The 144,179-nt window shown below is 42.8% G+C and overlaps 5 protein-coding genes across 9 annotated transcripts; 4 read left to right on the top strand and 1 right to left on the bottom strand.

Annotated features, from left to right (window-relative positions):
* The first annotated feature begins 51,475 nt into the window (after window positions 1–51,475).
* Window positions 51,476–77,203, top strand: prickle1b (prickle homolog 1b). Its single transcript, XM_080492372.1, has 8 exons — window positions 51,476–51,724; window positions 67,841–68,032; window positions 68,667–68,780; window positions 70,981–71,118; window positions 72,904–73,107; window positions 73,197–73,383; window positions 73,490–74,476; window positions 74,564–77,203. The coding sequence occupies exons 2-8, from the start codon at window positions 67,853–67,855 to the stop codon at window positions 75,517–75,519; spliced, it is 2,766 nt and encodes a 921-aa protein (XP_080348498.1). The 5' UTR covers window positions 51,476–51,724; window positions 67,841–67,852; the 3' UTR covers window positions 75,520–77,203.
* Window positions 77,204–77,226: 23 nt separating this feature from the next.
* On the bottom strand, window positions 77,227–97,505 carry pphln1 (periphilin 1). Of its 5 annotated transcripts, none has more exons than XM_080492366.1 (11): window positions 92,257–92,329; window positions 91,750–91,795; window positions 91,428–91,492; window positions 90,317–90,532; window positions 89,928–89,989; window positions 88,511–88,627; window positions 88,191–88,336; window positions 87,107–87,193; window positions 85,168–85,223; window positions 81,812–81,949; window positions 77,227–78,229 (listed from the first exon to the last, which is right to left on the bottom strand). In XM_080492366.1, coding segments are annotated over exons 2-11 (1,149 nt in total). In that variant the 5' UTR covers window positions 91,751–91,795; window positions 92,257–92,329; the 3' UTR covers window positions 77,227–77,968. The 5 variants fall into 5 exon arrangements, with proteins under 5 accessions (XP_080348492.1, XP_080348495.1, XP_080348494.1 ...); XM_080492365.1 differs by having other exon boundaries at window positions 77,337–78,229; window positions 88,185–88,336; XM_080492369.1 differs by lacking the exon at window positions 87,107–87,193 and having other exon boundaries at window positions 77,244–78,229.
* zcrb1 (zinc finger CCHC-type and RNA binding motif 1) lies at window positions 92,327–95,068 on the top strand. The gene is made up of 8 exons (XM_080492370.1): window positions 92,327–92,463; window positions 92,722–92,836; window positions 93,405–93,433; window positions 93,879–93,990; window positions 94,103–94,210; window positions 94,315–94,424; window positions 94,523–94,601; window positions 94,743–95,068. The coding sequence occupies exons 2-8, from the start codon at window positions 92,753–92,755 to the stop codon at window positions 94,890–94,892; spliced, it is 672 nt and encodes a 223-aa protein (XP_080348496.1). The 5' UTR covers window positions 92,327–92,463; window positions 92,722–92,752; the 3' UTR covers window positions 94,893–95,068.
* Window positions 97,061–112,485, top strand: yaf2 (YY1 associated factor 2). The gene is made up of 4 exons (XM_080492371.1): window positions 97,061–97,206; window positions 97,614–97,739; window positions 109,731–109,886; window positions 110,113–112,485. Exons 1-4 carry the CDS (start codon window positions 97,181–97,183, stop codon window positions 110,363–110,365), a joined length of 561 nt encoding a protein of 186 aa, XP_080348497.1. The 5' UTR covers window positions 97,061–97,180; the 3' UTR covers window positions 110,366–112,485.
* A 1,319-nt stretch (window positions 112,486–113,804) lies between these two features.
* Window positions 113,805–121,518, top strand: gxylt1b (glucoside xylosyltransferase 1b). The gene is made up of 7 exons (XM_080492081.1): window positions 113,805–114,084; window positions 115,305–115,515; window positions 116,108–116,239; window positions 116,337–116,588; window positions 116,802–116,925; window positions 117,052–117,224; window positions 120,006–121,518. Exons 1-7 carry the CDS (start codon window positions 113,882–113,884, stop codon window positions 120,165–120,167), a joined length of 1,257 nt encoding a protein of 418 aa, XP_080348207.1. The 5' UTR covers window positions 113,805–113,881; the 3' UTR covers window positions 120,168–121,518.
* Window positions 121,519–144,179: the final 22,661 nt, after the last annotated feature.

Here is a 144,179-nt window from a genome sequence, read left to right as displayed (position 1 = left end):
GCAAGCGCTTAATATTAGTGTTTCGACAGATTTCAACTTCCAGCCAAATGTTGGTTTGACTTGTATTCAAGAGTATGAAAGCAATATTCACTGCTGGCATGGTATCAATGTGATTCACAATCCCATCAAAATAAATGACTAAAGCATCTTAATTTAATAGAATTGTGACCTTGGGGTACTTTGTTGAAACCTCAGTGTTTTTAGTGATTTCTCCACGTTTTACATTTGGTTCATTGAGCAAATTGAGTCTAGTGAAAGTTTAATGCCGGTTTGAATATCAAACTATGCACTAGGATTGATTGTCTACATGTTTTTTGCTACCTTATTAAAAAAAGTGAAATGTATATCAAACAATCCACATGAGTTTAAAAAAAAAGTGCATAATGCACTTTTTCCTCAAAAAGTTACATAAATGTCCCTTTCTATTTATGTGTAGTAGTATTTGTGTTAATTTCGATTGGCTCACTGTTTTTGGTGACATGACAACACATGGAAGTCAATAAAAACAAGTACTAATTGTGTAAAACCTCTGAATGAATCAATGCCACTACATCAGGGTGAATCCATTAACTTGGTCTTCGAGAGAACGCAAAGATCGCCGCACGGCTCGCCAGTAAACCCAGATGACGCCGACCGCTGATGAAGAGGGCAGCGACGACGAAACACAAAAGGAGCTGCAAAGCGGGAACAGTTCGACGTCTAAATTACATTTACTTATGAGGGGAATTTTCCAAGACTGGGGCCTTTTTGTTCTGAAGCATCTGGAAAAACCTGACATGCATTTGTGTGTCGCTCTTTGAGGGGAAAAAAAAACCCAACAACATTGTCCTCCCGGAGGAAATAGATTTGATCCAGTTAGGAGGTAAAGTGAAGAATATGAAAAATCCTTCATCGCCGTAGACGCACATGAAAACACTCCACTGGTGGCTCTGCGCTCAGCAGAAGCTGCTGGGCACGAGGACCAGACGCAGTCGGTTTGGGGAAAACCTGTCCAGGCCACACAGGGAGAAACAAACCCTGCTTTTTCTAGTTGTTTGGAAAGATAAAACATTACCACTCGGCAGATACATCATTCAAAACCAGCCCATGACTGAGCCTAAACACATCAGCTATTCTCTCCCTATTGTTGAACTCGCTTAACCCTTTGCTTTGATTTGAGTAAATACACACGACACGGACTGCCGTGCCCAGGTTTATACATGCCTCTTTGGAATCGGACAAAGACTTGATGTCTCCCTGATCTTCTGCAGCAAGTTTAACACGTTCCGATGAAGACGCGAGGGACATCCATCACGGCCAATTTCTGCAGGAAGGATTATTCTCTCACGTCAACTTAGTCGTCCTGTCAAAACATCTTTTTCACTCTGTGCTGAGATGCTCCGGGACTATTGACCTTTAGCGGAAATGCAAGTTTAGCGACGGCAAAAGCTTCGCTGCTCCAGCTTGAGAAAATGTTCACAATAAACGGGGTGACAAACGGCTCTCGGGCCGCCGGTGAAATAATAAACCTAAAATGAACAAGATGACTCACTACCTGGACGAGCTTCTTCTCAGCTGCTCATTGCTGCTCCGAGAAAAGTAAAAGTCTCACCGTTTCCAGTGTTGATACAAAGACACTTGAGACACATGAAAGGAAAAAAAACACACACAAGGTGATTAAATAACAGTTAGGGAAGAATTTACAGGAATGTGTCAAACTGGCAACAATCCCCTGCTTAGCGTCAGATTTAAATCTGGATTGAGGGCCATTTGAAGCCGAAAAGATGTTTGTAGTTTGAACTCCAGTGAATGCCGCCCAACTGAACTATTCAGGTATTTTTCTTTGGTTCACATCCTAATGATTACTGATATCTACATGTTTTTGTTGCTGCTTACTCTTGTCTTAGTACTTTTCGAACCCATTCCCTTCAAGACTTGCCAACACCAATTTAAAAACACTCCCAACAAACTGACGTAACTTCAGCTCAACCGGAGGTAATCGGTTATTATTACTATGTACACTTTACTTTCCAGGGCCTTGTTAAAAGGAGACGATTATAACTAACAGGAGTTGCTTTTCCGAGTCGTTAATTTCAGCAACTATAACATATCTACACTACTTTTTTTTTTTTGGTTTTTTTTTTGAAGAAATTGACTAATAAGTATAATCAACGGGAAATTTTCAGTAACTTGCACATCAGTGATTTAGAAAACTTCAAAAAAAGAGCTTTCAGGGTGTTGAATTTATCAGCCTTGTTTGTGAGCCTCTTGTTTCTACCCAGTTGTACATTTGTGTGTCTATATGGCACCAGAAAAGGTTCTTATCATATGATTCTGCACTGAAACTCAGTTTTAATAAGTCCGTGTAAGTGATCGAGATAAATAAATGAGTGGCTCTAGACCTGGTCTACACGTCCTACAGGAGTCATGTCCTACGTCTTTTAATTTTTTTCACATGTGCACACTCCGTTGCAAAGGATCAACAAAACCTTCTTGTGTGGGATCAGCTGGCTTTTTCGAAAAGCCTCAAGGGCTGTTCACATGTGTGGAAACATGTGAGAATGTGCCAGGTTATTTACAATGAAAACGCAAGGTTTATGTACTACTTGCGGGTTATTCCAACAGCCATTTCATAGATTTTTCTTGGGGAATCCACAGTGGCGAAAAACAGTTAAAGGGAGATCACCCAGTTTTTAAATATGTTTCGACTGAACTGGATAATTCACATTGTGTAATGTGACGAAAGAAAACAGATCGCCCTTAAAGAATAATGACACTGATTGGTTTGATTCCCGCTCAGTTGCCTTTGGAGAACTTCCACATTGGCCACACGGACAGAGGACACCGGTCACTGACCTGGATTTGACTTAAAAGACAGGAAGTCGTGGCATTTGGCCCGCCAATGAGCGCCTCATCGGCAAGTCACGTGTCTCTCGTTTGGCTGTCCAGTGACGAGACTTTGATCACTTAGTCGGTTGTTCGGTTTCAGCCAGTCAGGCATTAATGGCGCTGACCCCTACTGTTGTGGTCCAGCCAAAATCGGATCAATAACCCAATTTCGATGTCTGCAGAGGGAAAAGGGATGACTCTACAATGCAATGGTCATCTGTAAGGTGAAGCGCTCTCCTAATACTGCTGGAATTTATCGAGTTTTCCATATTAGATCCCTGCAGTGGAAAATGTGTGTCTTTCCCCCTTAAAGTTCCCTGGTTGGGGTGATTCTGACAACACGCTCAATGAGTGTAAAACACACTTACATACTCGAAAAGAATACAATAACATGCCGACTTGGACTACAGAATGTTTCTTTATTAAAAGGAAACGCCAACATCCACGTCTTAATTGGCGAGCTGGGTCCTTACGAGCTGCCAAAACGGCGTCGGTCAGTATAACTTGGCCTTAATTCAGAATAAAGTGTGCAGGACAGATTTTAATTTACTCGGCGGTGTTGATTTGGGATGAGGTCTGTGACTTCCATGGGGTTGTTTCCACTGCACCTAAGCAGCTGTTGGCCCCTCTCAAAGTATTTAAATTGAAGTGTAGTCCAAGTTCCTGCGTCTGCCGGGCATCCTTTGTTTCAGCTTGCTTAAACAAGACCCGACTTCAACTCTTGTGGCTGTGAACTTACTTTGCAGTGTAACTAAGAGGTACCCTAAAAAAAAGAAAAAGAAGCTTTAGTCAGATCAGGACACGCCCCCCCACACATGCTGGATTAGCGCCCCTGTCCTCACAGGTCCTGCTGGAGGAATGATATCGAATGACACATTCCCACACTCCCAGTCAGGCAGGGGAGAGTGTGGCTGGTGGGTCGGTGATGGTCGAGCCTCACACGTGGCTTGCTTATTTGTCGGAACTGTCCCAGATGGGTGCAGACACCGACACGGATACTTCAAGTCGTATGCTGCATGTTGAAATCATGAGCTGTAAATACAAATATGTGAAGAATGTTATTTCAATCAAACATATTGCTACTTCAGTGTAAACCAATAAGTAAAATAAAAAAAGGGTGAACATACAAAATGCAGACTTGTAGGTGTTGTGCGCGGTCTTCATCCTCTAGCCAACAACGCGTCTGATCACCATGCCGCAAACTTCATGAGTTTTGTGAGGTGCTTGTGACGTTAATTCCCCATTTGTGGCCCTTTGTTGTAAGAAAAAGCCTCCCTGTGCTTTTTACAACATCCCCATGGGACTCGTATCCCACAGGCCAACAGAGTAAAAGGGTGAGAATCGAATGTTCAGCACTGTCATGTGAATAGACTGACACCGGCTATTTTACAGTTGGAAAGAACGGCGGCTTCACACATGCCTTTGATGGCAGCTTTGAGTGGCCATTGGTCACTGTGCATGTGCCAAGAAAAAAAAAAAAGGGGATGGGGTGGGGGAAGAGGAAATGTGTAACAAATCCATTTCCCACAAGCATCAGGTTTTCTTCATGTCAGTATCACCAAATTTACAACGCCACATCCACATGTTCAAGTGCTGGCTGGTACACAAACATGTGTTTGTGATGTTTATTGTTTCTGGCTTGAGGTTTCACCATTGAGCATGCAAAGTACTGCCGAACCATCCCTTGGAGCACAGTGCTGATTGAGGACAGATTTCCGTGTAACAATAGACAAGATCCAAGGAAGGAGACGAACCGAGTGTCGGTGAAGAGCACTAAGGCCTCGGGTTTTGTCGGGAACAGTAAAGGAGCCATTAATGCTGCATGTTACCGATATGTCGCCATGTCCTGAGGCGCGGAATCTGTTCACAATCCAAAAAAACAATGAAGCAGTCTCTGTAGGACTTTCGGGATATACTTCATGGGAGATTTAATTTTCAGCTTTCTTGCCATCGTATCTTTGCCACCCCCCCCACCCAAAAGGGATCGCTACCCTGATTGCATACCTCCACCCACAAGCTTTATCTCAATGCACGTGGCGCTCTTTTTGTTTGCAAACGTGCACTGTGGAGAATCAATTTAAAGTAGAAAGCAAAAGAGATGACCTCACTCATTGGTTGACATAATGCTGGTTAAGAAGTAATATGTGCAGCTTGAATGTCACAGTAAAGTATAAGGACTTTAGATTCATGAGTGGTGGTCCGTGTCACTGGGTGGCTGGTTATTAGTGTCGCAGGCCATCACCTTCAGCCGGGATTAAATCTCCTTAAAGGAGTCTGAGCAATGTCCCAGACTCAACTCTATACGGCAGGATTTAGTGAAATGTGTTCAAATTAGCGTGTGATAGTGCCTTAATTCCCTTGACTTATTCTCCTCTTTTGTCGTTTTCATTCTCTCCCTTATTTGCCCATGTGAAATGTACAGGCAGCCAATACAAATGACTCCAGGTTAATGGTTTCGACACTGATGCATGTTTTCGTTAAGTAATGTGAGAATCCGCTGCCAGGCGTCGTCATGTGTTCGAAAAATTCAGTCGCAAACAGTTTTTATTTTGTTTGTTTTTTCCCACCCAGAATTGTAGTAAAATAGCATGGCACAGATTTCTTTATAGTTTCACAGGCTTTAATAAATCAAATACATACATACAGATTCAAGTGGTTAAAGGAGGAGTTGTCCATATTTTATAATCTAAGAATCAACCACAGAACTCCAGGCAGTCTGAAAGATGAGCAGCCCACAAACATTCATCACTGCGGTTCTGCGATGTTCTGTTACTGGAAGGAAACCTGCTCGTAGTAACTTTTATTTACACTTTAAATTCAAGTCAATGGTTTCTTTATGGATTATTGTGTCGCTCCCAAATGGACAAAAAACACAAGTGACTCGAGTTTTTCTTGACCACTCCTCAGACACTGACCAAAACAAGGTTTCCTCTTCAAACTCTGACTAAAAGCCTCTAAGACAAAAACGCTGACTCATGCCAACATGACCTGTCTTCTCTTGACAAAAGTCACATGTGCACTCCCAAATGATAGCATGGCTATGGTAATTATGGCTGACATGCTGTAATTAGTACAAAGTCTAATTGTCTTTTTAAAAATATCTCCAAACCAAAGCATTTTCATATCTAACTTCAACAACATTGTGTTGGCCCAGCAGCGTTTCTTCAAAATTAATCTCCTACATGTTCACAGACTGAAAAAAATGGGTTTATTCCCATTCCCATCCTGTCAAATTAACCAAGAGCTTTAACAGTGTATGTGTTCTACTCTACTCTAATCATTGTACAAGAACAAATGGCATTTCTCAATGTTAGACCATCTTCAAGGAGTTAAATCAACCGTCATCCATATGGTTCATCCTGTACAGGGTCCAGAATAAAGAGTGCAGGCAACACTATGCACACTTTTTTAATGATCTGTATTTTGACAAATCTTTATTAAAAGCAACTGTGTGCTCTTCTCAGTGTAATAGAAACACATAAAAAAATAAATGCAGATCATCTTTGAGAGTGAGAAACTGCTGATAAGGTTAGTGAAGAAAAGAAATCTAAGCCCTACATATAAGCTGGATATCCTCAAGTTTTGTAGGAGTAAAAAGACGCCGATAAATATCAACTTGGCACTACAAGACCTGAAGCAACACACACGATTTTCCCACTGAAACTGGATGCCACTTATCAGTGTTTGTGCTACTTTAAACCAGGTTAATAAACGTTCACCTGCAGAGTTACACAGGGGAAAAGGGGAAATCTAAAGGTGAAAGCACTAAAGGGAAAGTCATAAAGGGATGAATGTTACCCCCCCGATCTTGATTAGTTTAATATCTCCCCGACAAATCTCATTGGCGACCGTTTGTGACTTGCTGAGCCAAGCTGAGTCTATCTTTGCATCAACCCTGTCACAGCTCCACCTGGGAAAGGAGGAGCATGTCATAACAGATCAGACGTGTGTTAAATGCAAAGTCACACGCTAATGGCAACAATGTGTTTTGTTGTGTTTTTCTTTCTCTCTCTCTCTCCCAGCAGATGTCTACACGGCTAATAGCTACATAGAGCGACTGTCGGCTCGCAGCACTCGCACCCTGCAATTTCCCAATGGTTACTGTGTTGGGTATTTCCACGCCGGGGTCAAACGCGTACACAAGGACATCGTATGAAGGCTGTGAGTCGGTTCAAGGGGAGTTTCACAAAACAGGGCCTCATTTTCGCAATTACCTCACAGACGCTCTTCGCCATGATGGCAACTTGGAGTCGAGAGCTCAGCGCTCCCGAGCTCCATTACAACTCAAACGGATCTGGTTTGTCCCGTTCCTCTCGTCTAATTTCTCCTCTAATGATAGTGCATCACACTGCGCTTCAGGCGGTAGGTGTGTTTGCATATAAATGTTTATGTCAAATTTAACTAGCCTGTTGGCAGATGGCCCTTCATGCATTTATAATCTTTTATCTCTATCAAAGTGAAATATCTTTACTAGTCTAGTCAATGAGAAAGGGGCTGATCTTCAGCTTGACCCAGACTGATAATCTTTATTTTTTATGTATAATTTCCAACAGTCATTATTCATTTCATTATTTTAATTTGTCTCTATTGCACTGACTAATTCAACGTCCACTGTCTTCTCCTTAGTGCAACCTCTTCCCCCCCTTGATCCACAGATTTCTATGCTATTGATATCTGCATGTGTTTGCAAGTTATTGCATCGTATATCGCTTGTACTAAAAAGGCAATCAGATTTATTCTTGATGAAAAAAATGAGATTATTAATTGTTGCTGCAGTGTTTTGATTGTTTCGTGGGGTTTAACAATGGGGTCATCCTCTGCTCCATTTGGAGGGAGGTTGAGATGAAAGGAAAATTTAATGTTTTGACAGGATTTCGTCGATTTGTAACATTAACGTTGAAGTACAATTTAATTTGTATAGCGCAACACAGTCATCAGAAGGCAGTTTTATGGAGAAAAACCCAGCAATTCCATATGAACAAGCATAAGCAAAGGTTGAAAGGTAAAAAAACCCTTTAAGGTGGAAGAAACCTTTGTAGAACCAAGGTCAGAGGTGGCAGACTTCTGCTGTTCCAGTTGGACTTAAATGATCGAAGGATTCGGGATTTGGTTATTTTACCCTTCTTCGTGCATACTGTCTGTAACAACCAATCCAATCAAACTTTATTCATAAAAGCACCACAGTAGACCAAAGTGCTGTCCCAGAAAGCTGAAAGTGCACAGTTCTCAAATTTACATAAAATAGAAGATACAGACAATACAGTGAAAAAAGGTCAGTTGAGTCGAATTAAAAGGGATAAAAACAGGGGTAATATAAAAGATGAGTAAAAAGTCAACAGCTCACATGGTGTCGAAGTCCAAAGAAGGGAAGAAACTGTCCAAGAAGTCACGACACAGAATGAGATAGACCCACTGCAGTTTATGATCTTGTATATTTTGGGCCAGCAATCAGATTTAAGGTTTTCCTGTGGAATAAATTGGTAAATCATTTAACTGATTGGCATGAAAGTTACTTTCTAAACTCCTGTCTGTGACTGCTATGGCTGTGTTAACTTTGGGCCTGTGGGGTGAAGCCAAAGCCATTATTGTGAGCTTAGTGTTCCATCAATTAAAGCTCGAAGTTGTTTACCTCCGACTTTACCTCGAGTCTCTGTTGACTTCTCGATGGCTGACGGGGTGAAAGGAGTGAAATGGATGAGAAAAGGAGGCGGAAAGGTGCCTCTCTGTCTGTCAGATGTTTTATTCATTTTCTATTTCCGAAGCCAGATGGAAGACGTTTGTTACACAGCCTGTCATAAATTCTTGAGACACAGGTTCGGGTTGGGCACGGAGAGAACAGAATCGAGGGTTATTAAAGACACTGGCTGCAGAACAGACTGAGGGAAAGCCGAAGACCTACAAAAGCTCTTTACATTTACTTTGGATAAGTCAGCTGTCCCATATTTTGCATCATCCAAGTCAAAGGTCAGATCTGGATCATGCTTTTCACACTTCCTCTTCTTCTGTAGGTGTGCGTACGTTCAAATGATGGACACAAATCATCAGGAGAGCCGGGGGGGTAAGAAGTGGTTTCAAGGTGCTCAGACAGGATGGGGAGGTTACGGCAACTGGGACGGCGAAGAGAAGGTAGACGGGGGCGAGAAAGAGGAGAGAGAGAGAGAGAGAGGTATGATGAAGACTGGGTGGAGGGGGAGAGGGGGGGGTACCCCAAAGTGTCTGGGACAGATTATCCTTGGAAGGCAATCAATCTTCCCTGAGATTTAGACGGTTGGGGGAGGGGCAGGGGGAAGGAAGGGGGCAACACACACACACACACACACACACTCGCACAGATATACATTCACACGCAAACAAACAGAGAGCTCACCCCTCTTAACCTCGTCTGTCTCTCTTTTTTTTTTTTAATCTCTCCATCTCGCCGCACGCCCTCCGCCGCCACCTCTCTCTGAACGATTGCCCCGTCTTCGTATATACACTCCGGTCAATTGTAGATAATAATGTTGTTTCTCGAAGGTGTGCGTTTGAACCTGGGGGTCCCCTCGGACATATGGCTGCAATTTCTGAACCGTGGTGGAGACGGAGAAAGAGAGAGAGAGCGCAGTGGGTTTGGTTTCGGGGGAACATGAGGGTGCATTTTTGTCCACATCCATGTGAGTGCTGGAACATTAAAGTGATGTGATATGCAGATGGTTGGACTGTATCGTATCAGCAGCTCACTTCTCATTTAAAATGGCTGAAATCTCCATTCATCTTTAGCTGAAGACAAATTGTTTGATTTGTGTGATTTTCTTTGTTTAAAAAAACAGTTACAGTTTATTTCTTAAGGCAGATCTCATGATTTAAGTGTTCTAAAAATATATAAGGCCCTTTTTAGTTATTTGTCTTTCTAAAACACACATCAGGGGCAATTTATGAATCAATTATGTCAATATAGAAGTCACAATGACAGATTAAGCAGGACAATATCGGTTGAGCAGCAGGAGGGGCATGTGAGACATGGTCAGACTTAAAATATGTTTATTAAAAAAAAAAAGACAAATTGCTTTAGTATGTCAAACACTTGGACAAATCACATTACTAAAAGCTCCTGCCACTCTTAATCAACGTGTGCTATCTGACACTACTATGTAAACTAAAATGCATTGACTTCTGACATGAGAAAAGTGTAAAAGCATCACTTAAAATGAGAACTAAATACTGTTTTAAATCCTAACATTTCACCTCGTGACAAAGAAATTTTGGCTTTTACTGACAGAAAAAAGTATTGATATGAAGAATCTGTATCACTAATTTCCGTGAAGCAAAGAGTTGTTATGCACGAAGCCACTAAAACTTTCAACTCATGAAGTATTTCACAGATATCCTACCAGAAGCAGTGCTGTCATACTGAATATCAACCAGGATTTAGTCGTGGATACAAAGACAGTGAGTGTGATATTACTTTTGTACAACAGTGACTGATAGAAAAGTAATGTCCCAAAAACAACATAAATGTTCTACTGCATGGTTCACTATAGGATTTGCTTCTTTGAATCGTGTATCTGTATTTGTGAATTTCAATTCTGTGTGCAACCACAGAAAACACAACATTCGCAAACGTTGCACAAAAAAGCACAGACATCCGTGCTTGGAATAATATTTCTTTGTTGTAGCAAAACAAATCTTGCCATTGGGGAAAATACGATCAAATTCAAACAGTGCCACATTTGTAAGGGATATCCATTTGTGGAATGACCACCAAAATGAAGTATGTGGGTTGCACTCTTCTGGTAACTTCAAGTGCTGACAATTCCGTACTTGACTTTCATTGAAACGGATTTATTTGCAACAGTCCCATCCTCCAGGATGACAATGCTCACTCCCACCGAGCAGAGTTTATTAAAGGCCGCCTCCAGAATTCAGGAATGGAGATGCTGGAGCAGCCTGCCAACAGTCCCGACCTGGCACCGACTGCACGCCCAAGTGTTCAGCGACGCCGCTAAACACTTGTGGCATCCGCTTGGGCGTGCAGTTCTTTCCAGAGAGACCAACAAAACCATGTTGGCAGACATGTGACAAGCGCTGGTTGAAGAATTGGACGCCATCCCGCAGCAGCGTGTGAGCTGGCTGCTGACCGCTGTGACGGGGAGGTGCCAGGCTGCTGCGGCTGTGTATGATTGGCATTTTTAATTTGCCCCATTTTGCCTTGTTTTCGTTTGAATTTCAATCATCCAGCCGACCACAACAAGAGTCTGCAGGAACGAAAATCTGTTGGACTTTGGCAGAGAAGGTGTTGTGAACTTTACAAGACACAAAAACGTACAAGTGTCGCAGCCTGCAAAAGTAAACTATTCAAACTTTCTACCGGTGTTCGGTTTATGGTCAGAATGCACTGTGACAAAAAAGGAATAATATCATGAACACAAATTTCCTGACCAATAACGGCTAATTCTGACTCCCTGGCGTAATTAACACATTATATTTACCTTAACAGCACCAAAACTGTTAATGACACTTATCAGTGTTGCATGAAAGTAACTAACTTGCACTGTAAAGCATTCGTCCAGTCACAATGCACAGTGGGATTGATAAACCAAACAAAAAAAAGGATGATTTTGTATTGTGAGGCTGAGTGAGACAACTGCGTCTCAAAAAAAAACATACTTATCATGTCTTGATTCTAATTCGCGATAGAATTAATCTTTTAAACCATACTGCTTTAGAGAAAAACTTTAAAATTCAAACTTGTCCATTTTCCACTGAACCAACACTCGTCTTTGGTCTGGACTTGTGTTTGATGACATTCAGGTGAGTTTCATTCACTCTTGAAACGTTTCCCCTCGGTGAAGAATGGACTCCTTGTCTCGTCGAAGGGCTGTCCAAGGTCCACTCCACGCTGCGATAAATTGAAGCCATGGATTTTGAGTTAAAACCGAAATCCCGGGATTAAATATCTCTCCTCTTGCTGTGTCAGAGTGATTGATTCCCAAAGTAGGAAGAAAAGCATTTGGCAAGATCCTGCAGGATGACAAATTCTTTCTGTGCGCTCAGAAGTGACGTGCGGTGGGTTTTTCAGGAAGGCCAACGATACATTTACTGCAAGAAGTTGCAGAAACTCCTTCAGGGCCAGAAAGGAGGCGAGGGGGGGGGGGGGGGTAGAGGAGGCCTGTCATTGGCTTCTTGCTTGTTTCCAGTTGTGAGATCACTGTGAGCCTCTATCTTTTCTTTTCATTATGTCTTCCTGTCCTCAGAAAATGTCTCCGGCGAGAAGGTGCATGTGGACGCGCACACAGACGCAATCATCTGTCTGTTCGGCTGCCAAGGCTAAGTGCCCTCAATCTGTGCGATCTCTATCAGAATCTGCGGACCCGCGCGGCCTCTCGGTGCGATTGCACGTGCGCGCGTTTCTTCGCACGTGCGTCCATCTGCGTCGAGCCGCGGCCCGTGTGCACTCGGGGCTGGCGACGTGCCAGAGCATTTGTTAGCATGTCTTTGTACTCAGCCCCTAAGACAAACATCTCTTGGCAGATCACATCACATGCTCTCTCCTTCTGTCTCACGCACACACACACACACACACACACACACACACACACACACACACACACACACACACACACACACACACACACACACACACACACACACACACACACACACACACACACACACGCGCGCTGCGGTCTCCAGTCCCTGATTGATAAGATGTCTGCTGGAGAGGTCTATCTGATCACTTCAGCATGGCTGTGTTGACTGTGGCTTTGCCTGACTTAACTCTGTCGTCTCCTTTTTCCTTGTGTGTTTCCTATTCTTTTGTTCTCAGTCACTCTCACTCACTCGGTTTAGCTTTGCTTTCATTGTCGGGGGGTGGGATATCAGTACTTCAAAATATAGATCAAGGTTGTTTCTTGTTCTTGACCTGCAGTATTTACTCTTGCCTCTGGAATCTATTGCCACTTTAAATATCATCTTCTATACCCACTTTATCCGAGTTGGCAAACAAAGGGTTAAAGAGGCTTTTTGTTTCTGTAAAAAACAAAACCCCTCAATGTAACATTGTTTCCCATTGAGACATGTGATCTGTTTACTAACTAGTCATTTTAAAGTCAATAACAAATGCGAGGCCTCACTCGAAGCAAAGTCACATCTTTGCGGTTGAAAATGTTTAAACTTAAGCAGAAACCTTGTTCCTAAAAGGAGGCTGTATGAGTTCAACTTCTAAAAATGCTGAAACAACAAAAAAAAAAAGGGCTGATTAGTCATGAGTCTGGGTTATCACACAAATCCACAGACACATTCCACATGCCAGTTGTGCATATATTGTGAGGTCGCGAGTAAGCAATGGAGCTCTGACAGAGTAGCCACCTTGTGGAAACGTACGAATCCCTGAATATTAATGAATTAAGTGCTTGCACTCTTTAAAAAACAATTTGCTTTGTAAACAAGTTCTTACGTTGGATGCTCTTCCTGGAGCTACCATGGACTGAACCTGGGTCACACTCAAGGTCAAGACTTAACGTGACGCACCAGCAGGAGGGATTTGGATTTGCTTGTTTGCGCTTGAATCCACAGAAAAGTACCTAAACGTATGTTTACATCCCTTTTTTAACACCCGGTGATCCTGTGAAATGATGTTGATGAGCGGGAGCAACCAGCATGTATGAACAACTGGTGGTGCAGACAATAAATATATCTATCAATGATCAATAGATTTGCACGTAATTGTTTAATACTTGTGAATCCATCCATCTTTAGCACTTCTACCAGACGAAGGATTGGAGTCTCTTGCAGTCAACACATGTTTACTGGCAGGTCGCATGTCCATCGTTGGGCCAACGCAGTAAAACATGAAACTAATAAAAAAAAAAGTTGTTCCTAAAAGCTCTGATATACAAATGTGAAATACAGGAAACCACACGAGCAAACAAAATTAAAAAATACACTTAATCTACATTTTTTTCCATCATAATCTGATATATTTTTCATGTCTGACTTTCCTTTCATTCATCCGTTATCTCACAGGCCGTCACTTGAAATGTAAACCGCTGCATGACCCTCTCTATCTGTTTGACCTCGTTAAACCGCTGCCACTTTAACCCATTACTGCCTATGAGCCTGTGTAATGGGCTCTCCCACACATCACACACACACACTGAGGCTGGTTCTGCCTCATATGCCTGTCAGAGTCAGACACTGGCAGCTGCTTTTGGGGGGTGATGGACGGAGGGGGGGGGCTTTGTTTTAAGTGTGAGAGATTGTTGGCAATGCTATGAATCATATGTTGCTGTCTCGACAGATGTTTTGAGCAACGCCTTAAAGGTTATTTCAGTCTCCCTCTCTTTGCCGTCCACCATTTCGTCTCTTTGATTGTTTGGACTTCTGTGACTCTTGCAGTGTGAGAACGACTCCTCATCCTGACTTTCCTCTCCTCTTTCATCAATCTAAACTCATTCCCTTGTGACTGAAATGCCCAATGTGGATATTCATGTGAACGCACAAAGCGATTTATGTTGACTCTTGTTTGGGTTTGGGTGAACCACAGAAACACATTTTTCTTTCTGCCGTCTCCAAGCTGCCAAATGCTGAATATTATCTAAGGTGTCAACAGAAAAAAGAAATGTAAGACATATTATTGAAGATTGTAAATGTTTAATGATATTTTAATAGTTGGGTAAAGTGAAAATGTGTTTTCCTTTCAGCTTTCCATCATCAAAACTGTCTTGGTAATAAATCAGGAAAGAAACAATTCTTCACTTCTTGAAGTGGCTGTATGGATGTTTTTGGTTTTATGTTTATGGAAATCAGGGGTCCGCCGATATCCCACAGCAATTTATTCAATGCACGTGAACATTTCAACAACTGAAACCAGTGTCTGCATGTTTTCCGTGTATTTTACCTGCAGCACAAATAGAATCAATTAGAGGCTACAGTTATAACCATCACACTACTGTAATAAATGGTTAAATTATCTCAGTCTGTATTAATTGTTGGCATTATTCGAGCCTTGTGTCAACAAAAGTAGTATTAAATGTTTAAAAATAAAATTGCTAAAGTGAGCAGATAGTGGATTTGTCCTTTTTGCAATGGGCTTTAATGGAAAACCTGCACACGACTCTCAGGCATTAAATAAAGTACGAAGGGTGGAAAAACTCCATGCTTTGTCTCTTTTGGAAAGAAAGATCTATCAGGAAATGTACTATATGCCATTGATGAAGCCTTAACAGCAGCAGTGAATGAGAAAAACATTTTCATGTCTCATCTAAACGTCATTTTGTGGTCGCAGCGACAGTTTGTCATCTGACTGTCTCAGTGTCCCTCTAAAGTCATTTCATGTGACTTAATAGGTTTTCCATGCCGTTTGTCTTTTTTGATCCTTTTTTTTTAAATTTCTTTCCTTCGTCATGTAATTCAGCTCTGGGACGCTTTCTTTTATTATTACGTTAAATCTTCATCTGTTTAGTTTCCTTTTTCTTTTATTCTAGAAGTTCTTAAGTCAACTTCCATATTATTAAAGAGCGCTCTCGAAATCACATTAACTCATCTCATGAACCGATGGGAGTTGAACTGTTAAGTAAGCATTATGACGCGTCCACCAACTGTTTCCGTGATCAGTTCATCTAGTTTCTCTCTGTCGCCGGCAAGTTTTAAAACCCTGCTTATCATAGTGACGCCGCAAGAAACGGCAAAGCAACAAGTCGATAAAGAAAAACCAGCAACTGACCACCTTCTTCATTGTGCCATAAAACATATTTTGCCTGTTAGATCAAGAAGTCCAGAAATGACCACGTGTTAGTCGGAATATTTACGCACTTGCGTCATGCTGATGCAATCAAAAATAATCTGACCAATTAGTGATCTGCAGATATTTTATATGACGACAAATAAGTTCCAGATTCTCTGAAAAGGTTTCTACAACTTTTGTGTCATCAAACATCAAGTAGACTCGGGCCAAGCCGGTAGCATGTCATGGAAAAGGGACCAAAAAAAATAAAAAAATAGGACCATAAACACTAAGAGTTTCCATATTGTGCTTAAACGTGATGGCCGAGTTCTTGACTCTGAGCTTATCATGCCAAAAAATAAATGTGGTTAGTATTAAAGGGGACGGGTTTGGAAAGGAAATACACTCTGGTGGAAAGACTTTGATGCCGTACCCGTGCGGATCATCTGACGCTTGGTGTTGTAACTCCATCGGTCTTTATCTCACGTTAGGTACTCGGACCGACCTTTGACCCCTGGCTGCTGGCCTGCTCCGAGGGTTGTCTGTCAGTCTCGCCTCAAAAGAGCCAACAAGCAAACTGAAAGTCAGATGCTTATCTCAAGTGTGGAGAGGAAATATTGGCTGTGTGTTGGTGATATTGGCAAACTCGTTCACGAAACTCCCGAGTTTAAAGGACAAATCGAGTCGTGAACGTTATTCCTGGACGGACGCTTTCGAGTGGCTGTGTTTCGCCTGATGTCCTTGTGTCTCAAGGCCTGATAATCCACTTGTCAACTGACCATAAACTCTTGAGTGTGTGGTCGCCGTGACGGCTGCTGCGTCTGCGTGTGTGATGTGTGACATTCCTGCCATACCAGACGATCACGCAGACTGGGAGACGCACAGACACCGAGCGGTAATGGGGGGGGAGGGGGGGCGAGGAGGGATTGGCCCTCGACTTGATAGACACAAATCTGATTGCTGAAGCAGTCGGGAACCTGCCCGAAAGGATCCCGACGGGGTTAAAACATGTCAAAACTCACTGATTGATTTGTTTCAATATTCATCCTGTTTGAAAAAGTATGATTTAATAGCTTTGCTGTTCAGTCCGCGGGGGAGGAAAGAAGCGTGAGGACACAAAATAGTTAAAGATGAGGTAAGGGGGTTAATGAGAGACGTATGCAAGTAAAGTAGCATTTCGCCTTGTTTAGAAAAAACAAGGCTTTGGGAAGCTATTTTTAACAGAAGGGCAACATTTCTACGTTTCATGCCACCATTCAATCTGCTTCGTATCACTTTATTCAAGTTGCTCCCAGGTTTCCTCCATTCTCTTTTTTCCCCAAATCCTCCCCTGCTTCCTTAAAGCTCCTCGGATATTCCTCCCTAAGCCTCTCAAGATGGCCACAAAGCCAAAGAGCATCTTAAAACAATTATGGGCCTCGGCGTCATTAGAACGGAGCTGCGTTTGAACCAACACATACTCGTAATCCTGTTTTCTCTAGGTGCTGCTGCACAACCAATAGGCAGAGCTAATGGAGGTTGAGACAACATGGTGGAAAACACATTTTTCTCATATCATGTCTGTTTTGTAACTTAAACCAGGGATGCGCACACACACAAGCCTCTGGTCAGATTTATAACATCCTCCAACGTAACACAGTCAAATGGAAGTGCATAGTTGTGTGAACGGAAAAGATGAATGGCGAAGCTATTAAACGTGACACAGAAGGCACAGCTGACATTGTATGTCTTACCCAGCCGTGCTACGTGCCTCCTGCCATGCCGCATCAATCAAGAAGGGGATTTTTTTTATTTTTTTTTGTTGCGCCACTATCACTTTGTGTTGTGTGCAGTGTTTATGGCTTTGTGTTGGATCTTTTTTTTCCGGCTCATTAGGAGCAGAGGAAACTGCTTATTTTGCACCATGGCTTTTGTTTGCCGAGTCCTACAACGTGAAAGAAACTCACACCAAGTGTCCTTCATTCTCTTGTAAAACATTGGCTTTTATAGCCGCATGTCGGAACAGGTCTGATTAGTCAAACCTGTCTTCGTCATCCAGCGCTCATCTTCAGTGCCCTCTACTGCCTTTCCATTGATTTACGAGGGCTTTCCAGTATCCTGCTCACTTTTACTGCCCTGCCTTATAAAAACTACATCCTCCTCCCATTGGATGGATAACCACAGTTTAAATCAAAACAATAAAAAGCTCACTGATGCGTGTTTTATCCATTTTTCTTTCTCATTCAGTATTTATTTTAAAACGTTTTTTTTATTTTTTATTTCTTTCTTATTCAAATGTTGGTCCACCATGCTCTGTATCCCTGGAAGTTTATGCGGAGGGGAACACACAGGTTTTGAAGTCTCTGGGCCAAAATTTGGTTTTCACAGCTGAGTGAAAGGAAGAATTACTGCCTTCCAAAGTGTTCGGCGACGAGCCTTTCTACACTTACTCAGAGAACCAGCAGGGGATCTGGCTCAAAGTGAAAAACATTTTCACGACTTCTTCTAGCAAGCCATGACTCTAAAGCAAAAAATAAATAAATAAAAAAATCGAAATATGTCCTTATTTGCTTGTGCATTACAACAAAAGCTGCTCTGAATCCAGAATCCTGGAAGCGCAATACCACTACTGTAATCTCAACGCAGTGCTACAGCTAATCCTATTTTTATGTAAAACAAAATGGAACACCTCTTGATTGCTTGTTTACGATCCAAATAAAAATCAGGTCAGGTATTTTGTAACATGAACCCTGTTAATCAAGCCAATTCCCAGAAGTCACTACGCAACAAAACTTACACTTCCCACAAGCATCTGCTCGACACTGCACGCTAAAAAAAAAAAAAGAGGCGCCTGCTGGACACAAGGCTGAACTCTACAGTCGCACAACAAGCAACACCGTCGGCAAGATGGTGGCAGTGTTTTCACGTCTGTGTAGACAGATAATGAAGAAAACTTTATGTATTCATCACTCTCAATCCAATGTCTTTTTTTTTTTTAGCATTTAATACTCAGCAACTTTAAAAGGATGTTGAAAATGGGATTTGAGAAATCTCTCAATTGAATGAAACTTGTTGGATGAAAATATCAAACTCATCTCCTGATGAACATAACTTGTTTTTGTGAATGCACGTATTATAAAATTAGCTTTATAATGGGGATTTTACCATTATATATCCTAATATGATTAAGTTTTCATGCAATAAATACATTTCATTACAAAAAAACAAGCAATAGCGCCAACCCGTGGCCTGGCCCGCTAACTACATCATTGTCAGCGTTTCTGAAATTTCTGTGGAAAACTGACGTCGGTTTCAAATCGATTTGCTTAAAGGCAACACTTGTCTTTAACCAAAACACAAAAGCGAAGTGTTTTCACTTGAAACTTTGCAGTGTCAATAGGGCCTGGGAGACAGGATTGAGAATTAAATCAACTTGAAACACAATCAAACTGCTCAAACTCCAATCACCCCAGATTTGCTTCATGGTGAGTTGTGCATTTTGGTTAAAGGACAGATTTAATGGCTGATCCTATAGACAATAGATTGTGCTAGTTTTTGAGGGTGCGACCTAAATTAAAATGATCTCCTTTGCTTTCATGAAATAAAATGCACAATGAGAATGCTCATTGATTTTAAGTTTCATGAGAACTTGTTGGGGAGGAATAGGAAACATTGCAATTATCAAACTATACAAAAACAACTTTCTGATTGACTCTCACATTTTTTCTTTTTTTAACAGTTTGAGAACTCGACAACTTTCTGGTTCTGAGCTTCTCCTTTCTAACTCAACACTGCAAGGCACAAACTTTTCAAAGCCTTTCACATTCTGTACCATCGATTGAAGATTGTGTATTCCCAGTCAGACTCCTTGGGCATCTCCAAGCCTGTCTTGATTTAGAGACGACTATGGTGAGGAACGTGCCTGCCAGAGAGATCATATCAGTCCTACCTGCAGACTTATTACAGCCCATCCCAGGCCATTAGTGCATTATCTCTCTCTGCTTCTCATTCTCTCTTTCACATTAATCAGCAGTGGTATAATCTGTTGCTCTCCCCCCTGTGGGACTCTCTATTTTTCTCCCTCTTTCTCCATTTCCAGTAACAACCCAGACATTTCTCACTCCGGCAGTTATTCACACAAGTGCAGGGTCAAACTGGTCCTTCTGCCCACGGCTACATTTCACCTCCCGAGGATGAATGACGAGCTCCTCAATGCCTCTCAGTCTCACACAGAGGCAATGTTTCGCACTTGGCTTCTTCTTTTTTTTTTTTTTTTTTTGGTTCCTTAAAAGATTTATTTAGATATAGATTTTACTTTTAGGTAGTAGTAGTTGTTGGCTGATTATTGCAAAGAGGAAGATTCCTGTGTTGGGGGCCAGTTTCATAATGACTGTGCCCTTGAGCTGCATTATATCCTGAATCAAAAGAGCACAGGATGCAGCAAATATTCATAGTTCACTGACTTTATTCAGACACATTGTCTTGAGGAGACGGCTGAGTCACACTGACCTGGCTGAGGTAACCTAACCTGTACTTAGCTGGAAACAGAGATGCCGGACAGCCCAACCTATCACCGAATCACAGAGATAATAGCGGCATTAGCAGCATCTCAGACACACAGATAGCCCACATAATGCTGTATTTGTCTGGAATGTGGCACCGGCCAAGATAGAGAGATGATTTGGACAAGTTACAAAGAGAGAGCCAAGGCTGAACACTAAACATATCTGTGCCTCCCGCCCCCCCTTTTTCTGTTCCACACTGCCCTCCTTATTTCTCCGTCCCATTTTTCACTTCCTACGCTGGACCATCAGTGCCCTTTCTTGCACTTTTACTTTTTTTTTTTTTTTCTTCCTTAGTGCGATAGAGAGTGGGAGAATGACACAAAACACACCAAGACTTCACCCAAAACATGCCCTGTGAGACCTGGTTCAGTGTGAATTCAGCTATTCACTGTTAGGCGCCCATATGATTTATATTTCAGTGTCGGCCCGCGCAGCGCTGGCTGACCCCGCTTTGACCATTCTGTAACGTACAGCAACCAAAAGCAACATCCACACACGTCTGCCCACTCAGATAAACGCACAAAACGTCCCGTGACGCGGCCGTTTAACTCTCTCTCCACCCTTTGTTTCATTGGTTTTAATGAAGTTTTTCTTACTGTGAAACCTAATCCACAGGTCGCCCGAAGGTCAATGTTTACAATGCGGAGCCTGATCTCTGACTAATCGTGTGTGTGTGTGTACTGTTAATGTAGAAGTACATGAACTTGTGCGTCTGTGCCCACAGCTGGAGTCCGCACACCGTGTTGGGGGGAAAACATGAGTAAATCCAAGCTAAGCAGACCACATCCTCTTTGCCCTAAAGCCCTGCAGGTAATGAGATGGGGAGGTTACGGGGTAAGGGTTTCTTCTTAAAGAGGCAGCAGGGGATGAATCCACAACATTTCTTGGAGCAAGATGATTAGTTAATCTGACTTGGATATGTTTTAGATTACAGCAGGGGTAACACCAGTTTAGGCACGTGACACTAGGCCAACATAATGTGTAAATAATGAGCCTGACTTACAAAAATCCTATAATAAACTTTTAAATTGCACGTGTTTCCCTGTGATTATGTGAGAATAACACAGTGAGATCAAGTGCAGGCAGGATGTATTCCAATGAAGGTTTTGTGTGCATTATTGATCGCCTGAAACAAAAAAAGTCAGATGTGTTGGTGGAGGATTTTATCAAATGTATACTTTTTGGAGGGAAAGAAATCTAAGATCTAAGAAGGGGTACAACACAGAACATACCTCAACTATATAAGCCAGCAAATAATGATAACAAATAACAATAGCATATCTGCTAAAGGCGCAGCAGATTAATGCCATAGTTACAGACTCATGGTCAGCCAGGAAACAGATTTTTTTGTAGGAAACACAATCAACTTATTGAACATTTTTTGGGACTGTGACAGTAAGTTATAATGCATCATGTACAAGAACCACTCATCTAAACTGAGATATTAATGGGATCATCTATGATATGGTTGGTTACTTCATTTATTTAAAAAACAAAAGTTTGGAAATCACTGAAGTTAAAAGGAATCAACAGCATCACATTCTGTTTTTCCTGTTTCTTTGCATGTCCTCCAATAGTTGTGGGATATTTCAGTCCGAGAACATTTTCAGCACAGTGATGATCATTCCAACACAACATGGACACGAGTGCTGACAAGTGAGACAAAAACGTGCATTGTCCCGAACAAAAGCATCGCTCTCCACAGAGCGGTGCTGCGGGCGTCATATTGTACGTCTTTCATTTATCGTATGGAATAATATTATTTCACTTCTGAGAGGGGATGTTGTGACCACATCCTCCCTCCGCCTGGTCAGATGAACCTTGAGACGAATCTGCTTGGTTTGATTTCACCCATCATCGCTGTTTGTCTTCAGCTTAGTGGTCTGACGCAGTGTCCACATCCTGGCTTTTGAAGCTGGGAGGGAGAGCAGGGAAAGAAACAAGATGAAGAAGGGCAAAGAATTGAGTGTTTGAGTGGGTACGCTGGAGTACTCGCACACTGTCCATCTTAACGTCTCCTGAGCCAGCGAGCTGTCAGACCTTTAAGCTGTGAACACATCAAGGTGCACAGCAATATTTTTTTTTTTTCCAGTGCCAAGTTTGTTGTATAGAAAAATGCATATGAAGAAGCAATGGTTCTGATTAAATGCTGTTTATGGCACGGCGCGATGCAGGAATCCCATCGCAACTGACTTTGTACACAAGAGCACCACATGTACAACCAACCGCTGAATCCAGGTGAACGGAAATGTAACCGGCTGTGTGAAAACACTACAAGAACCGACTGCCGGAGTGAAAGACATGTTTGGATGAGCATTTTCTCTGGGGAGGGAGATGCCAACTGAGGACAAGGCGGCAGGAAGGAGAGCAGCGCAGAGGAGAGCTGGCTGTTAGAGGACATAATGGGAACCAGACCTGCTGGTCGAGAGGTAATTAAACTGCACAGTACGATGGCGTCACCACTCAAACTCTTCATGAAAATGGTTTTACCTCCTAACTGTTTTCCTATCAGCATGTAACATCTGTAAAAATACATTTGCTGCAAGAGCTCGAATATAACAAATATAAAGTCTTGCAAAGATCGTCGATGAATATCTTTGATTTGAAGATGATCTGTGGCTGTAAATTGCTTTTACCTCTGAATATGTGTTGACCCTGTGATGGAGTGGTGACCTGTACCCTGCCTTTCACCTCAGACAGATTGTCCGTAGGATGAAGCAGTCCAATAATCATTTCCAATAATAATTGATGACTGAAGTTCGGTGGCTTTCACTGTGGCTCGCTCTGCCCGAGGAAAAAGAATAAATTCCACCTGCAGCAGCATGATACTGACTTCATTTAGGCTTTGGCCATTACAAAGTTATCTTCTACAAACCCTGGTTTAGATTACAACAATTTCAAATGAAAATTGTTAACTTCTGTTGTTTCCCCTAAAAGTGTGCTATTCTTAAAAAGCCGCCAGAGGAGATGCACACTTCAGCTGCAGTCAATAGTTCTGCATATTTGCACGTGCGCTCCAGAGCGCCTCACCATTTAACTGTATCAAGACTTATTTTATCAAAGTATACATTTCTACAACATCAATTCATTGCTGTTCATACGTATTAATTAATAGTTTCCAGTATTGTTCTTTGGTTGGCTAATCTTTGAAACTTCTCATTCTCCAGAACAGCCTTTGTTGTGACCTTTTTTTTTTTTTTTTTTTTTAAACTGATGACCAGGTGAGGAGTGATCTAAACTCCATGACTGAGAAAATTATGATTCACTCCGTCTGCTGTGACGATACACAACGGAACTTGTTCTTGCGTCCATGTTGTTTCCACAAGGACATGAACACATTCACGTTTGTGGACCAAAAAGCCCGTGAATGAGGTTTTGTGTGACACACAGTGAAGTTCAGACTTTATTGAGTCTTTAGCTGTCTGCCACAGCGAAGTTGAACGGAGTCGTCACGAGCTGGAGCACAAAAGTCTGAACCAAAAATATCGACATTTTAGAGACCCTGAGAGAGTTGTGAATGTTGTTTTACAACCCATGTTTGTATTTAACTGTTTGTGATGGCGTGCAAATGTTCTTAATGTCCTTAAACGTATCAAATCTGTAGCTGTTAGAACTGTTATGGTTATGCACTAATGCATATGTTATCACTTGTACTCCCTCTGTTTACTTTATATTATGTACAAAAATGTGTTTCGGGAAAATAATTTGCATTATTATTTATATATTTTTGTCACAAATTCTGAAACCTCTGACCCCGAGAAAAAGGAAAAAGTACCACGCGGGCCGCTCAGTGCCGAGATCCTTGTCAGTATCTAAATTAATTTGCCCTTTAATGGAATGAGACTCCCGGTTCTCACTCCAGTCACTCGCACTTTCGTGCTCCTCGTTACAGCGGTACAGTCAAAGTGAAAGCTGCACCCTGAGGAGGGCGCCAGGGTTCAGGGGGCGTCGGGGGGGGCGCAGGTCGTGACCCGCCATGTCACGCTCTAATTGTGATTGTCATGTTGATGGAGGGGGAAGAGACTGGAAAATTAGCAAGCCAACATAAATTTTAATAATAGGTGCAGGGGAGTGAGTGTGATTGTACAAGTGTTTGTGTGGGAGTTTGTGAGTGTTTTTCCATCAGTGTGTGTGTGTATTGGAGAGAAGAGAGCCAGAGACAGGGTTTGTATGTCGAGGGATGGGGTGGGGGGGTCGGGGAGTTATTTTGTCCCGGGGCAAACGGAAACCATTGTTTAAGCCATAGCTCTTGTCTCATAAGTGTTTGCTGTTCTGGGAATGCTGGGGTTTAGGGAGTCACAGAACCAAAACACAGTTAAGAGAAAGAGAAACCAAGTGAGGAGGGGGGGGAGCATCAGATAGTAAAAAGGGAGATCAGCATGATAGGAAATGAGGTATAAGGTGAAGAAACATGAAGAAAATCAGATTTGTGTAAAGAGAATTGGGCAACGAGAGGTAAAATGGAGCAAAGAAATGAGGAAGAACGGTGAAATGAATCCAAAAGAAAATGAAGAGTGGACAACGGAGGGTTGATTCATCCCATGTCTCTCGTCTTTCTTTCTTTTTTTTTCCTCCTGTGATCTCTCTCAACCTCAGGCTGTGTGTATCCTCAGGCCAGCCCGTCGTTGGAATTTACAGTCCGACCGGCCTGCCTGCTAATAAAACACATGTGGGCTTGTAGAGGAATGGGGAGGGACGGGGGGGGGGGGCCTGAGAACAGCCTCCCTCTGTGTCTGCGGACTCGCAGCACATGGACACACATACATGCACAGGAACAAATACATTCATATGCATGTGGCCATGTTTACTGTACATTCGGTACTGTTTAAGATTCAACCTCTCACATAACGTTTAAATATGTGCAGAATTTTAATATCATGCCGCAGCCACTTCTGACTCCATTCATTCACTCAGAACTCTCATGACCGGCCTGCCCGATTACAGTAGTTTAATACTTAACATCATGTCTTTAAATGTCTGTTGACAGATCGGCTGACATACCATAGGTCCTTCATCTTGGTTTTATTCTGTTTTAACATGATCTGTTAAAAGGAGTTCTATCTCAAAGTTGAAAGTGACAAATGCAACATTTATTCATAGAAAAGTTTGTCAGTTGGAATATGTTTCACTTGACTAAAACGGCTAAATGATATAAAAAGGTAAATCCGCAAAGATTTTATTTATTTATTTATTTTATTTATTTATTTATTTTGCTCCACCCTTGTCCTGTTCGGCAGCTTGGGCCAACAATATGGTGTAATCCGCAAAGATTTTATAAATGAGGAGCCGGATTTACTACCTTTCTATCTATCAGTTTTAACCACATTCGAACAGGAAGTGCAAACTGCCTTTCAGCAGAGATGCTGTTGTGGGGAGAATAATTTCTTCTACAGGCTTGCCAGGAGTTCTGTTTGTGTTTATTCTAAGATATTTTCTATGTATTACCTAAGATTTTGACCTTAGCGATAATTATTTTTGGGTGAGTGCTAAAACTTAACATGGAAGCTTTATCATGGAATTATGTTTTTTTTCTTTGGCGGATATTAGTTCATCCGGCTTTATATCTACTTTTCTTTACTCTGGGAAAATTTTCGAGATTTAAAATAAAGTGAACTGACAGATTTTAATCGGTGGAAAGTAGCAAAAAACTGCAGTTTTTCCCCATAACGATCACAGACTTCTCCTGACAAACCAGTGTTCCTGAGAGTTCCTCGGTGATGTCTTTGGTCCAGATCAAACATGGGAATGTGAAATTCTCTTCAGTGAAAAACCGTTTCGTGGCCTTGAGCATCAGAGGAGGCAGGAGGGTGACCATTTCTCAATGAGTGGCCTCGACTTAAGAGGTAAAACCCCCTAAAGCATGGCTATGCCAACATTATTGAAAAAACCATGTTTCGCTTTGATATATTACCACAGCCTTTGTCTCGGTCTGTAATAACCTGAGTTATTGATGAATAAAACATTAAATGTCTCTAAGTGCATTATGGGGTAAAGCAGTGGCGAGTAGGAACCGGGTGCGGGGAGCCTGGCCTGGCCCTTGCTCCGGACCAGACTTGTTCTGCTTCTTCTCTGCCTGCGACTCTTTATGAAGATTTCAAAATAACTGCTCTGGAATCAATTAGAATTTCATATTCCAAATTTGTAAAGTGGATCATTGGGGGATTGCTCGACAAATGCCCCACACATGTCCTTGATTTCTAAAGCAGGCCGTGCGCGAGAATTGACCAAAGCAAAGTGGCCTCAAGTCCAACTGAAATCATTCCGTTGTGCGCCGGTAAAAAAAAAATAAAACAATTGACACAAAGAACACATGCAGCCCAAAACACTGTTTATCCTCATAATCTTAAACGTGAGGGATCTCTGTATTGCTTCTTCTCTCTCTCTCTCTCTCTCTCTCTCTCTCTCTCTCTCTCTCTCTCCCCCTCACTATGTCCTGTTCCATTATTCCTCACTCCCCGTGATTCATCCTCCAGCTGTCCACAAAATATGTCCTTGCTGCACAGAAACACTCAAGTATTATCCCCCACGTAGAGAAGCTCGCAATTACAGGTTTTATATACTTGCCTCAAGAGGAGTGTGTGTCCCTGACAGAAGAACAGAGAGTGTGTGCATGCCTGTGTCATGTGTACTGTACAGTTCCAAGTAGAGACTGTGCTTCTGACATGGGCTATTTAAAAAAGAATCTTATGTGAGACTCCAGGGGGGTTGAGGACAGAGAGACAGTGAAAATGTCCCCGAATCAGCCTTGATCCACATGTGCAATATGGATAACAGGTAAGAAAAATCTTAAAGTTATTATTTTTCACTTTGATTTCATGGTGATTTTCATCCGTTAATCTGATGGGAGAACAATACAAGGTGTCCAGGTAATGAAAGTGTCAAATGAACAACAGAAAAAGTTTAATCGTGAACATTGTTTGTTACATGTCCTATAAAACTTGGACATGTATGGCATGGACAATTTAGACTATTTCTTTAGATCATGAAAACTCACTGTGACATATCAAGCTCAAATTTAACGATGGAACTCAATAACATAAAGAAGACATAAATAACTTACCAAGCTCACACTGAGGTAGAATCCTATTGTCTAATTTTAGTGGTTTATTACTTTTTGGGACGTTGATTTCATCGATGTGACTTTACATTTGACTGTACAATGTTGAATAGGAGGTGACAACTGATATGATGAATTTCAACCTGCAACAATATACATATTTATTTTATGTTTATAGTTTTAAATTATTGATTAATCAATCAATTAAATTGTTAACCATTGGCTCACGTTGGCTGATCAAATATTTTGTAATTCTCCCACATCCATAATATGAAATTAATGCTATTTCATCCTGACTCTAGAATATCTTTGAGATTTTTGTAAAAAATCTTTGCAACTTTTAATCACCTGCAATTACAGGAACATTATATTACTACATTGCATTAACATATTGGCTCACTTTTAACATGAGGCCTAAAGACCCCAAACAAATAAATGGTGGTGTGTTAGAGGCTTAAAGTGTTTTACCTTTGCAACTGTTCCAATGGCACCTATCAATATTTAGTGCATGTATGGGATTTGGAGCAAACGATAAAAAGGCATAGCCCCATTAAATTTGTAATACGGTGCCATTTTTTCTCGGTTTAACAATTCGGTAGGTCTCGTAATACATAATACAAATGCAACCAAAGATCCTTGAAAAATACAGAAAACCTGAATATTACCGTTGTTGTCTAATGCTGTTAATTCCATCAACTGTCTATAATAATCATACTCTGCCGATTGAAATGCCAAACTGTCCAGTATATAGGGAGAGGGATTTACTAAAATTAACTTTAAAATTTCATGAAATGTCAGTGGTAATCACAAAACATGTTTTTTTGTTTTTTCTTTAGCTTTCACCAATGTGATGTTACATTTCTTTGTTGAAGTCAAAGTTTTCTGGGAAGGTCTTTATTGACTTTAGTTCAACGTTTGTGCGATCATTTCTGGCAAGTTTATGAGGCTCGTCAAAACTCTGATAGCAGGCTTTGTGTGTGTGTGTGTGTGTGTGTGTGTGTGTGTGTGTGTGTGTGTGTGTGTGTGTGTGTGTGTGTGTGTGTGTGTGTGTGTGTGTGTGTGTGTGTGTGTGTGTGTGTGTGTGTGTGTGTGTGTGTGTGTGTGTGTGTGTAATCTGAGAGGATGTAAACAAAGAGACGGCATAGGCGGAATCAGAAAACTTCTCTATTGTTTCTCAAGCTGTCTGGCATCATTTGGACATAGAGGCGGGGGGGGGGGGGGGGGGGGGGGCTAGGTCATAGGGGCTCGGTCTGTATGTTAGTGGGATGAAGGCAGATAATGAAGGCAGGATGCGGATGGAATGTCTTGTGATTACTCCGATTTTTCTGTAATGTATCAGAAGTGAGAGCAACATTTGGACATTTATTCAGCAGAGTTTTGATGCGACTGTCTGGAAAATGTCCAAATATAATAAGTCAAGAGAATGGGGAAGCTTAGCAGACGCAGCATCATATACCCAAGAGTCGCCACGTTGGGGGGGGGGATGGGAAACGTATAATCCAGGGCTTTGGATGTCACACGTAATTGTACAGTCTACCGGAGTGGTATCAGTGGAGGGAGGGCTTGGGTTCCGCGCTTTGTGCATAATCTGTGATAATGAGGTGGGAAAAGTAGACAAGCCTGCAGTTTATATAGGACGTGGAGTCGGGTGATTATATTCATGTATCGCTATAGCAGCACTGAACTGAATCCAATGTAGGCCGCACTCTGCCGTATCACAACATATAGATAGAAGTTTATTCGGCAGACCTGACATATTTTTCCAATTAAAAATGACAATTTGTCAGTTTTTGTTAGGTTTGGTTTTAACAGCGGGTTAGTCGTTTCCCTCCTTGGTGGAAATCCAATCATGAGATGACTATTGGTCTACTATGGTTTCATGTGAGGTCACGTGGCAGTGTAGTGGTTAATACTCTCACCTCACAGTGCGAAAATCCCCAGTTCAAGTCCAGGCACCACATACAGTATAGCCTTGTGTGATATCAATTGATCTGGACCAATAAAGTGATGGCATATAACCTCAGAGTACCAACAACTGCAAGTATTTTGAAAGTGTAATATCAAGTCCTTCAGACTAATAAATTCTCAATCACAGTATGGATTCATCTTACTGCTTTTGGTTATTCAAATCTTAATGTTGTGTCTGATAATCTCACTAAAACAGTGCAACGATTGCTTTTATTGAAAGTTGCAGTTATTGTATGTCTGCTGGTTCTGACCCTGGAATTGAATGTTTGACATCCCTTGCGAGTTATATTGATGTGACGATCTCTTTTTAACCAATTTTTCTATATTAGTTTCTCTTAATGGCTCAACAACAAAGTTTTTTTTAGGGTTAGGTAAGTTTGGGGTTTAGAAAAAAAAAAAACTTAACCAGAGAAATGATCATTGTGATGGTATTGTGTTTATGAGTGAATGTGAACACTGGGGTTTCGCACCGTGATCGGTGTGCACGGGCCTGGTGTAAATGTGGTTTACATAAACCTATAATTGCCTCCCCGCCTCTGATCGTTGCCGCGGGCCTGTTCCTCCCATGTCGTGTTGCCACAGTGTCAATAGCGTGCCAACTCACACTATTACATGCATAACTGATCAATCTTCACGGTGACGTGGCCGGTAGGGAGCCATTGCCTTGGTGATCTCTGCTGGATGCTTGGCTTTCGACGTGATTATGTCACCACCTTTTCCCGACCTTGAAATGCTTCGGTTAAATAAACAGAAGGTGAAATTTCACGTTAGTTCATGCCTCTGTCTGCTGCCGACCAGATTACGAGATTTTATTTGACGTAATTCAGGAAAGGTTTGTGCTTTCCAGTAAGGATATTTATACCAAACAGCTCACGTCAATGAGATGGGTAATCTATGTGGATGTGCCGGGTGAATTTGTGTGGTCATAATAATGAGTGCATTTACTTTTCTTGCTTTATAAAAGCGAGACCTGTCAGGGCATATAGGAATATGCCTGTGACAGTAACAACTGTTTGAAGTGAAAGTGTGAAAACGAAACATAAATCTGAAAATTATGACACTTGTTAAGCAATCTTTGCAAAAAGCCTCAAGCAATTGTTGTAAAAAAAAAAAAACAGTTTTAAGAATAAACCATTATTGCAACAGGTGCACCTGACAAGCTGCAGGTTGACGCGATGTAAGAGTGATGGGTTTTTGCTCGAGGACAAATGAAAAGTCATGCAAAGTTCAGGCACGGATGTCAGTCTGTCAGTCTTTCTGGCAGATTATCATACGAGGTGTCTTTGCTGCATAATTTAGCAGAGGCAAACCAGAAAGGGCAGCGGCAACATTTCAACTACATGCTCAGTGTGACCCGGTGCGTTGAAAGAGGTACTGAAGAAGTCGGGTAAAGGTCAGCCAAATCTGAAAAGGTTAGAGGAAAACTGCGGAATTTAAAGTGGGTGCTGGTATTTGTTAGCTTTGTCCGTGGCTCTCCGGAGAATTCTAAAACCATTAATATGACCGTGAAAATAAGTATTTCTCGCAGAGTTGAAAATTCAAAAGTTGTGGAGAGGGACAGTGTTATCTGGGATTTTCTTTAATCTGTAAATTACCACTACAACCCAATGAGGATTAAGCAGGAAAACAGTAGAAGACGCTTCTACTCACTATTGTATTATTCTAAAATGCGATTTAATGATAATCCGTACTTCAAGCTACTTCCTATCCAGACAAACAGGCGACTCAGAAAATTAATAAAATGTGAACACACCCTGCAATTGATGATCCAGAATCATTAAAGCAGTGGGATGGGAATGTAAATACCATGCTGGGGTATTGACGTCCTGCCTGACCATGAAGTGACTGACTAATACGATAGCACCACCCGGGCACAGCCAGAATATGCTTCCTGTTAGCCGAAAGAGATTAATCATTACAACTAATAAGTTGTTTCATCTGGTCAAAACACAGAAAGAGACAAGGTTAATGGGTGAAAAAGAAAATGTGTTGTGGTTGTCTCCAGTTAACATGACTTAGTTGATTGATTGTTCTTATAGCTGTCGTTGTGAAACTATGGACTTATTGGATTCGGACACACATGTGACTGCATGGATTCATCTCTTTATGACACACACTAAGAAAACATTCAAGAGTACGTTCCGCATGCCAGATATCTGGATCCAGCATGAGAAGCCTTGTGAGGCATGTTGAAGTTTGTTGGGGGGGGGGGGGGGTGGATAAAATAACAAGCATTTATGATGAAAGTGTCCTCGCTGCGTGTCTCTGCAGGCTGAATCACAGCCTTTGCCGTGTCTCTTAAAATCCATATGACCTACACAAAAACGACAATAAAAGAGTTGTGTTTTAGCAGAGAAATGCTGGAAAATGTGAAACTTTACGTCGTGCCACTTTCTGGTTTGAATTCTGACAGACAACTTGAACAGGCACAAGAATTCAACTGTATTAACTGTTGTAAAGTATCTGAAAATCCCTCTATTCAAACATCAAACTCGACTCAAATCCAAATCATTTAAAGGAGCTTGTGAAGAGATTATCTTGTAAAACTTTTAGTTTGGAAAATTTGTTCAGTTTGCTTCGTGGTGGCATTATGCGTGAGCGCCTGTTGGCCCTGTGATGGACCGGTGACCTGTCCAGGGTACTTTGGCCGTTGCCGGACAACACCTCGGACAACGTCCAGCTCCCTGCGATGCCCGCTTGGATGAAGAACCCATCCATCTTGTATCCCACTAAAATAAACACACACACATACAGGGAGAACAGGGACATGAGAGAACTCGCCACTATGCTGCTCTGTGAACCCGAGACTTCTGCAACGTAATGTAAAGTTCACATGTGCATTAACCTACGATCAAACCATCATTACGTTACTCTTCATTCCTCTAGTTTCTTATCTACAAAACGCGGTCAGTGTAGAAATAATATTTTATTAGAGCTTATTAAGCCATAAATCTCTTGGACATGAGTCTTACAGAGATGATTTATGTCGCTACCAGGGAACCTGAATGTTTGTGTTTGTAATGGGAACGCCACACCAAAACAACTTAAGTCTCTGTGTCCTCTGCCTCTTAATAATCACTTGATGTACAGTAAATCCACATAATGAGCATGTGTCACTATTAATCCTGAGTGCATGGATTATAAAACAATGGGCAGGCTTAATCCTGGCGCCCTGTAGAATTTAGAGCATCAGTTTTTAATGTACAGCAGCTCTTTGTATTAATGATCCTACTGTATGCCCCGTTCCTATTTTCTCACCAAATGTGGGCCTCAGAGCACACAAAAGCCGCCCTTAATGTGGTTAATGTTGGCTTACAGCGTCCACAGGGCAACAGAGTGCCGCCGCCGCTCCTTGTAATTAACCTGTTTGTTTAAAAGAATGCTTCATAAATTAAAATGACATTTCCTGATGTGATGGATGTGCGGTCAGCTTCATGCGTCGCAGGTAGCTGACTTCTGAGGAGCGTTAGGCTCCGTGTGTGTGTGTGTGTGTGTGTGTGTGTGTGTGTGTGTGTGTGTGTGTGTGTGTGTGTGTGTGTGTGTGTGTGTGTGTGTGTGTGTGTGTGTGTGTGTGTGTGTGTGTGTGTGTGTGTGTGTGTGTGTGTGTGTGTGTGTGTGTGTGTGTGTGTGTGTGTGTGTGCATTAAAGTCTGAGCTGCAGGGGGGGAACGCCACTAGTACAGAAGTAATGAATGCTCCTGCAAGAGAAGGCAGTTACACATACGCATGCGCACAAAAGATGGCATTCATAGGCTACGCACAAAGAGAAAATGCATGCACACACTCGGAGTTACTCAAGCAAACGAGGTTAATCAAGCCGGCATGATTCAGACTCCTTTCAGTTGCTGTAATTGTTGTGTACTCGTCCTTGTTTGGAAAAAAAAAACCCTGCAATGCATCTTGTTTTTCTTGTTATTCTCATCAGAAAGGCTCATTTCAATGTTAAACTCATTGTAAAATGTATGTTAATCTTATATCATCATCAAACTTGGCTAAGAAACAAATTATTTTTATATATTGCTTTTACATGCAAATAAACAGTCTCATTAGTGACCCCTACAGCAACCCTTAGCACTGCTTTTTTTTTTTCCTACTTATAGAACTTCGAATCTATATGGCCTTTCAGAGCCGGGCTCAGAGCAAGGCAAGAAGGGGATACAGGCCATACGTTATGTCGCCCACAATAGCCATTGGTTCCTTAACTAACCCCCCTCTGGGCCCAGGGAGAGTGTGTTGCTGCTGCTTTATGGACCGTGTGCTCGGCCAAGTACTGGGTTTCATTGTGACTCAATGGGGTGTGAATAACAAGCACGGGCTTTCTGCAGGATACATTTGGGCATTAAGAGATGATCTTCAGCAAACAAAGGATCACAGGGTGTGAGGGACAAACTGTGCCAGACTGGAAGGGTTTCCACACACTTAAAGATCACTTTATACAGTGGAGAGGTTAAAAAAGAGAGACTGAAACTATTCATCTTTATGTCTTTGAAGTTTGGCGCTTTAATCGGATTCCTACGAGATGGATGGCATTTGCAAATTGGGTTATTTTGAGTTAGCGTACCCAGAAATCACATTTAAATTCACTCAGGGAGGAGTGGAGGTTGTGAGGTTGTGACTAAATCAGCATATGTTTTCATGTTTTCATCCCCCTCTCCCTAAGTCAACAGCGATCGGGCCAGCGAGTCAATGAATACTGTCTTTATTATGAGTTGGACGGCCGCTGCAAGATTCTCCTCAAAAACATCTCCGAGGTGGTCCCAGTTCAAGCGCAGATCGGAGCAGAAGTGAATTACCGACCAAATATCTTGTCTTTTATTCAAAATGACACGCATGAAAACCTGTTTCAATTCCCTCGAAAACAGGATTTTTGGCGGAAGAAAGCAGTAACAATATTAAACGGTTGTGATGTGATTACCAGACTGTTGCTCCACCCGGAGAAGCGACTTTTGAGAGCTGCAGATCGACGATTGTTTAAGTAGGGGAGGTGTCAGAGCTGCGGGTGGCGCACAAAGCAAGACGTAATTAGGCATGATGTATGGTTTCGTGTTGGACCGTGTGGTGGTTGGCAGGAAATGCACATCCATCAAACCAACCACCGACCTTTTTAGTCTGAATGTCTGAACACTTTAAATTGTGCCTAATTTGATTGACTTTGGCTAAAGGACGCTCCCAAACCAAATTTACCTTTTAAGCGGCTTCGTTTTGTGTCGTGACAGTTGACGAGCACTCAAAATCCAGTTCTGAAAAACTCCAAACAATCACAGCACGTTAGAGACGATACGCTGATATTTTTGTGTGAATCAACATTTCACTTGAGGATGATGGGGAAAATCTTTTTTTTTTTTTTTTTTAAATGTAGTTGGTCAGAAATGCTTGGGTGGCAAATACAAAGCAAAAGTTATAATGAATTCATTAAACAGATAATTCAGCCGACCAATCCATTCAAGTTTGACACTGCAGTGTGACTTTTATAATCCAACTAAAAACATTATGTTCTCTCAAGCTGAAGAGTAACAATGATGCCAAAAGAAATTCCACAGTGGATTTCAAAGTTTTGGACAGAAATCTCTCCCCATAAGAGAACTGTTGGCAGAAAAACAGGAAACCCGCGGCCTCTGTATTTTCTACACGTTTGTGTCGGTTCCAAAACATTTCATAACCGTTTAGCGTAACACACGCGACCTTGTGAATGTCTTTGTTTTGGTTGTGGCAAGCTGAGGTCACTCCGTGTTGTGTCCCCCGGGCTAATAGCGGGCTAAATGAGCCTGGTGAGTGTCAAAGGGAGCAAAAGTCCATCGGGGGGGCGGGGGGGGGGGCTTGAAGCTGATTATTCAACAGACCCGATCCTGCGTGATGTAATTATTGAATCTGTTGGGACGAATGAGATTTTCACCCCAAAACACGTTTGCGTAAACTTTAAACTGTCAAGTTCGATGCAGCTCTCGGTCTGTTGACTCAATCCTGTAGGTCTGGAGTGTCGCCACCGGTTCCCTCAAGGATGGATGACCTTTCACCCGCTGGTAGTCTGGGGGGGTCATCACACTTTGACCTCGGGAGTTACAAGGGTGCATTCCCACTGAGAGGGCTGAAGGCCTGGAGCATTAGGGCCACAAACGGAGACCTTCCCCTTTGCACAACACAACAGTCGCAAGCGTAAACACATTCAGAGCGCCCACTGAGCTCGGCCACCGAGTCAGCAAAATAAACTCCCGGGTTTCTTTGTTATAATAATCAAGTTGGTCTTTGAAGGTTGTTTTTTTTTCTCTTCTTTGAACATCATTAAATTTCCCCAGAGTCACCAAGTCTGGCACGGCTTTATTAATTAGTGCAATGTGTAGTGAGTGATTTACAGCCTGAGTCTTTGGTGTCAGGGTTTAGAGTGGTGGAAATGGGTATCATTAGTCTGCAAGACGCTCTAAGTAGCGGCCGTATACACATAATGAAAGCTTTCATTAGGAATCCAGGAGGATTGGTGCTCAAGGTGAGTCTGCGGTAAGTGAAAACACTTCATGCTCCTCGCCACAGGTAGAGGGTCCCCACCACCATCTGTCTCCCTTATATTCCCATTAAGAACACTTTAATTTACCATGCCTTGCACTGTCCCACAGTCACCAGAGTTTAAGTACATATCAGCCAACAAAGGGCTGATATGTTGTGAAATTGCAGCAAATTGCTGATTTTAAATGGCGTTAAGAGAAGCCTGGTTCCCCTCAGAGTGTAATTAAGTCTGAATGTTGGATCTGCTTCTTTGGTATAATGGATGTTATTTTTGAACTTTTTTTAATTTCACTATAAAGCACTTTGTGGGAGTTGTTATAAGTTGAAGTTAAGTTCGACGGGTTTTTGTGGATTTTCCTTTTGCATTCAGCTGCAATTTGTTTTTTTTTTTGTGTTTTTTTTTTTTTTAATAACTTGAGTATAATTTTCTAAATGTTTTTTACTGGATTAGGTAAAAAAAAAATTGCTTTTGTAAATTAAGGAGATATTCCACCACTCAGGGTTACCAATGTACCAAAACAATAGTTTTCAGATTCATGCAGGTGGTAAAATGCTGGACATGTCTTAATGTTCTTGTGTTATTTTGAAATTCTGTCTCTGGTTTCAGGCTCCTTGACTTCCCCTCCTCATGTCTGATTGCTGCTCCCTGCCCTGGTGTGTTTCACCTGTGCCCGAGTGTGTGCGGCGCAGGTGGGCTTTGCTATATATTGTGTGTCTTGTTCGACTGTGTTTCAGGGTTGGTTGTGTTTCTCTGATTTCTACTTTGTACTTGTGTTTCAAGCTTTTCTTTGTGTTTGGATGTTTGTGTCGACGACATGGCTTTGTTGGCTGCTTGCTCCACTTCTCCAGTGCTTCTAATAAAACAATCCTGTTTTCGACGGTGTCTGGCCTAATGACTCCTTCCCCAATCCCTGACACTACATCCATATTCTTCTTCCATACCGAGCTTTTCGTCTACACATAAATGTTACTACAAAGTCGTGATTTTTGGTTCGGTTCGTTTATTCAATCATGGAAAGAATAAATAACGTTCAGAAAAGCTATTTTGTACACAACATTTACTTGAACCTACTGTCATAGGTAATTTTATGAAATCCAAATCAGTGTTGAAGCTCATCAACTGAGGAGACACAGTCGGTTGGAGTCTTACAACACTCAAATCCGTGCTTCACTTTTCTGCAATCAGTTTTAATTTATCTGATAAAACTATTTAAACTCTTGCTCAGTTAGTACTTGCAACACCTTACACGTACATAGCTTCAAACTGCTTTTCTGATACACAAAATACAAACATTATTACACAGCTACTTACTTGGCATGTTTAAATTTTCACATGAACCTTCAAACTTACAAAGACCATTTTTCTTTGCATGCTCCAATTGGATTCCAGCGTGGTTATTGAACTATTTATGATGAAGAGGCTCACATAAATCATGACTATGTTTTTAAAACATCCCAGTTACATGTTGGAATCATTGCTGACATGTTCTGCTGAGCTCATGTGATTTATGTACAGTTTGTTCCTTAAAATGGGGGAATGGTATAGAGAAAGAAACAGACACGCAGCTCTGTCCTTTTAACGACGGCATAAACATTGTTGTGTTTGGTTCATTTCTTTCAGCAAAGTGTCACCTATCCCCGGTCGGGGATCCTGATTCATGTATTCATTATTTTTAAAAAGTGACAAACTGTGCTCAAACCTACAAACTTCCCACAGTAAACTATTGTCATTTTTAGGCCAAAAGTCCTGCTTAGTCCATTTTATTTGTAAACACCACATTGTTAAAGCTTATTTATATACTATTGAATCCTTTTACAAGAGGATTCATTTTACCCGATAATGGATTTAATTGTAAATCTTTATATTGGAGTTAAAGTAGAAGGGTAAACAACTGTTGATCAGGTCCTGTTTACTTTCCTCACACCATTATTGTTTTCCGTGACAAATACTGCATGATCAGAACAAATTAAGCTGACTAATCAAAGGATGTACTTGGCCTATAATTAATTCTCTAAAAATACTTAAGAAATTCAGTAAATCCAGTAGATGACTTTTGGATTAATGATCCAGCCTGTTAAAATGCAAACTACACATATGCAGCATTGTTATGTTGAATTGTTGATGTTATGCTCTATATCCTGCTTCAGTCTGCACTTGCATGACAAAACTTATATTATTTTTCAGTCACACGCACACAGTGTGTTGTACAAAGCAGGCAATTACCTGCAGACAACACCAGTTCATCATTAACACTGTGAGGAGACAGAGGGATCTCTCGCCTTATGTAATCTGTGCATATCCTGTAGGCTTGTCATCTGTTGGTAAATTAATCATTAAGTCCTGCTGCTGCACTGGACCATCTCTGGCCTCTGTTTCTTTCAAGCTGTGCCTCAAGCTGTTCTTTTATATAATAATAAACCCGGGGCTTGAGGATAAATTAGGATATGGGCAAAAAATCATTCAGAAAAAAATTAAATAAAATCAGGGTGTAGTAGTGGATAGTTAGCACGTAGCAATGTGTTGCATGAATCTGTCCTAAAAAGGCTGTCAAAGAAATGGACCGAAATTCAACGTAAACCAAAGGGTGCAGGAGCTAACAGAGAAAATTAGGAGCCTGTATCCACAGGGGCATCTTCTGATGGCTTCAGTCCTCGGGGACTCATTGATCTCGCCAGCAGATTTAATCTCCCCGTCGCTGCACGCAGATGGTTGTGCTCCTTCAAACAGCTTAAAAGGTTGCTTAAAAAGAGCCTTTATGAAAGCATGACGAGCTTCAGCGAAAAATTCCCCATCAGTTTGTGTGCTTTCTTGCCGTGTCAGTTCTTTCAGTTCACTCGTTCTGGCTCACGCCACACACACACACACACACACACGCACGCACACACACACACACACACACACACACACACACACACACACACACACACACACACACACACACACACACACACACACACACACACACACACACACACACACACACACACACACACACACACACATAGAGCGACTGTGGGAGTTGGCTGCCATGGTGGCTGAGCTTGTGTGGTGCCAAAGGCAGCAGCCTGGTGCGGCAGTGAAGGTGAGTCAGAGCTCGCAAGAACACAGCAAGGAGCGACGGCATGTCATCACAACACACGCACGTACGCGGCAGGAGCTACAAGGGGAAGAAACCAGGTGCACTACAGCTGCAGGAGCTTCAGTCATTCAAATCAGAATCCCTACATTATCAGTTATGAATTTCTATCCTTGTCTATTTATGCCGTTCTCTCCCTCTCTCTCTCTCTCTCTCTCTCTCTCTCTCTCTTATATTTACTTGTTCTTCATCTGTGCTCATAAATCCAGTCCCACTCAAACACCCGGTCCTGCCTCTATCAAACAACACGGTCTTTCAAAAACAGTTGGAAGCAGATTGAACTAAACAAATAAACCTCAGCAAAACACCGCGCTGAGCGTCCTGGTCATTATTTTGTTTACATATTTCGGGAGATGCTGTTGACGTGCCTGGTTGAAGAGGACCATGGCGGTGTGCCGCATGCTTGAATGTGTTGTTTTTCTTACACGCATATATCTGTTTTCAATGTATATGCACTCACAGCCCCCATCACACCTGATTAGACGGAGGAGCCGACGCTCGCTGCCTTCCTGTCCAGTGCTCGGGGAACCTGTTAATATCAGCTGGTGGAAACACAGCTGGGCAGCACAGCATGGCACCACTCTGGTGACTTTATGCCTCATTGGACTCTAATGTAGCATGGTGAGCAGCAACACAGATCAGGTAGGAGTGGGACGCCTGCAAATGAGGAACTTCTGTACAAAATCAGATACAGTAACGATTTGAAAATTGGGAGGCCGGCCATGATTAATGGGTGGAAGTGAGAGTGACCCGTGCAGAGTGCTATATTTAACAACTTCCCATGTCTAATTTGCAGTCTTGATATCAAAAAGTGGATATTATTGTATTTTGGGTTGGCAAACATGAATGCATTCAATGCATTGTTATATATTTCCGTCCTGATAACTTCTCATCAAACCTGACTCCTGACACGCAGCCCATGCAAAGCGTTTCCTTGACATTTATATAGTTTGCGAGCTCAGCAAACATGTGAATTGCTTGGTGTTTTCCTCTGCATAAAAGCCAGCCCTAAAGCTGAGCGAGAAGATGCAGTGACTAACATCCACACGGCTTCCTTACAAGCACAGTTCCTGAATAGAGGCAGTGTGCGTTCCTTCACCGAGGGAGAATTTTGATCCCTTTCTCACTATTTACAGAGCTGTAGCTTAGGCCTGCTGTGTAATCAAATATTAAAAATAAGTCCTTTAAGAGCAAAGGGCCTTTAGGAGATAGCTATTTGGATGGTATAATCGCGGCTGTGTGACGCAGCAAGTTTCACAACTTAATATAATGGATACTTCATTCATTTTGATTCAGTTTCAATTGCAACTATTCTACATGATCAAGCGTAGATGTCAGTGAAGAGGAGAAACTCCCTTTGACCAGAGAAGAAATTTCTGCTGAACCGGCTTTCTGCTGTTCTGGTCGGGGGGGGGGGGGGGGGGGGGGGGGTGAGGGAATGATATGGGCTAGAAAGGGAAAGATCAGGGACAGAGAGCACAACGCAATCAAACAAGTTGAAATCCAGAGCACAAATTCACAGTTCTGTCAGAGCTCCTGTTAGGAATATGGTTTGAGTGAGAAAAGAAGAGTGCAATAAATAAGGTCAAAACATAAAGCAGCATAACTAGAAAATGGTCCAGGGAGACATGAGTCGGTTCTAAAATAGGCTTGATTTGACCGGGAGTTTTAATGCCATGAATCTGACTCCGACAGGAGAGATGAGTAAGTAGACAGTGGACAGAGGCCAAACAGATATTTTACAAGTGAAGGGTGTTGAAGAAATAAGTTGCTCTTCCCCCTGATTTTAAAGACGGGAAAGGACTTCTCCCACCTTCCAAACATAAAATAGATCTTCACGTTGTCAAACAGAGAGCTTCCCACAAGGAAAGTGGGAGGTTGTGGAGAGCTCCCAGACACTGCTCTGACATCACTCAACATGTCATTTCATGCAGTTAAAAAAAATCGACTCACTCTTAAATAAGCCATTTTCATTGAATTTGTGCTCGTACTCAGAGAGGAACAAATCACAGTTCTCTCTCCGGTTACCTCAGTGAATTAGACTCATGTTGGCAACTATGAAGCTTAATGGGAGTAAAACGATTGCTTGATATGTTTGGTCTTCGCCTGATGTCCATCCCAAAACTGATTCAGAATGCGTCGTCACATCGCCCCCTTTCTCCAACAACTCCACTGGCTTCCATTCAAGCACCTTACCGACGATAAAACTCTCCTCCTCATCGCCAAGGTAACCCACCGCCTCGCCCCTCTGCACCTTATTGAGCTTATTAACAGAAACAGAAATATTTCATATGGTGACGATGAGTGTCCTGTAAAAATTGCTCCGATTATTTATTCATCATGAATTTAGCATATCAGCCAGTAAACCACATTTTCAGTCTCACACAATAAAAACGGGAATCGTATCTGCCTCAGACTGAGCGAGATAAAATAATCTGACAGCACACGGGGTCATTATGTCTCGTACTCCGTGTTCCTTGGGTGGTAAACAACGTCTAGGTTCCCTGGGGCGGCGTCTTTACTTACAAATAATTTGTTGGGAGGCGCGCTGTGGGACTTCGGCTGAATGAAAAGCGTCGTTCCTCAGAGGGCCCCGTCGCTCCCTGTCTCGCCCGTCGTTTCGCTTCCCCGCGCACACACACCTGAGCCCACCTGTGAGTGTGTTATCCGACACCCAGCAGCCGCCTCGGGAGAACCAAGGAAGGTGTAGGGTTGCACCGCTGACACACTTTACCATTAGCCGCAGCTCATTAGGATAAATTGGCACTTCTTCACACGCTAATCACGGTTTGGGAAGTCTCCGGCTAAACTCTGCCGGGTTGTTTTTAACCTCACTGACAAGCTGAGCCGTGATTGTTGTCGTCTCGTTGAGCGACGGAGCTCAGTTCGTAATGTGTTTCGCAGGGGAATAAATCAAATGAGTGTCACAGGCCGAACTGAACTCTCTCTTTTTCGCCGAACCAAAAGCGTGTTTCAAGCAATTTCACTGACAAAATAAAAGAAGAGAAAAATGCCTGGGACTGCCGATCACTCACCACATTTACACAGTTACAGAATGACTAATTAAATGAATATGATGTGTACAAAAATACATCCAAACAAATTCCTGCGCGTTTATTTCACTTGGCTATTAAAATGACTGGTGTCCGGACGTGGCTGCGCGTTGCTTTCAATACTTCTGAGGGATTGATGAGAGACGAGGCAACAGTTGTGGGGAGAAAGTGTTACAGACAGCATGATAGATGGGCCCGGCACATAGGAGGCATGTTCAGTGGCTACAAGTCAAAAAGTTCTGTCAGAGGGGCTAAACTCAACAGGGAGAGCTTTCTCTGATCATCCCCTGGAGAGTTTCAGCCCCCTCCCCTCGCCGACCTGCATCCCACCCGTACTTTCCCTCTTCCTCGTGTTCTCCAGCTCTTTCCTTCTCCTTTTTATAGCTCCCTCCCTCCCTCTTCCCCCGATTTCCCTCCATCTGTCTCCGCTCTTCTCTTGCTTTTTCGGCGCTCTTCTGCCCCTCTCCTCCGCTCTTCACCGAGGCGATGACAGAACTTCCCTGGCACGTGTTGCGCAGATGAACCTCCAGAGATTCCAGCACACATCCATGCGCTGAACACATGCTGAATGGATTAATTCAGCCCCACCGTACCCACCTGAGTGATGGAGCGTACAGTAAAGTCTCCGTGTCCCACACTGCCCAGATCCTTTACTTGCCCGTCTGTGTCTGTTTCTCTGTAAGCATGTTTTTCAGAACGCAACACTTTAGCTGTTATGTGGAGCAGAGCTTGGCCTAGTTTATCACTACCGCCGCCTAAAAGTCCAGATTTAAGACACTTCAGTTTTATATCTCACTGCAACAAGTGATCACTGTTGGTGTCATCTTTTGATTCATCAAGTTAAAAATAACAAACACTAGTGGAAAATATTATACAGATGGGGACAGAATAACAGTGGGAAATTGTTTTGGGTGCAATTCCTACATTACTAGAAGTAAACAAACGGCAAAATACTACAATGGTGGAGACCTGGATTTATGTATTTATTAAGTCCCAATTATAAAAAGAAAAAAAACAAGAGGGGGTGAAGAATAGACAGGTCACTAGAAAATTAATGCTCACAATAATTGTAATGTCATCTTAATAGAAAGAGGTCCAGTAGAGGAAAAGAATTGAACCTAGACCCAGAGTTGACAGTAGCAGACGGCCCCTGGGGGCCTAGAAGACCCGAGGGAGGGCCCACAAGCAGACAGGCTCCAAAACTGTGACATTCTTGTTAGGTTAATTGTTTGTGTTTGTCTTGAAACAAGTCAATAAGGTAAAATTGAATGATTTAAAAAACATAAATAAAAAAAATAAAAAAATGCATGTTAAAATACCAACAAGGGGTGCTTTCATACGTGACCCAACCAAATTCTAGAGGAAAAAAAAAAGAAACATTTTCACAATTTTGGTAATTTTTTCATTCACTCCCATTTTTAACGTCGGACTAAAATAACACAAGTACATTCTGAATGAATGTGAGGAGGTTTTCACCTTTATGCTTTAAGCAGGGCGAAATGCAATTAGATTGCGTGGCGGATTAGTGAAGTGGTATTTTTACCCGCAGAGAGAGTTCCAATTTGTAATCAGGGGGGGGAAAAAACCAGAAGCATAGATTCCTTCACACCTCCAAGTACATTAAGTAAAGTACATTAATTTAAAAAAAAACTACTACAGCTTGCGCTTATGAAGCATGTATCATTCTATGTTTGGCCCATTGAATGGTTTCCTTTGTGTTGTTAACACTCGTTTGATCTTCAGCATAAATAAACCAGAGCGTGTTTGGATATACATGTATTGTGCTTCTGATGGCAGTAACAGATCATAAGCACTGGGTTTCACTTTCGCAGGACCAAAACTGACAAACATTACACAGTCATTTTTTATTTATTTATTTTTTCACATCCACCCACACACTAAGATTAAGACTCTTCTTTGTATTCAAGCCTTCTTCCAAGATGGATTTTCTTTGCATGTATAGACAAAGTCAGATAGTAGCAGTACAGCCAAAATCAGTTTAGATGAATCCGTTTTTCAGCTGGTAGATTTACACACTTTGAGAATTTTCTTTTTCTGTAATAGCTGCAATAGCTGGATTATATCTCCAATCTCATTTTTCTGAGCTTCGGATAGAAAATATGACACGTAGACTTGTGCAAATTGCGTAAAGTGTCAAAAGAAATTAAAGAAACAGGCTCCAATTACCTCATTGAACTCCAAACTAAGCTCATTAAATCAACATGATTTGGTGCAGCGCTCCATAAAATTGCCAGACACATTCCCTGAGCCAAGATGTGTTTTGTTTCTTCTGAAAGAAAATAATGACGGTACTATCTGGCCACGATCTGCACTTGTTCCCTCTTCCTCTGGGAAACTGGATTTTCTGCTGGAGCAGGCCATTCGCATTAGTTCGGACCACGCACATTTCCGTGGGCGTAGTGTGACGAGAAAAGCACGTAACGCAGCATTGCATCATCACTGTATATATCACAGCCTATGTGTTATGAGGGCTGGATGGCTGATTGTGTCCTGTGTATACAGATTCTGCGCATATATCATGTGAAACATAACACTGCCGCAAAAGGTTCCCTGGATCAGCAAGCTCATTCGTGCATAAGACAGATGGTTCATGTATGTAACAATAACATGTGTTTCTCATTGCGATTCATTGACTTCCACTTGCCTATTGGAGCCGGACTCTCACCTCTGAAGCCTCTGGGTTTATGTGCAAAGGCTGATATGAGATGAATGGATGTTTTTAATATCATAGATACAAACATCAGGGACTTTGAATGAGTTTATTGCAATAAAGAGTCCAAACTACTAACATTTGAAAGTTTTTTTTTTTAAGGCAGCCTCTGGGATGAATGTTTAGTGTGAAAAAGGACTCGGCTGTTTCAAAGAGCGTATCAACTTGTTTTATGTGGCAATTTAGAAATGAAAACTTTAAGACAGTAAGACAGAAAGACTTGAGATTCCCCCGGGGACACGTCAGTTTAAAAACCTTCAAAAAGCTTTCAAGTTAAATATTTTCCTAATATTTTTTTCTCCTCCTTCTTGGACGCACTGCGGTTTAGGGACTGTAGGGAGGATTTGACATATTTGGCTGCAGTTATAACAACGACAGGAAAATTCATTTCTGGACTGTCAAAGACATTTGTCCTCCCTGGCCTCCCAAGACGAGAGTGCAACCTGAAGACTCCTTTCTCGTCTCCTCTCTGCTGCTTGAAGCCTTGTCCTGCTCTCCTCCCCTCACTTCTCCATTTCTTGTCTCGCCCTTGGCTGACTGTGTGTGTGTGTGTGTGTGTGTGTGTGTGTGTGTGTGTGTGTGTGTGTGTGTGTGTGTGTGTGTGTGTGTGTGTGTGTGTGTGTGTGTGTGTGTGTGTGTGTGTGTGTGTGTGTGTGTGTGTGTGTGTGTGTGTGTGTGTGTGTGTGTGTGTGTGTGTGTGTGTGTTTGCCTGTTTGAGAAATTCCTCGGTATGGCCCAGGAGCTATGCGCTGTCACACACTTCCTCCCTGAGGCCAGAGCCCTCAGGAGGGGGGTGGGGGAAGAGGAGGAAGGCCGGGTCACTCCTTGAAATACTTTCACAAGTGGTGCCCAAGTTGGTCAAACCTGTACTTGTGTGCTCCGTGTACACACTTGACATCCGAGCATTTATCCCAGCTTCTCTGCTAAACCTCCATCTTCCATCTTCGTCTTTATCGTGCACACTTGACTGCCTCCAGGAGTGTCCTGTATGAGACTGAAACACATCAGTAAGGCCCTTCATTCTGTGCTTGTATGTGTTTTGTGAAAGCTTGTGCACATCACATTCTTACTTGCCGTCAATGTATTTCAAATTCAATGGAATTCGAAAAGATAATTTTTTTCTCAGCAGTGAGCTGAAAAATAGACAACTTCTTGACCAGTGTAATCTTCTGTTGTCAGTTTACTAAATATATTCACGTTTACATAGAAAACCTCACCTTAGTCAAGCAGTGTAAATATGAGATTTACTCAATGGTTTTTCCTTTTTGATATTTGAGTTACTGTCTCTTCGTTTTGCAGACTGACGAATAATCACTTTGAGATCTCTCGACTAGCAGATGGAGCAGTCCCATCATCTTATTCAGACTTAACCGACACATGTGTAATAATAGAATGGTAAGAGCGACGGCAAGACTTACTATGTTGTCGATGTTTCTGTGTAGACACTCGTATTATTGTTTGTTAGCATATTTAGCCGTAAGTACCTCATGAAACTCGAGTTTAAAGTAATGATCACGTTCTCAGACCTGAAGGCTCCGAGCAAACTGCATGATTCTGTCTTTCATCCATTAAGTTTACTGCCGTTGCAAATTAAACTAAACCTCATTAACTACAACTGTAAATTAGCTCTCCAGAAAGTCATCATTACCGAGTTCTGACTCATGCTTTGAGCTGTTTTGAACCCAGAGACGCGGTCAGATGACAGAGTGTAGTCGTAGTGCAGAGTGGGACACAGTCCTACGTGCTTCTTCCATCAAAAATCACGTTTTGAATGTTTTTTTTTTTGTGCTATTACATTTCTAAGGTGCATTAAGTAAGTTGGATTGGATGTAATAACACATTATGAAACATGGGCAGAAAGATGAACCACAAAATTCAAGTCAAATGGCTTTAAAACCAGTATTCTTATTTAAAGGAATAAAAGATCCTGGAGAACAATTAAACAAATTTCAAAGGGAAAAAGTTAAGATGCTTTCTCGTTTCTTTATTTTTTGAAAGGGATGCAACACAAGATAGTTGTTTCTTGTTCTGGTACGCAAGAAAGAGAACAACCTCACTCGTCTTAGATGTGTCGTTAAACACGGGTAAAACAAGATACTTAAGTCATCAATGGTAAATGCAGTGTTTTCAGAGCTTTTTTTTTTTTTTTTTTTTTTTAATGAGAGACTTCAACCTGAAATGAGATGTTTACCAGTGCACTGCAAGCTATTTATACTGCAGCCAGTAATAGCGTTGTGTCTGTGTTAAAAATATTGCAGGCTGAGTGATGCACTCGGCATCATCCGCAGCCTTTTTAAGTAGCTGCCATCAGGTCCTTTATGTAAGCCAATTGTGGCTCTCAAAGTGAGAGAATGATTGTCGTGTTCACAGATTATGTTCAGGAGTGGGCACACCGCGGGAGGCTGCAGGCAGAGATGGGGTGACCTTCATCCAAACCCAGTTGATCTTAACAACCGCCCAACCTAATATGGTCAAAAACTCCTGAGTTTAAATGGTCCGGCTCGCTGGGATTCAAGTGCCTGACAAAGTGCTGAGGTATGCCAACAATGGCAGCTTAACTGCTGGAGGTCCCTGCACAGGTTGGAGGTAGCATGCCGGATGTGATGTGTGTTCTTTGCCTAATTAAGAGGTCTGTTTGAGAGTGTGTGTGTGTGCGTGTGTGTGCGCAGAGGGGCACCAGCACTAGATTTGCCTTGAGCAATGAACAACACATCCACTTAATGAGATTAACTTTTAACCAAGTGCACTCACATGCTGTCACACACACCTGTATTTAAAAAAAAAAATAAAATCTCTTCAGGAAACTGTGTGTATCTGTATGTGTGTGACCCTGCAGGGGGCCACTGACTGTTGATTTACTTCATTCAGCAATTACCCCTCCGAGGTGGCAGGAATTCCAGAAATGAGGAAAGGTTGCGTTCCACTCCATTCACTCAGAGCCCTTCCTCTCATAAAAATACTTGAATTAGTTGAATTAGTTGGCTAAGCTTCTCTTGTGTCAGACCACATCTCACCCTCCATGGTCCGCTTGTCATTCTGAGTTATGTACTCCTCTTAGAAATCACTTGCGCTGAACACATTGGAAGGGTCGAGAAAGTAAATTTGTCAGAGACGTGGCATGATAGACTTTTTGCATCTATATTCCTAAAATGGGTTACATATTTTTAACCAAATGAAGCTTTCACGATAAATTTGACATCATGTTACATGTTTATTTTACATTAATTCTAACAGGAAGACCGATGCCTACTTCAACTCAACTAGTAAACAAAGTTTGTCTGTTTCCTCAAGAGAAACACATTTCTTCACGTTCAAGCACGACGCATTTTTACAAATGGAAAAAAAACTCATACAGCAACTGCATATCTTTACAGGAACCAAATCCCCCTCTGGCTCGAGTGAACTCAGGCATCTGATGACAGCAGTTCCAAGACAATACACCCCTTCTGCCCCAGCTTTGCCTGAAGTAATACCAGAGATGACATGTGCTGATAGACAAATAACAAGGGAGAGAGAAAACCTAGATTTTAAAGGAGATAAGCACAGTGACAGTGACTGACCACACATGCATGGAGTGAAAAACCTAGTGTGGCTGCGCAACTTATAGAAAACAATCTATTGTTTCATGTCGTGCCGGCAAATTGTCTTATGATGAGATTATTTTCATGTAAACGGAATAGTAAATTATCAGAAGGTTCAAATGGCACACCTCCTGTTGTCACTCTCATATGGTGCATCACAAAAATGTGTCCCAGATTCCCACAGCTTGATTGACAGTTTTCCTTCAGGCCAAATCTGGAAGCACTTACCTCGTTCTCACAAAGCCGGCTGCAGCTTTCGGGCCTGGGTTATACAGGGTCATCTCAAGAGGGCCTCGTGGGTCATCACCAGGAAGGGAAATATTATTTTGTGTGTGTATATTCCTCAGTATTCTGTACTTTTCTTTGCAAACGACTAAATGTTTAGGTCTTATTTAAAGCATTTTCAGTGGATTTATAGCACATGACTTGTTGTTTCCGTCTAGTAACGAGCCTGGCCGGGGCGAGCTCGTCTTTCTGACGTAGTTTCACAGGGTTAAATGTCACTTAAAAGCAGAAATTCATTAGTCACGTTGAGGACACGGCGCGTGGTTTTCCGTTGGTTTTAATGACCAGATATCAGTTTTCAGGGTAGTCCTAAAATTATATCCCATGGTTCCACTTTTTCTGCCATTGGAAAAAAAAATTTTAAAAAAACTTAGTGGATCCAGTTGATATTTTCAGATTCATCATCGAGCAGAAGCTCTGAAGCGAATTTCTAACATTTTTCCAATCCCACAGAGATGATAAATATTTAAAACTAACCAGGCCGTTGCAAGACAAATGATCCTGGTGTAGTTCAGATGAGATGCCTTTTACTATCTCTGGAAAGCAGATTTGTTGATAGAAAGATAACCTCCTCATGCCGCGGCTTTCCCGTTCATTGCTCATGACATCCAAGCTGCCATCGCAAAGTACGCAGTCCCACATCAATCTGGATTGTTTTCGAAAGCGGCGTTCCATAACGTGAAGCGAGGAATGGAGGGAGGGCAAAGACTGGAGATGCACAACGTGCTGCGTCTGACTTTGACACTTTCATCAGCCACGCTGGGCTTTCCATGCGGCAGAAAGTGACGGGGTCAGGATTTACTGACCCGGAGGCCCCTTTTGTGCTCTCCACACTGCACTGATCCTCGCTTCCTCTCCGGCTGCATGCGTAGGCCTATAGGCTTACCTTTTATACCCAGCCCGCTCTGTGTCTGCTGTAAATAGGCTTAATGTTACAGATGTCTGTGTGCGAGCACAAAGGGCCAAAGGGAAGTACAGAGAGCGGCTCTATTCTGCACTGAGGAGAGGAGAACAGGTGGAAAGAGAGCAATCGGGACATGGAAGATGATCAGATTTCCTCCATTAAAAAGTGCAAGAGCTATGTGTGTGCTTAGCTGCATATGTATGAGCGCATGATACGCCGCAGGTGTATTGAGTGCAAGTGCAAAAGATGCTCGAGTGTTTTGGTATCAATCAATCATCAATTCGTTCAACTTTTTCACAAATGTTCACGCTCATTCATTGAATCTGCTTGCGAAGGTCGATTCCCAAGTGTGCATATCCCGCAAATCTGAAATTTGTCTCCAAAGCGGATCCCACAGCAAGTGCCAAACTTTAAACTATGAAATGTAAGTTATAAATCAAACTGTCAGGACGTCGGAGGGGCGGCCAGCAGGGTGAACGAGGGCGTGCACTGGTCCCGCTCTGTGTGGGCCGACTGGCTGGCAGGCATGGACAATAAGCCATACTGTTTGACCTGCTCCGCCTGTCCCACTGCCAGGTTTACAGACATCCAAGCGGCTGGTCCTCACTCCCCTGACTCCACAGTCAATCCACTCTGCTCCACCGTTTATGACTCGCTGACTTTGAAGCTCTTTAATTCTGGAAATACATTTAGCTAAATTAATCAAGGAATAAGTTAATGTCACTTTTTGTTACCAGTGAGTGATTTCCCCCTCCATACCATAGCCCTGGTACTTGGCTAACAGTGCACTGTGATTCTGACTGCAAATTTTAATCTGTGTTTTCTTGAACTTCTCAATACTTCTACGTTTTTCCCTCATTTTGATTACCTATTTCCAAACTCGCGTATGATTCCTAACTGAACAATCTCTGTGATAAATAAAGATGTGTGTGTGTGTTTGTGTTTGATTTTCTGTCTCTTTGCGTTTGCTCTGAGGCGGACTGGCGACCCCCAGCTTCGCCCCCTCTACCCTAAATTGGATGAACTGATATGGAAGGAAAAGTAAGTCGTAAAATAGTTGCTTACCTCAGTATGCAGGCCAAGTGCTCGGTGGTGGCTGACTGTGTTGGGTGGCATGCGGCATATTATCTTTCATCCTAAATACTCAACAAGTGACATCACATGATTCCTCAAGGAGCAAATGTGGTAAAGTGTCATTAGAACACACTCTGACCCTACTGTGTCCAGAAGACCCCATTGCAAAAAATATAAGGCTGAGTCACAAGACTAAATGATCAGAGGGTGACAGTGCAAAATATCCAGCTTTGCTTTTCTTCATGATCGCACACACCTCAGAAACACGCCACCGCTAAGATGCAACAGGCTGGTAACGTGGCCAAATTGAGGCGACGTGCCCTCACTTGTTACAAGTGCATCGTATGAATATGTTATGTGCGTTTGAGTCATATCTTTACATGAGGCAGGGCTGAGAATCACACAGTGTGGAGGACACACAACAACCACACCTCGTGATGAAGTGCCAGTTTTGAGTTTCAGGAGGCTGAGTTATGTACAGTATGACATACATACATACCTCAAACAGGACAGGAAACTGCTTGTCATCATGAGAATAAACGGAATGGTCATCTGTGAAGAGGAATGAAAATTTGTATCTTAGTTGGTTACATTGGTTAGAAACTAACATAATTACAAGTGAAAGTGCTGTTGTTAAAATACACGTGTAGACATACTCTTTACTCAAACAACTCAAAGTATTTATCACCACATTTAATTGTATTGTCAGAAGAAGGCATTCCAGTCTATACAGTTGTTTGAAATGACACTGCTTGACAAATAACAAATTAACAGACGGTAAACAAATGTTAAAAGGTCATAAGAAATATTGGCTAGAAAGTTTTAGAAGACAAAGTTTACTGTGATCGTGTTCACTGGTGGTGTTTATAGCAGACACGAGTGTGTTTATGGTGACTTTGCAGTTTGCCTTGCCTCACTTTGAAATACACGTTATGCTGTCTTCCTGAGAAAAAAGGAGAAAGGGAGCGTGAGGCGTGTGTTTGTATGTGCAGGAGGGGAGGAAGGAGGGGGGCTCGGAGTTTGAGCCAATGGGCGCAGCGCAGCGCTAATGTCATTTCTGTGCGCTTTAACTTGGTGCCAGAGCTGCGCAGCGCTCAGCCCTGGTGAGCGTCCTTCACTCTTCCTCCATCTCCAACTCGCTCCTTTTATTTCGTCTGATCATGCACTAAGAAACTGCATCTTGAAGTTAATCCAGGACTCTAAACGGCTCTGAGTTGTGTCTGTCGGGCTGCAGCCTTCCCGGATGCCTTCACAAGAGTAATTATTTTGTATCTTGCTGAACGGAATATCCAACTCGCTCCCGCACCGACCGTTTCTCCTCAGAGGTGAGTGTTTACATGTAGTCTTTTTTTTTTCAATTATTTAAACAGCATGCCATTATTAAGGGTGACTGTGTTTCTACATTAGTTGAAGGATTCAGTGGATCACGGAAAAAGCTCAGATACAAGACGCTGAGGAGCTTCTCTGCTTTCATCTCCTGGAAATGATCAAGCACCAGAAAGATCAAGCGATGCTGAAACTTTGTCTCCCCATTACTTCATGTGCTAAATCAAAAAGAAATTAGATTACTTGAAGAGGCCCTGTGACTTATTTCCCCTGAAGTAGAAGAGAGAGCGAGAGAGAGGAAAAAAAAAAAAAGTGAATCTGTGGCTGAGTCGACGGGGATTTTAACTTGGAACGCGTGTGCGTAAAAAGACGCACTTAATGGAGGGTTGCATTTTGGTTTCCAGATGTGTGAACTCAGCTGTTGCTTGTCACTCAGGTGGGCTCTCTCGCTTTCTCACTCGGCCCCTTGACATATTTTCTTTCTCTCTCTCTCTCTCTCTCTCTCTCTCTCTCTCTCTCTCTCTCTCTCTCTCTCGCCTCTCTCTCTCTCTCTCTCTCTCTCTCTCTCTCTCTGTTCGTGTCTCTTGAACTTCTTAGAGCTGCATCAGTGTTGACAGACCACAACCCAACTCCACAGAACCATTACAAAGTGAAGCCACATCAGCTCGCGTAAAAACAAATGCAGCACCGAAGCACTTCTCACATATAATCACACATAATACTTAAATGTGGTTTTCATAACAGACGCGAGTTCTTTGAAGTGCAGTTTTAATCTTTAATCACAGACACCAGTTAGATACAAGTTTTTATTAAATGTAAATGAAGGTACAGAATGTGACCTTAAAAGTGATTAAAATGTAAAGACAGATTGCAAAGAACAGACACCGTGATTATCAGGCCAATAGTGACGTGTTAAGGTAGGTTTTCAGTGCCGTGTGATCTGTAGTGAGGCCAGTGGTGGCACCTAGTGGTGGGAGAGAAGTGTAAAGATGCTGCAGTAACGTTTATAAACTTTTGGACTGCCTCATGTTGTGTACATTTGAGTGGTTGGAATCAAACCAAAACTAAAGGCCTTTTCATGAAAAAATCGTTGTGTCCTGGATGCAGCCAAACATGAGAGATATTCCCTCCCTGTGCTGAAAGTCTGCCTGTGAGCTGTTTGTAGTTGGATTGGGGCAGCCTCGGATCAGGTGACTGATGTGTGTATTCCCCCTCTGTGGGAGGCCAGTCAGGCAGACTATTTTACACTTTGCTGGGGGTGTACACTCTGCAATTCTAAGCCTTTGTTAATGAGTATGTATTCGTGTGCATGTGTGTGTCCTTGTCTGTGTGTGGTACTCGGTCTAAGTGCCTATTACTTTTCGTATGATTGTGTGCGCATGCATGCATATGTGTGTGTTTTCCTGCAAGACTACATGAAGAGAGAGAGAGAGAGAGAGAGAGAGAGAGAGAGAGAGAGAGAGAGAGAGAGAGAGAGAGAGAGAGAGAGAGAGAGAGAGAGAGAGAGAGAGAGAGAGAGAGAGAGAGAGAGAGAGAGATGTTTGGACTAAAGAGTTAAGCTGCTGTTAATTGGTCAGCCATTTGGACCACATGGGAGAGTGAAGTCAGGCAGTTTCTGAAGTGATCAGTATGCTTGGTTTGACTACCGCCTGCGAGGAGCTATATCACCGATCGAAGTCTAAAAGATACTCGACAGCAACTTTGGTCTATGACTCTGAGAAAACTGTGACGCAAATTCAGTGAATTCCTAGACACAAGAGTACCGTCGGCCTGAACAACGAATAAAGCATATTTTCTTGACATCAACAAATTTTTGAGTCATTTGGATGAAAAGGTTGCATTTGTTTAAACAAGTGAGGGAGGGAGGAAATGGTTCTGTTGAAGAGGATGTTAAGCAAATCTTGAAAAGATGACCTTTTAGTTCCCAGAAGAAGACATGGATGTCGTATAATTACGAGTTTTGGCAGAATAACCGGTTATATGATGTTGGTTTTTTTTCACATGATTTAAAAGAGAGTGGAAGCTCTGCTGATTTTTTTGGGGGGGTATCGTTTCAAAATAGACACAATCATTTTCCTAAAGCAGTGTCTTTCAATTAGAAAGGCTGACGCGTCGTCCTACAGTCCCTCGTTTTTTTTTTCTTCTCATATGTAACCCAGATTCTCGTTCTCCAGTGGGGCTTGAGTGCCAAAGAGGAAATCCAGCCTGGAGATTGTTTTGATATTGTTGGACCCTCTCCTGGAAAACCTCTTTGCTCGGTATCCGAGGGTGTACTGGATTTAGAGCCATTGGCTCCTCGGCTAAAACACCTCATCTGATCACAGCAACTGAAGCTGTTTCCAAAGCTCTCGATGTGACGTCTTTCAACTCTTTTTTTTTTCTTCTATTGTTTCCTATATCAACACAAATAACCAGAAAAAGTTAATAGAACTTTCTGGAGTGTTTCGCACTCGTGTATAAAATTATGAACACCGATTAACGGTGTACATCTCTTGGATGGTTTGTTCCAGGCTGACTGCTTCATGCAGCATTCACACACTCCTTGCGTCCCAATGTTTGACTTGGAGCACAGGCTGGCATTACATAAACTACATGGAGCTAATAAGAAACATAATGTGAAACTTGTGTGTGCGTGTCTCTGAGAGAGAGTGTGTGTGTGTGTGTGTATGTGTGTGTGTTAAAAAAAAATAGAAATGCGGGACCTCCATCTATTAGTAAGTCAACACTGTTCTGTCTGTACGGCTCAGTCAGTCTAATACCCAAGACCAACATGTGTACACACAGGCAAGTTTGTTCTGTCATACTGGAATTAATCGAGTGTGGGGTTGTGTAAATCATTCCAAACCTCAGAGAGCACTCTCTCTCTCTCCTCTCTTTCTCTCTCTCTCTCTCACACACACACACACACACACACACACACACACTTATTTGTATATACACGCAAGTCTGCCAAGCAGCTATCCCCTGTAGTTGTGTGTGAAGGGCCAAACAGTGAAGGGCCAATTACCAAACTGGAGAAACAGAACAGAGAAATAATGAAGAACAGAGCAAATAAAAGGTAAACATCTGAAGTTCACGTGGGAAACGCACAGTTTTAACATCGTTGTGTCATGTGAGGATATATAAAGAGTGTTTAATTTCTAAACATGTCAAGTGAAAATCAACCTGAAGAAGCATCAAATACTTGCTAGCAGTGGTAATAGGTTTTTTTTTATTTTTGCACCTTTTATTTCTTACAATTTAGGCAAATCAATGAATGAATCACTAGACTCATTAGATATAAATGCCTATTATTGGTTAATAGACATACTAAAAAGGTCATTATGTTCACTACATGTAATTGAAATACCCATCAGCCATTTGTTTTGGTCAGATCATTCACGAGTGTGTCGGTGCTGGGGCAGCAGTCCTTGATCTATGAACATTAATGGTGATCCCGGTGCTCACTGAGTGGTTGCCGACCAAACCCTGCAGGCCGCATTGGCTGCACAAGCCTGGTATTATGGTCAGCTTGTGGGGAGGAAAAGTAATCCGGAGCTTAGACGAACATCAGACACTGAGTAATGGACTCGGAGGCAGAGTTGCACTCAATACTGTGTCAAAACTTGCAGCTGAAATAAAAGTCGCCCGCAGCACTTGCTAAGCCGTGCAAACGCCGAGGTGCTGCTCCGAGTTCCTGACTCGTGCCTGCCAGTGAGAGTCGATTCGGCTCCAACGTAATTACCTATACACACAGCTCTATTTGATGATGATTAAAGCCACTAACACACACACACACACACACACACATACATCCATACAGGTACACTCGGCGGCCCAGACGCCGTCAGTCGCCAGCCACAGCAGTTATGGAGACATTAAAGGTGATGATTATTAGATGATAATAATTAAAAAGCTTTAAAGCTCAGGTGAAGGTAAACAGTACAGACAGAAGCAGAGTCGCACATAGGAAGATAAGATTGCTGCGAAACAACCTCGTAATTATTCCCAGTCAAATGACCACCCCGAGGCAGAGCACAAATGATAGCTTCCAGTTTTGTTTTTGATTGGAAAGACATAAAAGGTCTCCAACAACAGATTGCGGGTTGTCAGGTGCGACATCAGTCATTCTGTGTTGCTGTTGTAATGTGCAATCCTGCTAATGCCATTTTTTTTTTTCTTTTTTGGGGTGAGTTTGTTTGGAAATATTGTTTTTTCGGCCTCGTATCTGAGAAGGAGGATCTGAAGAATTCAGTACCACTTTAGCAATTGCAAATTAAAAGCTACCACTTTGTAGGTATCATGGTTTACAATAACAATATAACCCAACTGTTTGTACTTCGGCTTGACAACAAAAATATGGCGCTATTAATAGACGCCAACTGTCTTTCCATAAATATTGCTGTTTTAGACTGTCAACATTATATTGTAAAACTTTAAAGTTCCAAGAAAGGCACGAGTTTTGATCGAACAATGAGTTCGTGTTACATTGGGTGGTCCCCTGCGCCTGCAGAGGTCTTTGGGGTCTGCTATCTGGCGGCGTATCTCCATGTGGCCTCACACGATCCCAGAGGAATACTAGCCTCTTAATTGATTCTAAAGGGAAATGGCTTTATCCAATCTGATGCCACCCGCGAGTCAGGAAATGGGCAGTTGCGATAACTGCAGTGTAAGTGAGGGTGGGAAAAGCCGCAGAATTATACCAAGACTATTTTCAGTCAAAAATGAATTAAAGTGGTGATGCAGGTTCACAACCTATTTCTAACCACAACTGGTCATTTCGGCTGTGAAGGGTTTTATTCATTCTACGGTCGGCGTGTGAGACCTACACCTCAAGCATTAATCACTCTTACAACTTTGTCTGAAACATTTGCGTCTTTCTTCGCTGGCTGTCTTGTATCCCGACCGTGGGGGCCTCCTTCAGATTGGACAAAATCACCTCCAGGAGATGAGTGCTGTAACAGATATCCACTGATAGAGGTTAGCTGATGAAAGCTTGGGGGCTTTCCGCTGAGTGCTTGTCCCAAAACAAACACTGATTTGACTGTTATGTGTGTTTTGATGCTTTTGAGAGCGAGCGGGTTTCCTTTTTTTGGGGGGGGGCCTGAGAAAAGAAGCTTAAATTGTCCCCGAGCATTAATGAGGTGGTAAATAAATGTCTTTTGTGTTTACACCAATGACCCCCCCCCCCCCCAAAAAAAAAACAAAAAAAACTCAGACAGTTAACTGGGGGCTTAGGCATTCATTATCTCCCACCAGCCACCCGTAAAATACAGCATGTGGGGTCTTGTTTGTTTGTGTGTGCGTGTGTGTGCGTGTGAGTGTGCGTGTGCATATGTTTCTATTTATTCAACGCTTTGCATGTGTCTGTTGGAGAGCGTTTGCCCGCTGCCTTCAGTGTAGGCCCGAAGACTCTCCCCTCTGGGTCTTTTAAGACATCTGGTTGCGGATGGGCAGCTTATATCTCCTAGTAATATGTGCTGTTAAGCCCCCGGGAGCCTCCGCTGTGCACATCATTACACCCCTCCTCAGGCTTTGCTCGGAACATCGCTGAAACCCTATCGTTTGGTTCAGAGGGGTACAAATATGCTGTATATCCTTTTATACTACTTCCTCTCCAGTTCGTCTCCCATCTGTTGCAGATTAGTCCTCGGTGTGTGTTTAGAGAGCAAAGCCTGTCGCCGAGCGGGACTGATAGTAAACCCAGAAGGTTTTAGTCAGAACTGTCAGGTAGGTCTGAATTAACAGAGAGGCCAACTGAGGATATGGCTGACTGAAAGGGGAGCTGAGGGGGGGGAGACATGCTCCAAAATTACCCAGCGAGCCCACCAAACCGGTCGTCTTGTTTACCCATGAACCTCAGGCCCGCTACTCGAGGGTCAGTGTGGAATGCCGACGGCGGCTCCTTGGCCAAATTCAACCGCAGACCCTGGGAGAGGAGAGAGACGAGCACCCTGCAAAAATGGCCACTTACTTAGTGAGTTTATTTAAACACCAGAGCTCAAGACAGCTTTTTATACGACGCACGGCCTCGATATCTGGGATCCAAGCCCGTCACCAAACCGTTCGCGAGCTGCGCTAAGCTGATGTCGGCCGGCTGCTTTGTTATCTCTCAGAATCTCGGCCTCTCTCAATCACTGGCTCGGTAACCTGTTTATAGTGAAACAAAAGAAGGCTTTGGGAATGTGCTGTGACACTAAAGGCTATATGGTTTCACACACGCCCTGACAATTGTGACAAGCTCATGTAGGCCAAATTGCAGCCTGAGTGCCCGAGGCGATGAACTTGGTCGGACCCGTCTTTTCCCAGCGCTTGTTGTGTTTCCAATGCTAATTTATGGGAAAGTGAGGCTGGTGGTTGTGTAATGCCAGTTTGTGTGTGCGTGCGCGCATCAAAAAGTGTGTTTGTCTGTTCCGCTTGACTGATGTCCCATCCCTCCAGGGTCCTGTCATTAAGCCTCTGTGTACACAACCCCAATCCCTGGCCTACATCTATCTCTTATGCCAAATTCACAGGAGATTCTCTCTCACACACACACACACACACACACACACACACACACACACACACACACACACACACACACACACACACACACACACACACACACACACACGCTAAACCTGATGCAATGCTGCTGCTTGCCTTGCCTGATATGTCATCATACAAATCTGTTTTTGTATTTGCTCTGCTCTCGCTCTCTTTTTTGTTTTTCTTTCGCTTTTGAGAAGGCTAAAATGTGACAGAGGGACTTTAATCAATCAAATGGCTGCATTAAGCGTTAGTCAGACTTCCCGGAATGGCAACAACAAGGAATGAAACCAATAAGGAGACCAGTCAAAATATATTTTAATGTTTTTATTTCAGCTGGAGTGTGTCACTTTAATTTCTCCATCAGTGTTTCCGTTTTCTTTAAAAATCATCTATAATAATAATAATAATACCCTGCTTGTCTGAGTTACAGCATGTTATTGGCTTTATTTACATCAGTGATCCAACACTTAAGCCTGTACCTTTCTTACCATCGGAGTGGAGCAAATCAACAGCACATTTTCCCGTCAATAAGAACAAGGCATTGTGTTTCTTGGCATTTTTTATTTTTAAACTCTATTGCCTGCGCGTCTTGGCTGTTCTTCCTGTTCTGGTGAAGGTAATTTTAAGAGTCAGGTTTGTCTGAGGCAATGTGATCGCAGCAGCCTGGGATCTTATTAAAGCACATGTGCACATTCGCACACACACACGCACTTCAAATGTCCTCTGGCTTTTATTAAAGGAGGAATGCATCACTTAACAATATCAAATTAGACTTGGATGGGATGCACAAGACTCTTTTTCTCCTCTCTCTGTTACACACACATACACACACACAGAACTACAAGGACAATGCCTCTATAGCTTACTTAAAAGGTGTCAGTATTTGTAATATTGTGCTTTATATTAGTAAACTCCATTTGTACAAGTTGTCCACAATGATAATTTAAAGGTAAGCATATGTATGCTCCTCTTATCAAATTAGTGTGCGCTCACGCCTGTGTTGCCATAACAATATGATCATTTTCTGTGAAATGAATGTTTGAATGGTGCCCGGTGTGTACTCTCACTTTACCAATAGCCAGCGGGGGTCGGCTCCAGCACCCTGCAAAGTGGTATAGAAGATATATTTATGGATAAACGGGAATAAAGCGTTTGCATTGTATACGGATCATAACGTGTACATGCTTATGAGTCACATTATGTATCAGACGAAGAGTGTGTGACTTGAAGTATAATGTGATGCTTTGAAGCAAAATACCACACCACAACTTTGAGGATTTTAAATGGTGACAATGAGACACTCGGTTACATTTTGTGCTGTAAATGGACATTGAATACATCGAGTTGTGAAGGATAGTGCAGAATACTTAAAGAACAAAGTGTGTACTTTCATGAACACCACCGGCTACCTAAAAACTCATCCTTCCAATATTTTGAAGTGTAATATCACTCATTCCATTGTTGATTAATAGTTGTATTTTCCTAGGAGCACAGAGGTTTGAAGAAACACTTTGAAGGATACTTTAGCTCGGCAGTATATCATTTTTTAGCCTACGGGGAGATCTGGGGCTTGTTAGATTCAGGTAATGGTATGCATTGAGCAATTTAAATTAGGTTGTTTATTTCAAAACTCATGAAAAGCAATGGTAATAATATAAAGAAAAGGACTTTGTGCTGCTTCTTACAAGCTCATTTAGCCCTCAAAAAGTGCAACTCCTGAACATACTCCAATCAGCCCGTGAATAGTGAAGGGATTTACAGGAAATCCGCATGAATGTTGGAATAATTGGCAACACATGCACGTATATAGGCGGCCCCAAAAAGTGCTATGAAGACTGTCAGATACAAATGTAAGGTGAAACAGGAGCTGCATTGATGCAAGGATTATTTTTTTTTATTTTGCAACAATTGATCGAAAATGAATAGAAGAGAATAACATTTTTTTTAAAGTGCTTTGTGCCTGAAGACTGTTCAGGTTTCCAAAGCAAACCTAAAATAGCTTTATTGATTTGGCTTTGAATCACAAACACTAGCTGGTTATAGAAGCTTGATCCATGAAACGTCTTTATCTTGCAATGAGGACAATCATACAACAAATGTATAATAATGTAAATATTACAGATATTAAAACTTTGTTGTTTGGACAACATTATTAAAAAAAAAGTCCGAAAGTGTAAATATTTTGATCAAACTTTCTGTCACTTTATTCTCGAGTACATGGCTACTAAAGCTACTTTAGTATAACCAAACTCAGTAGGAAACATACTTTGCAATTAAAAGGAATCTCAAACAATTCTATTGAAAGGTGGCTGAGTTATCTCACAAAGAAGCAAAGAAACCCACAAGCAGCTTCATCGCAACCCAAAATAGATTCTCATTTTCTAGTATAAATATCTATGAAACAAGATGAGACCCCATCCCCACCAAGGTTCCTCATCACAGCTGACAACTTCCTGCGCTTTATAGTGCCTTTATTGACATTTCCGTTGTCCCAAAGGTGTGTAGGTAACACCCTGCAGTGTTAACAAATCTCCGCAGAGGATTTTTATGGTTAGAAACTTAAATTACACTCGGCTGGGGAGTGTCAAGGAATATTAACACTGATCTGACAACGCCGCCGTTGAGCAGTACTTCCACAGACTTGATATGCAGTGGCAAACTGAGCTGGTGGGCCTTGTTAGTGGGGCCTGAAGGATTCATTTCCTGGTGTGACAGGCTGCTGAGAGGCGTCTGTCAATGTGAATAGGGCTGAATGGAGCTTAAATGGGCCTGAATGGTGGAATCATAATGGATGCGATTTGAGATGTTGAGCTCAGGTACTTGTGAATGTGGATTGACTGTATGTGTCGGCTGGTTTGTCACAGCCAGCGTGTTTCTACATTTGTAAAGATAATTGGATTTACATATGTGGCTTAAGACTTTTTTTTTTTTTTTTTACTGCCCATTAATAAAAAGTAACTGCACAACTTAAGATTTCAAGTTTGCTTTAAAAAAAAGCTAAAGTTTGGTGCCCACGCGTCTCTTCTGTTGTAAACACCATTTGCCAGATTAAATTTATTTCACATACAACAACATCCTGCCTTCTTCCTCCTCCGAAGAACCAACATTTGCTTGTTTGGCTTTAAAGAAAATTCACATTGTTGAACTCTCAAACTTTGTCCCCAATGAAGAACTTGTTTCAAGACAAATGTCGCCTTGCAAGCCGATCGTTTATTTAATTTATCCTCAAATATTTAGTTGCATGTATTTGCATGTTACACTTCTTTAGCGTCAGGAATGGTCTCAGTTCCCATTTGAATTTTATAACATACTGTCCTGCAACATGTTGGAACAAGTTGTTGTTCTTGCTGATTTCCATTGTGAACAACCAAAGAAGTGTCTCCTTGGATATTTGCATTCTCAACCCCTTCTTGCCTCCTGGGGATGAAAAGACTCCTCGCAAACTCCAGGTGTGAACGGCTGTTATAAATGAAAATAGAGAACAGCACTGCTGGAAAAGAGCACGTTTGTTTAGTAAGCCGGCCCTTCGCGTTGAAGGTTAGGAAAAGGTCAAATTACCAGCCGAGTTGTATTCCGGTATAAAGATAAGCTGTGAAGCCAGGAGTAAGTGTGCCAGTTGTTATCTGGCTCGAGTGTGTGCTCGGTCGGTGTGTAGTCTAGACTTTCTTGGGCTTGGATTTCAAAAGGCCAAGCTTTCGCCAAGGACAGGAATGATCACTCCGAAAGATGAAGAGTGTGACAAAGAATTCAGAAACGGGAAGGTCCTTTAAGGCTCTGTTCACTCAAACGATCTACTGGATGTAATATAAGGATCGTATCCGGTGTATGTAGGAAATGCAGACAATGGTGTCGCAAACAGGAGTAAATGTACACTTTGTTGCTGAAGCAAATTTAAATTCAAAAGCGGTGAGCGTGTGTACTTCGTACAGAAAAGTAAAATTTTCCTATTTGGCTGCGAGGTGAAATATTGTTGGATCACACTGATTAGAAATGTCTCAAGAAAAGAAGTTTGTGATTTCTGCACATTACTGTCCACTAAGCAAGAGGGGTCAAAGGTCATTGCATAAACCCTCCATTAGTCGGTTCCTGTTGATCAGCCTCAGACATGTGAATGAGACCGAGGAATCATCCGTTAAGCACGTGTGTCCAGCGGCTTTGCAGAGTGCTGATACTTGACTCTTCGCCTCCTGATGGCTGACAACCATTAAGACTGTCATGTGTAGCAAGGACGCGGCATTAAAATCCTGCTATGACACGTTTGGATCTCGCTCTCTTTCAATAGATAAACAGTCTAACACCCACAACTTCACCAATTACCCCCCCCCCCCCACCCCCCCCCCCCCCCCGAGGAGACAGCAAGGTCAACTGTCCTCATGTGCTTTCTAAAGAACCATAGGCCTCTGGCCACAAGCCCAGGCCCAGTCTGAAAAGCAGATATCTGCCTATTGTCTTGAATAAAGCCAGTCATCCTCGGACCTGTCCTCTATTCATGCAGGAGCATTCCTCACCCACCCGTTGGCTGTTTTTATTGTCTGAATTAAGTACTTGTTTTTGTCAGCGAAATAGTGTCTTTCCACTCTGCGAGGATATTTGAACTGAAACGTGTCAAGGACCTGAACAGCATCTCATGAAATTTAATCACATCTTCAAAAGGTTAAACAGATTTTTTATTTTTTTTTTCCTGGAGGAGCAGTGCCAAGGCCCCTGGAAAGGTTGAGCACTTTTCTGAAAGGTTCACCCTCCGACTGGATTGCCAAGCTCCCCTTGTCTCTTCTTTCAACTTCAAATATGCACTGCTATGCCAAGAAAGACGGCCGTGTTGGCGAAGCACATAGCGCAGCCTCATCTCCAAGCACACAAGAGAATCTCTTTTCTCCATCCCACTCTCCTAAGCTAATTACCTAACTGAGTCATTTCTCATTTGTAACAGGTAATCTGGCATGTGACAAACAGCGCTGTTGCCCCCCCCCCACCCCGCGAGTGACTTTGTGGGGTTGTCAGAGGAGAGGCCTTTGTCCGGGGGACAATTGCGTAAACTCATTTGTCATTTTTGACTGTTTAAATGACACCCTTGTTGCTTTTCAGCCCTTCACAATGACTGATGGCGCAGCTTGTCCAAATAAGCACACCAAAACTTCCACAGGCACGGCGATTTTGTTTTGTTTCGGTGTTGCTCCTCTTTCAAAATGTTTACTTGCGACTTCATGTTTTAACATCTTGAAATTCAAAGTGTCCACGCTTCCACGTCTCTTTTGAGCAAACTTCTCTGGTCGTTCGGCTCGGTTGTCAGGAGTTTCCTCAAGTGGAGTGTTCCCTGACAATAATGTCATTGTGATTGGCTGAAGTGAGAGATGAGGACAGAGGACCTCTCTCCTCTCACTCATTCAGATCCTCAAAATAGGAAGGGGAGGGGCAGCGATGTCAGTGACAGGGTGAGGAGACGGATTCCCCCTGCGTGAGAACTTCCTGAGATGGATGAGGCGGACCTGAGAGGAAGCGTGGTCGAAATTTAACCAGCGAAACACCAATGAGGCACGAGGACTTTTATTACGGACTAGACGCTACAGCTTTTCGGGGAATAGTAAGTTTATGAATCACAATGGGAAAAATAAAAGTTGTAGTTTCTTTCAGCTATTCAAAACAAAAGGACAGCAAAGTCTGGGATTGCATTCAAATGTTTCAGCTCAGTCTTGAACGATGCTCAATATTATAAAGCCTGTGCAGTCAAACTCCAAGTACAAATTGATGGGCCGTTATTGGAGCTACTGAGATGAGATGTATTAGACCAGATGACCCCAGGGGCCCTTTAAAAAAAGCATTTGGCCGGTTTCAATATAAACAAATTTCACATTGACTGAAGTGAATCATCAATGGATATGTACAGAAACAGATTTATAATGAATGGCTGTCTGTCTTGTAGAAGAAGAATTCCAGGAAGAAAAAAACACATTTTAAGAAACGAGTCTCGCTCCGGTCGAACTCGGGGTTGGAGGAAGGGATGTAGAGATAGGGTAGGGGGGGGGGGGGGGGGGGGGGGGGGGGGGTGGGGGGTAAAGGGGGAGGGAGGTGTTGACTCGGTCGTGTGTTTGTGTGTGTGATTGAAGTGCGGTGGCAGGCGATTTGGTGTGGGGGGATGCGAGGGAGGGGCTGACAAGGCCTGGCGGCCCCAAGAGCACTCACTTAACTCAGAACGGGATCAGAGGCACTCCAGATAGAGATGTCACTTCTTGGCCCTCCCATCCCTCTCTGGGCCTTTAAACTTTTGAATTGTCATGTGAGATGCTAACCATTTGCAGATAGAGAGAGAGAGAGAGAGAGAGAGAGAGAGAGAGAGAGAGAGAGTTGCTCCATTTGAAAGTCTCCCCAGTGCTGACGCTGGACTTTTAGAGATTGGAGGGAGGAGGAGGAGGAGGATTACTTCTCCACTGAGTGGGATCTGGTTCTGATTAGTTTGTGGATCTTCTGAGCGCGATGCTGCAGACATGAAGCCAGAGCTGGAGTGCTGTGCGACCGGGGGATTGTGGCAGTGAAGGAGGGCTTTATGTGAATGTGGAGAGACATGCTTTCCCAAGAGGTAAGACATGTCGTGAAACCAGAGGGATTGAGCACAGAGCTGTTTTAAAGCTCTGCCAGGAAAAAAAAAAAAAAAGTTTGCACAACTTCCACATTACTGTTGGTGCAGATGATGCTGTGTGTATTTGTGTGTATGCCGTCGTGTTGTGTCTATACAGTCCTCATGTCTGTACAGGTGGTCTAACTCCAGCTGTGTTGGGTCTCCTGTGCATCCCCTGACACCCATTTGGCCCTAGAATAACACTCTTCAGCAGCCTTAAGAGCAATGACCTCAGTCTTTGAACTCTACTATTTAATAGTTTTTCTTTGCAAATCCCATGGAGTTTTGGAAAAATAAACTTGGGAGCTCAGTGGTTTAATGGCAGATATGTAGTGCCGTTACTGTTGTACCAGTTTTATTCTAATAAACGTGAAACACTTTGGCATAAAGTGTAGGAGCCATGCTCCTCAGTAAATCAGGAAGTATTCCTTCAGTTAGGGTGGGGTTGTGTTCATTTAAAAATGCTATGTTTGACATTTCTTGATGAAGTTGAACCTTTTAAAAGTGTGGGGGGGAAGCATGCATGCCTACATCTGGCTGGTATTTACACAGACCTGATGTTGGGACTCTTTAAATGCCTTTTAAAAAAAAAAACAACTTTCCCTTTTTAACCCCCTTAACCTCCTCCTGTCACGTCTCCGCCGCGGCCCACTTTCAGAGGAGGAATAGCTGGACGTTTAGTTTTTGTTTTCGACAAAGACGGCCATTGTGTTATTGCCAGGAGGTGACATGGTGAAATGTGAGTTGCTGTGTATGTTGGCTCGGGAACCTGCAGTCACCTTTTCCCTGTAACCTGTGGGATGTGAGGGCCAGAGCACTTAAAGACAGTTGTTTTTCATCCGTTGCTTTTCAAATGGGAGGATTGGCTGCTTCATTTTGGTACCAAAATGAACCTAAACTGATTATAGTGATTCAAGACAGCTTTTTTTTTTTTTTTTAACCATCAGACCACAGAGCTTACCACTAGATGAGTCAACAATGAAATTAAATGTTACACACAAAGAATATTGTCTCTGGTGCTCTTTTCATTATTGTTAATTTGGGACAAGAATCCCAAATCCCATGTAAACAATCATGCTTTAATTTCAAGTGACCTTATCTAAATATACCACTAACTGTGCTTAACCAGGCTAGATGAGATAAAGTGAAACAGTTAAAGAAAAGCTTCTGAGTGATAACATTATCTCCCCTGCCATAAAACCCAATAGATTAGTCACCAAAGAACAAAGCAACACCCAAATACCCCTTTTGTACTGTGATAAGAGCCGTGGTTTGACTTTTAACAGCATTTCTAAGCTGCAATTTTAGTGTTTTGACGTCCCGGGTCGCATTGAACTGTATGCTAATTAAGATAGTGCAGATATTTTCCTTGACGAGTTACTTGGGGGTCAGCTACGTGGCTGAGCATCCTCCTCAAGATTCCTCTTCAGTGGGAGTTAAGGTTTGAAAATGTTTGCGGTCACAAAATACAATTTACTTTGAATTTGATAAAGAATTATCTAAAATAAAATGTTTTTTTTATTTTAAAAAACAGCAGGTTTTACTATTGGCATTCAAATGTGTGTTTTCCTTTTTTGCATTTAGCAGAAAACTCAGGTTAAGCGTCAAAAAGGAAAATACAGACCTACGAATGCTTGTGTTTTTCTGAAAAGGTCACAAAGTTCAACATGCTTGGGTGCACTCTCTTCCCCGTGGTTTTGTACAGTCTCGCAGGAAGTGGTTTATCACTTGGCACAAGCTTTTGTCTGACCGAATTTAACCGACCGCTTCAGCGGCACAGCTAACGGACATAATTACTGGTCAGCGGAGGCTTTCAGCGCTTCTAATGGGAGCTGCTGTTGAGTGAAAGACCAAAACCTGTATACGGTTTGGAGGGCCAGCGTGAAGTCTCTCTTCCCACCCAAACGAAGCCCATTCTGCTCCAGATTTGCATGTCAAAGAGTTCCGAGCGGATGAAGAGCGGCTCTGTCAACACCTTGAGACCAAAGCTCTGCTATCATGCCGGGAGTGCTCCGAAGAACATGGCCGCTGAGATAAGAAGGCTACTGATCATGGCGGGATGCACACGACGAGATTTGTAGGAGTCCAACTATTTCCACGGCAGTACAGAGTCTCTTTGTCTAGGAAGTTGATTCCGTTTTATTACTGATGACATGAACACAGGATATACTGTATTTTCATTAGGTTCATCGTTTTCCTCTATAGGCGCTCAGTCACTGATAATATCAGAGTTTTCTGCACAAAAACCCACCGTTTCCTTCTCAGTTCGGCAACAGATGTTTCAGGAGAAACAGCTGGGATTGTCTGTTGCCTCTTATTATGTCAAACTATTACAGTTCTGGTTCAAAGACACTTCCTGGAATTACACATTGTGTACTTCCTCACTGACCTGGAAAATGCAATCTTCCCTATGCATAGCTTCAACAAGAAAAACAACAGATGAGATAAGAACCTGCTGGTTTTAATGTCACTATAGATCATGTATAGTTTGTCATAAGAGTTTTGTAGAGTGCTATTTTTAACAGGTCATCATTGTGTAATGGATAAACAAAGGATTAGTTGACAATAATCTAATGGATTAAAGATAATGTGTTTTAAATTTCTGTCAACATTCTTCTTTTTTGTTAGAGGGTTTTATAAGATACTGAGAATAAACTTTTTTTTTCTCTTTTTGTGTTATTTTAAGCTCTTGTTATATTTCTTTAGCCATTACGCTAAACTCTCAAAACACCACCAGGATTAGAGCAATTATTTTGTTAAGAAGCACAAAGAGGCAAAGGTTAAAGATAATTGACTGATTGCAGGGAGGTATTGACAGTAAGTGCAAAAAAATCCCCCAAAAAACCCTCAATCTTCAAACACCTAAAATGCAAACGGCAGAGTTTTGTGTGAAATAAAACAAAATGCAGCATGCACAGCAGGAATACAGAAAACAGGACGTGAAATAAAGGGCTGCCTCTGTAATTGTGTGACTCTTTGTTGTTCACAGCGTTTGTGTGCGATGAACCTGGAGCACAGTGAGCGAGGCCTGCTGCCTCGGGGCCCCGACATGGAGGCTCGCACCGGGGGAAAGATGGGGAAGGTGTCTGTGGGCTTCCAGAGGAGCTCCACCTCAGATGACGACTCCGGATGTGCGCTGGAGGAGTACGCCTGGGTGCCACCAGGGCTCAGACCGGAACAGGTTGGGACGCCACTTCTACAATATCATAATTTACACCGTGCACTCACTATGCCTCTGCTTTGGTTTTACAATCTTTCCATTCATCGTGCACAAAAGACACGAGAGCTTGTGGGCTAAATCACATTAGCTGCACATTCATGGTTTATATTAGGAGGTGTCCTTTTTTTAAACTATGAATTTGTGCCAAAGGCAGGGTTTTTTTTTATAGTGCAAATGCGGACATTGTGTTCCCTTTACTATACAAGGGGATTAGCAGGGCTGCATGCTGAAGCACAACATCTGGCCACGGCTTCATTTGCTATTGTGTATTTAAGATGTACATGTTCATTTGATCTCACATGTGGTCTCGCACATTTTCCTATGTTTTTGTCACGGAACTGCACACCAACAAACAGAATTTTGTTCAGGTTTTGGTTTTGCCCATCAGGGGGAAATTCACCAAGGCAAAACATTAACATTTACAGTCGCTTTGTGTTCCGTTTATGTGTGGAGAAATTTCACAGTCAGGCACACGTGAGTAGACAGAGATTGACATGTTTAGTCCAAGGGCAGAACTCAATCCAGCCATTCACTCCTGCACGTCGTTGGATGCTGACCGTGTGCTGAAGCTCATTGATTGGGTCTCCATCTCCAGGTGCAGGTGTATTTCTCCTGCCTGCCAGAAGACAAAGTGCCGTACGTCAACAGCCCAGGAGAGAAGCACCGGATCCGACAGCTCCTCTACCAGCTGCCGCCACATGACAACGAGGTAGAGATAATGGGAGAGTGACAGGGTGTGTGAGAACAAGAGAGAGAGAGAAGACACAGAGAGATATTAATGGGTAATGCAGATTTTATAATCCCAGCTGACTATGGGCAAAGAATAGAGTACGTGCTGAATCAGTCTCACACCGCATACTACTACACCACTGTGTGTTTGTCTTAATGGCTTTGACCTTGTTCTGACACATCCTGGCTGCTCCACATTTAAAGTGAATTGACACACATTAAACCAGACACTGCACCTTTCTTTTTTTTTCCCCCCAACTTCCATTTATAAATATCAAAAGTTTGTCAGTGAAAGTTCAACTGAAAATGTCAAAGGTTTCACGAGTTGTTAGAATCGGAGTGACAGCGAAGCTTGAAGGGAAATTAAGGTATTTGAAAAGAAACATAAAGAGACAACAAGAAGTCAATGGATTTCAGTGCAAATTCATAATAAACTTTGTTTACCCCGACAGTTATTTTGCATTTGACGAAGGGAAATACCCCCCAACACAACCTTGAGGGTTTTAACAGAACAGTCTTTCTTTGTCTGCACTCACACTTCCAATGGGCAATCGTAACATGACAACCACATGGAGATTTTTTATTAAGTGGTCTATGTTCATGTTTGTTTAACAAGAATCATCTTAATACAAATACATGAAGATTTCATGAAATCCAAGTCTTATTGTTGGCCCGAGCACAGTTCTTGTCTGTCTGCTAATGCGAACCGGGCTATATGGTGTTTTTTTGTGTTTTTTTGTATGGCTCGACGTTCAAACTTGTGGTTAATTCTTGTGTTTTTCCATAAGAACTTGAAAACAGCATGGTCGGTCCAAAAAGAGGTGTTGTGTTTGTATTAGTAAAGACTATAAACCACACACTGACAGGAAATATTTACGTGCACATTTCCAGTTCGGAAATTGTCTTTCCAGCTGTTTACATAGGGATTTTCAACGGCGTGGTTGCCAGTACTCCACTGGGCTCTCCTCCAACTTCCGCCAATGGCTCTACTTTGCATCGCAGTTACCGGTAGATGCATTTTGGTGGAGCGAGGGCAAATGTACCTTGACAAGAGTTGGAGCCATATTATGAAGATTTACTAAGTTTGTTATCTGGAAAAGGGTTGTGTGGCACATGTTCGACATGAGACAATTCATTAGAAAAATAAGAAGCGAGATAATAATGAAGAGAAAGTGTTCGTCTATATTACATTTAATGCCAGGTGAAAACATTGTAATAACGGGTAGAACCCAAAGTTAGTCAATGTTTGAAAGCTTTTTATTGTGAACATCAACTGATATTTATGGGTTTTTTTTTATAGTATCTAGCAACAGTAACCTAAAGCCAACATCTGGGTAAATTATCCACAGGCTTTTCCAATAGAGCTGCAACAATAGCCACATTCCCCCAGACCCAACAAAAAGACCCTCTAGCGACAGTAAATACCTGCCTCCTCTGTATAGTAGCCTTATGGTGCGTAAACCAGCACTCCTTTCACATCTGTGTTAATAGAGTTTACATTAGGAGATATGCTGGAGGGTTATCACCACCAGAGAGGCAACGATGGGGGGGGGGCATTCCGCTGACAGAGGTGGTCTCAGTATACACACATGGCAGACACACAATAGGTACACTGAACGCACACAAACACAGTGTTTGACTGAGCGGTTTTATGACGTTTGTTGGCAGAGCTGCTGGCTGATGGAGCAAACTGCCGGAGGATTCCTTGCGTAATTGTGGTTAGGAGGGATAAGCACTGTGTGTGCATGAAAGGAACAGGCAGTGAATGTGTGTGCTTCGGCTTGCACACCAGCATCATTTACTGTTGTTAGAGAACAACCGAGCTGGTTGTTAGGACAATTTTTGCCTTTTTTTCCTCCTTTTTTTTTTAATCTGAGCCTTCATCACCATCTTTAAACAAAGGGGATGGGTTTGTGTGTTGCTCACGCCATCCTTTCAACGCAGCCCTGAGGGGAATTAGCTTTGATTAAACCCTTTTCCAGCCATATATGGACTTTGTGTGATGTTCTTCCCCAAACTTGCATGCAAAGATGAAAGCTTGACTATCATCAGTAATGAATGGGTGTTTAGAAGATGCTATTTTTGCATTGTCCTCCGAACTGGCTTCTCCTTTAAGCTGGCGCAGACCTGCTTATTCTTTTCTTTTCATCAACTCATCGTCCTCATTTTGCTTCTTCAAGGTGCGATATTGCCACTCTCTCACAGAAGAGGAAAAGAGGGAGCTTCACATGTTCAGCACCCAGAGGAAGAGAGAGGCCCTGGGGAGAGGGACACCCAAGATTCTGCCCCGGGCACTGCAGCACACCCGTTGTGAAAATGTAGGTGGATATCCATTGAAGATAATGACACGAGGACACACATGTATATGTACCCATGAAAACCAGCTTTTTTTTGTTTTCCATTCATGCTCATATAACCAGTCATATGGTAATCTAAGAGTTACAAAGAAGCCAACTGGAGGGTCTTATGTTATTTATATCGTGTGAAACCAACGCCCACTATGCTTTCCCAACACATGGCCGCCTGAGGCACAGCCCTGATTGGCTAATCCTGAGGTTTTAATCGCGGGCTCAAACTTCCTCATTAGGGCGACAGAGGAAGCTTGGAAATTGGGAGGCTCATGTTTAAGTCAAGCGGAGAAGCCGGTTCCTCACGAGGAATTCAGCCAATTTCCTGCCGACCATCTATATCACAGCATGGCACACGGGGAAAAAAAAGTACTAGGTAATAATTATTTAGCAGTTATTGTCAGTAATCAACAAACAGAAATCCTGAAACCCTGTTTTAAAGAGGCGATGCGATAATGGCATTTCAAGCTTGATGTCCAAGACAATTAAAGCAACTGTTGATACTATTTCTGAAAAGCTTAATTTCATTGCATCAAGTATAAATATTACTGTCATGTGGCTTTTGCCGAATTCAGCCACGTCAAAATGAGCAAAGCACGTCCTCTGCCAGGCATCCCTAAACAGCAGATGAAGTATAGCCATGTTAATTCTCCTCGGACAGGCAGATGACATCCTTCACCACTCGAACACAGATGCTAAGGCAGCAATGCAAGGTCACACTGAGCTGACTCAGGATGCACACACATACACATTGTTAGAGATGCTTGACATGCAAGGCTGTTCACCTAAAGCTCTGCAAACACGCGCTGTTGTCACCCTCATGCGTGCACATCCGTAATTTATATCATGAAGGCATTTGGAGGCACATATACACACATTCAATCACACAGGTCTGTACATACACTTTGTCAGGGTCCTGTTTCCTGCTGCCTTAACTTCCAGGGACACACAACACCCCTGTATCCAAGGCCCCTGCATGTCCACTGGTAATAATGGTTAACAGCTGGGCATGCTATCCCGTCGCTGCCTATCGGGAGTCTCAAGAATCTTTTCAGTTATATAAAGACTGCAGGTTCAGACATGCACTGATGATCCCTACAAAGTCATTCGATCTATAGGCTCCAGACCAAGGCTGGTGCTTTCTATTTAATGTTTAATATTACACCGCAAAGAATGTACCATTCAATAAATGATATTAGAAACAAAACAAAAAAACACACTCATTGAAACACAGAGCAAGTCTTGATTTGTTCTTTCCTTTTCTTTGGTAATGTATGTAATCTTGGAAGGTTGATTCATCGAAATAAGAATTTGATGAATCTGAAATGAAATATTGGCCTTTGTTTCTTTCGAAAGAACACATTTCAGCAATCGTTATCATGATTGTAGGATTTACCGGCGTGTTTTGAAGGGATCGTATTCCTTTGGCATTTACAGAAGGAACACCTGCTGTTCTGGCTTTCTGTGCATTTCAGTAGGGATGCAAATGGCACATCAGCAGATACATTTTCTGATGAGTTATCTTGGTTATCTCTTTTATTTATGCTGCATTCTTCGCGGGTCACAGGCAACAGCTGCATCCAATACAAATGCAGAAACGCCTCGTTCTGTTTTTATCTCCCTAGTTTCATCCTCAAGGTAAAATATGATAGCATAAGCAAGGTTGAAGCCTTGTTTCCTGAGACCCTTAATCTTCATTGTAATCCACTTTGAGATGCCAATCTCATGGCTGTATCTGTGATTTGTGTTTGTCAGTGTTGTGGCAGCATCAACGGAGGGGAGATGGCCATTTTTGCCTCGAGAGCCGGCCCGAGCCCCTGCTGGCACCCAGCATGCTTCGTATGCGCCACTTGTGAAGAACTCCTGGTGGACCTGATCTATTTTTACCAAAATGGCAAAATCCTCTGTGGGAGACACCACGCAGAGCTTCTCAAACCAAGATGCTCTTCTTGTGATGAGGTAAATGGCAGTAAAAGTGTATCTCGCTGCTACTTGAAGCATTCTAAAATGATAAACTGGTGTTAACATGAGAATGTGTTTTTCTTTAGATCATCTTTGCAGATGAGTGCACTGAAGCAGAGGGTCGTCACTGGCACATGAAGCACTTTGCCTGTTTTGAGTGTGAGACGATGCTGGGGGGACAGCGGTACATCATGAAAGATGGGCGACCTTACTGCTGTGGGTGCTTTGAGTCACTGTACGCAGAGTACTGTGAGGCCTGTGGTGAAAACATAGGTGAGTTGTGTTCGTAAGGAATGACAAGAATCTTTGTTTGCACGTAAAAGGACCGTACCGAGACTTATAATGTGAATTTTCCCTATTCTTTTACACAATCCCTCAGGTGTTGACCATGCCCAGATGACCTATGAAGGCGTGCACTGGCATGCAACAGACCAGTGCTTCTGTTGTGCCCAGTGCAAAACGTCCTTGTTAGGATGTCCCTTTCTGCCAAAACAAGGCCGCATCTATTGCTCTAAAGCATGCAGCCAGGGTGAAGATATCCACGCCTCGGACTCGTCTGATTCAGCATTCCAGTCTGCTCGCTCACGTGAATCGCGTCGCAGTGTCCGCATGGGGAAGAGCAGCAGGCCTGCTGAGCAGTGGAGACAGTCACAGTTGTTTAATCCTCCCGCCACTGTCCCGTCATTTGACCATAAGTATGGGGATGGAGATGCTGATGGTGACATTGACATTGTTGGACACAAACTTGGACATCTTGGTTTGGAAGAAGAGAGGTTCTGGAGGGAGCGAGAGGAGCAGGATGTCGGGGGTGAGGAGGATCCTGAGGAGTGGGCACAGCACGAGGACTATATGACTCAGCTCCTCCTTAAGTTTGGCGATCGAGGGATGCTACACCAACTTCAACAGCCCTCCCTCAAGTCTCCCAGCCCTACCAGTGACCGAAACCATTTAGTAACAATGGCTGATCCCTGGCTGAAGCCCGATACTACATCTATGGGGATTACAGCCTCCTCTCCATCCCCTGCCAGTCCTACTCAAAGTCAGACTTCTAATCAATCTCGAGCCAACAGTCTTAGCCCTGGATTGATAAGCAAAAAGAACCTGCCTGAAATGTACTGGGCCCAGTCACAGGATGGACTGGGTGACTCAGCCTATGGAAGCCATCCAGGCCCTGCGAGTGCCAGAAAGATCCAAGAGTTGGAGATGGACCAAGATCAGGACCAGTCTGTTGCAGGAAGACCGACCTACTGGCCTGACAGTAGGCAATGGTATGAGGACTCCCTAGAGTGTATTGCTGATGAGCTGAGGAAGGTTGAAAAGGGTGTTGGAGACTCCATGGACTCCCTGGCACTTTCAAATATCACTGGTAAGCAGATTGCTGGTTGATTAAAATGAAGTATGCTTTCTCATAATATGACGTTAAAACAATCTCTTTCTGTTCATTTCCTTTTAGGTGCATCAGTGGATGGAGATGGCAGAGAGAGACCTTTAGTTTACACTCTTCATCCCATGCAAGATCCCTCAGTGGCAGACGGCTGCGAAAAGATGAGCAACATGGGAACATATAATTCATCTCAGCTTCACCACAGTAACAACTCTCTCAACTTCAACACAGATAAGAGAGATGAGGAAGCAGAAGCGGAGGTAGCTTTGCGAGGAGGCCCACCAGGGGCACTTTGCTCATTGTCCCCACGTTCAGAAAACCTCCCTCCTTCCTTCATTCATGCCCCAGCTCTAAGGAGGAGCAAGTCTCAATCTAGGCCTCCTCAGATGGTGAAGTTCTCCGAAGACACTGTGGACAACGGATATAATGGTGGGTTTGAGGTCAACGTCAGAAAGCATCCCATGAGTGAGAGGCCACAAAGGAGAGCATATTGTCCTGAGGAGATGGGCAGAGAAAAAGTTCGTCCATCAAGCCACCATGGGCGGAGTAGGCAGCACCACCACAGGCATGGCCGGCACCACAGGAGCCGCAAAACCCGTTCGGACAATGCCCTTCACATGGTGCCTTTGGAGAAAGCACAGAGGCCATACGAGCCCCAGCAGCAGGGCCTGGCCAACCCAGCTTCCATGTTCTTACAGCATCCCTCAAATGGGTTACCTCTTGCCTTCTCCCAAACCCGATCAGACTATATGCTTCGGAGCGCAATGCAAGGCGACTCACGGGGTGAGCGTTTTATGGGCATCTATGGAGATGAGGAGGATTGGTGCTCTACTTGTTCTTCCTCATCATCAGACTCTGAGGAGGAGGGCTATTTCCTGGGTCAGCCAATACCTCAGCCTCGACCTGCTGGGCATTACTATGCCGAGGACTACCCTACAAGGGTCACTGCGTTCTCTCCCCAGAGCAATGGCTCGCACACTGGCCGTCGGAAGAACCACCGATCCAAGAACTGTATAATTTCTTAACGGGGCAGAATGTTTTCCATGAATCTGCACTGCACTAAGTGATAAAGTCAAGATTTCTTAAGCGTACTGCACAATGGTTTACAAAGATCATCAATTAATGGTGGATAACTACACTTCAATATACATATCATATCTGGACTGATAAACAATTTGCTCTGTATAAATTATAGTTAGGAAATAAAATTTTTGCATGCGTATGAATTAGACGTAAATACTGGGTCATACTGAATTTTAGCACCAATAAGATGCATGGACTGATAATTATGGGAGCATTTTTTTTTAGACAGCGCAGACCTAAATTATGTACAAACAACATTGAGATATTAAACTTGTTCATCCATTTCTGCTTTTCCAATAGATCTTTTAAAATGGCTTGTGCTCAGTTAAAGGTTTTGCTGCAATATCTTTGTGTGCATTTAAAAAAAAAAAAAAAGGTAAATGCTATTGTACACAGAGGTTGATAATTAAAGTAGGAAATAGAAACTAACCAAATAATTATTTAATGCGTAATAATACCGAATGACAATGTATATACTAAGTTAAGATTTTAATACTGGTATTTTTATATCCACAGTTGAAAGAAGTGTTTTGTTTTGAAGTTGTTATAGTTAACAGACCATGTCAATATTTTAGCAGAAATAAAGAAGGTGCCACTTTATTCAGTGCCATGTTATTCAAAAACAATGTTTGCAGCGACGTACACTCACGCGTCATAAGAGTAGGTCATATTGGTGACACCAGATCGGCTCCTCACTGCTTCCATCCTTCATGGCGTAGGTTGTACAAGATACGGAAGACATGTTCGTACATACGGATATGATAGCATCATGCAGTTGCTACATTTAATCCACATTGCATTGATTCCATACGTGTTAATTGTGGAGATTTGAACAAATATCATGTTTAAAATATACAAGCTCCTTGACGTGGCTTATTATTGGCCTGGCTGGCTTATAGAGACAATTAAGGAGAACTAGTCAGCAGCAATTCGGCAATGGGTTTAGATAATGCTCAGTTGTAACTGAGGGGCCCAAAATATTCCACTGATGCAACACAAAGACAGGGTGAGCTGGATCAAATTGTTATTGGAAAAGCTCTGACGCTGCCTTCTATTGTCAAGTTTTGATTAGGTTGAGCAAATCTGAGTTAACAAGAGTGTGTTGATGATCAAATGATGGTCTTCTGTATACGTTGGTGTAGCAGCTGGTTGGTTGAGTTACTGTTGCCTTACTGTCATTCACAACCAATGTGGCCATTCTCCTCTGATATCTGTACACTACGACTCATTGGCTCTTCCCTTGTTTTTCGAGATCATTCTCTATAAATCCTGGACATGGTTGTGTGTGATAACCTCAGTTGTTCCTTCAACAACCACACCATTCTCCTCAATCTTTCTTCCCCATGATGCATAGTAGGCTGCCTTTGTCCACTTCCACTTGCTCAAATGAATTTCAATGCTACCATGTGATTGGCTAACTATATATACTTAACCAGGTAAATCACGTGGACCTAATGTTTTGCTGCCGAGTGTATATTCAGACGTCATGAATATGAAAACCCCTCTGAGCGAGTTCTTCATATTTCACGTTGGGACCAGTTGTCCAATGACCATTGCTCTGACGTAACCAGCCAAATGCTTTGTGATGTAAAGACGCTTGTAATAAATATTTTTCTCCAGAGCTTCAAGAGTCCTTTGTTGCCTTTGTTGAGTTTTAACACTTGAACACGTTCCATGCTTTAATTTGTAATTAATGACGACATGCACAAAATGTTTTAAGTGCTTATTAGACAATATTTTTTAACTAAACTCGCACCTTGTGGTAAAAGAGAATGCAAACCTTTATTAGAAATATTTACTGCAACCTTCAGACATATCAGTTTAGTTGAGAGCTTTGTCTCCACATGAACAGGCTTGGTGTCATTTTAAAAACAATATAAAGTGTTGTAAAGCAAATTGGAACAACAAAAAAATAAACTGGCATTTCTAGTCAGTACAAAGTTATACAAATTTTAGCAGCACCTCGTCGTAATAGCCGACTGCTACAAATGAAAGATTTACATAACTGAAAATACTACAAAAAGTGTGATCATGCGAGAGAACTGAGGTTGTGTTCAACAACACACTTTCATTAGAAAAGGTTAAATAAATTCCAGGCAAACATCTTCCGAAGGACCAAAGACGAGTATATTTTTTAAATAAAAGAAACGTTTGTGAACAGCATTTAACAGAAAACCATTTTTTTTGTAATATTATACAAATGAACAAATGTCCCCAGAGAACTTGAAGATAATAAATGTTCTGTTCAAAAATAACACTGTCCATTCTCATATATAATGCACGTCCTCTCCATGCTGAGCCGTTCCTCGCATTTCTCAGCAATCCACAGTCCGAGCTGTAAATCCAACCGATACGAAGGCTCACGTCACTGCAGCGGATCGGGCGCTTGCGTCAGTAAGATGAGCTGTGATTGACTGCTGTCTTTGAAAGTTTATGGCCCGAAGAAGTGGTGGAATCGCAGGCGGAGGGTTCTGGCTGCCGAACCACCTCGTCCAGCTCGCTGATGAAGTGTTTGAGGTCCTCCAGGCAACGCTCGCGGATCTCACCCAGGTTCTCCCTGAGGGGGACCTGCAGCTGTTTCTCCAAGTTCGGATCTTTCGCCACCAGCATTTTCACCACCATCCCAAACGTCTCGCAGTCCTGGCGGTACACCTACAAGAAAGATTTTGGCTTTGTTAAGACATTTAAAAAAAACAGAAAAAAAACAGCAAAAGTTTTCCAAACAGCCCCGGAAGTGATTTTTTTTTCTTTCTTTTCACTTCCCATCTGTATGCACGATTTGGTCGGGAAAATGTTGATGGTTGGGGCTTCAAGAGCTTTGAGGGAAAAGCTCTTAATTGAAGGGGATGATGAGCGGTTTCCTTCCTGCCCTACCTGTCGCCTAGGCGTAAATACCCCAGCGCCGCTGTGCCCTGAGCTGGTCACACTGGTGTTAACACACACGACGGAGTGTCAAATGATAAACACTGATACTCTCAAGTTTAATTGGGGCACTTTATATAGAATAGAAAGGCCCGAGAGACAGTAAAACCACACTTTGGTGGAGGCTTAGGGGCTTGTAACAGGTGTCAGAGGAACAATGAGGAAGAGACGCTGGAGCTTGGTCTGAGAATTTCACACAACGCCTCAAATGTCTCATAAAGGAATGGCAAGATCATGTCACTTTGACACATTTCAAAACCAAGATCTGTTCTCCAATCCTGAATATTCAGTGTTTTGTCTGTCAAAGAAGAGACACTGATTAAAATGCAGTGAAAGGAGGAAGGAACTGAGTGGAAGTGAATTAACCCATAGATAATGCCAACACGTCAAGCACGGAGCCGATGTGCCGCAGGCTAATGTGGGGATACTTCCGGCGACAAGGGCTGTGTGTGGTTAAATGCATTTATAGAAGTGGTTTTGTGTGTTAAATTAGGTCAGGCGAGGGTGAGCTTCAGCCATTCACCGGATACCGACTGTGGCTTCAGTGCTGCAGGGCACCCGAACTCTCCGGCTTATTTATAGATTTTTACAATGTTCCTAGAACAGAGAGCATGCTTGGAGAAGAGGCGAGATCACAAGTAAAGATCTGCTGTCAAACAGACTTAATGCAACTTGCAACAACAGATGGCAACTTACCAAAATATGCATTAAAAACATTTCTGTTGCACTTGTGCATTAAAACAAATTACAGACTGCTCTCACTGATGTAAATCTCTTCTATAAATTGAGCGACTGAAGTTATTTGAGGTGAGATCTTCCTATTATTTCCATCAACCACATAGGAGAAAAGCTAGTAGGGCTGTGCTACAAACAACAAAAACAAAGGCGTTCGTCAAGTTGTCATGTTTTCAAAGCGCGCACAACTGCGCAAAAAAGAATCTGATCGGACTTGAACATTAAGACGTGCAGTGACAACGCAGACAAATAGTTATGATCTATCAGCAGCATCTTAACAACATCATTTTACAGGAAATTCAGGGCGAACAGGAAAAAGTGATGACGCAAAAACACCACCCCGCCGCTGTAATCCCATCTACAATATAATATTACACAATAGTCAGAACGACTAATGTGCTCAAACAGCGGATCCTGGAACGCTTCACTTCAGCACTTTGCTGAATTTAGCAGCAAAGCTTTTGATTCTCTTATCGGTGTCCATTACTTTTCGTTCGACAGCTGATAACGGTGCATTTATAAATGTGATTACAGAGGAAGTATCCAATCAGCGTGTGGACAACAGCTTCTAATAATACATGGAAAGCTGTTATTCAACACACTTCCTGTATTCAGCAGCACTTCCTGAAATCTCTCTGTTATCCAGTCAGGAAGGAAGGGACCGCTTCTTGTCTTTGGGTGGGGTTTGCTGAAGAAACGCAGCATCTGTGTCAGTTCTTGTGGGTTTTACTTATATAAGCAGGTTCTTATGGGGTGTTTGAACCGAGAGTAGTTTGAGGACTGGATATTTGTTCGTGGGGGGAGATTGTGAGTGAGAGTGTTGGGCTGCCTGGCTTCAGAAATGAGAGAAACAGAACAGGAATGAAAGAGTTGGGGGGGGCCTCAGTATAGTCCTGCGATCTCCAAGAGTAAAATCCCTCAAGGGGCTGGAGACGTCTGGCTTTCTATCTTGCGGCCAAATATATTTAGATTCCTCAACAAATGAAATAAAACTCTCTTTGTATCGCAGTCTGGGCTATGCGGAGTAGCGCATAATACCCTTTATTGCCTCTCATGCCCTGTCACTCACTATAACCAGTTAGTCTGTACTGCGGCCAAAGTCAACTTGGATGATGAGAGCGGGCTCAGGTTGACTTTCGGCGAGCCAACTTCACTTAGCCGCACAAACATGAGAAACGCTCTGAGGTAACGCGGCCCGGCATGGCGTCCGCCCGATGATGGAAAGCTGGGGTTGTGATCGCTGTAGCGACAGTTGGTGAGCTTTTTTTTCTTTTTGGGGGGGGGGAGGGGGGCTGCAGAGTGCTACTGAATTCTGTATGTGTGTACCAGAGATGGCGAGACCAGATTGACTGCGGAAAAGCCAAACATCTGGCTGACACTTGTCAGGCGGCTGAATGCAAAGTGCCTACAACCACACATGTGAAAGTGGCTTTGTTTGTTCAGAGTGAAGCAGCACTTTATTTGATGGTGCCGTGGGCATGATGGCGCATTAATAACAGCCACTAGAAAAGTGCGTATAAATTTTCTTGCGGTGGATTGGTTTGTCTGTGTCTTCAGAGGGTAAACAAACAAAGTCTTTCAGAAAACTACAAGGATCTAAAGGCTTAAAATGCTCACAAGGAAACTTCTTTAGTTCTCATAGAGAGAGCTGCCAAATCACAAACAACTGTCATCCAAATGGTCAAGACGAAAGAGTCTCCGAGCGTCAACGAGGACTATCAACGAACGATCAACAAGACAGAAGTTCTTATAATTCTTTTGTACTCTGTTGCTTCAAATCTTCCTGCGATACCTGACAATATGAAATATAGCTGACACAGCTCGAATGGTTAAAAAAAAAAAAAGAAGTCTTAAAATGAAGAGAAGACACAGATGGAGAGAAGGGGAGAGAGAGACAGGCTGTAAAACAGGCCAAAAGCTGCAGCGTCAGCAGCAGCGGTGTTATAACGGCCTATAGGCTCCGTGGTGCAGCAGAATGTGAGAGCGTGGCGTGTGCTCCGGGGCAGAGCTCACTCAGGTTTAATGGCCTCAGTAAACCAGCGGTGGTGCTCGCTGGTGCAGGAATGGCCTTCATTAGATAACTGAGCGGAGCGGGAACCTCGGGCCCGGGGGTAGTTTAAGCTCCGTCGAACAGTCCAACCTCTCAATTTATTAAACGCGAAATCCTACACCGAGTCTGAGCTGCAGTTAGCTGCTGCCTTTCGTTTATGGGTTTTTGTGGCATGTACCATTGTTTAAAAGTTCCCAAAATCCAACGGGCATGAGCAATTTTCATCAACAACAAGCTGCTGTTGGGTATCAAGAGCAAATACTTGCAGGCAAAACAAGAGCGACTAACAAGAGCTCCAGGAGGAAAGTGGTAAATTTAGCTTCACCAATAATTAACCGAATGCTTGGCTGTTCTAAAACTGTTAAAACTGCAAATCCATTAAAAAAAAAAAAAGCCACAAGAGCTAGTTGTTGGTGAAAAGTTAAAAAAATATACAAAAGAAAATTGGGGGATCCAGCACTGGGCTTTTTCTCAGCTTGGCCCAATTGAAATCAGTAAAAGACCAATGTTGAGTGATGGAGAAGTACCTTTTCGATTTCCTGGGCTTTGGCTGCGATGGCCAGGGCTCGTCGCTCCTGAAAGTTTTCTGTTGGCTTTTGGCTCTCTTCCACAACGGTGGCCACTAAGGGTTCCTCTTTCTCTGCTTCCGGAGGATGATTCTCCTCCTGCAGGTAGAGCGAAGGGAGGGTTTGGAAAGTGCTTGGGGTGAAAACCAGAAAGAAATAGGAATATGGCCGACTCGCACTTTAAACGCAATCGTAAAAGCGTCCGGACAAAACCCGACAGCGACAATCCCCACAAAGTGCAAAAGAAGTACAGAGCAAACCGTCAGCACAGTGCAATGACCTACTGACTAACTTTACAGGGAAGATGTAGCCAATGAGGCGTACAAAAGGGACATGATTCAGATATATAGAAGCTCCTATAGCTGCAAAGTCAGGGCAGGGCGTCCTCCGCTAAACGAGCACATGGACGTCCATCCACCCAGACGAAGACAAAGAAACTATTTCCTTCCGCTGATAATCCAAGTATGTCACAGTTTAAGATTTAAAATCTACCTTTGAAGTTTGTTGAGTTCTCCCAGTGCTCGTAAGTGATCAATACGTAAAATACGTGAAGCTTTAGAGTCGTCAGAGAATAGGGAGTCAGACAAGCTACAATGAGACGTCTAATGAGCAGACTGGAAACGCTAAAACTCATTAGTATTACTGTAAAGGCCAGAGGAGAGAGCAAAGGGCAGAAACGAGGTCAACTTGCTCGTTTCGCCGATACTATCGGACTTCGGGGGCCAAGGAGCAGAGCCGCCCGACCGTGACTAAAACCCACTCGTACATTAAAGGAAACCGGCCAGAGACTCTGTCAGGTTTCATCCCTGGATGACGGAGGAAAAGAAATTATAAGAGATGGTCCGTCGCAGAACTCAGTGCGGTCTAAAATAAAAAGCGCAACTCATAACGCATCATCCTTATTTCCTATTTCCTCCCTGAGGCTCTGCCTGGGAAAAGTATGAAAGATATTCAGTCTTCATCGCTTCCATCAAAAACGAAGAAAAAAAAAAAAGACTAAACAAAAAACAATATTAATCTAATGTCAAGCTTTAATACCAATGTGAGAACTACATCCATTTTCAGCTGGACTCAAACACTCTTGACGTTTTGTGGATTTTCCTCACTCACCCCGACAGTCTAACATAGTGGGGATCTCACTGGTCTGAGCCGTTACCTTGGCCGGTACAAAACCCGACTGAAAGCGAGAGGAATTTACTGAGCAGAGCAGAAACCTTCTGGTGACCTTTTTCCGTTCCAGGACATGCTCTCCACCCATGAGGCCGCCCTGGCTCGCGGCCAGAGCCCCGGCTGCTCTTTAGGACCCCTCTCTGGTCTCCTCTGTCTGGGATGGCTCCAGAAAGCCTGCGTGTGTGTTTGTTGAATCTCCACAGCAGGCAGTGACCGGGGCCATTAGTGCAAGCTTTACTGGGGGCACAGCGCAGGCCCTTTCATCTTGGCCAAGGTTATGGGTTTGTGCCCCGAGAACAGGGAACAACAATGCACCACAGGCTAGATCAAACACAGGAGCAGATGCAGCAGAGTGTGTGTGTGTGTGTGTGTGTGTGTGTGTGTGTGTAGGGGTGGAGCACTTGGTAAAACTTTCATCACAGCAGTTGATTGGGTGGTGGTGGGTGGTTCTTACAGAGATGCACATTAGGAGGGCAGGAAAAAAAAAAAAAATGTTTAGACGTTGCATCTTGTAATTTCTTGTGTATAAAGCACGGAGGACGGATCTTGTCATTTGTTGCCGTTGCTCTTTGACGCGCCCTTCTCTGTGTCGAACCCGGCGTCGGCAGTGTTCGTATCTCTTGAAAGTGGCCCCGTCGCCATCGTCAAACACAAGGACATCACCGCCGCTTGGCTTTTCAGTGTGCTGCACGCAGATCAAACTCAAACACTTCTCATTGCTGGAGTGGTGAAGGGGAACGTTTCGGAAAACTTCTTTAGAGAAACCACAAACTGACCCCAAAACCACCTCGACATTAAAGCAGCATTTAAACATAGTTTTATAGGCCCCTTTGATCAAAGAGGACTAATGTTTGTATAAATGCTAAAAGTCATTAAAGGTGGTCTGTCCTGTGTCAGTGACTCTCAATTTCACTTGAGGCATTAAAGCCATTAAAACAAAACTTATTGTGGATGACTGGAGAAAAAGGCTTTACGTTTTTTTTTTAGACTGGTGAGCACAATACCGCTAAAACATTTACCACAGACCAGAGAAAACACCAGGCCGATACTGAACTGCCAACATGATGATCTGCATGTGTGTGTGAGAGGAACGGCCACATCTAAAAAACAGTTTGGAGCCGACTTTGTTCAGTTTGTTTCAGAAGAAACTTTGAATATGTAAACTTTGAGCATATCATGAATCAACAAACTGATATAAAGGGACTTCTGGAATGGTCGGTGGTATTTAATCAGTATGGTTTTTCTTTAAATCTTTATTAATCGTACGTGTAATTCAAAGCATGTGATGTTCACAAGTTCACAATGTCGGCGGCTCACTTTTACACGATCGCCCACGAGCCAATACGACGGGAATCTTTCCAAGCCGTTCCAGCCGACGCCACGTGAACGCAGTAAACAACGTGGTGAAGCGTCGTGAAAAGGTGTGTTGAGACTGCACCAATTCCTCACAGTCACAAGACCAACCGGCTCGCGACGACTCCCAGACACCCGGGGCTAACGAACACGGTCATACTCTTCGACGGTAAAAGGAAATGATTGTTCATTGTAAACACGTCCCAATGAGTTCCACGGGGACTTCTCCTGGCTTTTGCGGTAAAGATCCTGTGATAAAGTTATGACTCGGGCTACTGACTTGGCCTCTGCGCTCCTGGGTGGCCACAGCCAGACGCACTGCGGCGGAATCACATCTGATTCTATTTACACTCCTCTGCATAGCTGGAGATTGATGATTTCAGCAAAAACAAATTATTTGTAAAAACGTCAGGAGATATCTACATTTCAATACTTCTTTTTTTCCTTTTTCTCCTCAATCTTGGTATACATTTGAGCGTTTTTCTCTGTACATTACAGGTTCTTGTGATTGAATTGTGCTTATATCTCAGGTAAACAAAGCTCAGGTTGGGTGGCTTTTGTGCCGTGCATGAGGGCCACTTTAACGCCCATTACCATACCTCAATGGGACTAAACACTTATTAGAAGGATGGGCTTTAAGAAGTTCCAGATGCAGAAAAAATTCACTGTACTGCGCTGTACTGGTTTTTTCCCCGTCTTAAACTAGACACATTTATGAATGAAAAAAAAAAAGAAAGCACTTTCGTTGTTTGTACTTCATAAAACCTCAGAGCATCGGTTTAGCCGAAGCTTACCTTGTTTGACGTTGCACTGTGTGGCGAGCCTTCTCTTGACAGGCCAGGAATTTTGTCTAAAAAATATAAAAAGGGACAAAAAAATAAAAAATTTTAACAAAGTGTGACATAAATCAGAAGCACAACAACATGAGGATAAGGATTTGGAAGGAGAAAAAGGAAGGAGCAGTAAAGGGGAATTCTAAATAGAAAAAGGACAATTAGTATGTCTGGAAAGTCGGCATGGGTTGTATGTGCTGATGGTAAACGGGCTCAGGGATAGTTTTGATGTTTGGTCCCAGGATCCAGGCGTGTACCTAAGCTACAACATCTGGAACAATCAGGAGGCGGATTGTTCATAACTCCAGTGGGTAAATCCAGAGTGACACATTCACTTTGCAGACACAGCATCCTTTCCACATGCTTCGCTTTCCATTTGTTCCTCTGCCAATGTTTTTCTTTTTCTTTTGAGGCATCAAGTCCCACCAGGGGCTAAAAGTATATACACCCTTCCAAGGCCGTGCAATCAACACTACCAACCAACGTGAACTCCAAGCACCCAGAAATGAAACAAAAACACTCCAGAGTGGAAGCTTAAACCTTCAGGAATATTCATCAGACATCCTACACCTCCTCCCCTGGACTTCTACACACGACCTGGTGGCATCTTTATGAGGCCTGACAAAGTGGCAGACAGAATGGGGAGGAAGGCTCGCTGCAGGACACATTAGAAACGCTCCATGTCACTCTCGGGTTACCCAGACTGGGAATCAGTTAAGTTTAACGACTGTAACCTTTTCATATTTCTGAAACAAACTCCCCGCACGTCACCTCCTCTTCCTTTATCAATTTGTTCTCTGGGTTGGTTAAAGAATGTGCGCCGCAGTATGCATATGTCCCCAGCTACTAATTTAAAAACTAGAAAAACCACCACGGTTTTTAGACTGAATCTCTCCTTGACAACAGCTATAGAGAGTTGTTCTTGCTGTAGGCCCTTTGACAAAAAGTCTCTTCAATCGTTGACGGGACAAACCCGATAAGACACTGATTATGTCCATCACAAAGGACACTGTTTCATGGCTTATAAAACTAATGGGAAAACATCCTATTTTTTTTACATTCACAATGCACAACTTCAAAACTACTCTTAATTTTGCAGATTGACTTCAGCTTGCGCTTCCTGGTGGATGCTCTTTCCAGCAGAAGCACCATGAATAACAAACGTACCATAGGAGCAACAATCACTGAAAGACAATTTAAAAAAAATAAAAATAAATTGCGCAAGAAACAAGACAAAGAACAGACACAGCGTCTCAAGCTTTACTTGAGCTGCATGCGGGACAAAGAACAGAGAGCGTTGGGTCTGAAGCGTCTTATGAATGGAGTTAAACATGCTTACTGTACCAGCACTCTAAGAAATAGTTGCGATTATCTCTCCGCTTTGGATTTGTTGAAATAAGGCCTTTTCTAAACCATTTTACACTGGATAATTGGATAATTAATATCCAACAAGCACACACAATACAGGGAAAGCAGGCGCGATGGCGAGCATGGTGGATGACGGGAGATCTAATCTAAAGATGCAGGAGACATGAAAAGACGACGACCAACATGCGGTTTAAGAAGTGAAACGTTTGCACTAATGCAGTTTACAATCAATGCAAACGCTTCTTCGCTGTCGAAGCTCCACATGAGAAGGTGGGGATTCAATCTAAGTTCACTACTTTCTAATTAGGGGAAGAAATTTAATAATGCAACTTGCTTCAGACCTGGGTGAAAACTAAGTGTCAAAACAGACACCAGAGTTCATTTAAAGGTTTGGTTGAATAGCAGGAATGCAGTATTTATTTTTTTTTTTTTTAATCATTGAAGTACATCTTTCTCAGGAAATTTGGCTAAATAACCTTTAAGCCTGTTTTCACCCAAGTCCAAGCTCGATATCATGGCTCAATGTACAGACCCATAGTGTCAGGTCCACTCTGTTGAGGAAAGAGTGCCCCCCAGAGGTGCTCAGAAGTTACTGCGTGACCCTCTGGCCCGTCAACACCTAAAAAAGCCAGTCAGCCATAATATCAGTCACAGCCAGACAATGAAAGAACAACTGGAAGAGGAAGGGGGGAAAAAAGCATTTCAAAACAATGAGTGCAGATTTTAGGGGTAGAACATTAAAAAAACCAAAAAAAACTAAAACAAAAAAAAACATGCGGTCTTGCAGCAACCTTGTCTGTTTTGAGGGGATTATTTTTGTGCCGCTTATCTTTCAAATGAGTAACGGTACAGGCAGTAGCTCTTTTTCCTCTATGACTTCAACGTAACAAAATGAGTCGTGTCTAAAATCTGAACCTGGATGCAGTGACGGGAATAATCTGCAACATCATGCTGTTGGGTTTTGACAAAATTCAATCACCACATGCTCAAATACGTAACAGTCATTAAAACATACAGTGAGGAATTAACAACAAATAAAAGATAAGTAAAGACATTATATTAATCCAATGATTTCTACTTATTGTGTGTGGGGAGAAATTTGTAATGTAAAGTGCAAGTTAATCAGTTTAGCACAGTCGGATCAGTCTTGAAAAAAATCCAGCATCTTAATCCTAAACAAAACAAAAAAAGCCAAATAAAAAAAAACACAAGAAATTCTGGCAGTCTTAAAACAAAAGGCTTTTTTCACAATGTGTAGTGCAGTAGCTCACGACTGTCACCTAATGCACAAAAGTGGCGTTACTTCAATTTCACAGCCTGCATTTCTGAAGCCAGAGCCTATATACAGTATTTACTGCACCATAGATAGTACAGCCTTATCGAGGATAATTAGATGAGAGAAGATTCATATATTTATGCTGGTCAATTTTGATTTAGCATTAAAATTTTGGGTATATGCCAAAACAAATTCTTAACATTCCAACTCTTTGTTTTGTGGAACTGGTATACTTTACGACGCTTGGTTTTTTTGATGATTTGCAAGTTGATATTAATCTTTCTTAGGAGCAGTTTATTGCAGAAGTTGAGGGGGAGCTTCCATCTCTACATACTCTTGCCTTGCTGTGCAGGAAAGGGCAGGGCCTTGGCTCTGTCCGGCGAGTATCCTCTGCTGCTCACGCTGGAGCCGGAGCGACTGTGAGGGGAGCGGTCTCTGATGGGAGGGAACGGAGCTGCCTTTCGCCTGAAGTGGTCTCGGTCCTCCCTGGGAAAAGAGGGATCGTGTGAGCGACTTATAAAAACGGATTTTCATTCTAAACAACAGATTTCCCCCTCTGACTGTTGGATTGTTTGCCTTTAAAGCAAAGGTGGCGTATAGTTTAGACGAGGGCGTCACACTGAAGACAATAGCAAAGACAAAGCCGACGTTCACTCGTACCCTCTGTCAAGGTTGAGGATGGCCTGCACTAGTGTGTCTTCTCCGCTCTCTGGGAGCGATCTGGGCGCAGGGTAGATGCCCTGGTTTCGCACGTTATGGGGTGGCGGTGCGCGGGCACTGAGGGGGGGGGGGGGAACACAGAGGTATGACACATATTGAAGACACACACACAAACTTCCTGTTAATTATCACAAGCAAGGTATTTCTTGTCATGACTTAAGCAGAACAAACAGCCTGTGCAACTCTGAAAACACATTCTCCCTGGGCCTCTTTCCAGAACTCCACACGACCCCGCCGATGACATCTGACCTCAACCCACATCAAACCCACGAACCAACGGGCCAGACCTGACCTCGCTGCCCTAAAACAACTTGAAATGTTTGGCGTGAGAGTCTTTGTTTTTCCCGTCCGCCTTCTAAAGTGGAGAGAACCTAGTCAGTGAAATTTATGTTTGCCTTTATTTTCCGCCCCATAAATTCTATTACTGTGATAGGAAAAGACATTTCAAAAATGAGTCCAGGTGTTTGAACATAATATCTCTTGGTTTCCGACCAATTCTCACTGACACGGGGGGGGAAATTTACTGTAATAAAAAACCAGAAAGCAATCAAGTTTCAACAATATGAACACTGGATAGTAACAAAGCTCTGCTAATTGTCGGATTTTATTTCAGGGCTTTGTTATTCTTCGCATGCAACCACAAAACGGAAAGTAATCCATCAACCTGTAATATGAACTCATTACCTCGGCTCCAGAAAAAGATACAGGTGTGAACTGCAAATGTGAGCTACACTCAACAAATGGTTGCACCTCGATTACCATGCGAAAGCATAGAAATCTTACTTTTAATAGACATATAATGTAATAAATTATATGTTTACATGCACCCCGCGTTCATGCTCTGGATGAATCAGATGGAGACTTTGTGTCGTACATTATCATGAAAACTAATTGTATTTCATATGTACCTCATTATTTCTACAAAAACATTGAACCAGGTGCCAAAAAGCCAGAAGCATAAATGCAAATCAAACAAGGAAACAGTATTCGAAACAAACGGCTGCCCTTTTGAAATGCTGCTCGTTGGAACTGCAGACCCGCATGTCTGACAAAGACATCAAGATCACAAAATAATTTTAGTTTAGTATTGTGTCCCAACAGCTGTTAACAATAACAACTCATCTCTCATATGGGATGAGAGGTTAGGGGGGGATTTTGAGGTACAATGTGGTTCTGTGAGGACGGGGTCTCATCCTCCCACGTTTTAAAGTCTCTGCTGTAAACAAACACGAACGGACTGACCTCGACCCGCAGAGACCTCTCTTGTGAATAAGCATAAGTGAAACGTCTTGTTCGCATACATTTGCTTCCTGCAAGAAGGACATTAGCTCAAGTAAGAAAAATAGAAGCAATTTACCCAAACTCCATAGGTCGTCCTGGGTGGGAATCCTCCCTCGGTCCCCTGTAAGGATAATCTTCCTATGCAATAAAGAAAAGCATAGAATCTCAAACAACTAAAAAACTTTTTTCCAAAATACAGACTCTCTGGATTTCATCTGGTAATGCTTTGTCGGCTACAAAACATAACGCTTTTTTTTTTGAAACATACAATTTTGATCATAACTCAGAGCTCCATGAATTTACAAAACTGTTGCAGCAAATCAAACAGAAAATAAGTCTACTTGAAACTTCAGAACCCCTGATTAACTGAACTGAGCTGCAACTGTTTTGGTCGGATAATTCTCGACATGCACTCCGATGATGTGAATACAGAAAGTCCAGAACACATTAGATGGGTGTTCTCACCCTCCTTGAAGGAGGAATGCCTCTACGTTCAGCCGGGAAATGAAGGTTGTCGCCGTGGTAGCCCCTCTGGTCTTCATGGTAGTTGCGGGGGCCGCCTCCATTTGGGTAAAAGCGCGGACCTCCTTCATATTCATACCCACCACGGCCATAATCTTCATCTGGCCGATTAAATGGGCCTCTCCTCTCCACCCCTCCTGCAGCCCGGGGATACGGACCCTATAAAGAAAAATACATTTTTCCAAGTTTTTACTTTTTACATTTTTTTTTTTTTGAAAGATATACAAGATCATCATTAGAACGTCAATGACAATTTTGCAAAACCAGAAGATCAACTTTCAAAATAATGAATAAGTGCAATTTCAACAATTTGCCATTGTATGTGATGTCTCCAGAACAATATATAGTGAAATATTCAAACACCACACTCTCCTTTACCAACTTGTATATGTTCCTCAACCCTGTAAAGTTAGAATATACAACTAATGACGTGACTTTGAGCTTAATTTGGCAAATCTGCTTCCAGAAATGAAATCCTTTGAACGTCTGTCAGTAAAACTCTGTTGCTGCAGGACCTGTGCAGTCTTAAGCATATTTTTAGTAAGTCACGCTTACAACATGGCTTTGATGAGATGCAAACACTAATCTGTTAGTAACAAGGAAGCCTGTTTTTACTGCTGCAAGACTGACCTCTTGACTCAGATCCCAGTATTTTGCTGTGTTTGCCACTTGTACTGACATAGTGTAATACGTGGTTATTAAATTGAATTATAGAATAGTGCCTCAGAGTTGTGTTGTGTTGCGTGTGCCTGCTGACCAACAGGACCATCCTTGGCCGTGAACTCAAGCGTCCTCCCACAATCCACAGACGTGCATGTTAAATTAATCTGTCTCTCTGAATGGACTGCAAGTGAAAGTGTCTGTGACTCTCTGTGTTACTATTCCCACGTCCCAGTCACCTGGGACTGTCCCAGACACTCAGTGTGGATATAACCAAGAGTACAAAATGCCTGAATAGATATCGCAGTGGACTGAGCGTATCATTACTTAATTATGAAGGACACATCTACGAACACATCCAAAAACACAGTGGAGTTGTGTTCAAATAACTCACCTGTCTTTCTGTTGAAAAGCGCTCATCATATGCCTCTCGTATACTCCTGTCTCTCCTGTATGTCACTGCGGGGAGTTGAAGATATTGCATTGCTCTCAGCAGGAGTGGGATTACAAATTATTTTAACACAATTCCTTCAGAAGTAATACTATAAAGCTTTTTTTTTTATCACTAGACCACAGCACATAAAATACTCTCTTTACAGTATTTTTAAACAGAAATTGATGTTTTAACAATGTCATGATTCCTTATTACCCACTTGATGATACATGATAAAAACACGATGGAAATAACATAAAGAAGACTTGTTTAAAAGACTTACTTTTTAACTGATGGACCTCTTGACAAAATAAATCCTTCAATACCGTCTGCAAAGAGAATTTTAAGTGTTAAGATCACAAATACTCGTTTTTGGGAAGCTCTGGTCAAGTTTTCTTTGACACAACTGTCACACAAAAAGAGAAATAAAACAATGTGCACGTTTTGAAATGTGATCCAGAAAATGATCCGGATGATGTTGCTCTCGGCAGACTAGAATGGACATTTGGCCAGCAACACCTGATGAAATAAAGACCTCAGTAATAAGCCCTCACGACTTTTTTATGAGAATCTTGATTTTAGTACCACAGCTCCACTGAGCTCTGACTGCTAGCATGGCTAATTAGCTAGCTTCCATGTATGCACCACACATCCGCACGTTTCATTTAACGTAAAAAAAGATCTCGTTTTCACTGCCCCTAAAAAAATCTCGAACAAATACCCACACCATCACACGCCCTCTCCATGCGTAACCCAAGGCTGTATAAAAAAAACAATGCATAAATCCTACCTTGCCTGTGAATAAAATAGCTTAGCTTTCCTGGCGGCTAACACGGACCACGGCTCTACGTACTGACGTCATCACACAGCGACGGACTGCGGACATGGCGTTTGTGTCTGTTTGCAAATAAATGAGCGAGGAGTATCCTCAAAAATACTCCAAACTGTCATTTAACTTCCCCTGGCATATATTTTAATTCAGGCGGAAGCCGTGCCGGTAAGTGATTTCGTGAATGCTCCCAGTTGTTTGTTGAAACGCGTACGTGTACGACCATTTTAATGTAGGAATGCTGTGGAGTTGAAGTTTGATATGTGGTGGTGTTTTGGGATTTTATTGGTTTCGTCCCGGTTTGTCTGTTTGCTGTTTTCTCTGTTTTTCCATGTTTATTTATTTTATATTTGTATATGGACTAAGAGTCTGCAATACATGTAGATTGATTGATTGTCCTCCATGTGTGATGGTTTGGGTCCACAGGTTCCGTCCCGCTGTGTCCTGTTCCTCCAACATGAGCGGTGGTTTGGCACCGAGCAAAAGCACCGTTTATGTATCCAACCTGCCTTTTTCCCTAACCAACAATGACTTACACAAGGTTGGTACAGTTCCTATAATATACTCCTTGTAGCAATACTGATAATATACAAACTACCTAACCCTTTTCTTTTTAAATCAAATAAAATCCTAATTCCCTCTTAAAGCAAGGCAATTGTATTTATCTAGCACCATTCAGACACAAGCCATTTCAGGGTGCTGTACAAGGAACTAAAGTAAACATAATAAAAGAATCTGATTAAGAATCTTAATCTTAAGCGATTGAAGTTATTTGATACATTGAAACAAAGCAATTCAGAAAAGCATGAACAAAAAGAATAAATAAAGTATAATATTTCTTAAAATAAGGGTAATGAAATCCTGTGTTTTAAGGCCTGATTTAAAAGAAGTGAGAGTGTTGGAGTTTGTTCCACATGTGAGGAGCATAGGAACTAAAAGCTGCTTCACCTTGTTTCTTCTGACTCTTGAGAACACTTAGTAAACCTCTTCCTGAGGGCCTTAAGGATGATGATTCAGTTATTTCAAACTTTTAAACTGTAGCATTGATGTTTGATTATCTAACAAACATTGTGTAATAATGTGTCATATGTGTTCTTGTGTCATCACAGCTCTTTACAAAATATGGAAAAGTTGTAAAGTAAGTAATAAAGTCATTATTAATGGAATAATTCTTGCTGTATGCACATGTTATAGTACAGTGAAATATTCAGTACAAACGTTTACGGCCACTGCTGAAGGTGCCTGGTCTTTCTGTGTGGCGTTTACATTTTTGCACATTTTCCATTGCTAATCTAATTATTTAATCCAACACTAAGATTTTAATTATATGTATATCTACATCTCCACCTTCAATGGCTGTAGACCTCTTTACCATTTCTTTAATCTCTACTACATGTATTCAGTCAATGATTTGTGATTTTCCTACATCACTTTGGTGTTTATTAATAAGCTTTAATGGAAATCTGCAAAAAGCACACAATAAGAAGTAATAACTGAAGGTATAGCAGAATTGTTTGACAGCAAGACGACAGCATATCGCAGACAAATACAGTGAGATTACAGAAATGCACGTTTTGTTTCAGGGTGACAATAGTGAAAGATAAAGACACCCGCCAGAGTAAAGGGGTGGCGTTTGTTCTGTTCCTGGATAGAGAATCGGCTCATAACTGCGCGAAAGCAGTGAACAACAAACAGGTGACACTTTCCATCCCACTCTTTATTACCGAGTGTCCTTTGGCTTCACTGCGATCTGATAATTTTGAACTGGACGTTCACTCGTTTTAATGGAATCTGTTTTTATCTGCAGTTGTTTGGCAGGACGGTGAAAGCCAGCATCGCGATCGACAATGGACGTGCAGCCGAGTTCATAAGGAGACGTAACTACACAGACAAAACAAAATGCTATGAATGTGGGGTCAGTGCTTGTTTCTATTCCTGTAAGGTGCAAATTATGTTTCAGTCCAATATTTACAAGTTAATTAATTTTTTTTTCTTTCTTGTTTTTAAATGAAACTCTAGGATACAGGACATCTTAGCTACGCGTGCCCCAAAAACATGCTCGGGGAGAGAGAACCTCCAAAGAAGAAAGAAAAGAAAAAGAAGAAAAAGGCTCAACAGCCTGAGCATGTGTATGTGTATATATATATATGTATATATATATATAGTTTGTTGTAACATGGTGTATGACAGATTTTTAACATTACAACCACATTTGTTGTTTTTATAGTGAAGAAGAAGAAGAAGAAAGTGAAGAAGAAGGAGAAGACCCGGCGTTAGATAGTCTCAGCCAAGCCATCGCTTTCCAGGTAAACGTTCAAGGGTGGAAACCAAAGTGCCTTTTGTCTTTTTGCTTTTAAATGACAACACGAGGAGACACACGTGATTGTGTCGGGGTAAAGGTTTAATCATTTTTACAGTTCAAGCTGTGGGGATGTTTTTACTTGCAGCAAGCCCATATTGAAGAAGAGGAGATCAAGAAGAAACGAGCAGCTCTGTCTGAAGAAGAGAGTGCCGACGCGTCAACGTCATCAGACTCTAGAAAGCCAAGGATCAAAAAGAGTGCGTACTTTAGTGATGAAGAGGAGCTCAGTGACTAATCAGAGGTTGGAACTTCTGTGTCCAGTCAATCAATGTATGATATAATTGTTTTCTTTTTCAGATTCTGTTATATGATAAAATATTTTTAGTCTTTTCTTTTTACTGAAATCTTGACTCTTGCCAACTGTTTTGGGCTGTATTTGTTTTTATGTCGGTGAATTAAAAATATTTCCATAAAAAAAAAAAGGCAATGTCTTTGTTATTAATTCTTACACTTATACAACCCAGCCCTTCATTTTTCTTAACTACTCCTGTGGTCAATCAAATGCATTTTAGCTGAATATTGATTTCAAGTCAGGCATTCTGTCACCTTCACAGGTCAAAAAACTAAACTGAATAAAGGCAGCAGCATTTGGTCTTTCACATTTACAGTTAAATATATTAGTGTAGTGCTTTATTTGATACACCAATCAGTTTTCCCAAAAGGAATATTGGCTGTTGGGGGTATATTTGGCAAACCTAGCCCATACATGCCATTTGATTTCAGTCATTCATCACTTTTAGGATTATACTTGCAATCCTAAAATGGTAAAAGTATCATATCCCTTAAGCCTGCTTTCAACAGATTTTTGTGCATGGCACTGACATGATCATTTTAAACAATTGAATTCAATTTCCCGGTATATCATCCCTTCCTCTGGAGATGACGGATCCGTTCCTGTCCGTCCTTGACACCGAGCAGCTTAAGAAACTGCGTCGTTTATTCTCTCTGTTTTCTCTTCATGTCCGCTTGCGTCAGCGGGCATACAAAAACAGGGGTTTCCCTTTTGTTTCATGCGTCTGTGACATGAACCACTATGGCATTTTTGTTTGCTTTCTGCGAGGGAAAAAAAAAAATTGCGAGGATGCAGGGATATGAAAGGATTTGCGGCGCATTGATCTGATTTGAGGGGCATCCCACGCTGCTGAAGACGCAGCATAATAGCGGCTGTGCTTTTTGTTGTGTTCAAGTGCTGTCGGAAATTACAATAACACAGGCAGGCAGTTTGGACAACTGCTGTATGAAATTAATAACAATGGAAGACAAGGGGCCATGTGGAATTCATTAAAGTGGAGGCCATGAAAGTAGCATTAGTACAGAGATCCGATGCCTTTTCCCTAAAATAAATAATAAACCTGTTTTTTTTTGGGGGGGGGGGGGGGGGGGGGCGTCTGTTCAAATGAACATTCATTAATTCATTTGATTATTTACCTATTTCTGTAAAACAAATTCAAAACTTCTATTGTGTTTTTGGATGTGTGAAAATATAATTGAATAGTGATTGTAGTAACATCAGCACTATTAAATACACATCAATGTTCGCAAACTGATCTTTTATTAACATTTTTTCACTTTATGGACTTTTTTCTCTTGAATGAGATGCGTTTTTGCACATTATTTCTATTCCCATACATTCTAATTTAAAATAAATATTTCTATTAAGTATTTATGTATTCCCGATATATGACCTTGAGCAAGCCACACCATTTTAAAATGAGCAGATGCATATTTATTTTACTGTCGTATTGTCTGCTGCTGCACAATGACAATAAAGGTCGTGAATCTTGCATTTTAGGTTTCTTTTTGCATTTCTGTTGAAAGTGCAGCTTCAGAAAAGCATTCTACCTGCTCAGGGGGTGATCTGGAAGAAACTAACACAAGCACCTTTATGCATCAGTTGGGCATGTTTTGCCTCATGCATGATCTATTTCTCAAGAGATCTCAAAAGATCAATCATGTGGCGTGGTGACATGAGATGACAGACATACACACCCAGCTCCAGCGGTGGGAAGCAATCCAACATGCCATTGGCAAGGAACCTGACTGGATCATAAAGAGGGTTACACCTCCTTGGGTGGAGGTAATTTGATCAGATAGAACTGTTTACATGACGCAAATGTAACCGGATCACCATTTGTGTTGTGTGTGCAGCTCCAACTTGTGCTCCCCTGTGAATAATTAGAAAAAGCACTAACCTTAAACAAAAGAAAGCAGTAACTATTTGAATTGGACCGTTTGGCCCACATGCAGTATGTTCGACACCCCCGGTGTAAACGTGAACTTGCACGGGAGGGGCAGTTTCCGGAGGGTCCGTGAACGCCACATTGATTCATCAAGAGGAATGTCAGCCTCGGGAAGTAACCCCGCCTCTGATTGGCCGCGGCCAGTCACGTGACCTTTTCCCAAGCGGAGTTTCCACGACAGCTGGAAGCCGAGCGACACGGGCGCATCGTTTCTTTGCTGAAATTATCGGAAATAACAAGACTTCTGCTCGTCTCACCACCTCCAGAGAAACCCTGGTCTGGCATGGGCGACAAGAGGAGTCCGACAAGGTAACCAGCGAGTCGGCGCGTCCTGGATAACCGAGCTTAGGGGAGGGGAGCGGACATAGGCGAGCGCACGGGGGGGAAGAAATTGGTTTTCTCTACAGCCTCTCTCCCCCCTCGCGCCGCTCTCGCGCTGCATGTGTGTGTACGTGTGTGTGTGTTAAAACCTCATCGCCAATTACAGTGTCGGATCACAGCGCGCTTGCAGATGATTTCCTAAATCCTATAGGCTTACCCAGATGTTTGCCATCGATAGCCTCCGCGGCTGAGAGCTCAACTCACTCGTCTCTTTTCTCGCCCCATTCTCTCTCTCTCTCTCTCCCCTTCCGCCTCTTTACGCTTTTTTAACCCCCCCCCCTCCTTCCCTCCTTTTTTTTCTTTTTTTTTTTACCCTATATTTATTGTCTTTAAAGGCCGAAGCGTCAACCGAAGCCCTCCTCCGACGAGGGGTTTTGGGACTGCAGCGTGTGCACGTACAAGAACACGGCGGAGGCTTTTAAGTGCATGATGTGTGATGTCAGGAAGGGGACATCAACAAGGTAAGAGGACAGAGATCCGTCGCCTCTGGGCTCGTCTGCATCTGCATCTGCATCTGGGGGGGGCTAGTGGGGTAGTGGGAGGGGGGGGTTGTCCAGGGGCATCAGGGGGGTGGTTCTCCATCAATAAGCTCCCAGTGAGCCATTTTTCTACATGCACAATGAAGAGATCAGGAACATAATCCTATATATTGCCACGTTATGTAGTCAGTTTAGGGTTGTCAAAAGTATCAACACCACATATTTTAACAAACGCTTCCCTTCTGCGGCCATCAAACTCTGCAACTCTTATATAAATAGTCACTGTTCTGTCAAGACCTGCTCATAGTGTATATATTGTGGTTATTCATTTATATTTCCTTCGATATCTATGCTGCACTCTTGAGCAACGCTAACACGATTTCCCCCTAGGACTAAAAAAAAGTATTCCTATTATATTCCCTGAAAGGTTAAGTCATATACTTAATAGGCTTTAAAAGAAAATCCTGCATATCCTTATATGAGACCAAGACTGATCTATATACCTTTGCATCATAAAAAGTTGACAATTCTGGTTTATAAACATAAACAAACATTGTTTATTTATTTCCCTCGCATATCTTACGGTAGTTGCATCTACTCGATGTCTTTGTGCATGAAAACAAACATAGACTCAATTTGTAAATGGAACCGTTTCACGTCTCCTCACAAGCGTTGCATTAGTCTCCATCTTCTCACCCCTGAGCTTACATTGACCTCAGTGAAATGAGGAAGACGGATGGCTGGCTCTTTAAAGCTCACGCATCCATCTTGTTGCCCTGGAGATATGTGTAACAGACGAGGGGGGGGGGTGTCGGGTTCTGGATGCGTCTTATAGACGTGCGCATGACCCCGCGCACAGGTACTGAAGCATACAAATGCACAGCGTGAACACGCGTATGCGCGCGCGCTCCCAGCCCCCGTGGCTGATGTGTCCCCTGACATCAGTGATTTGAAGCAGGAAATGACTGTTATTCCTGAGTGGAAGTCATTATCAAGAGGAAAACACAACAAAGGGCGAAGAAGAGGATGTGTAGCTGTTAGCGGGGACTGTATGAACCCGTGTGTGTGTCACATGATCAGCCTTTTTAATGCATCACTAGTTATCCACTTCTGCATTAGCACACTTTTTTTTTTTTTTTCTTTCTTCCCATCAATGAGAAGCGATGGATCAGAGCCGTTGTCGTCCTTTATGCCTGTCTTCACAATTGAGGTTGTGTTGGTGCTTGCCATAGATCGCTGCGTTTATACCCCGAGTGTGTGCATGTGTGTGTGGGAGGGCCAGTTGTGAAAGGAGGTTGTCAGAGCAGCTGCCAGACAGACAGCCATAGCTCATTACTATGCAACAGCTTAATCAGCCTGCTGTCATCACACACACACACGGTTGCACTCAAACATGCAGATTTTACACATGACCGCATACATACTTGTATTCAAACACACACACACACACACACTGGAGTGTGCAGTCCCTGCTCACACACAGGCTGAGTAGTAGACTTGCTGTTATCGTTGGGTCCCGCTTATTGCACAAGAGGGTTGATTGTTGAGGGCACTCAACTCTGTCCAAGCCGCTTCGCCTGTGTGAAGCCTCGCGTCACCAAAAGCTCAGTGACAATATTTTCTGTCGGGCTACAACACAATAACGGGGGGGAAAAAAATACCTTGCACGCTGCAACCCTGATTCTCTAGAAAATGCCCGCTAGAAGGTCTTATTTAATGTTAATCACCTCCTGTCATCCCAACTGCAGTGCTGCAGGAGTGTTCCAGTAGTATTGAATGTACGGTTCCTCACTCCCACAAGGCCGCGCGGCCCAAACGCCTGCTAACGCTGCAGCAAAACGGCCACGCAGGTGGTCGGCGGCCGGGAATGACCAAACGCAACAGACGAGTGGATTCCTCAGTGAGCGAGCCAAGGTGCTAAAGGGCAAACAACATGCAGAATATAAATGCGGGACATGGCAATTTCCCTCTCTGGTTGCTAAACAAGCATGACTGAGCCATTGCTGTGAAGTAATGAATTAATGCTCGACAGAAGCAAAGGGAGGCGGCGTCCAGTGGTTAGAGGAAGTCTCCCACAGCCTGAAGGTCACTGCTAATGTGGATGCTGTGGAACTGACTTCCAATCAGCTTATTTTAAGAGCACCAACTCCACGCTCAAAATTTCACTTCCCCTTGCAGAATCTACAATGATTTAGCAAGAACAAGGGGTTATTAATGCTGTACCAAAAAAAAGAAGAAGAAGATCAGCTCAGTCCAGGATGTGGTTGTGAAATTATTTAGAATGAGTGTTTGCATGTAGAACGCCGCCAAAGATGAATATTTAAATGTTTTATGAGGGCGAGGTTGAGCAGAGCCCCGTGATGTGAGGAGATGATCTACTGCAGGGGCACGGAGCCGACAGCCTGATTGAACGCATGCCACGGGGGCTGCGAGTCCGACTGCAGGCAGGGATACATCAGCAGAATGGGGCTCGCTTATCGAAGGAGGTTGACTAAATGGAAGAGCGAGACAGTTTGACAAAGTGGGAACTGACTGATGCCCAAATAATTCTGTCAGCGGTCCGGAAATTTGTATCTCGGGGGGAAGTCAAACTCGAGGAGACAAAAGAGAGACCTGCGCAAACAGTTTAGGCAAGACAACAACAATATTTAAACAAGCGGAGGAAAAAACTTTCCTTCAGAGTAAATGCACGTCCGGAGCAAACCTGGCGATTTCTATGGAAAAAAAAAAATATATATGTTGCTCTTCTACTTTAAGCTGCGAGCTTACAGTATTTAATTAAAGCAGTCTTAGAGGAGCTTTGGGATCATAGCATCAGTGCGGTCTCATTACTTTGAGACTTTGCAGAGTCGAAGTGGGGAGAGACATTTTATCTTCCTGCAACTCTTCGGGCTCGGTTCCAGCCTTTGAAAACAAGCGTGATAGATGGAAGTCGCTGTGCGGCGGTGTGGTACTCACACAGGCAGTTTGATGAGTGAAGTGCAAGGTCACACAGGTCTGATTCTTGCGTCGGCTGAAATACCGAGGCGGCGTGTCCTTGAGCGACGGGCCCGAGAGCCTCGCCGTGCACCCGTGATCGTCTGACCCGCATTAGTGTGTCACCCTAATAGTTAAATTACACAATGGAAAAAAAAAAGATAAGAAGTGAGTTAATTCTTCCATCTGGTGTTTGGAATCAAATCTGCCGTGTGAAGTAATGCTGACAGACAGCTGTTTAACTTAAACATCAACCTTAGCCAAGTTCTGCAGTAAAAGAGTTTGTGTGTGTGTGTGTGTGTGTGTGTGTGTGTGTGTGTGTGTGTGTGTGTGTGTGTGTGTGTGTGTGTGTGTGTGTGTGTGTGTGTGTGTGTGTGTGTGTGTGTGTGTGTGTGTGTGTGTGTGTGTGTGTGTGTGTGTGTGTGTGTGTGTGTGTGTGTGTGTGTGTGTGTGTGTGACCTTCTCTAGTGTCTCCGCCACCTGCATCTGTTCGCCGAGCCGAGCTCTGACAAGTCGGACCCACCAGGGAAACACACACACACACACAGAGTCGGTTTGGCAGCATTCGATTTCTACTCGCTGTCCTGCAGGTCAGAACAGTGGGCTTGATCATGTTCCTATTAGTCCGCTCTTGTTTGTGCTCACCTCCTCTCTCCACCTTTCATCCCTTCCATCGCTCTGTGATTGCTGTTTGCTCTATTTCTGTCTCTTCCTCTCTGCATCTCTCTTATCCGGGAGGCTTGAACTTAACCTAATGCGTCTGTCGTTGACAGGATGACTGATGCGCAGGATTTGTTTTTTTTTGTTGTTTTTTTTTCCCCGTCAGCTTCACCTAAACAAGCACAAGCCATTCTGGCTGGCTGGGAACCTGTCAGCAGTTGGCTGGTTAAATGTTGATTTTATCGTCCTCCGCAGAAGCACGCCCTCACAGTTCATGTGCAGTCCATGCACTGAAAACTGGGTTTGTAATTGTGCTTTTGGCTCGATCGCAGTTGGTCCACCTGCTGGAAATATGACTATTTTAGTATCCGCTGCAGGAATCTTGGACTGATACGCTTTAAAAAAAAAAAATTAAATACCCCAAAAACTGAGGAAAAGCAGCACAGGCCTTGTGACTGTGGATTAAGGCAGGTACGTTTTCAGTCAATACGTCCTATTGATTAGCCTGTCGGTCATCTTCTCCTCGAGACATCCACTCCAAGAATACGTCCGAAAATAGTGAATAATGTCTCCACATCAATATTAGTTTCACAAAGTTCAAGGTGACGTCTTCAAATGTCTCATCTTGTCTTAATCTGTAGCTCCAAGCGTCTTTACTTGTAAAAGGATTAAAACAATTACTTTGATGGTGACATTTCTCAACTTATCAGCAGTGTTTCAGTTCTCCCTAAAAAAAACTACCACAGATATCAGTAATCTCTTGTCTGCAGTTTGTGTGAACTTCATCAATCCAGACAGTGATTGGTTTGTGTCGATTTCTGTTATGAATCTTAGATAACGATCAGTCGGCTGTGCTGCAGCCTGTGAATAAACCAAACAGAGATAATGAGTCATAGATGAGAGCCGCGTGGACGGCGTGACGATCGGATTTGATCTCACTCTGGATGAACAAAAAAACAAACTAATTAATTGTCATATTTGTTATTCTTCAAAATAACAGAATTGTTGAAAATGTGTGCAACTGTGAGATTAGCCCGTTTCAATATTTACATTATACATGAAGCGCTTCCTGAGGACAAAATGAATTCATTTTAAATGCAAAGTGTGAACCTCATTTTATTTATCTGTTCAATTGCTTGAGTTTATACTTACAAGATTCGTATACTTGATTAAAGTATTCCACAGAGGGCAGCAGAAAGGCTATTTTTCAAACTTTATTGGCCACATGAGAGCTCAGGTAAGAGATGAATTCTGTGTAATTTACAAGTATTTCACTGGCAAGACGCACCAACAAACGCAGTATTTGTTCTTTCTCGTGTGCAGTTCCCACTTTGATTATGCAAAAATGTGCAACCAGCAGAGAGAAACAGCTTGGAGTTATGCCTTTTCTTACGAAATGATTGTAATAATGTTGTCTGCTTTGCCTTCGCTATCCAGTAATGCCGTTGATGCGTAACTAAGTTGCACCTTCTTGAGAAAGTGTCACACAATTTGAATAGTCCTCGCTTCGCCAGTGATTATCTGTTATTGCCTTGTTTTAATGTGCTCTCCTGACATAAACACGTTTTTATGAGCTGGTGTTTATTTGGAAAAAAAAACCGGGTAACTGTAGCAATAACGTAATTGCGGCTATAAGTGGCGCCTTTTACAGTGCGCCGCGCGGCCCTATAGATCAGCGATCCGCGCCTTGTCGTCCCATTTAACTGATCGCATTCTCTAATAAGTGACACAGTTGGCGTGATTGCGTGGGTTACCGGTACTGGCGCTCGCACAGCATCCAAACACTGAGCATACACCGCGGACAATGGCGCTGGCTGTTATCACGTCACAGTGGCTCAAGATTATGGCGACGTGATAAGCCCCGTAATTACTGCGGTGACACTGATGCATGACATACTGCGCGCCGGTGTTTGTGCGAGAGGAGAAGGTAGCCTAGCGTGGCTAGTGTGCTGTAGAAGGTGCCATAAACCACAGGACGTGGAGGGCCATCTGTCTCTCTCTCTCTTTCACACACACACACGCATGCACTCGCACGATCACACACACAGTGGCAGCATGTACAGGCAGGGAAAGGCATTAATCATCGGGGTTGGAGGAGCTCCCGGGAGCAGCGTACAACCTGCTGATGGAAACACACGTGCACACCAAACACACCCCTACACCTGGACCGAGCGTGTTCAACAGGCCATATAATAAGGTATTTCACAATGATCTCGCAATCATCACAGAACAGTGAGATGAGGATTTGTTTGTGGCCGCGGCGCCGATTTTCGCAGTCACATCAGCTGTCCCGTGGGCTGTTTGCTCATCACACAATGCCCCCGATAAATGTTGGCAATCAGCGCAAACATCTGCAACAATCCCGATCTGCGAGGTCTCCCCGCACGCTGTGACGGTAAACATTTCCAAGAGCAAATTTTCTGAAACACTTGGAAAAATTTAAACGCCAAGATCATTATTATTTCCTGCGATGGGTTCACACCTTTCAAAGCAACGCCAACATATTAATAATCTGCGAACTGTGGGTTTTGGAGAACTGGGAGTAGTTGATTGCAGTAATTAGGGAGGATTTTGGGGTACAATTATTATCGTTTCACTGAAGTATGTAATTTTATTTATACTTAAGTACATTTCAGGCCTGATAATCTGCTTTGCTTCCTTTTAAAATAATAAGTCCCGATTGAGTAAGCCCACTAAAACCTCAGAGCCACTGGAACTTTTCAAAAGTGCTCCAACTCCGTCTTTGTGGAGATGGAGGAAAAACACAACTTGAAAATGCTACTGCGCATGCTCCTTTAGTAAATACTTCTTCTGCACATGCTCAGTAGATGGACAATAACAGCATTTGCCTCCAGAGGTGTCATGACGCCCAGTCCATATTCTTTGTAGTTTTGTATTTGAAAGTCACGTCGTAACAATCCAGCTCTGTCTTCGGTCCAGACGAATGTCTGCGTTCTCGTTATTATTAATGTTTTAGCATTTATAGTGTGTAAATTAGGGTCGAAAATGAACTTCAAACACATGATTTTGGGCTGTGGGAAGACACCAGACCAACGCTACTCAGAATCTCGAACCGGGAGGTGAAAGTACTAAATGTAATATTTTTTCTTTTTTTTAAATGTCCCGTTTTCAAACTGAGGCTGACAGTAGAAGAGTGTGAGGTCAGCGGGTTGATGAGAAATGGGGAGAAGAGGGGGCATAAAACAGAGGGACAGTGATAGAGTGTGTGTGTGTGTGTGTGCGTGTGTGTGTCAGTGTTTAGGAGTTTTTGGGTTGGGGTCACGCAGAGTTCTCCTGCCAGTGATGAAGTATGTGAGGGACCAGTGGCAGCGTTTTGATGTCCCGGCCCTCATTTGGCGTGACGAAACGAGTTTGCCTCGAGCTCGTGCCTAAACTGTAAAAAGTGTTTTGCTGGAGAAGTGAAGCGTGAGAATAATGTTTGTTTTATTTGTCGTGTCGTCTTGCACTTGAGTGTTGGAAATGTTACAAAAAGAGACCGGATTTTTGAAAATAAACCTTGCGCAGAATTAAAGGGAAAGAAAGCCCTTATGTTCGACGCCCCCGGTCTAAGGTTTACCTTTATCAGCTGGAGTTGGCTTCAGGAGGATAAACCACCGTGAGGATGGTTGGATTGATTGAAGCGAAGACAAAAGACAATAAACGATCACTTTCTTTTATCAAGTGACAAAGAAATACCGTATAGGCACTGTGATCAATATCCATTGTTTTCTAATACCTCTCCTCTGAAGGAAATAGAATTTGGTTTGTTTAAGCCGTCCTCATAATGTCCTAATTTCCCAGCGTGGGACTCCATTAGCTTTGGTGGAGTGGATGGCATGAGCGGAGTAAATATCGACTGGGAACAACTGTTCCAACACAGTATTACTGCCAGAAAGAATAGGCTGTTACATTAGACGCAGAAATCCCTTTGGAAATCAATAGATATGCACACAAACACACACTCTTGTGTCCAAAGGGAGTCCGGGAGTGAAGGCCTAAGTGCTATGATAAACACCATTTGATTGGGTTATCAGAGGTGGCTCTGTTTGGGCCTGCTGCTCTGCCTCAACATAATATTAGGTTGTCTGTCTCCTCTTTCACCTCCAGCTTATTGAGCGAGCTCTATCAGGGAGAATCAACCTGGCTGTAATACGCCGCGGATTGAATGTCCGTATTGTGTTTATGCTCAGCCAGTCTTTCAGGTTTTCAACACGAGGAAAGTCATTATTACGTTTTCTTTCTTCTTCTTCTTCTTGACTGTATTTCAGGCAAAAATAGCGCGCATTAATTCAACATTAAGAGAATCACACAGAGTCCACAATGACGCCCTGAACCAAATTCATCAAACACAAGCCACAGGAGGTTATGAATGAGGCAGCCAATAGAGGCTTTTTTTTTTTTTTTGGAAAGCTGGGGACATTTGTCCTGAGGGCAAGACAGTCGATTCTCTCCAGACAGTCATCGTTTTGTATGCGAGCATCAGTGAATGTAGTCGGCCAGACGCCGTGTGAAGAGTATTGAGCTAAAAGATGTCAAGCAGAGAGAGCAAATTACTCGCACGGAGAACAGAAGACGTCGAGAGCGCCCCTGCTTTTATTTAAAAAGGTGTCAGCAGTTCTGCAGCATCTTGCTGACAAGACAGACATATTAGAGGATCTGTACATCTCCTCCCCTATCAGACGGTTATGTAGGCCAAGAGACCCATTTGCATTTCACTCTAGCCTCGCTAGAATCACTGCAAGTTCTGTGAAGGCAGTGATAACTGGGAAAAAAGTCTCTTTGAAGCTGGGCCCCAATTTAGGTCATCTCGGAATTGTTAAACAACAGATTTGCCCTGAGAAGAAGACGGCAGACCAGGAGATTTGGATCATGTGTTTCCTCTTAGAAAAACAGGGAGATGCCTACAAATTTAGGCTAAATAGGCCAACAAAGCTTTTTTTTTTGTTCTTTTTTTATACAAAAAAAAAAAAGTCACGGTGCATCATAACACCTGTCTAGGTGCTCAGAATAATCCTGTTACGTCTTGTTTTTTTCCATACCAGGGTTTGGGAATTCATTTTCCAGAGGGACAACATGAGAAGCTATTGGTTAGGAAGGACTTCAATCTTTGATACGGCTCCTGCTCTGCATCAATCTTCCACTCACACTGTAGTAAACATTTGAATCCGTTTGACTTCAGGACATCATACTTTGATGTTTACGTTTCGGAAAGAATTGTTGTCTCTGGAAGCCAAGCTGCCAACAAGCAAAAAAAAGATTCTTGACAAATCTCTTCCTGTTTGTGTTTTTCACCAATATCCCATCCTCTTTTACTGACTTTTTTGCTCTTTTGCCGAATCGTTAACAAAAGTCACAGCACGTTATTCCCAAATTTCCCTCACATGTTGATGTGCATTTTTTGTACATGTTCACAACAATGCAGGACTTGTTCACCGCTGAAAATCCAGCTGGAGAAAATGATTTCTTTTTAAAAACGCCGGCGTACAGAATTACAGGGTTTCTTCAGAAAATTCTGGAAAACAACTCCTCTTGAGCGAGCGACTGAGTTGCTGTATTTAATAGACTATAAGTCACACGTAGTAGCACCTACTATTAATAAGTGACATGTTCATACCATATAAGACCAGATGACATTGCATGGCAACAGAATTCTGCTCCAATCCCACCAAATAAACCTCATCACTTCAGTATCTGGCTGGCAGAGCAAGCAACAAAAAGAAAAAGCTGCAACCTTGACGTTCAGCTGTAAATGACCAAATATGCAGCAGAGATCAGACACGAAGCATTAGAAGTAATTCAGAGTGTCAGAGAAACCTGTGATGGAAAGAAAAACCCACAAAGCAGTTTAATGGTGGGCTAACAGCACTGAGGCCTGAGCTGAACCCCCCCCCCCCCCCCAATAAAAAAAAAAACAAACTCACAGATGGTTCTGGAACAGCAGCTCCTGGCAGAGGCTTACAGAGGGGGCAGTTACGTCTGGGCATGGAAAAATAACTGCAACTTATGCACCAGTGTGACATGTATATATATATATATATATATATTTTAAATTCCTTCTACGTTGCACTTTTTTTCTGACAAATATAACTTCTACTCTTGTAATGACCCAGAAAAATGACACGCGACATTTCCAGCATGAATATATTTTAGCTTCAATTACAACTTTGACTGATAAACAGCTCGCAGAGATCTCTGCTTTCTCATCTTGCCCTCGTGTCTCGTCCGCTCAGTGATGTGTGTGTGCGTGCATGCATGCATGCACGCACGTGTGCAGTCATGTGCACGTTCCCAAACGCGCCTCAGTTTGTCTCATGGATGCACTCGTGCATTTTCACTCAGACCCGCGTTCGACTCGTGCACATCCTCCGGTGCGACGCCTCCCCGGAGGTGCGCGCAGGTACATACGGAGAGGACAAGTGTTGTTGTTGTTGTTGTTGTTGTTGGGGCTTTTTTCTTTTCGGCGCAATGCAAAATAAGGCAGTAGATGTGTAGACCGTCTCCAACAGATGGCCTTTTCAACAGATTCGCCTCTTGGTTAGGCCTCATGCCAATCTCGGAACAAATGTGAACACACACACACACACACACACACACACACACACACACACACACACACACACACACACACACACACACACACACACACAGAAATACGATCACAGCCCCCATGCATGCACAAACTGTTGCCAAACCAGTTGCATAATGTATCATTTTCAAGACGACAGATACTTTCAGAGGACGTCGATGAGGCTGTGAGGAGGACCGTTCACTCACTACCTTCCACCGTTAGATTGAATTATCCTCACTTCTGATGCAATTATTGGACACGCTTCACTGTTGTCATCGGGGGAAAAAAGTTGTTTTCCGACGAGGAATGGAAGCACTCGGTTGTCTTCTCGACAGGAAAGTACTGCAGTGAAATGTATGAAGGTACTGTGAACAGAAAGTACTTGCACTGACTGTCACCTTCGATGAGAAGCCCTGTGACGAATCCCGGGCTTGAATACTAACAGAATTTATGGCAGTCCACACCCTCTCCTTGGAGTTTTAAGTGAATGTGAAGCAGTAATAAATCCAGTGTGTCACTGCAGAACAGTGGAATCGGCCATTCAGGTGAATTTGGTTGATTAAAAGAAGTCGGGAAGTGTATTGTGTTTTGGTATCAAAATCAAGCAGTACGTTCGTCCGTCGGCTCGTCGGTCGTACCGCGGTATCCACCTTGTGGTTGTCGGAGGCTGACATTGACGTCACACATGTAAACCGGCAGTCACAAGAACTTGCATACATGAAGTTAGAAGATGTACTGGTGCTCCACGTGCCTCCAGGGAGCTACGATCTGACCTGAAACCTTAAAACTGCGTCTGCATAAAACTAAATCTGAATCCCCTTTAGAAGGATATGTACTCAAACTTTACGTCTGAACATTTCATCTGTTTCTACGTTGAAGATAAAACGTTGACTTGCGGCCTAATATATTCCAGCAAGCTCAACGTGACCATTATACAGAGCTAATCAGTTACCGCTGGTCCTAATATTGTGGCTTTATAACTTATTTATAACATTTGGTAAAGCCGAGGGCTGATAAACCACGACACCAAGTGTCTGGATTAAAGTCGTCTTCTCGGGTGTAGCTTGTGTTTCTGTGTCTCCTTCCACAATTATTCACTTCTTCATCTCATCATTTTTGAAGAAATTTTACCTGAATGCAGGAAAGGAAAACCTTTTAGCAGTAAAACTGTACAGATAGTGATGTTTACCACGTCGTAGGAGAGGTAAGGTACCTGTTAAAGCTATTTACGCCGACTTGCTTTGACTGTATGAGGAGTTTAGGGGGTATCTCTGCTGCAGACGCGCCGATTCCAAAACGATAATGTTTCTAAACGCGCGCCGCTCCACAGAGGCATCCATGATGAATCCTGGCTTCTTGTCTGTTTTGCACTCCTGCATCTCTGCATTACCTCGAGCAGATCTCGTCTTGTCGGCGCCTCCTCCCTCACATGAGCGCTAAACAAGCCCGTGCAGGTACATGGCTCACAGATGGCTGAATCCTGGGTTTTATCCTGAATGTTTTATTCTCCCCGTGTGTCGCCGCTCGCTGCCGGTGTTAAGAACATTTCAGCGGCGGCGTCCTAACCGGCGCTGGCAGTGATTATTGGCTCCTGATTACGGTGGTACGCCACCATGAAGCCATGTGTTCACTGTGATTTTCCCTCTCATTAATCTGCCACGCTCTCTCTCTCTCTCTCTCTCTCTCTCTCTCTCTCTTTCTTCCTCCCTTCCTCTCTCCCTGTCTCTCCACTCTGCAATCCCTCCCCTCCCCTCCCCTCCGTGGACCAGGAAGCCTCGTCCCGTCTCCCAGCTCGTCTCTCAGCAGCAGGTAACGCAGCAGTTCGTGTTGCCCTCGCAGCCCAAAAAAGAAAAGAAGGAGAGGGTAGAGAGAGAGAAGAGCGACAGAGAGCCGGCGCTTAAGAAGAACAGTCACAAGAAGATGAGGTAAACAAACTGACACCTGGGTTGAGGGATCAGCGGGGGTCACACTGCAGCAGCTCTTCATGTTGGAGTTTGGCTGTCATGTTTCACAAAGTGTCGAGAGACGGCAACGCCGGGAATGTGCTCGAATACGATCTCGCAGAAAAAACAAAACTACTTGTTTGAAAGCCTTCACCCTCAGATATTCTGTTGTCTTGTTGTCTTCCGCCTGCCCCCCCCCCCCCCCCAGGCCGAGGTTAAAAAACATCGACCGCAGCAGCGCCCAGCACCTGGAGGTGACGGTCGGGGACCTGACGGTGGTCATAACGGACTTTAAGGAGAAGGCCAAGCCCTCGTCCGCCCCGGCCACCTCCTCCAGCTCCGTGTCGTCGGTCGACCACCACAGCCAGAACGGCTCCAGCTCGGAAACCACAGAGAAGGGCCTCTCCCGCTCCTCCTCGCCCCGGGGCGAGGGCAGCTCCATCAACGGAGAGTCCCACTGAGTCGGCCCCGCCGAGAAAGCCCCCCCCCCCCCCCATCACCACCACCACCGCTACCCCCACCCCCCGCCCTCCACACACATCTCAACGCCGCACAAAAATTACTCGATCTTGCTTCTTTTCGGGATTGCTCAACTTTTATACTTTTTAAGTTTGATCTGTCGAATGGGTTCCCATTGCAGTGGAATTCTGCATCTAGAAAGCAATATAAAACTCCTCTGGAAGTTCTTTTTTTTTTCTTTAATTTAATTTACCTTTTAATTGCTGTGTATTCCACTCCTCTGGAAAGGAAGCCGCACCGACAGCCCCCGACGTCCACTGCTAGAATATTTACTCCCAGTTTGACTGCGAACTTTTCAGAACTGACAGGAGAAATACTTCGAAAAGGGTGTTTTGGACAAACTTTGGGGAAAAAGCGTGCTGGATCTTCCTGTCGGACCTTTTAACGACTCCGCCTTTTCAATATTTTTGGGGGGTTTAAAGAAACGTGCAGAGATCCTCCATCATCCTCTAGTGTGAGCCGTGTCCTGCCTGCCTGGAATCGAACCCTCACCCCTGATCTTCAAACCCTTTTTTTGTTTGTTTGTTTTATTGGTTTTCCTTCAGGCTGCCTCTGCTGTCGAGAAACTCTTTTCGACACAACATAGCAAGCGTACTCTTCGTAGCACCATGTGGTGTCTTTGGGTAAATTTTAGGGCGGGAGCACTGGTGAGCCGTATAAAGGACTGCATGACGGCGCCTGCCGGGGGAAGATCTTAAAGGACGACGCCAGTGTCGTATTTCCTCCGAGCCACAGTCGGCCCCCGAATATCTCCACTGCCCGCCAGCGTTTGTAGTTTTAGTATCATCAGCCGCATTCTGGCAATACTTAAAATCTGCCACTTTGTTTTTGCATGGAGTAGAAAAGTTAACCGACCACTAATAACCTTTGTAGTAATCACATGATTTCCACAGACGGAGGCATATTTGCAGGTGCATCTCAAAAAAATGAGGCGATTGTTGGAAAGTTATATTTTTACACTCGTCACCTGTGGATTAAAAACTTTCAAGCATCATTTTCTATTTACCCGGTGATGGTTCTGTTCTCTGGTTTAAAAAAAAAACAAACAAAAAAAAAACATCAGGTCTTATGTCATATATTTTGTTTTCACGATTGAATTGATCAATTTATTGTTTGTTTTTTTTGTGATGCACCTGCGCCAAAAATGTTGGCAGCTTTACAAACGCACATTTTCTTTTTCTTTTCTTTTCTTCACGGTCGCACATTCACCGATGGCAGAAGGTGACAAAAGGGGGGCGTGGCTCTACACGACACTGGTTTTCGCCTTTTTTTTTAAAAAATCTCACGGTTCTGCACAAAGAGGGGCCACGCGTGCGCGACGAAACCCCCCCCCCCCCAGCCGCTTCGGGCAGCCCGTCCGTCCCTCTTCGGAGTCGGCGTCGTGCGACGGGACGAGCGAGCCGAAATCCTTGGGACACGCACTGTCACGACGTCTCGCCGAGCGCGATGGGACATTCCGAAAGTGAACGTAGCAACACGGCAGAGCTTCAGCGCCGACTGAACGCCCAGCAGAACGACTCTAGATCAACCTAACAATAACTTATAAAAACCTGTAGAGATACGCATAAGGAAAAATAGCTATTTCTAAAATATTGTACTACGATGTTTTGATGTGGTTGTATTATCCATCATACCAGTGTTATTGTCCAGATTTTTACTTAACGTTTTAGCACACGTCCTAAGAAGTTATCATGGCATGATACTATTCCAGTCTCGGTATATTGTGGGGCAGGCTGTGTCTCTTAGTTTTAGTATTGTTTAATGTGTCGGGGACGTTAATCCGTCAGGTTCACTGCTCTAGCTGGGACTAGGATGTGAACTGAAGAACTGTTCCAGAAAACGTTTGCCGTTCGTGGCAAAAAAAACCCAAAAAAAAACAAAAGAAAAAAACAAAAAGAAACGACACTTTAAATGTGTTGGTGTCACTTATCGATATAGTTTTTTCTTTTTCTCTTTTTTTTTTTTTTTTTTTTTTTTTTCCTCTTCTGCCATGCTCGTTTGTTTTGAAATGTGTGACTTGTTTAATACATGTCTGAATAAGAAAATTACAAAATACAACCCCAAAAAAAAAGAAAAAAGGCATTTTCTCATGCACAGTTTGACATTTTCTTTGATTCTTTGGAAACATACTTCGTGTTATCTGTGTGTGTTTTCGTCCCATCTGGTGAGTACTTAGGGTTTTGGAAGTTGTTTTTTTTTACAGGGATGCTGCATTTTAAATGTGTACTTTATTGGACAGCAGGTTTATGACGTATACCCTCTTACAAGTTGTGGCCATCAATGACTCACTGTCATGTATACACTTTAATTAATTCAATCAGATGCCAGTCACAAACACCAGATTCCCACACTTAATGAAACGGCAATTGACATTAAGGTCTGCCTTTTTTTTTTTTTTTTATAAAGCAGCCACCTCTATAAAGGCGACTAGTCACTTAAAGCCAGGCTGAATGGAGCTTTTCAGAGGTGCAACCCATTGAAGGCTGCTGCAGACACACAGCCCGAAGCAGGGGGAGGGAGACGGGGAGGAGGAATCAACTTTGCTTCTTGCTCCCACCCTTCCCCCATCCAGGGTCTCGACCTTCTGCTGGCGAGCCTGGAGCGGAGTCGCTCAACGTCAAGCCCACGGCAACGCGGAGACGCGGGCAGGAAGAGGAGTGCTGACGCCTTTGAAAGAAAAGCATAAAAATAGTGGCGAGAAGAAGGCGTGAGACCGACAGAAAGTTATTATGACAAGGATATACTGTTAAGGAATGGCCGTTTGAAGAGAACCTGGGATAATAATTGATTCAATCTGAAGACTTTAAAGAAATAAAAAAAAAAAAATTAATCTTGGCTCGTTGTAATTCATGAGCCACGACAAACCAATCTGTTTGCAAATGTGACCTGGTGCACTAAACCCTGAAATAAAAAAATCATCCAACATGAAAATCAATACATAAATGAATGGTTCATACTTAAGTCATTGCATAAAATAGTTAACATTTTAAAGAAGGCAAACTGATACACATAAACAATGTTGTCGATGGGGAAAACTATTAAAAAAAGAGTAGCAGTGCTATCTATATTATCTCAGCTGGATGGTGGTTAAATGATTTGTCATGATCTGGGTGGTGGTGCAGTCATGAGCACTCTGGACTCAAATATGAATGGAGTTTGCATGTTCTCCTTTTCCTCTGGCATTCCAGTTTTCTTTCACATTCTATAAACACCCACACGAGGATAACTGTTCCCCCTAAATCGCAAGAATACGTGCAGAAACCCCGAATCCCGCAGGATAAGTATTTGCAGTTCATTGCAGCACCACCAGAGGGCGCCACTCGCGCACGTTGCTCTCGAGTCTTATTCTGTAAGCGCTCGCCGGAAGCGCGCGGCCTCGGCCTCCGGCTTGACGGCAGTCTCCCAACAAACGCTCGTTGTCTGTGTCATGACTTTAGCTGCGAGTTACAAACTCCATCATGCGGCGCTACATGCGCGCACTGATGCTGTGCACGGTGTTCGCCGTGTTCTCGGGCCTGTTTGTCTACAGTAAGCTCTTCTCCTCGGACGTGTCGGTCGCCGGGAGCGGTGCGAAGAGGGGCTTCTTCCCACCGAGAGTCCCCGGAGCCAGGCGAGGGGCCGCGGACAAGACCGGGCCCCGAGACGCGCACTGGTACCACCGGTACGATCAAGAATGAAACATCTCTCCTGAGACGAAGCTGAAAAAAACAAACTACTAAAGCTATTGATTGCATTTTAGATGGTAGCAGCAGGGGGGGGGATGTTTTCTGGAACAGCTGTGATGTGGAGGAATGTGACGCTGGTTCCCATTCAGGTGGATGACAAACAGCTAATGTGGAGAAATGGGATAGTAATCGATTACCTGCTCAGGTCCGCTTATTGTTTATTGATAAGAAACATCCTAAACAATCTCAAAGCACAGCGCTGTGCTTCATCTGATAGAGATTTGAATGTTTTCCAAGTAACGCGTTACATTACTGCAATGAAGTAGTATCTCCGGATACCTATTTGAGTGTGTAATGCGATCCAGTACTAATCAAACATTTTGATCTGCTTTCTATAGTCAGTACGTGTTGTGTTGTAAGAGAAAAATACCTGCTTTATTTGTTTACAAAACCAAGAGTTGCCATGTGACGTTAATTACTTTTATTTTGTTGACATGAAAAACGTGTGTCGAACACATTTTAGTTCAGGGTTCACGTACAAGCCCGAATTCACCTCGAGTGGGCCAGACTGATAAAATGGAGCCATAATAACCTTTAAGTTGAAAACTTTTAAAGAGTATACGTGGGTGAAAATGTCTATATTTCTGCAAGACCAAACAATTCCAATGGAAAATGACTCCAGCCTCAACATAAAGCATAAATGTAATGAAGCTTTCTGATGCAAAATACAGTGACGGGTCCAGAAAACGACACCGACAGCTGCTGCATGTTTTTATAAATTCACCCTGACAACATGACTTTGAGTAGTTTGCTAAGATCTAGGTTGTTCTCCTTCACAGCAGCATTGATATCACAGCTCGGGTCTCTGATGTGGTGTGCACTACTCTTCAGAAGCTTCTTTTAAAAAAAAAAAAAAAATAGAACATTTTCATAATCGGTTGATTGGTGGGCCGGATTCGAGCCTCTTTTTGGCCCACGGGCCTTATGTTTGACACCCCTGTGATAGAAGCTTGGATATTTTCTATTAATTTAATCGATTTACCAACCGCCTTTATAAGAAAACCTTGTAATTTCACCCGTAGTTCAGCGCAGACTAAACAGTCGTTGCTCTTGGGTAGAAAAGCTCCGTGTGTTTCCGGTCGCGTTGGAAAGCAAGGCGATGAATTCGAACAAGCAAAGCGGAATTATTGGAACTGGTCTCCGTCCTTTCCTCCAGGTACATCGTGCGTCAGCAGGGCCAGATGGAGGCTGTTGGCTCCGGCGGTCAGCGCAGCCCCGAGCCCGCTATGCACCTGGCGGTGGTGGCCTGTGGCGAGAGGCTGGAGGAGACCGTCACCATGATCAAGTCTGCCGTGCTGTTCAGCATCAAGAGCCTTTACGTGCACATTTTCGCTGAAGATCAACTCCACGCGAGTTTCATGGAAGCTGTGAGTAGAAAAAAATTAATAAAAAATTTTTGTTTTTGGGCTGGGCCAAAAAATAGATTTAATCAATTAATCGAATTTGTAGTTAAAACAGATTTTTGGGCATTTTTCATGTTCTGTTCTGCCGTTCCTTGTGGGTTTCCGTGGTTGCTGTTGCACTTTTACTTAAACCGGGGTTAAAACTTGAATTTGTTGAATGATGGCGCCTCATTTACTTTTTATTTTGAAGATTGTTTATATGCATTTTAACTCTGAGGACAATCAGAGCAATAAACTTTCAATTTTGACTATAAATCTGATGTCTGCAGTCATTTTTACATGCATTGAGAAAAAAATCGTGTCGAAACTTGAATGTTTCTTTAAAAAAATCGTACTTATTTATGTATTTTTTCTTTGTTAGATGCTGCGTTTTCAATCCCAGGATCACAACTTATCAAACATTAACATTTCAACATAATTATTCCACCAGTAGGATTTGTTTAGTCGTTGCGAGACGTGTTCACACATAGTCTTACAGAGGCAATGGCATTGAATATGTGTGTGTGTGTGTGTGTGTGTGTGTGTGTGTGTGTGTGTGTGTGTGTGTGTTTTCCAGCTGGAGTCGTGGCCCACTTTTATCCGCTCCAGATTCAACTACTCGGTGTACGCCATCAGCTTCCCCAGTGAGAACGCAGCGGAGTGGAAGAAGCTCTTCAAACCCTGCGCTTCTCAGAGGCTCTTCCTTCCTGTGGGTGTATAAAGAGAACCTCGCCATGGTGATGATCTCTAATTACTATCAACGGGAGCGTTTCAGTGACCTTTCCGTCGGTGTCGTGTCCCTGCAGCTGATTTTAAAGGACGTGGACTCGGTCGTGTACGTGGACTCGGACATCGTCTTCCTGCAGCCGGTGGATCACTTGTGGGGCTTCCTGTCCCGCTTCAATTCCTCTCAGCTGGCCGCCATGGCTCCGGAGCACGAGGAGCCTCGCATCGCCTGGTACAACCGCTTCGCCCGCCACCCGTTTTACGGCAGGACGGGCGTCAACTCGGGGGTCATGCTCATGAACATGACAAGAATGAGGAGCACCTTCTTCAAGGTGAGGCTGAATTCTGCCAACACTTTTTTATTTTTTGTGTGTATTTATCCTAAAGGCCACCAGGTGTCGCCCTTTCATTGCAGTTGATATGCACTCAGGCGAATGAAGGAGATCAACTTCATCTCAAGTTTTAATGCTTCTGTGAAACCATTCCAAGATATTCAAGAGACATGTGGGTTTTGTATAGTTACATGGGCTCGTTTGCATGAACAGAATGACATGACATCAGTGGGGCTGCGCTGGGAGGAGCTCCTCATGCCTTTACTCCAGAAATACAAGCTGAACATAACTTGGGGAGACCAGGACCTTCTCAACATAATCTTCCACTACAACCCTGGTAAGAATCCACAGAAACACTAACGCCGGTGTCGCCGTTAGATATTCAGTCTGTCATGTTTGCCACAAGTCGTAACTCCCAGATCGTCACACCGGTTTGCTGACACGAGTGTATCCCAACATCCAGAGTCCTTGCTGGAGTTTCCCTGCCAGTGGAACTATCGCCCCGATCATTGCATCTACGGCAGCAACTGCGCCTCCGCCGAGGAGGACGGCATATACATCCTGCATGGAAACAGAGGCGTCTACCACGACTACAAACAACCTGCTTTCCGGGCTGTTTACGAGGCCATTAAGAAGGTTGGTACGTTCGGGGTGCTCGTCCACAAGTGTGTGGGTGATTTTTGAATATTAAGGGTCCGTGAACTGAGCTACAGTGCACACTATGGGCTTGTTAATTTGATGCCGGCGTGTTGTGGAGCTGATTAGACCAGAAGGATTAGCTGCAGTAAAACACAAAACCGAAGCTAAAAGTGGAGACGAGGCAGTTGCGGGTGTATAAATATCGAAATTGTTCTGGTACAGCCTTTAATGTCGAGAGACACGTCTGGCTTTCCTGCACCAAAATCATTCATTTAAATGTCTATGTTAAAGGAGCGGAGCTTTAATGTCCCTCACACTAAATTAAAATCTTAAAAGTCTGGCTGTAATTTACCGTAGTAGAGCAAACTGCGGGTTAGTACTGCAGCCCGCTGAGCGTAATTGAGGCGGCCTCATTCTCTTCTGATGGAGGCACTCGGCTGCCGCGTTACCGTCACAGGTGTCGGCGCGCTTCACTTTCCATTCCCGTCTCACGCGTCAGACGGGAGCGAACGCCCCCAGTTGGAAGTCTCTCGGGTGCTTCAAAGTTTCAGAAAGGCTCACCAGCTCCTCCCTCACAGTGTTGTGGGTGTAATTTAGTGCAGCCGGCGCTTTTTCCAGCCGCCAGTGAACCCCCGTGACACACCTGCTCTCCCCTGCTGCCCTCTTTCTTTACCCTGTGAGATTAGGTTTTGGATTGGGACTCACCCCCTCCCCCCCTCTCCACCCAACAGTAAAAGTGCCACTGACCTCAGGTTGTCTGCACTGGGGGAGCACAAATCTCCGGCAGAAGGCTGGAAACGAAAGCTAATTCCCCCCTTGAGGATGTTTATGGGTTGCTTACCAGCAGTGTAATGATATTGACGACACAAGTGGCATTTACTTAATGAAGCCATCAAGGCCGGGACTCTCATTGCTTTCCTATTGACAATAAATCCGCGTGATGGCTTATCCATACCTTATCCATTGCCTGCAGTTAAGACTTTGGCTTTGTTGGACTGGATCAATTGTGGCAAAAAGGACACGTGTACCTGTACGATATGTGCTGGCAGAAGCAGCTGCACAAGAGGACACAGCACTTTTTTTTTTTTTCCCCTTTTCCCTAATAGCAATGCGTTTATGGATTTGTGATTAAAGTGTGTTTGCCAGGAGGATCCAGGAGTATGGATTTGTCATCTTTATATCTCCCGACATGCAGTTTCATCCGTTTCAGCTTGTTCTCTCGCCGCCGCCGGCCCTCAGGCCGCGTGGTATTGGCTGTAGTGAAAAGATTAACAGGACGCTGCCGCACTGGCGGCTCCGTGTGAGCAACCCAGACCAACGTCCATCTTACAAACTTACATTCAGTGTTGGACGATGAAACTTTCTTTCAGGAGTAGTCCGAACTAATGGAGCCATTTACATGGAAACATGTAGCAACAGTGTCATCAGGTGATTGATGGGACCGGAGACACGTTCACTTACAGTGGAAATATCAGTGTTTACCGTCCATCCATCCATTACAGTACTAACCACGAGGCCTGCTGACAATCTATCATCATAAAATGACTAATGCATCCATGTCAGCTCGCAACAAAGGGTGGTAAAGATGTCGGCGGCGGCGAGCTAAAGCCATCCGCTGTAAAAGTTTTAGGTTCATCTCCTAACCGGGTCCATTATTGTAGCAGTTAATATTTCCTAATAAACCGTGGCTAACGCATGTAAATCACCGCCCGCGTCCCGTGTCGTCACACAAAGAGACGGCGAGGCGAGACGGCCGAGTGCCGCTTCCTGTCCACGACTCCAAACCGACCAACCGCACGCAGCCTGTCCGTCATAAAGCATCTCCGCCCTCCCGCCGCCGCCGCCACAAAAAAAAAAAAAAAAAAAAAAAAAAGCTGTGCCCGGGAAGCGGCAGTTAAATTTTACAGCCAGTGGTAGGTTTGGAGTTGGGAGTCTGTGCAGCAGCAGTGCCCCATCAGCCGCACAAAATCAATACACAAACTGTAAATGCGAGTTTATGACCGGCGGGTGTGTGTATAAGTATGCGCTCGTAAAGACGCCGTTCTCTTTGTGACCCAATATCAGACACCCGGCTGCAAGCAAATGAGCTGGCATTAAAAAAAAATAAAAAGGTAATTCCCATTTGATTTCCTCGGAGCATTGTAAAGGCCCCTTCATTATTGGGAAGACATGAAATTTTTCTCCTGTAATCCCCGGTTATCACTGGACGGTAAGCCTATAGCATAAAACGGACTCCCAGCAACGCAGGAGCGCTTTATGTGTTGCCCGGCTGACCAATCAGACTCCCGAGTCCCACATGAGTCCAGCATGCCTTATGGATTTAAGTTTTTTTTTTTTTTTTTTTTTTTAATTTATTTATCCGGGGGAAAAGAGATCTTTCAAGCTGGAGCGCTGCCCAGAGCACCACTTTGCTTGCTTACCGAGAGAATCTGATCAATTCCGGAGGAGCAGCGGGGAGCCGAGAGACTCGTCCTCGGGGGGGTTTGGTTGGTTGGGATTTTACAATCTGGGATTTTTCAGCTGCTCATCTTTCAGCTCCTCCGAACCTACCGGCTACTGCGAAAGCTTATTTTTGCAGCTTTTTGAAGAAACCGAGATCGAAAGAACGCAAGTCATCTCCAGCATGCCAGCGTGAAGTCACTTTGGATACGGAAAAAAGGCTTTTGTTGTCCTTGAATTAATATGCGAGATTGAATGTATAAACTGTGAGGGGTTTTTAAAAACTTTTTTTTTTTTTTAGGTTCAACTTCCGACTAACGACCTGTTTTGTCGTTGCAGTACGCTTTCGGCACAGACCCACTGACCTCTTTGTTGGACCCTTTAGAAGAGCGACTCTTAGAGACGACACACACCTACTGTGGCAAATCGCACACACTCCTCACCAAGCGGCTGGCGCACAGCCTGACACACCTCAGCAGAAAGGTTTCACACGGACGGTGACCAAAACGAAGGACAGCGACCAAACGGAGCCTCTTTTTTTTTTTAAAAAAAACAACATTTTTTTGAACAGGCTTTAGCAAGAAATTGAACTGCTCATCTTCAAAGCCAGCTGAAGCTGTAACAGAAGTTTTTTTTATTTTTTTATTATTATTATTTTTTGACATCGACGCGGACCAAACGGGGTTTTGCGGGCAAACCACTTCCACACTGCAGACGAATGATGAGTAGAGGCTTTGGGGTTATTTGGGAGAGCAGCTGCTGGAAGCTCTCTTAAGACATCTGGGATCGTCTCGGACTGAGACTAATAACTGTTCTCCACTTTGTAAATTGCTTTGGGTAAGAGTGTGACGTAAATCCCTGAAATCAAGTAGAGCGGCGGCCATTTGCTTTCCCAGCCAAGGACTAAAACTCATCTGCCGAGTCACTCCGGATTTTCCTCACCCTCTTGTTTTATTGCAGGGTTTTTTGTTTTTTTTATTATATGCGAGCTTTTCTATTTTACAGACTCGTTCATGTTTTTCTTATTGTCTCTTCCACGCAGTCACTCTGTCAGTGCCTCCGGTTACTGACTGGAAACCGTGTAAAAGGTTTGGAAGAGAAGCGCTTGACTTTCCATATTGGAGAATTAGTTGAACCTTGAGAAGCACTCTCATCAAGAGAGACATCAGGACTGGACGAAGGGCTTCCTCAGGTCCCAGTTTTTGTGTATGCACAGGACCACTTTTCTCAATTTTCAGAAATCACGGGCGGCAGTCGTTGGAAGGAAAAAGTGCAGACGAAGCACATTTTTTGTCAAAACAAAGGTCGGGCAAATGAACTCGTGTCGTTTCCCCACTTTCCATCGCTGACCTTGTGAATATTATTGCAGTAGTTTAGCGTCAGTGAATCTCGTCTGTATTAAAACATGCAGACCAGGCAGGCTGACACGTTGTCGTTCTCGTACGGGTTTTCTTTTCTTTCTTTTTTAAAAATGTTTTTATAACTTAAGTCGCTGTGACTGTGATTGGCTTCACATAGCCACCTTTATTTTTCTTACTTAACATACTTTATGGATTTTGTTATTAAAAATGTGAACCTATGTACTTTTTTTACATGCATGTAATGACAACACATGTGCTGGAAATACATGTGATGCACGAGCTGCAAACAAACATCCCAGTTTGCTGTTGAATATACGAATAAGCTATGAATTTCCTCCTGATGCCAAAGTTATTTTAGTTTTATTCCTCTTGTAATTGTTTTTGCACCTCCGAATGTATTTTGGACTTTAAGGGTTTAAATCCTAATGTTGTGACTCTTTGTGTTTTACTTTTCTTTTTTTTTTACATTAAAGACTGTTTCCTGTTTGTAGAACCTGTTCAACGAATGTGTTTGTTCTAACCACTAGAGGGCAGCATTTTTTCACATGTCTGCCAGTGCCTTCAGAAAAAGAGGATCCTTAAAGTTTTGGAAATACATGAGGGGGATTTATTTTTCATGAGTGAAATGTATAATGAAATAGTGACTTCTTTTAGAAAAAAAAAAAAAGTAATTTTGATAAACTTCAATAAGCAGGTTATGAGATTAAAATTTAAATGTCCTTGAAAGACTTAAGATATTTTCTTTCACCAACATAAATTCATCAAAATCTCCTGTTTCTTTTTCTTTTAACTAATAAAGTAGGATCTTGCTGGCTCTAAAGATCTAACTTGAGGTAGATTGATGATATGTTTCTAATGCTGCCTCAGGCTGATCGATGGGCTTGCCAATAATCTATGACTTTCCTATACCTGCGGTCCTGCCTCAGCTCTGAGGAGCTCATAAAGTGGAGGTGATGGACCAATAATCAGCCATATAGGTGACACTGCATGGCGTTGGCTGCAATGCATCAGTTTATGCTTATTCCCATTAGATCGGGCATAGAAATATCCATTCATGGCTCCGGAGGTAGTTTGATTCATTGCACCAGAAGTATCCTCGATTCATCACTATATATCTGAATGAGAGCTTATCAATTAGCTTTATTGACCTGTGTGCTTAAACGCAACATGTAACAGTCCGGGTCCCCAGGGAGAGGAGAGACAAAGGCTTGAATTGACCAGCATGTTGAAAGATTCAATATTGTCCGTCCTCCAAGGTTTCATTTTCCCATGTTTTATATCGTAATAAATAACAGATTTTTATTTCTTTTGTGCCAGCGCAGCCGGGAGAGAAACTATTTAAAATAAATACGTGACCTCCAGCATTTGGAGTGGGCTGAGTGGAAGATGAGAGGAAACGGGGACATTGTGGAATAATTAAATGTACGACTGTGCGCGCCTGTCTCTGTGTTTGTCATGGGCAGAAAGAGAAAGCCTGCTAAGGTGGGCCTTTTTTTTTTTTTTTTTTTTCCTGCAGAACCAAATATTGAAGCAGAGAGATGAGTGAGTGTGTGTGGGGGTGGGTGGGAGGGGGGTGTTACCCGATGGAGCACATTCATGATGAAAGAAAGGAACAAGGCTGTCCCATCCAGTGCAGCCATTAGAGCTCTTTGGGGCTTCAGAGCTTGATCTTTTGGACAGTTCTTACCCGAAAACAGAGTTGGGACGTCAACATGGCATCGTCAAACAAGAACCGAGACATTTACAGAAGAAAAGAGCCACATTTCAGTGCCACTATTGGAGTAAGCTAAAAAAAACAATTAGTAGATTAATATCAGTGTACATCTTGGACAGGGGCAAATGGAAACAATCAAAATAATACATTTATACATCCATCATTTAAATATCATTTTATCAACTCATGATCATGGAGGGATACACCATGAGCAGGTCACCAGTGTGGGACAGGACAAACAAGAGAGAGAAACAACCAAACACACTCAAAATTGCCTGAAAGCATGAATTAAGTCTTAAGTTAACTTGTGAGAGAAATACAAGACTTGCAAGAATATGCAGACTTAATTCGCCTAAACTGGAATCGATTGGAGATAACCTAACTAACTAACCTACCGCGACTCTATCCCTTATAAGATATATGATGGATTGTCTTCATACGAAAACCAAACACAGAGCCTCTGTCCGTTTAATTGACTGCTCATCGAGACCCAAACTCACAACCCAGATGTGGTTTTGTTTATAACGACTTGCGATCAGACTGTAAAATACTGTTGCATTATTCATCAAACCTTATTAAGGCAATGGTTGGAATTAGAAGAATCACTTTTAACTTCACTCTATAGAAAGTGAAAGACGTCGAGGCTCAATGAGAATTCGCTGTCATTTTCTTTTTTTCTTTTGAAGTTGTTCTTATTGATGTGACGTTCCGACGAGGAAGAAGGGAACGTCTCCGTCTAAACTGACAGCTGAGGTCTAACATACACAACGCACCTTTGAACAGATACAAGCAGCAAACACACGCCTATTGATATTGTTGTACTGTGTACAACTTCCGCCGCGTACGTTTGAGCGTGTGTGTCACACATACCTCAGGATGGCGGCGCGGCGGGGGGTCATTTACATGCTGTAATAGGGTCTACATATCACTGCTGCAGGAGATGAGACGGGGGGCGGCGGCGGCGGGGGGGGACGGGGACGCAGGGCCCAAATGTTCGCCACAACCAGAAATGTCATGTTTACGTGCTTCTTATTTACACGCGCGCGACTCGGGGGGTTTACGTTTGATGCCCGGCGGGATGGAATATGACATCTTTGCTCGCAACTGACACGGAATTTGCTTGGGTGATTCACTCGGTGCGTCACGGGGAGACGAGGACGAGTGACGGGTCTTTTCGGCAGATTGGTTTATTTACCTCGCCGCGTATTTACCGCGCGTGTTTGTCAGACTCGGGATTCATAGAAAAATGCCACAAAGCCAAGCCAAGTGATGTCCGGCCGGCTCGCCGAGAAATTGTGCGGCTCTTCAAGTATGTGAGGTACACAAGATCCTGTTAAAACTGGATGTTGAGTGGGGGTTTGGAGTGTTATCTTGATTTGCTAAATAAAGACCGAGAGCACCGTGGTTGAAAATACACAATGTCGTTATGCTCCGCAGGGTGTACGGAATCTAGTCTGACATTTTGGAAAATGTTTTCCTTTGAAATGGTATTTCTATGTTAAAAAAAACGCCAAAAACAAACATGTATACACTTGTGTGTACATTTAAGTCGACACTGATGTTTTTTTTCGAAAAAACTTTGAGCTTTGAGCCACAGAATTCACATGTTTCTCGATGTGTTCGCTCAGGGAGCACAGACCTGGACATAGCAGCTCTGGATAAACGTTCAAAACCCATTACAATGTCAAATTATACGTGTCATCATATTTACAAAAACCGCCTTTGTCTGTCACCAGCGAGCGCCGGGGTTTAACGTACATTCAGTCGTTTAGTCGGAGGTGGAGTGTAATTATCGGAGAGTCCTTGTGAGTCGGATCCACTTCAGTGTTTAATGGGCGAGTGGGTTCTGGTGATGCTGTGGAGAAAAATAGTGTCGCCTGCTTGTATGTTTATATAGATATGAAGCTTCATATAACATATAGGTAACGTTTTGCTTTTCGCTTTTGCCATCGAGGATTTCTGGATTTTGATTGTCTGTCTTTACCCACAACCTTGTAGCGTTTGTCCAATGGGGGGGTTCTTATAATACTCTTATAATGCATTATTGTACTGTCTTTTAGTATGAGTGAGTGTAGTGTTTTCTTTATACATGCATGTTGTATTCAAGTTTACCCTTATTACCAAGTACTGACAGGCTCCAGCTGCATATTCAAGGGTTTTATGTATGAGTCTTCATATGTAAATGACTGCAGCTCACACACACACACACACACAAACCATAGTAATGCATTTTCTGCAGTGAAGGCAACCATCACGATGCACATTTATATGCACATGTTGCGCAATATACTCTCCTGTCTGTAATGCATACGTACACTTCACACTCGCCCGGGGACCCCATCTTCTATGCGCCCAATACCAAACTTGAGGCCTCCAGCAGAAAGCAGAGGGCGTGCCGAGATGGAGAGGCTGACATCAGAAATGGGAGTGACCCCGCCGCTTTTATATCTCAGCATAACCTGACCCTCCTCCTCTCTTCCCTGCTGCATGCTCATCGTACAACAATAGATTTCCCATTACTGCTCCCTTCTTCACTCCATCCCTCAATCACAGCCCCGCAATATTTACCCCAGGAGTGATCTGATTCAGGAACCACCTCTGTGTCCGGGTGTCCGTGTGTGTGTGTCCGTGTGTGTGTGTGTGTGTGTGTGTGTGTGTGTGTGTGTGTGTGTGTGTGTGTGTGTGTGTGCGTGTGGTCGGACATGTGTGCGTATGTGACTATTTCTCATGGTGGAAAATATATGGAAGTGTAGTCATACGTGCCACCGTGTATATATGCGTGTGTGTGTGTGTGTGGTGTGTAGCTTTATTGTACTCCAAAAGCTCAGCACTTATCTTTTCCTTTCTCCTCTTTTTACCCCACTCTTCACATACACTCTCTCTCTCTCTCTCTCTCTCTCTCTCTCTCTCTCTCTCTCTCTCTCCCTCTCCCTCTCCCTCTCTCTCCCTCTCTCTCCCTCTCACACACACACAAACACACTCTCTTGCTTTCCCCTGTGAGCTTTTCAATTAGGTAATTACAGTGGCAGTGAATAGAGCCTGCCTGGACACTGGCGGTCTATTGTAGAAGCACCTGTCCCCCCATAGACAGCAATTACCTGCCAGGCTGGAGGGGAGTTGCAGGCTATTGTCTGTGTGCACGCGGTTCTGTGTGTATGAATCAGCAACAGTGGCCCTACGTCTCGGCGGCTCCGTACTATGTATGTACTGTTTTTGTATCCATGCAGGTGTGTTTTTACTACCAAAGAGTCCATTTTGTGTGTGTGTGTATGTGTGTGTGTGTGTGTGTGTCAAAGATGCCTAATATAATAACGTTCAGCAATAGAGGAAGTTTAGGGTGTAATTTTATTTTGAGTTTGTTTACCGACACGATATGGGCCCATCTTTAGTCACGATTGTGTGAGCGCTACACTGTACGTTTTTAATGCCTGTGAAGGGAGGATGTGTGGACGTCATGCTGCGAGAGCTGAGCGGTGAGATTTCGCCTGCGGGGCCTAATAGCTGAGATACCACTGCAGCACATTCGCCACAGAATTAACACTTTGTTAACATTTCAAACCCTGCTAAGGAGTCAACCAGAGGGGGTGGGGGGGGGGGGGGGGGGGGTGGGTCTGCAACAGTTATCCAGGACTCAAGCAAAGTGATAATTTAAAGCATTACAAATATTATCTAAGTGGAAACTAAAATTTGCATATTTATATATCCGTAGACCAGAGACGTGGTAACTGGAAGCCCAAGCTTTATATGTACTGTAAAGAGTATGAGGCACTTTTTTTTTATGAAGGAAAACAATTAGTAAAACACGGAATGTGTTCACTGATTAACTTTACGTTTGATTGATATTAATCCGGTTGCACTGAAGTAAGTTTGCCATTTTTCCGAAGAATAAACTAAAATGAACCTTGCTGTAAGCAAACTCAAGCGTAGATCCTCAATTGTACAAGCAATAGCATTACTTTTAATCACAATATAAAGAAACCCGGACTTGTTTGAAGAATTGAAGATGTCCATCACATCGGTTCAGATGAGAGGTGAAACGTCTCCAAAAATAAATTAGACGCCGTTTCATCCGTATCATTTTTGAAGTATTGAGCAGAGCGTCTTTAACTCTTCTCCTTAGTTTCATTATTTATTGGTTCACAACCAATTATCTCCATCGCGCTGAAGCCAGCCTGCGTGTAAGACTGGCATTTTCCGCCAAAGATGGCAGCGTTGGTTGCCGAATGTCAAGTGAAGCCCCGCTGTTTCCCGTTGCATTAATTGCGCGGAGTGAGAGCTTTTGATGTGTGACTCTACTGGTTTATTTTGGTAATGTCAGCGGCAGTGCATCAACTTACAAATGTGGTGTCAAATATGTCACATTTTAGCATCGGCTTTAATTCTTTTTCATTTTTGTCAAAGAAAAAAAAAACCTCTTTGGTACACAACAAACAAGCAAAGGTGGTTATGTTATAAAAATGATACCGCATACAGTAGTCGAGAACAAATATGCCTTATTACTAGCAGAGTGTAAGTTTGTGTTGAAGGAGGGTTGAGGGGATATTTTCCCATGATGGCATGTAAAAGATTCCCCGGGCATCTTGAAAGAAGAAATCATGAAAGAGGAATTCACCCCCTGCAGCATAGCGTTGCCCGCACTGCCACAAACCACATTTCTGGCCCCGGCACTCTCTTTCATTTTTTATTAAAAAAAATTTTTTTCATTTTAAAATGTCACGGAATATGTTTCCATCAGAGAAAATCAGGGTTTGCATTGGGTACAGGGTTTTGTTGGCGGTTTGGGCATTTCAAGAAGCAAAGTTACATGTGACGGCAAAAGGTAAGATAAAAGTACTTTTTTACACTGTTAAATAGAAATATATATATAAAAATCTTTTACTGGTGCATAGCTGTGAATGATCAATCACGGGAATGTATAATTAGTGCATACAGAGAAGCAGATGATCCATTCAAATGGTTTTTTTGTCCTGAATGAAGAGGAAGAGGAAAAATAAAGAAGTACCTTCCATAGTAGAGCTGGTATTCCAAGATGGAGAACAGCCACCCGTGCCAACTCCAATGACTATCCAGAATGGAAGCGAGCCTCCCAAGACGTTCTCCAGAAGATGTCCTAGACTTAGTATAGAGCAGTCAAATCTGCATGCTGTGCAGTGTGACCCCGACAAACCCCTAAACCTCACGACAGAGGAACTGGAGCATTTTATTAGGTTCTATGGTCTACATGTCAGTATGGATGACCAGCCAGCCGAGTGTCCCAGGTAGCTGACCCCAAGAATCTGACTATGGACTTATAGTACAACTTGATTTTCTCTCATGGAGATATGGTCAAGGATTAGCCCTGGACATTCCGTACTGTGATGCTCGTTCACTTCTTTGTCATGTAATCCGAAGAAGTCCAAAATATTCTACTTGGTACCGTGAGTCATCTTAGAGGTAACTGCATCACTTCTTCTTTTACATGAGCGTTGGCAGCCGTGCTTCACTTGGATTTAAAGATGCGAAAATGAGATGTGTTTTGTCGGCTGTAGAAGAAGCCTTGATAACAGTCGATTCAGAGGAGGGGTTGTGTTGGCAGTTCAAATTTCCCTAGTTAATAAAACAATTAGATATTGTCGGACGAGTGGAGAGCAAGTAATTGGCACCAAATAATAATAAAGGGAATCCTTTCTTAAGTTAAACATTTCTTTGTTTACACTTGACACTAGAGAATCCTTTCAATATGAAAATAGTGCAGTAACTGCAGCGGCTTGTTGTCCACCGAGGCAGCGGAGGCGTACCTGTCCAAATTGCGCCGCGGCAATTCCCGTGTCCGTGTCTTCTTCTGGCAGCTCCCTGGCGTGTTAATTTACGCCCGGGTCCATTTTAGAGTGAGCACCTATTGATCTGCCAGGACACACATGTAAGCCCCTCAAGCTCTGTCAGACAAAAGCAAAACGTCTACTGCGGAGTGCGAGTGCGGCGTTTCACGCCACGTAATTCCCAAACCTCTCAAGGTGGCAAAACACTTCGGTAACACTTTATTCCATCTGTTCCCATGACAATACAGAACTATTCTGTTAATTAAAGCCCCCGTTTACTTTCCCCGTCAGGTTTTCCGACGGACAGGTTAAAGTGTGGGCGTTTACCATTAGAGAGCAGAGCCCACACACAGACAGATAATATTCAAATTTTGTGACTTTGACTTACTAAGTGAGAACTCTAAATGCACCACATCTCAATCTGTTTACTCTATTATTTCCCCCAGGATAAAAAAAAAAAAAAAAAAAAAAAAAGCAGCAGTGCATGGAAATGATTTGCTGTCAGATCCGTTCTATCAGCGGCCGCTTTGTAGTTCCTAAATGATGGCAGTGAGTAAAACGCATAACTCGTCTAATGGTTAGGCATCTTGGCAGGGTTCCAAGTTGCTGTAATCAAATGCATTCAGAGTTTATCAGTGATGTTTATCAGGCTTAGCGCTCCCGATGTTCCGGGTGGAGGATGCGAGGCAGGATATGAGGCTGATGGTTGTGATCAATCACCGATAGCATCGCACGGGACTAACGAGGCATCCTAACGAAGGAAACACAGAGAAAGGGATATAATTAGAAGGGGAAAAAAATAAAATCATAATTATCCAGCTTGAGGATGGATATGTACTGTCTGACAGCAGCGGCAGGACTGAAATAAGAATAAGAAAGTCAATATGGAAGCACTGTTAGCCTGACAGTTATGTATCGTGTGTTGAGAGAATCGGAAATCCCTTTTAAGATTCAATATTTATTAAACATTTAACACACTTTATCATAGTATGTTGAAAAAAAATGATTTCTAACACCAAGTGTCATAAATTAAATGAAACTCTTCTTAAATCACTGAAAGCGTCAAGCGACTCGGCACTCCGTTCAATTACTCCGTGGTGAACACAAGCAAACGAACGTAGACATCTTCTGGGGGATGGTTCCTTGAGTAAACACGATCTACGACACACAAAACCCTCATTTGAATACTCCCGTTTGCACAAGCAGTCACTCATGTTTGTTATTCGTAGTTGATCACCTGCAAAACGCTGCAATGCAAATTTGAAAGTGGGATCTTTTTGCTCGAGGATAAAATTAGCGACGCTTTACACAGGATCTAAGTCAAGCTGGGTTCTTCAATATTGCTACGGGGTGTAATAGTTGTTTAATGTTGGGTTTTGGATATCTATGGCCATCCATGGGTTAGTGTTGAAATCCCAAATCCCTTTTTTGTGGTGGTTAATCTTTATTTTTTTTTATTCTTACTATTATCGGTTACAATTCACATGTAAGGTCGTTTGTGTAACTCAAGACTCATATGACTTTGCATTAGATACTTTGAGATGTCAGGTTACAACCCCCGTGTGATTTCCTTTGTAAAAGGTCTTGAGAAGTTTGACCACTAGTGTCTCTCTTGGTTGATTGCAGGAAATGTTTAGGTGGAAAAAACAGTAAAGGAGTAGTTCTCGGAAGAAAAAAAAACCACGAAATTTTCAGTCCAACCCTTTTGTGGATTTCAAAAGTGTTTCCTTTTCTCCGAGTCGTGGACATCCCACAGCGAGGCAGACCGAACCAGCATGCGGATCTTCCTTTAAAGGTGAACATATTAAGGGCATTTCATCTACTCAGACAGGCCTCCCTTTGATCTGGGAATACACCGAGTCCTGAGCGCTGACAGCTTATGTAAGCAGCACAACCCTGCCTGTCGCTCAGATCTCGGCCACGTTTGCGAGGGAAGTGTCTCGAGCTGTTGAGAGCGCAGACATGAAGACACACCGAGAGAAAGATGGGTTGAAAAAAAATAAACAGACACTGACACGGGCAGGTTTTCCCACATACGTACTTGTCAATTGAGAATGAATTGGCGGAGAGCTCCCGGGCATCTGAAACAGTCAAACAGCAGTCAAGGTCATGCACAGCGGGATCACTTCCGAATCTTTACTACTGCGGCTCTGATGAAACCGAAGTGAAATCGACGCCCTCTGTGCTCCAGCTGTCCAGGGGAATGATTCCTCTTTCTAAGGACTCATTCATTAGGAGGTTAATGGCTCGAAATGTGGAATTAATTTAACGTCCAATAGAACACTTCCTGTAAGTGTGTGCTACAGAGACGGAGCGGACGGAGCTCAGCCATCAGCCTAATGTTCTTTAGGATGAATGGACCCCTCCCCTTTCCACTGAACTCCATTTCTCCCATACTGATCTCAGATATGCGCTGTTGGTCAAATTCAATTTATGGTTTAATTAACAATTTGATTCCAAAAAAAAAAAGGCACTCTCATGTCTTCAATAGCACAGCTGGACTTGAGATGTATTCATGGATACAGTGAATTGGAATGAAAAAAAAAAAGGAAAAGCAGAGATTTTGTCTAAGAGATTATTATAATAAATGACTGAGGCCCATATGAACTCCCACCCAGCAGCTGGAGGAAGACTGACTTACTGTCACTGTACTGTTCAGCAAAAAAAAATAAATAAAAAAATCCTCCGTTCCTTTGTTCTCAGGGGAGCAATAAAAAAAAAAAAAAAAAAACAGGCAGCAACTAAAATGATGCATGCATGCTCTGCGAGGACAATTTCTAATCATAATTTACCTCCAGCTCATCACAGTAAAGTTGTGTTTGCAAAGTGGTTAATTCCGTTTTGATTCAGTGCCATCGTAAAAAGACACACTCTGTGGAAGTGAACACTATTTCAGTTGTCAGCCCGTTATATTGGCCTATGGTGATTAAAGCCTTAAATTTTGATCACGAGTAATTCGCGCTCTCAATATTGTGATTAATCTGTCACTGTGGGGCAAGGTCATTCCTGGGAGCGATACAGCCGCCTTTTCATTTGTTGACGTGTTTTCATTGTCTAATGGCGTGTCATTGGCAAATGAAGGAAAACAAAGTTGAGCTAATTTATTGGTGAACCCTGGTAATAAATGCCATACGTTACAGGATATAAAGGATTATCTGAGCCGTCTCCTTATCTGCCTCTTCTTTGGTTATTGGCACAAAATTGGAGTTTCAGTCCCCGGTGTGTGTAATGTGAGCCCAAATGTGTGGGCCTGAATGGCCTCCAAGAAAGTACGCAGACATTAAACAATAAAGATTAATGTTTCATGAGCGTATAGACCCGGTGGATCAGTGTGTTGCTGGTGTTTTCATTGCATTTTCATGGAATTGATCAACCTCGGCTGTACGTGGATTCATCAATGCTCTAATTTAACATGAACAAATTAACATAAGCAGGGGGAGCAGTGGCCACAGAGATTATTGACCTGCAGTTTTTTACAGATCTCCGGTCCTGGCACAAGGAGCAGCCATGAACTGCAAAACAGAGGAATTGTAGCACAGGGACGTGCAAGACATTAAAATATTCGGGTCCACGGAGGACCACTCCATGCCAGAAGTTTTCCGCTATGTTGAGGTTTTATGAAACGAGCTTCCTTGAAAATTCAGTTCCTTAACAATGGAGTAAACAGGCTATTAAATGTGTGCAGATGTGCTACATTTATTCCTTTTTTTTTGTTTGTATGCACTGAAAAGTGCTGGAGGACGGCTGTGCCAGCTAATTTTGTGATGGCTGCACGTATTATTTGCTGCTTTTTTCCTCCAAATTCCTTTTTTTTTTTTAATAACTATCCTTATGAATTATGGAGGGATAATATTTTTACTTATTAGGACTCAGAGGTATACCTTGGAATAACGATAGCGGTGATGGAATATCATGCACGTGTTTCAGCCCCAATTGTTTTTGCTTTATATTGAGAGTATTTGTTAAAGATTGGCAGATGTTATCTGAAGCGAAGCTTGTTAGGTTGACTGCAGACCCACAGCAATACACCTGCCAAATGTGTACGGACACACACAAAAAAAACCACCCAAATGATCCAAATCTGTGTGTCTTGTTTCCTAGAAACAACCGAGAGCTATAAAGTTTCCCAGTGGGTCCGAGAGTGACCCTGGGCCGTCTTCTCCCGGACACGTGCCTGGTAGAGGTCTAATGGGAGCGGACCCGAGGGCATCCGAATCAGACGCCCACACCACCTCCAATGTCTTCCATGTATAGGAGGAGTGACGTCTCGGGGACGGTTGAGCTCGGCTGGCTGCCACCCTGTGAAGAAAACTCATTTTGGCCACTTGTATCTGTGATCTCATCCTTTTAGTCATGACCCAATGTTCATGACGGGCACAGACGTATTTTGTAAATAAGGGACTTCGGAATGCAGTTCCCTTTGGAATATCCTCCGACATGCTGCCTTCCAGGCGTCTTCGATGTCGGTCAAGTTACTTGTTTGCTGAACTGATCAGGGCGCGATCTACCTGCGTTTCATTAAGTGGAAAAATAATACGCCTTACTCCTAATTTTGCCCAGAATGTCTTCAGGAACGGTTCAGCAAAGAGCTTGTCTGAACTGCATGCAAATGTCCCTGTACTTTTATTTATTGGCTTAGTTTAGTCATGCGTCAATAAAACATCATAGTTGTAAAAGTGGTTATACTGCCTGTACTAAAATGTCGGCAGGAGGACAGTAGATCGCAGACGTGGATGTACAGTATATGAGACAACGTTCCGCCACTTCTGGTGGAGACTAAAGGTTAGGAAGAGTCGCATGGAGGAGGTCAGTAATGGTATCGGGTACTTCTAGATGATTGTAGAGTATAAAGAAAATGCTTTTTAACCCTCAAACTGAACAGCTTATGTCTCTCTTAACATTCGATATGAACCAATCGTGTTGAACGTTTTGTATTTGTGTATTTACTTTTTGGGATCTTTCATCTGTTTTTCTCTACCTGAAGCACAGCAGGGAGGCAAAACTCAAATTATGTTCTTCATAACATTTTTGCCTTCAAGTACGTGTCTGTGCCGTTTATCTACTTAAAAACAAAAACACTTGTATGAAACAGGACAGCTGTAAAAACATCCCCCACAAATGTTTCTGAACTACGATTCAAAGTACAACAAAGTACTTCATTTGAATTTTGGGGTGCATGATTGACCTTGGAGATAAAAATCCACAATAATCCCATCACAAAGTCCATTCAGCAGCTGTTGTGGAGCTGTCAGTCACTTCCTGATCCCCGTCAGCAGATGGAGCGTCCCCATCCTTCACTCCATTGGCAGATGTTCACATTTTTTATTTTTGTCACAGCACGTTTTCATCATCGTTCATGATTGCTGTACATGTTCTTGTAAATCCACGAAGTCACATTGTGCTGAGGAGAGCATTTAAAAAAAAAAAAAGTGAATCACACCAAAAAGCTTTTAAATACTTTTTAATACTAACAAAAACAGGTGACGATAAGTCGAGAAGTTTGCTGTGTAGGCTTTCTTGGTTTTAAGGGAGTTATTTGGTATAAAATGTTTTTTTGGTTGGATTAAAAGAAAAGATGCTTTCATTTTGTTTTCCTTCTTAAACAACAAGGATGTTTTGATTGCATTGTTGGTTTTTTTGTGATATTTAAATTGGCTTCTCCTCAGATTGAGTTCACTTGTGAACCGATCGCAGAGCTCTTCCTGATTGGTCGGCTCATCAGGAGCACCACGGATAAAATGACACAGAGAAACCGTCTTGAGGTTGTTGGTTTTTTTTGTCTTTGCAGAGGCTTGGAGGAGAGTCTGTTGTTCCGTTGTAACATTAACACGACTGTTGATTTATCTATATTTCCCCCTCATTTACTGCCCATAAATCCAATATGTGGTCATTTTACCCTTCTCCTCTCATGCGGTCTTAAAATGTAACTGCATGTGATATCATCTAAATTAGGACAAGTTAAAATGGTGAACTAACTGATGGTGAGCAACCGTAAAAGCAACAATTAGCACCTCTAACCTACACGACTCAATGTTTTATTTCTTTGTGAATTGCCTTTGTACTCTTGACATCTCTGCTCGCTGTTTCTATCGCCATCCCATCAACAGTCAAACACTAAAGTCTGCAACTTCCATGCTGACAACTCTGTTCACTAACTGACACACGTGCTTATTGACGACAACAGGCAGGTTATAGATTGTTTAGATTTACAGCCCCTGCACCGGAATGATTACATCTTCTAATTGTGCCAAGTCCGAGCTCTCGAGGGAGCAACACTGCTGCACAACAAAGAAAGATTAATAATGAAATGATGAGACATGGACTATCAGAGGATGATGCTCGGGGAGGGGAAGCTGTGATTTAAAGATCTGGACAAGCTAAGACTTAATCACTTTATCTGATTGGTATTTGAAGCCATGAATCTCAATTAGCGAGCATTAGGATCTTTTTTTGGCAGTTACGCAGACTCTATTTCCATGATTGGACACTGGGCTGCTTGTCAGCCAGAATTAATATGCCGCAAAGATGGAAATATTGTGATAACAGCGAGAGAGAATACAAGATATGAGCCAGAACGGGTCCCATAGCAAACATGGTGTTTCGGTTTTACTTGAGCAAAGTTATCAGGATCCGAATTTGCACAACAATGCTTTTATTTTTCACATTCACTATTGAACACAAGTGTTGTTTTGCCTCTTTGTCTTATAATTAATGATTTCCTATCTTGGCTGTTTTGTCTCTATCCTTTTGTCTGTCTGTTCTTGCCACTGTGGACTGTATCCTCTTGTCTTTGTCTGCTTTAATTATGGCTGAATGGGGGAAAATTGTCCTTTTTCTTTTATTGATAGGCCTTTCTTTCAGCTCTCCTCTATCATTCCTTGCCACAGGTTCTCAAAATGGCTGCCTTTGTACCTGCTTCCTCTATACCTCAATTATTAACAAACCAAGCGGTCGTCCTGGTTACCTGCAGATAAGCAGCAGGGCTAATTCAGTTAGTTTGTTATCTCATCGGGCGGAAGGTAAAATGAAAGACGCCGGGAAATCAAATAATTAGGCACTTTTGATGTATGGCCTCGCCGTAAGAGCACAATCAGTATAAAGATCGGCTTGCCTATTTCACTCCTGAAAACCGGGAATGACAATATACTTTTGATTTCTTTGTAATCTTGTTTGAATTATTCGCATTGTGATCGCCTGTTGTCGGCTCTAGAAAGTCTCCAAGTGCCCCGTTTCCAGTGGCGTCTTTTTCTTTTTACCTTCACCTGGGGTGATTCTATGGGAATGCTAATCTGCGATTCGGTTTGATAATACGAATATGAAATATTCACACGTCTCTTGCGCGCTCAGTATTGATGGTAGCGTCCTAGAGTAGGCTATACGAGCTGCCTCTTTGTGGCGGCATGTGTCTGATATTGGCCGGGGCTCTCAGCGAGGTATGGGTGTGTGTGTGTGTGTGTGTGTGTGTGTGTGTGTGTGTGTGCGTGTGTGTGTGTGTGTGTGTGTGTGTCACATCGGGGAATCAGTCAGATGAGTATCCTACTTGACAGTTGCTCGCTGCCATCCGATGCCTTTCACCTGAGGCACAGCCACTGACATCCTTCAAAACCATCTGCCTGTCTTTCACTGCTAATTGATTTGTCCTTGGATGGAGGTGTTGGAGGAATGCTTTGGGGAAAATATGTATTTTGACAGATGCTCCGCACGAGACGGTGCATCGTACACAAAAGAGGGCGGGGCCTTGACAAGAAGAGGTTTTTTTGCCGGGCGCCTTGAGGTGGATTAGTCGCCTTTGTGATGCGCTGAGTTGTTCAAACAAAGCAGCGGGGGAGCTTAATGGCGAGGCGTCTCTACAAATTTACAGCTGCAATCTGGTTTGTTTTTCCTCGGCTTCAAAGTACATAAAAGTCTCTCCACATCTTGATTGCTCGGTAACTGAGCTGGCAGTCGCTCGTCTTTGGGGATTGATGCCCAAAAAAAAATAAATAAAAAAATCTACCACATGAGTAGGTCACATCTGACTTTTTTTTTTATGGAAAGTAGCCATCATCAGTATTCAAGTGCCTGAAGCTATGAAATGAAAACAAGTGTTTCATGGCACGACAACTTAATATCTGTTTTTCCTGTTCTTGCAAGGCAACCAAAGCAGTAATGAATGCATGAAGCCGGGAATTATTCAGAGAAAAGGCTGCGAGCCACAAGTCGAACGCTATAGCTTTTAGAGTTCAGTCTTCACAGGGGATTGTTCCAGAACTGAAGCTTCTGCATAATTCTTCAGCATAATCATACGCTAAACATAGTTGCCCCTCCTCCAAGAGAACGCCTCTGTCTTCACATGGCAAAAAAAAAAAAAAGAAAAGTGAAAAATGTTGGTAATTATCTGCATTTAAGAAGAATCTCGCCGCTTATAAGTCACAATAAAGTCGAGTCAGATGTTAGAGATAACTGTGATATTCACAGACTCTACCCAAAGGGATACAAGTTATTCAGGCTTGCTTACGTCCCGAGTAAATCACAACATGTGATCCATCATTGTCAAAACACAACCAAAATATAGACGATTTTAAATATTTATAAGTTGTGGAATAATCATGCCTCAGTCCGGTGTTATAACAAGTATCAAGCGGAAGGTGTTTGAGGTTGTGTCCTGATATGGCGCCCGTAGAAAGCAGCTTATGCTGGAGGATTTCGCCCTCTTAATTGCCATGCATCTTGCTGCATGTGGGCCTTGCTCTCCTCTCTCTCTCTCTCCATCTCCTCTCTCCACAATGCAGAAGTGAGTGCAGACTGAAAGTACCCACCAGTAATTGGGCTGACTCGGAGGATCTATTCCCCGGTGTTCATACTGAAGAAGGAGAGCAGCTAATGTATTGGTGTCAGGAAAGGTTAAATGCCTACACCGGCATTAAAATGTAATTAAGCTTTTCTCCCAATGTAAAAAAAAAAAAAAAAAAAAGACCCTTAAAAAAGCTTATTACACATTATTCATAGAAAACATTCCCACTGTATTAGAGGCAAATTCCTGTAATATTCCACACGCCACGCCCTTTATATAGTAATGCAGTGATAAGATACTAAATCCATAATAATATGCAGTCACAAATGTCCCCTGATGCCTGTATACAGTGCAGTTTCAACCACAGAGCTCAACGCTCGGCACCATCCCTTATTGGAAAAAAGGTCCACACACAAATGCAGCAAAAGTGTCCCTTGGCAATTTGAAGGCAACACACAGCAATGTAACAACGCAGGTTTAATTATTTGATCGTACCTGTGATCGCTTTCCAAGTAACTTAATAATGGCGTAAATGTCTGTGTGTGTGTGTGTGGCGATCCCTCTGAGGCAGCGGGCTACAGAAGAGACGATTAACCATTTGCATTTAGATTGTGTGTTGACACACAATATAGACGTATGGACCTGCGATTCCGACGCGGGGAGATCCGGAGGCAAACGCCGAGGGCCAGAGAGATAGAAGTTGTCTATAGGGGCTTTTTACTCTATTTGTGTGTGTATGCATGTTGAGATTTGTATGCATTAAGGTGGTCTGGAGTTAATAGACATGTCCATATCCTTCCCCTTGGCTCTGCTCAGGTCTTTCCCCTATCAGCGAAGAAGGATTGGATGATTCATAGAATTAGCTCAACTGTACCTTATTGCTTATTAGGAGGCCCCAACACCCCGAGGAGAACATGGAGGTAAATATAAAGGAGATTTTAGGATGTTCTATCTCCTGAATTGGAGCATGATACGATTATAAATAGAGCCTGCAGGGAGGTGGTGGTGTCAGCGGATGCAACAAGGTGGAGGCAGAACAAAACAACAACATTTGAGGAGAGAGAGGAGGAAGAGCGAGAATGTCTGTAATAAAAACACCGCATCTTTTTAGCTTGATAAAATAAAATGTCACAGATGTGTCATTTTACTAGCTATTGGTTTTTTATATACACAAGATAAAGAGAAGCTTTATCATCCATTTGGGAGTTTCTTCTCTCGTCTGTGTTTTCATTGGCGCTATAGCTGCAAAAAAAAAAACACCCTGCAGTCGGTCTAATAACGGCTGCTAATGCTGTAGGTTAGCTGTAGGTGTTTTTTGTTTGTTGTAAACAAGTGAAGGAAAGCAGTGAGAGAAAATGAAAGACAGAGATTATCAAAAGATTTCTGCAAAACGTCGGCTGGCTGCATGTTATTTAGAAGTACCAAATTAATCAACTGCTTTTTTGTCTTTCATGTTTATACTGTAATTCTTTCCTGATAACAATATAGTTTATTTTTCCTCTGAAGTAATTGCCTATGTTTAATAATCCAGAGAAAGTTACCCCCTGAACGTATAAAACACCATAATCACACTGCAACTGAACGGAATTTTCCAAGTTTGGATTCACAAGATTTTATCTTTGTCCATGTTTGTAGCAGTAGGAAGTGAATGTCTTTTACTGATGAGCAGATCAATACCCAGATATCCATACTTGTGATACTATGTGTGTCAGCTCTTAGATCAATTCTAATGTCAATATACAAATACTTACATTGAAGTTACTATTCTAAATGGGTTATTTGATCAAAGCTAATAGTTATCATGCAACGCAGGTCCAATTGCCGCTGGTCGGCATAACTTACTCTTCTTCCACATGTGATTACTGACGCTAATATGGCTGTATAAATGCCCCGCACACGCCGGAGCTGAGACGTATTGAGATGATGGCTAACCTCTTACGCAGCCATACATCTTCAGCTCGCAAAGCAGCAAAATGTGTGTGACACACGTGGAGGATCGTGACATGCCGGGGCAACACCACCGTGAAGCGCTCAAGGTCAAATCACCGTTCAGTTTAACTGGAGGTTTGGCAGCAAAAGGTGCAGAACTGGAAAATCAGTGTCCCTCTATGAGTTGTTTTTAAAAAGTATTATTAGACAAGCAGCATTCGGGTACATAGAAATCGTAACAGTGACCGCAATAACAGAATCTCTCTCTGCATGTAAACTCCCAGCACTGGTCATGAAATTGTATGAGTTGATCAGAGATTCTTTGTAAAGTGATATGAAGCTCAACAGTCACTAATTCACAGCTTTGATTCAGTAGCAATGACACCAAGGTTGAAACTAAACTCATTAAAGAATATGTCAGAAAAGGTGGTTAATGTAATATTAACAATTAGAAACATCATTGTAGAATATTTATTAACTGAAAATTACAATAAAGCAAAATTAGAATTAAAGCCTTAACATAGTAACAACAACAACACCTGGAATCCTAATAAGTTGAGACGGTTCCAATACTCTGTATTTTACATATACACCGAATAATGAGTTTATTATTGATTAACTTTATTGGTAACAAACGCACATGCAGGACAGTGATGTTTGCTAAACTATTTTAGCAGGAGCTTTTCATTCCTGTGTTTCCACTAAAGAACCCTTTTATTAAAACAAAGTGAAGTTTAGAATAGAATAGAATAGAATACAAATGTGTGCTCCACACAGAGTAGTAATACTTTACAGTGACAAGGATAAAAAGATTAAGATAGTAAATATGAAAACAGAATAAGTACTAAATAACAGTGTGTCCATGTTAAAGCTGGTCACTAAATATTAAATACATACACATGGAAATAGAGTGAAGAGAGAATGAATGAAGAGTTCTAGAGTTCGGTGGCCACACGAAGGAGGAATCTCCCGCGGTGCTCTGGAGTGCACTTTGGTGGGACGAGTCGTTTCCAGAAGGCGCTCCTGCGGTTCACCAGGTCATCATGGAGGGGGTGAGATACGTTGTTTGGATCGGATCCGCCTGTCTGAGTAGCTTGTTACCTGCTGCCACAGCATAAAGCAGCATCCAGGATAGACCTTCAGCCATCTTAAAAAGTAGAGAAGGTTTGTCCAGCTGGCCGTGGACATAGTGGAGCTGGTAGATGCTGGTGTCCTCAATCTAAAGTCGTGGCTGACAGGCAAACTGAAAAGGGATCAAATTAAGCTTTACCAGAGGTTGGAGCTTGTCCCAGACGAGCCTCTCCCTCGCTTCACGATATTGGACGCCAATGTCAATGGTCACTAGTGCTTGGATCCACAGGCATGTGGTGTGTTTGTCACAGGGATGAAGGGGGAGGTCTTCCTCAAGAACTCCACAGAGTCTCCCACCATCAGGGCCAACTGCCTTTGTAGATCATGCTTGTTTTTACTATTTAAAATAACCTTTGGATACTGTGGGGCAACTCCTGATTATTTACTCGGCACAAAGTAAATGTTTTTTAATTTATTCATCATTCTAATCGGTGTTTTTGCGGGGAATGAACACTTGGTGTGTGTGTTTGTTTTGTGAGTGTGAGTTGTTTGGATCCTGCGCATCCTCCTATCGCCCTCTCAACCTCATTTTGTCAAAAGGCAATTACCAGCAAGTCTATTCCTCTTTGTGATTATGAGATGACACGGTCCAGTAATAACCGAATTGTGCCGATGCAGCCGAGCGGCGGTGACTTACGCGGAAACACGTCCACAATATCAAACCAAATCGATTAGTGTCTGGAGGAAGTCAGGTTTGTTAAATCAGTGCCCGAGTGCAATGCAACATGTAGAATGTACAGTTTGTCTTTATTGACCGGCTGTTCAGTTGATATTTACAGAGCTCCGCTGTGTGAAACAGTTAATTAGCATGATCGATCCCAAAGCATACAACTTCTCCATCAAGCTGTCAGATAAGCTGCTTTGGTTTAAAGCTGTTTTATATCGATTTCCCTGTGTTCTGTTGTTGCAAACATCATTTCTTCTTTCACTGCCAAAGTGTTGAGGGGTTCTTTGCATGGTGAAAAGTTGAGTTTTGATCTGCTCCCAACTCACATATATAACAGCTACAATAAATGCGTCTACATAGAAATGACTGAAGGCAGCCGGCTGTAATCAAACAAATCAGGAAATATACAGGATATAACCCGTTTTCATGTCTGTCCAACCATCTGAAATGCACTTGGGGTGTAAAAGCTCAATGAGCATCACAAAGCAATTTGCATGGCCGTAAAGTCTTTAGTCCTTTTTTTCATTTCAATTTTATGGTGCATACTTTGTGGGTTTTTTTGTATTTTTTTGATAGTGTAGGCAGTTGTCATAACTTTATATTTCCTTCTTACTTTTGTTTTTCTCAGTACTAAAAAAAAAAAAAAGGTTTTCATCAGTACCGGAAAGAACAGATGCATTTCTTTTTTCCCTGCCGCATTGTTTCTAGTTTTTCCACAAATGAGATGCTATCTCATGCTAAACTGCGTTAATTGCTTTTCTGACAGTTAATTACTATTCATGAGACTGATTAATATAATGTATCCCGCCTTTCACAAAGTCTTCACAGCATGCTCAGTCCTCTGGTACTCCAGTGGTAAAACATCACAGTCCGGCCACTTATAAACCCAGATCAATTGCACCAAGTGGGACCTGTCTCATTTCCTGCTTTCATTTTTCACAGCTTCACAGGGACTTCATAAAAAGGGGGGGTTTGGGGGGGAGGGTTACCATCTGTGCACCTTCGCGCATACACTCGCCAAAGCAAAAGACAAAAACATGTCCACTCTGTATTTAAGGTAATCTCATGCAGGCACTTGTTCGCCTGGAAAGCCTCTTGCTACCAAAATCAATTTGCTTTCATCATTCCTAATGACACTTGGTTAAGGCCCCCCATTTCCAACTAGGCCATTCAAGGAGCTATTTGAGGAGGATAAAGTAAGTTGGTTGAAAACACTTTAGTATCCAGTGATCCGTGCCAACAATAGACTTTGCTTAAAGGATCAGGCAAAGAGATCAGTCTTTTCTTTTCAAAATGTAAAAAACAAGCCAACAAACAAACAAACTCATAATTAAATGGCAGATTTATTTTATTTTCCTTGTCTTTGATATTGGTATCAGTTGTTTGTTCCCATGTCGAATTCTTCTTTTGTATATACTCTTGTATCTTTGTTTATCCAAAGTCTCTGAGAAAAGCACGACATCGATTCTGCAATATACTGACAGGATTTATACTGGTTAATGTGTAATGTGCAATGCGATTAAGTAGCTCATTCCTGTTGTTTACTATTGCATCCATTTTTACTGTGTTTGGGAAGGAGGTGCAGATCTAAAGTATGCACAGTCGGCTGGGATCACCTCCAGCAACTTTAAGATGAAAAACATGATGTATAGGATGGCCAGATAGCGGAAATAAAAGTGTCTTGTCATGTTATATATGTGACTTCGTGATATTCAATGCACAAGACCCAGAATAAATGGTAACCAGAGGCAGCTGTAAAAGAATAATAAATTTTATTAAAACATTTTGAATGAACAACTTGCCTCCATTCATGCTGGTTGCAACAAAGAAGGGTTAAAATGTCAGCCAAATATAAAACAGGGATCGGGCAAGGAGTGCAATTAATCCGTTAATTGAAACATGAACCAACCAAAAAAACTTTATTACTGATGTGGGGCTAGACTGCTCTATAAGGGGGTGAGTGTGGAGTTATGCAATAAAAGGAACAGTCATCATAACTTAAACACTACTTCCCAATTATAAATAATAATAATAAAACTGTTCTATGACACTTAAATTTGCCTATTCACAGCAATCCAAAGTGACTTAAGACCACACACTAAAACACACACAGGACAGCTACTCTACCACTGGACCCCATGTCATTTACACAGACCTGCATATACACCTGGTTCACAGCTGCTATGAGCATGCCAAACCTGTAGGGGGCATTGTGACGAGAAGTATGAAGCCACGATTTCAATCAAAATCCTGGAAAATACACATCACGAATGGTGCGAGTCGGTTCCCTTCCTTTTCAGGGCATCGTTTGTTTGTTTGATAAAGAAGCGGAGCTCCTAAATGTGGCGGAATAAACGCAAAAACAAGCACTGCTTTCACGTGATCCACTATCATCACAGGAAACTGTAAACACGGGCCGCACACAGATGATGCTTTGACGCTTTACTCGTATATTGTGACATAAGTCTCGTCTTTAGATGCAAAGGGAGACACTGAGTTTTTCTAAATCTCCACTGTGGAGTGGTGAGTCGTAGCTGCGTTCATGTGTAAATGCAAGACTCGTTTTTGTAAATACCCGATTACGTGTAAACAAGAAGAAAGGTGAGCTTCCCACCCCCTTTTATAGACTTCTACCCCTTTTCCTGCAGACTTCCTGTTACCACCCTTTCACACGTACTGTATATTACATATACTGAAACCAAATCTTCAGAAGGAAGTATATTAAGTTACAAGCCAGTTTGAAAAGACTAAAAGAATATATTTCATATTAAAGTAAAATTGATGGGGAAATAAAGGATAAAGAAATGTGTTTAATGTATCTGATCTCAGCTTTAACTGTCAAAAGCAAGTTGAGGGTCTTATTAAAGCGAGAACGGAGCGTCACATCCTGCCGCCGCTGACAGTGCAGTCACAATAATGTCCATTCATATACTAACGTCCATGGACTCCAGGTAGGAAACAGCTCGGGCGATAATCAGTTGTCATTGGACGCTCCCTCCAGGCTATTTTTGTCCGCACTGTAGCCTCACATGTTCTCTCATCCAGTAGTTCAGGTCTTTGTCAAAGAAACTGTCATTGCACCTCATAATGTTGCAGGTCTGTACTTCAGGATAACAGAGAAAGAGAGAGAGATAAACAAT

This window comes from Lipophrys pholis, assembly GCF_963383615.2.
Source record: "Lipophrys pholis genome assembly, chromosome: 22".
Taxonomy (NCBI): Eukaryota; Metazoa; Chordata; class Actinopteri; order Blenniiformes; family Blenniidae; genus Lipophrys; species Lipophrys pholis.
The sequence above is the reverse complement of the archived record's forward strand: the minus strand, read 5'-3'. Positions and strand labels throughout refer to the sequence as shown.

What these genes read in the sequence shown, in the direction of transcription:
- prickle1b (XM_080492372.1), top strand. Translation starts at nt 67,853, where the DNA reads ATGAACCTGGAGCACAGTGAGCGAGGCCTGCTGCCTCGGGGCCCCGAC. An exon ending in CAGGGCTCAGACCGGAACAG is followed by an intron (nt 68,033 to 68,666) that starts GTTGGGACGCCA and finishes CTCCATCTCCAG; the next exon opens with GTGCAGGTGTATTTCTCCTG. An exon ending in GGCACTTTCAAATATCACTG is followed by an intron (nt 74,477 to 74,563) that starts GTAAGCAGATTG and finishes ATTTCCTTTTAG; the next exon opens with GTGCATCAGTGGATGGAGAT.
- pphln1 (XM_080492365.1), bottom strand. An exon ending in GCTTTTCAACAGAAAGACAG is followed by an intron (nt 90,533 to 91,427) that starts GTGAGTTATTTG and finishes TTTTCTTTATAG; the next exon opens with GGTCCGTATCCCCGGGCTGC. An exon ending in AAGCCCAGGAAATCGAAAAG is followed by an intron (nt 78,230 to 81,811) that starts GTACTTCTCCAT and finishes TCTTTCTTGTAG; the next exon opens with GTGTACCGCCAGGACTGCGA.
- zcrb1 (XM_080492370.1), top strand. Translation starts at nt 92,753, where the DNA reads ATGAGCGGTGGTTTGGCACCGAGCAAAAGCACCGTTTATGTATCCAAC. An exon ending in AAATATGGAAAAGTTGTAAA is followed by an intron (nt 93,434 to 93,878) that starts GTAAGTAATAAA and finishes GTTTTGTTTCAG; the next exon opens with GGTGACAATAGTGAAAGATA. An exon ending in AAGCAGTGAACAACAAACAG is followed by an intron (nt 93,991 to 94,102) that starts GTGACACTTTCC and finishes TTTTATCTGCAG; the next exon opens with TTGTTTGGCAGGACGGTGAA.
- yaf2 (XM_080492371.1), top strand. Translation starts at nt 97,181, where the DNA reads ATGGGCGACAAGAGGAGTCCGACAAG. An exon ending in GACAAGAGGAGTCCGACAAG is followed by an intron (nt 97,207 to 97,613) that starts GTAACCAGCGAG and finishes TTGTCTTTAAAG; the next exon opens with GCCGAAGCGTCAACCGAAGC. An exon ending in AGGAAGGGGACATCAACAAG is followed by an intron (nt 97,740 to 109,730) that starts GTAAGAGGACAG and finishes TCCGTGGACCAG; the next exon opens with GAAGCCTCGTCCCGTCTCCC.
- gxylt1b (XM_080492081.1), top strand. Translation starts at nt 113,882, where the DNA reads ATGCGGCGCTACATGCGCGCACTGATGCTGTGCACGGTGTTCGCCGTG. An exon ending in ACGCGAGTTTCATGGAAGCT is followed by an intron (nt 115,516 to 116,107) that starts GTGAGTAGAAAA and finishes TGTGTTTTCCAG; the next exon opens with CTGGAGTCGTGGCCCACTTT. An exon ending in AATCTTCCACTACAACCCTG is followed by an intron (nt 116,926 to 117,051) that starts GTAAGAATCCAC and finishes CCCAACATCCAG; the next exon opens with AGTCCTTGCTGGAGTTTCCC.